General features: G+C 38.5%; 1 protein-coding gene across 6 annotated transcripts; it reads left to right on the top strand.

The window, feature by feature from the left end:
• The first annotated feature begins 2,759 nt into the window (after positions 1-2,759).
• On the top strand, positions 2,760-78,451 carry CCSER2 (coiled-coil serine rich protein 2). 6 transcript variants are annotated; one of them, XM_086752409.1, is made up of 12 exons: positions 2,760-2,835; positions 17,583-19,056; positions 19,989-20,188; positions 38,797-38,887; positions 41,784-41,946; positions 42,609-42,804; positions 51,841-51,924; positions 53,636-53,722; positions 55,293-55,394; positions 63,826-63,910; positions 69,390-69,429; positions 73,255-73,440. In XM_086752409.1, exons 2-12 carry the CDS (start codon positions 17,622-17,624, stop codon positions 73,316-73,318), a joined length of 2,547 nt encoding a protein of 848 aa, XP_086608535.1. In that variant the 5' UTR covers positions 2,760-2,835; positions 17,583-17,621; the 3' UTR covers positions 73,319-73,440. The 6 variants fall into 6 exon arrangements, with proteins under 6 accessions (XP_086608535.1, XP_086608533.1, XP_086608536.1 ...); XM_086752407.1 differs by having other exon boundaries at positions 19,986-20,188; XM_086752410.1 differs by lacking the exon at positions 69,390-69,429 and having other exon boundaries at positions 73,255-73,476.
• Positions 78,452-124,120: the final 45,669 nt, after the last annotated feature.

Genomic DNA, 124,120 nt, shown 5'->3' with positions numbered 1-124,120 from the left:
CATCATCATTAACTATCAGCAGGTCAGTTGAAACTAAGGAAGCCAGCAAGGTTACGGCTGGATACTCTCAAAATATCTGTTTTCAGCTACTACTAGGAAAACTAGGGCTCCCTAACGCTCCCTGCACTGACGCTGCTCATACTTAAGCAAATTTGTGGGAAAGTGTGTCCTTGGCTCGCAAAGTCCCTGGCCTGCAAACTGCTGGGGGCTGGGACAATCGTGTGAGTATCGCTACCTGCTCATCCAGCTCTTACGTTCCTCTCTGGCTGGTTGGTGTCATCCATTGCTGCGTCTCCGGTTTTTGGAGGCAGCATGATGCCAGGTCAGTGAGTGAAGTGGATGAAACAAGCTTCTAGTCCATCTCCCAGTGTAATATGAGGTCCATCTAAATCAATTTAGTATAAAATCAATGGAATGTAAAGTCCTCAAGCTGAAGACAAATCAAATATTAAACTGGTAAGAAAAGATACTGCACTTGATCATAGCTAGGTCTTAGTCTGCAGCCTGTCAGTAGGACTGTTGAACTGTCTTTTGAGTTAAGTAGTCAGAAGTTGTGTATGCCATGCTTCTCTTCTTTGAAGTTATTTTTCAAAAAACGTGAATTCTGCTGAAAGACTGGATCTTAATCTTGAGTCCATATAAGCATTGTGGAAATCTGTTAAATGTCTAAACAGATGTGTAAATCTGTTAATTGACAGTGGAGGCTCTCAAATCTGTCAAAAATATCTCTAGGTTGGTTTCTTCTTTTATATATGTGGTTTCTTTCAGACTTTTGTTTCATAATAATTTTCAGATAATAAAAGTAGGAGCTGGAGTGAAAAAAGCTGCTTATACCACCACTTCCAGGTCACTACACGGAGCTGTGCCTCCTTTGTGTTGGTTACAAGCGTTCCTAGTCTTCTGACCTAGCTGAAAAGTATGATGGCAGGGAACCATTCGTTCCTTGGTCTCGTTCACTGGGTGTTTGGGTACCTGCCCAAGAGATGCACCACGGAAGCTCCACAACTGCTTTGTGAGCCGATGCTTAAAGTATCGGGGTTGAAGAAATACCTGCCAGTGCTTGCAGAAAGGCAGTGGGAAATTTAAGACTCTTCCAGTGAGTCTGTGATATCATTTCATCCTCCCAGTGAGTCTGTAATATAATTTCTTTTACTTTTGGGAAGGAAATGGAGAAGAAAGTTAGTTAGAGGAAATTTCAGTGGGAACAGTGAAGTTGTTCTGATTAACAAAGTAGGGAAAAATCAAACCTATGCTAATGCAGTCGATGCTCAGACATTAATGCTCAGAAGCCGAGAATGACCGAAAGAGAGGATGACTGTGCGGTTAAAGCAATGACGCCTGACTCAGGAAATCTGAGTTCATTTCCTGGCTTTGCGATAGCTCTTCAGCGTTGCACAAGAGATTTAATCTCTGCTTGCTTGGTGTTTTTTTTTTTTTTTTTTTTTCCTTCCTGTACCACAAGGGAGTAATTATGCTTCAGATTGTTCTAAGAATAAATGCATTAATGTGGCTGGTACATTTAAGTTCAGGCAAAAAGACACACAAAAGCTTCACTTGTTGTTCTTTATTTTTATAAAAATGCCTTTCTGCTTTCTGTGGGGCACACATACTGGAGTTTGCACTCTCTGTGTCTGCAAAGGTGAGGAGGCACTTGCAGTGGTGCAGTCTCGCACCCTGGCAGCACGCCCATCTTCAAGAGGCTGCGGCAAAGGATGCTTATCAATTACAGGGCGTTTTTTTTTTCTTTCTACATGAACATAGCTTGAAGCTACTGCATGGCTTTTTTTTTTTTCCTCTGGCAGGCTTGCTGAAGCAGGCAGGCAACAATTTAGAAGTATCGACAGTCAAAAGTTTTGAGAAAAAGGAAACTTGGAAAATCTGAAGTTGAAGCACAGCAATCCAGATGTGAGATGGTAAGACAATGCATATGCAAAGATCCCAAACCACGGGAGAGGCAGAAACATAAGCCCCAAACAAGCACACGGGCAGCTAGGAAAAGCATTGGGGTATAGATACCAAGTCAGTGCAATGATCCTGAACCGTCTCACGTAACCACAGGCAAATAACTTCCTGCGCTTGCAGACGTGTCTGGTATTCTGTCAGTGCCTTCCGATTCCTGGCACAGGCAGAAAGATTGAGAAAATGAAACGCCCAAGTCCATCTGTGAGCAGTAGCGTGGAGAAAGCCTGGTGCCCTGTGGATTTGGACCTCACCGCTGACTGCACTAGTCCTGGCGGGCTTTTCACGCAGCTGGGACACTGGTAAGGCCCCTTTCCCCTGTGAGGGCACTCTCAGTGTCCCAGAGCCAGGGGACACTCGCAGGCTTTTTTTCCGTAACACTTTTACCAACTACGTTTTTATTTCCATCAGCCAACGGGCTCGCTAAGCGTTAGGGCAGACTGGAAGATGCGGCCTGCAGGCCTCACGCCTTTGGGAGCCCGGCGTGACGCGGTGCCAAGGCCGCCCTGCGGCCAGCCAGCCCGGCGGGCAAGGGCGAGGCGCCGGCCGGTGCCGTGTCGCGGCCGAAGGGGAGAGGAGAGGAGCCGAGGCCCGGCCCGGGCCGGCGGGACGCTGCGGAGGGGATGAGCAGGCCTGGACCGCCCCGTCGGAAGGCGAACGAACGGTCGCCCGCGCGCGCGCGCGCGCTGGCTAACAGAGAGGCGGGCGGGGCATGCGCGGCGGGGCTGCGCGTGCCGGCCCTCCCACCGCCGGCCGGGCTGGGGCGGGGCGGGGCGGGGCGGGGCGGGGCGGCCGGCGGCGGCCGGTACCTGAGGGCGCAGAGCGCGGAGGCCCTGCCCGAGGAGGGGACAGCGCCGGCCTGCGCCCGGCCCGGCGGTGAGTGCGGCGGCGAGGAGGGCGGGGTGGGGCAGGGCAGGGCAGGGCGTCGTCACCATCACCACCACCACCACCCCATCGCTTCCCTCAGGGTGGGCCGCGCTGCTGCGGGGTTCCTTGCCGGAGGCGCGGTGAGGGGGAGCGGCCGTGCCCTCTCTCTGCGCCGCGCCGCGCCGCCGCCCCCCTCCCGCCGGGACCGGGAGGCTGCGGCATCACCGGCCACGCAGGCCGCGGGCGGCTGGGGAGGGGCGGCGGGCGGGGCAGGCTGCTGCGTGTCCCTTTGGGGCGGCCGGAATGTCAGCAGGGCTCCCGCCGCGCCACAGGTGCGGCCTCCCCCGGCGGGCGGGCGAGCGAGGGCCGGGGCCGGGGCGGGGGCTCGGGCGGGCGGGCGGCCGCGCTGCTCCGGGAGGCTGAGGGCAGGCCTGTCGCCGTGTGCCGCCCTCCCTCCCTGTTTTGCAGTGGTTTCTGCGTCTTGTAATTCCCTGTCTGCTGAGGCGTCCCCGCAGGTGTGCTGGGAAACAGCTGCTGAGGGCCCTGCTCGCAAGGATCCCGTTGTAGCTCCGAAAAGGGGAAGAAGCAAAAGTACCCAGCCTGTGGTTGTTCAAAGACAACAGTTTAAAAAAAAAAAAAAAAGATGGAATATCTATTTAGCTGTAATCTGTTCAGATTTCACTGATGACAACAGGGCAGTGTTACGTACGTTACGATGGTTTTGCTTTAATGACGCTGAGACTTTGCTTTATCATCCAGAGCCCGCTGTAACGTCGTGTTCTGTCAAATGTACTTTGACACACAATGAAACATAGGCAACTTCAGCCTTTAACTTTGCGTTGGAGGAAGTCGAGCTGTTTATCTTCAGTTAAAGAAAGCAAAACTGAATGGGAACTTTATGCTGTAGCAGAGCATTAGTGTCCAGGCCAGACAACAAACCAGGTAAGGATTGTAGATTTGGTGCTCCAGATGTTTACCACTTTTCAGGGCAATGGGTTCAACTTGTAGGACTGGTGCTTCATATTCATAGTGGATTTGTTCCTAGTGTTTCTGGGATTTGAGCCTCGACTTGATGCAGAATAGAGGGGTTTTTTTTTGTTACAAAGGTATTAAAAGTGAAATGAAGTTGGGTCTAAGGTCTCATTTTGTTATGTTCTTATAATTGAGAACCACTTTAAGTATTCCCTGAAACTTTAAAAATCTGTTTTCTGGAGTAGTTGAAAATACAAGACTCATCATCATATTAGCCTGAGGCAGTAAATATTTACATTTTTTGGTGATAACTGAATGAAATGTGGCAGATATTAGATATTTGATATTTTCTCATATATATAATAATCACATAACACAAAATTCTGTGGGCCCATTTTGAATTTAATGCCTCTAAGCTGAAGAAGTGAACGCCTAACAAATGGAACATTAGTAATAACACAAAATTCTGTGGGCCCATTTTGAATTTAATGCCTCTAAGCTGAAGAAGTGAACGCCTAACGCCTAAATGGAACATTAGTAATAACCAGCTGCCTAGATGTTAACCAAGGATCTATGTGAATATACAACTTGCAGTAGAAAAAATATTTTTAAAGTCAAAGTTTAATTTCTGTTGACAGCGAGCGCTTTTCATTATAGAAGTGTTAATGTTTGGGCTCAAAAAACTGCTGAGTATTGTCTTCTGATTGTAAAGCTATTTAAACAGTAGAAATGTTTCAGATTTAGAAGATTTCTATGTTTGATATTATTGACCACTATAACACATTGTGTTTTTGAACCAAAGTAATAATTTATATAAATATAGAAAAAATGAATAGTAATGATGTCAACATAATGACCTCATTTAATGTATTATTATACTAATGAATAGTCTTGTTTAATGGAACTGTTCATGTAAAAGCTTGCTGGAGTAAAACCTGTTACTTTTGAACTTGATCATCCTTTAGGAGGGATTGGTTATTTGGAAGAAATCTGTTACAAAGAAGTGTTGGCACCAGCTCTCTAGGCAAAGAGCCATCATGTCGTCAGTCTTCAGATGAACGTTGCTTGCCTGAAGTTGTTAGAAAGTGTGGCTCTCTGAAAAGAGACATGAAGGAATAAAAGGTAGCCAGTTGCAGCAGTGGTTGTGGTGATCTCTTTTAGCCACTATTTGGAAGTGTAAACAGCAGCACTGTCTTGTTAATTAGGAGCTTTCAGACAGGGTTAAATTCCTTGCCAACAGGGATACTAAGAAGATCAAAATGCTAATGGTGCTTTTGATAATTAGGTTTAAAACCCTGTATTGTATTTCAATTGGAGCAATAAAAAAAGCTTATGTAAATCTCTGGGTACCTGAACACATATACGTTGCAATAAAATCCCAACAGCATTAGAATAATTATTCTGAAGATGAAGTTTAGCTAGTCAGTGTAGGTCTTTGTATTTCTTCCTACCTCTGGGACACATACTCCAGCTCATTCCTGAACTTCTATCACTTAGGTGCTTTTTGGAAGACATTCTAAGAATAATGTTTCCTCCTTGATCAAAATTAGGTTGATTTGCCGACATCTGGACTTTGTTTGCTAGCTATTCTCTATTCTAAAGGGAGGATTCAGCTGGAGCAGTTGTGCTGATAATACACTATATATATATAGTAAGTGAAGCAAGAAAGTCCTCTCAGGGTGGAGGATGCTTATCCCTGGCCACATGGGGAACTGGTGTCACAAGTTCTCAGTAAAATGCCTTTTTCACTACAGATTGTTGGGGTTTTCATGAGCACTTAGTCTGTGATGAGTTGCAGTAGTCTTCTGCAGAGTGCATTTTAATGGCTTTGATTGAAGCAGAAGTATGGTTAATGTTGGCAAGGTTCTCACTGCAAGAAGTCTTGTCTTCTTAGACAGAAGAAAATAGCTGATAAGACTTTACTTTTATATGATGGTTGAACAAGATACAGATCTGGAGTAACCCTTAAATTGCAAGAAAAATTCTGAATATGAACTCTTATGCTTTTAGCCTAATTAGCCCAGATGGCTTGTGACACACAGACCACAAGTTAAGCAGCACATCATGGAAGAACTGAGTATCCTGGGCTCTCTTGACTCAATAGTATCATCTGTACTTGGAGCTGGAGATTCTAGAGTCTCTTCTAGATAGATACAGAGATTCTCACTGCAGTGTGAATTTGTATGGTACTTCAACTCATGTTTTTTTTGTGAATCATGTTAAAGATAGGTTTTACCTAAATGAATTTTGTCTCATCTTATATGGTGAGATTGTTACATAGATTTGTTGATCAGTATTTTTGATGATTTGGGGGAAGCTATGGCTTGAACCTTCATCTCAGTAAGGCGAACTTGCATAGGTGGAAACTTGGCAGGGCCAAAGCTGCCGCTGTTGGTAGTGGGAGACTTGAGGAAAGGAGCAGAATATTTCATCCTGCATAGTCTTGTCCATCAGTAAGCAGAGTTTAAAAAAAAAATACTAATATCTCTCTGTGTAAATCTTTGAGTCATGAAAGCTCTCTGAAATGGTAGTTTATAAAAATAACACATTGCCATAACTAAATTTGAGATTTTGGTTGAACAAAACTGATGATATGCATCACCTTCCTTTAAATTCAAGTAAGATGTGAGCATAGATGACTGTCTCTGTGTAATTCTGTAAGCTCATGTGGGAGAAACTGATCCTGTGGACAAACTGTCACTAGTAACTGAAGGTACACATGTCAGTTTCTTTGAGAATTATTTTTTTTTTTTAATTGTAACAATTAAAATTGAGGATATAACAAATGTCTGTGTCTTCTACATTATAGAAAATTGACCTTGATAGATACAGTCAGATATAACTTTGTGTTTGCCTATCAAAAAGTAGCTAAGAAAATATAAAACACACTTGAAAATACTTAGAGGAGGCTGCCAGTCTGTGGTTAAAAACATGTTGGTATTTGTTATGCTGTGGCAAACTTTCAAAGTTGTTTGGTACTGTAATATTTTTAGAGTTTGGTTTTGACCTTGGGAACTGACTTACAGCCATTGAGTCATAGACAGAAGCTGTAAATGTCCAGCGGTAGTGAAATGAAATTTAATAGCAAGAAAGTGGCACTTTGATGTGGTTCAAAAATAAGCGAGTTTCATCTGAAAGATATAATATGCCAGTATATGGCTGCAGTATTTTTGGTTAAGGATGGGTTTTGAAGAGAGGTCAAACTTCACTTCAAAGAATACAAGTAATCCAATAGCTTCTTGCAGTGAAATAAACTGATTGGTGTAACTGGCATGTTTGTGGTAGCAAGGAGAGCAGCAATCAGTGTCTGGTTCTTGCAATGCAGGGAGTTCACAAGTAGTTTTCCTTAGGACTCTGCAAGGCAATGAAATAACCTTTAAAATAATTGTTAGCAGGGCTCTGGAACTCCTTGCTTAAGGCAGTTGTGGATGGAAAAAGTTTGGAGGCTCAAGGACAGGTTGGACAAGAAAGTGCAGGAGAGATCTGTGGAGGGTTCCTAAATGAACTACATGAAACTCAAGAAATCCTATGAATTGGAAGTGGTTGAAGGTTGAGGAAGTCACATTCTATATTTGCCCTGAACATCCAATGTTCCCAGTGCATTTTTTTAAGGCTGCCACAGGAGATAAAATGTCTTCTTATTCATCGCCTTTAAAATAAGGTTGACTGCTGGAACTGTATGGCTGAGCTGGAAAATTGAATCTGGACGTTAAATTGCCATGACCCAAACCCAGAGAAATATCATGACTTATGAAATATTTCAAGCTTATCCAGGATTCACTTGCTCACTTTTATGAGACAGGTTTTAAAGATTTCCTTTGTCAGTCCTTTTTCTAGATATGGTTGTTGTTTGTTTGTTTTTTTTTTTTTTTAATCCAGCAGTGGCTGACTTAACAATAGGATTTTTAAAAAAAAAATCTGTAGCAATGATTTGACATGTTCTTGTCTCAGGGTCATGATCTTCTGGAAAAAATTAAACTATGCTGAAATAGCATTGGCAATATGTAGAAAAGAAATTACCGGAACTGTTTTCTTCTGTCTTCCTTCTGCTTCATTTTGTCTAGTCCTGCTCAGTTATCACCTGTGAACCTTTTCAGGCTTCCTGAAAATATCTCAGTACCTGTGAGTTTATGAATTACATGCAGTCTCCTTGAATTATCTCTGCTTGTCATTCAGCTTAACCTATAACTAGAATTCTTACTCAGGCAGCAGTGGAAAGAATGAGCACGGGTGGCTGAAGGGGGAGGAAAAAAAAGACCTTATGTGTTGGTGGTAAGTGCAGCCTTGTTGCAGATTTAAACTAATGGGAATTCTTACTTTTAAGGTACCTACATAAACTGTTCAGTAGTAGTTCAGATGGGTAGTATTGTTTCTTTCATTGGTCATTGCATAGTTAAAACAAAAAAATATATTGAGCGGTGTCTCTTTGTACCACCGTAAGAGGATTTTAGCTCAAGGTAGCTCAGTGTTCTTATATGGAGATGCATCAGATGAATGAACTAGAGGAGTAGGATGGACAAGGTGGTGATCTAAAAGGGGATATTTCCATGTATAATCTATTGTATTCAAAGTTTTATTTGGCTTCCGGTCTGTCTGTTCTTATCAGCAAGAAAATCCAGGTAGCACACGTTACTAAATAAGTAGCAGAAAACGGTAACTGGAAGCTGACTCTTTGGTATGTTACTGAATCAATGGTGAAGCAAGTCTTTCCTAGTAGAGGTGGGAGTGGTGTGTTTGAATCATCTGGTGACAGTGGATAGTTCTGAGGGAAAAGGGAGGCTCCTCTGTTTTTAAGTGAAATATTTGTCAGACAACAGCAGGTAATTGCTACTTGTTTGCAGAATGACATTGCTTTTATATCTGAACTCAGACAGATTAATCTGTTTTGTAAGATTAAATTCAGAAAGATTGAAATTACCAACATGAAATGCTGTTGCTGAAGGAGTAATACCATCAGCAAAAGCAGTGGCCTGTTTCTGCTATCAGTTGCTTTGATGCTGACATAATCACAAAATTTTTGAAAGGAGAGATTGAGATCCACCATTTCGCTTCTAGGAAGCTTGGATTCTAGACTGCAATTCATGTTTGGGATTATTCACTCAATCTGAACTACAGCATAGAATTTTACTTGCCTTTATGGTATAAACAGTGATGTCAACTTTAAAACTTCTCTGAAAGGCAGCTATCTACATGAAATGGGAAAGATGAGTCTTTCTAACATGTATGTACACACATGCATACACGTACGCAATTATGGGTTATCTTCCAGGACAGAAATGTTACCAAATACAAGCAAGTGTTAAGACAGCATAGGAGAGTAACCAAGATATAGATGTGCTATATAGTTGCAATACTTATGTACGTGTGAGGGAATAATGCTTGAGTAATGCCATACTTTAGTTCTGTTCTTCTCTGTAGTGGTATAACTTTGTCTTCAGGTTGCAGAGCATTAGATCTGTAAGGCAGACAGATAGTGTATGTCTCTTCTTAGTTTGGTTTTCCCATTTCTGTTTATTATTGTTGCAAAATTGGTAACAATTTACACTGAATATTGTAATCAAAGAATTGAAACAGATAAAGGCTCTTTGTATCTCTTCACTAACGAAGATTTTGAGAACAATAGATCTTCTGCAGTTTAAGAGCTGTTAAGCTACCCTACTGAAGAAGCTTGGACTACATGACTTACTTACTAAGGTTGAATCTGTTGAATTGGTTCTGTTCACAGCAGGCTGTTCCTTGTGTAACATAACAAGTGAAGTAATCCACGTAATTTAATTCCTTCTGGCAAAAGTGTTTCTGCATCAGAGCTAGGTATGGTGAGGCCCCACCTGGAGTACTGTGTCCAGTTCTGGAGCCCCCAACACAAGAAGGACATGGACCAGTTGGAGAAGGTCCAGAGGAGGGCCACGAAGATGATAAAAGGGCTGGAGCACCTTTCCTATGAGGACAGGCTGAGAGAGTTGGGGCTGTTCGGCCTGGAGAAGAGGAGGCTCCGGGGAGACCTGATAGCGGTCTTCCAGTACCTCAAGGGGGCCTACAAGAAAGATGGGGAAAGGCTGTTCAGTAGGGCCTGTTGCGATAGGACGAGAGGTAATGGTTTTAAAATAGAGGGGGGTAGATTTAGAAATTAGGAAAATTTTTTTTACGATGTGGGTTATAGAACACTGGAACAGGTTGCCCAGAAAGGTGGTGGAGGCCCCACCTCTGGAAACGTTCAAGGCCAGGCTGGATGAGGCTCTGAGCAACCTGACCTAGTTGGGGATGTCCCTGCTCTTTGCAGGGGGGTTGGACTAGTTGACCTTTGACGGTCCCTTCCAACCCTAACCATTCTATGATTCTATGATTATGTCAATTGTTTCTGCTTCTGATTTATAACAGTGTATCCCATTTGCCTCTTACATTGCTGTGAAAGTTGTTCTTGAGGTCAGCACACTTCATGTGCTGCACTTTGTGTTCTCTGGATTTCCAGTGCAAGCCTTACTGTGTGCTGGATCTTGTGTTTTGATGAGCTGTTTGTGCAGGAAGTGCATGGTGTTTATATGTGCAGGTACAGAGTTGACATCGCTAATTTGGATTTAACAAGGTGTGACTCTGCTACATTTGGATGAGTGATTGGAAGAGTGTACAAAGCAAACTTAAGGAAAACTCCATGTCTGTTAGTATCTGAGCCACCTTCAGTTCTTATTAAAGACATTTTCCGGAATTTTGATAAAGTCAGAATAGAACTATGTTGTTTCTCTGCTGTGGCAAAAAGAGTAGATCTTTTGAAAAATGGAATTGGTGACTTCCTTCAAGAGGACACACCAGATGATTGCCAGCTTCAGTGAGGAGTTGTGCCTCTGCAAGGCTTTATTCCATGTGCTAGCTAACCTCTGTCAGAACAGTTAGGCTGTCAGCACTGATGCTGACAGAGTGTCACTGCATTTCATGTCTCATTCATGAATGTACTATAAGACCCTGTATTAACATTAAAGAGGAATGTGGAAGTGCACTAAAGTTTTTCTTCCTTTTTGCAGGCCCTGATATTCTTATTGCGAGAAACATATCCTTACCCCTGTGTATCTTCCATCATCTTTTCTTTGTCCTGAAGCTGCTCCCTTGCTGCAGCTGGCTAAGCATCTGATCCTTGACTGCCTTCTGCCTTATCAGTTGTGTAAGAATGCTGAAAATGAGGGCAGATATACCTATTTGAGAAACCTTAGCAAAGGTCTTACCTGTAGTTAAAATTTGCATTACTTTTTTTTTTTTTTTCCCAATAAAATCTTAAGGGTCTTATGATAACTCAAATCCTGCGTTATTTCAACCTTTTGGTAAGATTTAATGTAAAAAATTGGAGTTTAGAATGTATAGTGTCTATTTTACTAATCTGCAAAGCACGAGTAGGTGAACCATTACAAAGCATACATTTCTGGGCAGATAGCACTTTTTTTTTTTTTTTTTTTCTTTCTTCCCTGAAGTGCTGATACTCAATGTAAATAGCATTAGTGGCAGAGTGAATTGAGAGTGTGGCCCTGAGGGATGTGAATTAAGGTTTTGATTCTGGAAGTATTGTGGTAGCTTTTCTCTACAAAAAAGAGCTGCATTTCCCTATTTCTTTTTCTCCAGTAAGTGCTTGTGTCCTCTAGCCTTACAAAGCATTATGGAACTGTATTCTGACAAATGATAGCAATGCTTTTAAAGATTGCAAGGAATGTAATTTCATTTTGCCGTATTGACTAAAGATGCTGTTCAATGTTTGAAATATGGAAACCCCAATCTGTTCATGATGTCTGTCTTGTTCTCTCCTCCCTTTATCTCTATTCATTATCATCCTCTGCTTATATTCCTTGACCGAGTGCATTCTGACTGACAGTAAATAAAATTTAGCACAGCAGCAGCTTGGATGACTGGGTTTGCTCGGTGTTTGATAGATCAAACTTTACAAGTAGGTAGAACATCAGCATACCTAAGTGTGAGGGAAGAAGAATAGAAAAGGACTTACCTCTAACCTTTCTGGGATCTGGGAACAGTCTCACAAGTTCGAACAGAGAAGAATAAAGTGATGTCAGAGAAACAGAACAATAAGCATTACGTGTCTTGGAATTTCTTACTGTACTTTATGACAATGGTACCTTCAAAAGACAGGCTGTCAAAGATACTAGTATTAGTCTTGTGCAGTTTGGACGTAAGAAAGGGAGAGACACTAAAATTCATGGATGCCTTCAAGAAGCACTGGGAGCTGATTCAAGAACAGAGGTGTTTCAGAGACACTGAAGACGACATGAGAAAGAAGGAAGGAAGGCTTGGAGGGTTTTACTGCAGAGTTGATAAATCTTACTGGATCTTGGAGTTGAGAGAAGACGGCTTTTTTGACTGAACTGGAGACGGTCTGTGCAGGGTAAATAACACAGAATATGCAACAGTTGTAAACACTCACAAGTTCGGTCTTGGAGCCATCAGTATTTCTAGTTTTATTCTGAGCCAATTTAATTCATACAACATGCACAATTTCTTTAGGAGTCATCATCTTTAATTCCTCAGGGCTTGTCCTGCTCAGAGCAGGTGTTTGCTAGGTAGGTCTCCTGCCACTTTCTTTCGTTCTGTTAAGCTTCCAAGGTCCTCTTAAAGCTGAAAATTGACTTGCAGCCGTGCTACCCATTTTGCAGCGTTCCTAAGTACTTGGTGAAGAAGCATTTTGTTGCATCTGTTCGAGGGGCCTCCCTGAGTTTTCCCTTTTGTCATTCCATACCTTCCTACGCTGGTGGAAATAAGATATTTTCACATAACTGCCTTCATACATTTTAAAATTACATTTTAATGAAAAGTAGTTCTTAAGTTATGCTTAAGTTTTGTCACAGATCAGTGGTGAAAAGATTTGCATTCTATGTGTCCTGAATATAAAAATAAATAAATAAATGGAAGTTGTCGTGTTAAAACCCAGAGATATACAGAGGCTGTTTTTATAAGCCATGCACAATGGACAGAGTTGATTTACACGTGCACTTCAATTCACAAATCTAGGTTCAGGAGATGACAATCTTTTTTTTTTTTTTTTTTTTTTTCCCAATTGGCAAGTTTGTGGGTGGTTTTTTTTGTGTGTGTGTGGACAGCATCTTAGTTGTAAGGAAAACCAGTAGGAAGTTAGCAGTAGCTATCCTGAAGCACGTCCATAGCACCTTGAGGAGCTGGTCTTGTGTCTCAGATTTCAGCAGGGTTCTCCTGTTAGAAGTGTGATGCTGATGTAATGCTGTGGCCAAGTAAGCTTTTCACGAGAGGAGGTAATTTGGGTTACCACTGGAGGAATTTTCTCACCTTCCTGTCCATGCTGTTTGTGTTAGAAATGTACTTTTGTTTTCTAGAAAAAAAGAATTAAGGTCCCTGGAAATTCTAGCACTGTTGAGTTGGCGAGATAAACATGCATGAATATTGGTAAACTGCTGCTTCAGATCACCTGTCACTGAGCCAAACAGGTAGAATTAGATGGTATGTTAATTCTTATGCCTTCTGCAGAAGGCAAATAATAGGAGTGTAAGGTCTGTCTTGGCAAATGTGGTCATTAAACTTCATTGGCTTCAGTAACATCCAGCACATCATGGCAGAAATATGAATAATTCATTTATTCAGAACTTCATAGCAGTTGTTCTGTCAGTCTGCCGACACCAAATACCAAGAAAATTGACTGATTAGTAATTAGTGTTTGCTGATATGTGGGCACTGATGGGCATAATGTTTCTGGGTAGGTAAGGAAGCTTGTGTACTGCTGTAGCTGCCAGCTTCTTAAAGACCTACAGGAAAGTACCATTTTCGTTATCCAGCAGTAGCAAGGACGTGTTGACTATCTTGATTTTCCAGCACAATCCTGTTGCACAAACTTGTGTTTGTCTTTGCCTTGAGAAGAGAATTCTTCACACTGGGAAGGAAGTTGCTCTAAGAAAGGCTACTCAGTATTGCTGTTCAGGTGATCTTAAAATTGAGAAGAATGAAACATAAATCTGAAGCTGTTGGCATAGCAATAGTTCTGCAGAATTGCTCTTGTCTGTCACCAGTCTGTCAGATGTTTCATCTGGCAGCTGTTTATTCCACATGGCTATGACAGTAGAAGGGGAATTTGGTCTTACAGTAATCTGTTTGGAACTTGAAAATGCTGTTAACTCTCTGATGGCATGGCTCATAGGGGTCACAGTAGTTTAAGGTGCCCAGCCATTGAAGTGCATGAATGTTATGCTGGTTTCTGCTGTAATAATCATTCCACAACATGTAGGGCAAAGTCTCACACGCAAAATGGAACTTTACTGAGAAGCTACCGTATAGGAAAGTGCCTTTTTGGTGCTGTTAAACAGACTGAATGAAGTAAAAGGGAATGTTGTGTTTGCTACTTGAAACTAACATGGGAGGATCTTGTCGAGGTGTAAATAATCCTATATAGAAATCACAAAGGAGAGTGAGAACTAATATCCTTTTGCTTATTACCAGGATCTTGAATATCCTTGAAGGAAAGGATGTAGCAGCTTTTCAGTTAATTCAGATTATACTTCAGAGAGGGTCTGTAAGTTTTAATTCCGTTTCCCTGGATCATTATGTAGGACTAGGCTCTTGATAATTAGCTTAATGCTCAGTTAGGCTTGTGTGCACTAGATAATGTATTTCCCAAGGCAAAGCATATAAAACTTGTTTGCCCAAATGTCTGTTTTAAAAAATTCATAGATTGCCGAAATCTAAAAATAATTTGAATTTCTTTATAATGCAGCAGAATACAACTTAAATTGCATTGAACCTGAGTTTTGTAGGGTGCAGAAATCATACTGTAACTTGCAGGTGCTATGCTTCTTCATCAAGAACTGTCATTTTTAGGGTAGTGTAATTTCTAGTATTAAATACATGTCAAGATTGAAGATGCTTAGGAGACCTTAATAAGAAAATTTCCCATTTTCTGGTAAAAGTAACATTTGCCAGACAGGATACTGTGAAGTTTTGTTTTTTTTTTTTTTTTTTTTGATGGCATAGTATTTCAGCGAAACAAATGCAACCTAGAATTAAGAAAGTGATACAGTAGTTACAGTTATGTACCCAGTAAAACACAGACAAGTATTACTTTTCTTTTAATTTAATTATCTGAAGTGTTTTAAGCAATCAGTACAGTTTTATTGAAGATAATATTTTGTCTTTCCCTAATTAAGGATAAATGAGCAAGCACCCTTCCTAGAGAACAGAAAGGTCTTCTTTTCAAGTTTAATTTGCAGCACTTGGTGGAGGATTAAAGTAATCTAATTAAATGGCCTCATTTAAATTTTGCAGTCACCTAAGAGATGGTAGACAGATGTGAAAAGGGAGTTATCCATAAAGCATGAAAGTTAAATTACCAGCTTTCTAATTTAACTTTTTTTAATTTGGGAGATTTCTTTACAAAGCTTGAGCCTTTTTGTTAGAGTTGGGATATCTTATGATGGATCTGCAGTATGATGCTTGCAGTGAATGAATGCATCATCATGTTAAAGGTGATTCTTTTAATGCATGGAGTTATTTAAAAAAGGTGTACTTTATTGCCTTTAGTGTATATATTTGACATAAAGTTAGTATCTTTGATGTTGACATTTTATATTAAAGCATAATGATTTTTTCATTTGCAAGATATACAGGTGCATTGTAGGCAAGTTTCTTCTTTATGGATACAGATATGTGAATGAGATGCTGTGAATGCTTTTTGCAGTAGATGATGCTGGTCATGGTGTTTTTGAGCTAAGTCGCACATTAGACACCTAAATCCACATGCAGGTGTGTATTATACATTGTGAGTTAAGTGTTTTGCTGTAGCCGGGAAGAAATGCTCGTGTGCTTCTTTGTACGCCTAGGTGAGGGTTATGCCTCCAGTGTGCAGGAATTCACTTAGTATTTGAAAACTCTGGATTTGTGTGTTTCTAAATGGAAATGTGCTCTACCAGTTCTAGGATGTGGATTTTGGTATTTTCACTAGGTTAGGAGCCCCTAAAAAGCCATGTGTCTGAATGTGTTTGTATCTTTTTAATGTAGATCTACTTCCAGAAATACAGCTCTGGGGCATCCTGTTCATTTACAGAATCCTAAGGGTACTTCAATTTGCATGAATTTAATGCGCTTTGATTTTATCTTAAGTGTTTCTTAGTGACTCACATTAAGGTAATGCTTGCTGTGGTAACACAGGATATTTTCTATAGCTTGAATAAATATAGTATTACTTGCTGTGTGTTGATTCCCATCATGATTGCCCTGTTTAAAAATTTTCATGGTGGGTTTTTTTGGGTGTTTTTTTTGGTTTTTTTTTAATCCTACCAGTTGTGTATAGGTCAGTGAAAAGAGAAACACAGATAATAGTTTCAGGGAATAACATATGAATGACTGCGGTTCAGTGTCTTTACACCATTGTAAGACCAGCAGGTGGAACTGACAAAAACATAAAATCCAGGCTAGCAAAAGCATGATACTCTGTTATAACTGGCTTGAAAAAAAAAAAACAAAACAGAAACCTGGTCTTGCAAACACAGAATTTCACATAAGAGTAAAACTTGTCTTAAGATACAACATTGAAACTTGGAGACTTCTCAAAGAGTTGTTGTCTGAATTGAAGTCTTTAAATAATAGCTTTTAGACAAGTTGTTTGTATTGGATAGCCAGGCAAAACAACAGACTAAGTGCTACACAAAAGGGTGATGGAAACAGAGTTAGCTGTCCAAATAGAGTGGATATGTAGATGAGTGTGGAAGAAACAAAAAGCAGTATATGAGAGCAAGGAGATCAGAATTCTCAAGGCAAAAATTTTTGAGGCAAAGATATGTTCTAAAGCAGATACAGCTTTAGAACGCAAGTATGATGTAAAACAGACCAAAATGATGTGCCTGTAAGTTGAGATAGAACAAATGTTTGTTGTCCTTCTCTTGGAGTTGGAGTCCTTCTGTTCCAAATCAGATGCATGGAGTGAAATTCAAGATAAAAGGAAAAGCATGAATGCTATAATTATGTTTTTGTCTCATACCTTTTTAACTAGGTTTATGTGTTCATATATTGCTGCACAAAAGAAAAACTTTTGAGTTCACTTACTGAACTTATGCAGCTGTTCCCCTGTACCTCAGGTCTTATACATGAATAAGATGATGACCAAAACAGACTGCAATTTCCATACAAAGAGGAAAAAATAGCTAGGAATGTTCACCTTGAATTTTGAATATCAATAAGATCTGTAAAAAAAAAAATAAAAATGCTGTGGTCAAGGTGGATGATGTGTGATTATTTTGTATCTCATAACATAGACCTGCGGGAAACTGAAAAAAAGTAATTTTTAAAAAATAGCTTTTAGTCATATTTTACATTATAGTTTTTTCAGTTTTTTTATATTACTGACCACAGGTTTGTGCAATGTTTTGTGGGTTTTTAGAATATAAAGTCTTAAGTATGTAATTTAATTATTGTAACACAGTTGCAAAATTCAGTTTGCTGCTCAAAATAGGTAAATGGAAAAAAGAGCCAACTCCTTTTTAATCTTCTTTTATAAATTTCAGAAGGGATTTAAAAAAGGACAGTTTATGTAGAAAACCAAAGTTGGGGGAGGGAAATGTGAGCTGAATAACACATTACTGACAAATAAGTGCTGGTGGCAGGTATTTCTCTGGAGTTCACCAAATCTGTGTGGGTTGCTTTATAGCACCGTGGTATAGTTAGCCACAGGAATGTACTAAACATAGGTGCAAATGTATATAAAATTATGTTGTTTAATGTGTGGTTGATTCAGGTCTAATATGTGTGGTTTGTTTTTTTTTTTTTTTTCTTCTCCTTAGATTCAAACACCCTTTAAGGACCAATGTACCCAATAGCTCATGGAAGAAAAAAATCAAATCAGAACATCCTTGGTTTCCAGGCTACCGAAATATGGAACAAAAACTTTAGGAAGTGTCTTGCAACCTATGCCAAATGGAACGGCTGTTAGTTTAGCAGGGAATAATGATGGCAAGAATTTTGACAAGCACAATGGCACTGTTCGCATGTCTTCCTTTTCCTTCAACTGGAAAAAATCAAATAAATACCAACTTAATAATCAAAATGAGAGAGAGACTAACTCTAAACATAACTCTAATGAAAAATTAATTGATTCTGAGAAGTACTCTCAGTCTCAAGGAGCATTGGGTAATGATGTGCTCAGGGTGGGTTTGAACAGTACTACTTCGGTTGCGTCAAAAGCAGCAAAGCAAACCAATATGTTTGTATCTTCTACTGAGGAATTAAACCCAAAGTCTTTGCCTGGACTCTCTAGTTCAGCAAAATTCGCCAAAGGTACCCTGTCAGGAAGGACCTCGTATTCCGGACTCAGTGCTCCAAAATCTCATTTGAATGGATTTTATGGAAATAGGACGGTGGTAGGTTTGCAGAGACCTAGAGCTAATTCCGGTGCCACAAGGACAAGTTCGGGAGAAAGCCTGGCACAATCTACAGACAATAGCAAGGCTTTTTCCTGTGAAAAAATGGTAAGATCACAAAGTTTTTCACATTCCATTCAGAATTCCTTCCTTCCCACTGCATCTTTAACCAGGTCACATTCCTTTAATAAAGCTGTGGATCTTACAAGGCCTTACAGTCAAAATCTAGCTGCCAGGGCATCTCAGAGGTCGACTCTCTTGTCAAGAAATGCGCGTCAGTTGGATGTACCCAATGGAAATGAACCTATGAAGTATGGATTTACCAGGCCCTACTCTGGTATGTTGTCTCCTTGTTCAAAGAAGCCCCCGCTGTCAAATGGATCTGGGTCAGCACCTTCTTTCGGATACAGGTTAAGTCGACCTTCTCTGCTGAAGCCTACCAGGCAGCGATTTACTGGAAATATCGTTGTGGATGGCAGCAAAAGTATGACTCCTGAGACATGCGTTGTGGAGAACTCTGACATTTCGACAAATATTAATAGAGCAATTGAGAAAAACAGTATTATAGAGAGCAGTGCTCAAAGAACAGAATCTGATGAGGGCCTGCATGAAAGTATGGGCAAACACGGGTCAAAAGTCATGTGTATGAGTGATGATGGAGATGAAATATCTATATCTTCTTTGTCATCTTCTGAAAAGAATGATTTGAGTGAAGACTTCAGTGATGATTTCATAGATATAGAGGACCCAAACAGAACTATACAAATACAGAAAAAGGAGAGCTGCCTTCAAGAACTGGAGCATGGGAGTATAACGTCTATCGAGCCATTCACTTCTCTCAAGGAAAGTGGAGGATCTTGCTGTAATGCTGATGACTGGCTTGATATAAACGTGTCTGGTAAATACTTTGTTCTGTTTGAAATTTTAGATAGTAAATCAAGATTCTGTAACTGAAATTAAGTTGTTTTATGTAATTATTGATTGCTTATGAGTTGTTTCAGAACAGAACTTGGGTCTATGCTGGCCCATTTCTTTTATTACCGTGTTTTTTCTGCATGATAGTTATCTTTACCCAGCATGACTTTGAAGGGCTCTTTTTCTTTGGGTTAAGAATGAATGATACCTCCTTTAACCACACTTGTGGTAGGGTTGTGGAATTCCTTAGGTCCTTGCTTTGCCATTCGTTTATCTGGGCTGGTGATCTTTTAAGAAACATCTTTCCTCTTCCCACCCCTGCCTCTATAGGCAGAGGACAGCTGTAACTGCTTCCAAGAGGTGGAAATAAGTGTAGGGTGTCTAATTAAATCACTTAGATTATAAATAGGAATGTCACTGGTTTGGGGGGGTTTTAAAGCTGTTTTTCCAGAGGTATGTTATATTAATTCTTTAAAAATGAGTGAAAGCAATGAAAGATGTTTTTAAAAGCTGTATTTTCAAGTCTTTTGATGGACTTCTCATAGTACATGCTTGTTTTAAGAGAAGTTATAGTTGAAAGATTGAATCCAAAGGAACTACTTATGGATCCACCTTCTAATATGTTAAAAAGACACAGAATTCTGGAAAGCAGCTTGCATGATGGGTGAATTAGTGCAGTGTGAAAGGCTAGCAAAGATGTAGGAAGGATGCTTAGTTGTAGGTACCAAAGCAGCTTGAACTTTTTTTTTCTTTCTAGGATGAGCGAACAATACTGTAGAATGCTTTCAGATATTTCTGTTACAGTACAGTTTCAGAAAAAATAATGCACCATTAATGCGCATCTCATCTCAATTTTTATTTTTGGAATTTTAGATTTTCTTTGCAATCTTGACTATTCCTGTTTTCTTTAAGCAGTGGATGACAACAGCGAAAGCACAAAGCATACTGTCGAGAATGTGATTTCTCCAGAGATGAATTACAGAGCTGGGTCCTCTTTTGAGCTTTCTCCATCTGACAGCTCCGATGGCACATATATGTGGGATGAAGAAGGGTTGGAACCTATTGGAAGTGTTCATCCATGTGGAAGTTATGAATCTTCAGAAATGAACAGCATAGTATGTATTTATGTGTGTAACTTGCATAATTATAGTTTTGAGTTTATTAAGTATATTTTAAAAACAGGATTAACATATTTTTAACCTGGTAATTGTTTTCTCTTTCTCCTGTAGTTGATAGCTTTTTGAGACTTGTTTAGGAACTCCTCTTTCTGGACAGGTGACTTTGATTAGGCTATTTGCACACATGATTTTTCCTCATTGTCAGGTTAGGGCAGAAGAAGTCCTTACTTGTGCATTCTCATGGCAGTGCTCCCAAAGAATAAAGGAATTCATTTCTGTGAATGATACATTAAATATCTCCTACCAATCTCGAAACCTAGGAGTGGAAAAGCAAGAAAATAGCTATTGCCTGCCTGACTTCTTCCATCATCTTCTTCCTATTTTGTAGTATAGTATACATATAGGACCCTTTTGAACCAAAGTTTATTTTGATTTCTTAGTTCAAGCATAGAATCTTTAAGGTAGATACCTGACTGTAGTTCACTGTAGCAGGACTCTTTGTATGTCTCAAATGCGATATACAAGGTGCGTAACAACCTTTTTGCTGTTGCTAAACTCGTAACTGATCTGCAAGAAACATCATTCAGTCTGAAGAATGGATGGAGAGTTGTTGCAGTGCTGTGACTCTCCACCTGAGGTCGGGGAGCCAACCTTGAGGTTTTGGTGGGCTTGAGGAAAATACTGTCTGTCTGTCCTTCATCCCTTTTCGCTGTTCATGTTAATTTATCCTGTCTTTTGAATCAAGCAACTCAGATTTTACTAACATGATAATAACAGTCAGAACTTCTAACAAAAAGAACTTGGTGTAATCAGCGTGTTATGCTTCACGTGTTTCAGGCATGTTAGATACCGTGTCACCACTGCCAATTTAGTAATGTGGATACCAGTTTGGAACTTGGACAGGGGTTGTGGCACCTGTTCAGACTTTGATTTGTAATTTTATTGGGGTTGTCTGCTCTAGCCCAAGAGCAGAACAGCAGAGACTTCTGAAAATTTGGCATAGTTATGTAATTATATTGTTATGTGTAACTACAAACAAATTCCTGATATATTTTCAGCTGCTTGTGGTATTGTTTTCTCTCTGTTTAAAGTTATGATGCTGGGATGTAGTGCTTAAAAGAGTTTAGAAATGGTTATTAACTTTTCATTGTAATTGTGGCCAGCTTGAAAAAGCAGTTTGAGACTTTTCCAGTATGAGCTGTATTGCTTTATTGATGTTTATAGGGGACAAAGAAATTTAATGTAAGCCACTGCAAAAACAAACACTTTTTTTTTTCCCCAGACGCATGCCAGGAAAAAAAGGAGGTTTTCAAACTTAGTCCTTTGTAAATTTTAAATATAGATGTTTTTGATATATACAGTGTAATTTATAAAACAAATTGAGGATAATACTTTCTTATGCTTTTGGACTATGTATCTAGGTTTTTGATACGTGACCACCATTGGTTTATGTATGTATGAAATTATGGTCAATGCTCTGATGGATAGAAGCTGTTGTAAGCCTTGTAGAACAGAGATACATTAGAAGCTTTTGATATCTTTGTTTGCTGCTTGGGTTTATTTCTTCCTTTATTGAAAATAAATGGCTTTTACAGAGGACTTAAAAATGGAAGAATTAACTTACTAGGTTTTGAGGAAGTGGAGAAGGGAGGAGGTGCTAAGTAAGACTTACAGTTGAATATAGAAAATCGTGTTTTTTTTCCCATCCATTTTGATTTTTATCCTGTTAATGCTGTTTCATAATTACAGTGTTTGCTGTACTGTTTGCTCATGTCCTGTGTTTCAGCAGCTTACTTTGACACCTAGCTACTTTCCTGCTTCATGGCAGAAGGCTGCTCAGTCATGTGAGGTACAACTTCTACTGTGTTTTGTTTCTGGGGTTTGTTTATTTTGGTTTTGGTTTTTTTTTTAGTACAGGCTTTCATCAATCCTGTTGCTAGCTAACTAGGTCAGGGACCAAGTTAAGGGTTATAGTTAAAACATATCTTCATTTCACTGCCTGTGAGTGAGAGTAGTTATAAATGAAGCTTAGGTTACAGTTATTTGAATACAAAAAGACCTTGTAAACAAAATCAAGTTAGATTACAGACAGGGAAAAAAACCCCAACCAATGAAGCTTGATGTGGATCTACACATTTGCTGTGTCTCTAGGTTTGAATTGTGCTCATGATTGTAATATAACTGTCTTCATTAAACAAAAAAACCCCTACAGTTTACAGATCCAAGCTGAAACCAAGATTTTGAAGAGTTCTTAGTTCCTGTAGATGAGTTCTGTTTCATTGCAGGGGGATACTATCAGTATTGGGCTTGTTTGTGCCAATTCAGTGAGCGGCTGAGAGGGTTATCATTCCATCAAAGTCTGGTAGCTAGTCTGGTAGTAATTTCACATCAGAGTGCAGGAAACATTCCCCCCGCCCCCCCGCCGTTTCTTGGAATGGGCATTTGGGCTGTAGTCTAGTATATCAACCTTGCTGCACTTTTCCTTTCATTAATTTTTGTCTATAAATACTGTTCAACGTACATATAAGTAACGTGGCTTAAAACATCCTAACTGGAGTCTCATCGCTTCTTTGCTTAACTGATAATTATTCTTTTGCTGTAGCAAGGTTTGAGCTGTTTTGTTTTCTCCTGTCCGTTGTATTAAGTACACTCATGAGAAGCTTTAGTCTGTGTTTATTCAAAGTGAAGCTCTGAATATTTCTGGAAAGACAAAGTTCTTATTTACATTAAGAATAGGATAGATAATAGAGTTGTTATTTTGTGTGTTGTTCTGAGGCATGTGCTTTTTTAAAAACACTGCAATTTTCTGGTGCATATTAGTCTGCAAAAAGTATAAATTCAAACTGAAAATATTCCATTAGCATTGGCTTCTATCTTTAGTGCTCTCTAGAGAACAAGTTGTTGCGATGTGTGTGTCTGTGGTTTTTGTTGTTGTTTTCTTTTTTTCTTTTAAAGCAGTTTGATTTGGGCAAATAGGTTTAGACAGGAAACTTTTAGGAGTGTTCCCTGTATTACCAGGTCATATCAAGACCCTATCTTAAAAAAAGACAGCAGAGATTGAGTCTTCTGATCTCTTTTTACTGTAGGCTCTAGTAACAATGTGAATATTTGTATTATGTTAGTTTTTCCTGAAACTTATAAAGCTAGTACTTTGGGTATGTGCAGAATGAGCATCAATGTAATTATAAGGATATAGGATTATGGAATAATAATTAAAATCTGACTTGAAGAGACAGATGGATTTTAGCTGCTTTGCTGGGAATTTAATTGCTTTTGGGATGAAATTTGGATCTCAATGGAATGAATCTGTTTTGACATGTGGCCAGAATTTTAGCAGAGTGTAAAATAGTTACATTTTTCTCTTCTTCCTAGGTAATTTTATAAAATCTTGTAAGATCTTGTCTTGTTTTTTTTCCCTTTGTGATTGAAACCTGGGAAAGGGCAATTCTGACTTAGTTTTTGAGACTGGGTAGAATGCTTTCTGGTTCAAGAGGCATAGGTACTCACAGTGAAATATGCTGGAATATACTCTGCTTCTTAAAGAAAGTAGGCTTGCTAAAATACCATTGTTTAATTAAATCATTAATTTCTTACGGTGATTTAGTTATTTACAAGTAGTTTAGTGTTAATTACCTTAATTTTTTTAGTAATTCACTTCTCACAATGACTTTATAGTAAGCTTAAAATTGCCAGTTTGATTTCTCAGATGGCTAATTTATTATATGAATTCAAACTTGTAATGTGTGTTTAATACATCTACTTCTGCAGAGTGAACTGTTCTAGATGTTGTCTTCCCATCTGCCTTTCTTTAGTTGTGTGTTCTCTTCAGGAGGCTAATGCTTAAGCCATAGTTCTCCTTCTATGAGAAGCTGGGCTTTTTAAGTTTTGAACTGTTTTGTTACAGCCGTAACAAAAATACAAGTGCAAGTAAGCTTAAGGTAATGTAAAAGCGTGGAATAAAACAGCTATTCAGATATGTAAGGATTGTTTTTTTTTTTTTGTTTTTTTAAAGTAGTATTTGAGATACTTTTATGAAGTGTAAATCCCTTAGAGGTTGCCATTTGCGGTAAGATATCTCTCACCCAGTGCGTTTTTTTTGCTAAAGTATGTAGAACTATGATAGAAATGATGAAATTATTTTGGTAATGACACAGTGCTAATTCCAAACGGGTAAATATTGAGTCTCTGTACTGTGCTAGCAGCTCTACGTAGCAGCCGTTGGAAGCATTTTCAGCACAAAATCTTTCTGAATTAAAAGCAATGTTTACAGACTTGAACTCAGTTTCAGTAGTATACTGGAAATGAGTTGTGTTCTTATGAAGTTTTTCATAAGAAGCAGTGTTTGTTTATTGAGTCATTCAGTACAGAGTATTCAGAAGGTCTTGTGCTTCATTTTCATCCATGTGACAGGATGTAGTGAAACTTAAGTATGTATCTCCGTCTCGACATAGACATTTCTTTTTCGCTGTAACTTTCTGAAAAAAGCAGCCTTGAAAAGAGCCCTTCAGGTGCAAGCTACTTGCAAGAAGCTCACATGAAAAGCAGTTTCCATCTAATGAGCTAGTTTAAATTTGGAGATTTTTTTTCTGCTTTTCATGTTGCAAGTGAAGTGTCTTAAGATTATAAGACACTGAAGGTAAATGTAAAAGAAAGGCTTAAAAAAAAATAACTGCTTTGCTGTGTAATCTTCGTTTTTGTGTCAAAGACTATATTCATATAATTTTGTTATTGAAACAAAGACTCTTAAATTGATTTAGTTTTTCATGGTGTCTTTACGTAAGCCATTACTGAAACCCTTAGGTTTCCAACATCTAAGGCTTTTTTTTCTCCACATTCTTGTATCTGCTTTTCTGTCTGCAAGTTGATATTAAAATCCTCCATTAGTGGAGATGTTCCAGTCAGGAAAGATTTGCATGCCATTCAGCTTTTTCTTTTTTTCCCCGGTAAGAGACAGAGTCAACTGAATGGTTTTGTTCACCAATACATTGAGTGTACTTGCTATTAGTATAGAAAATAGCTCAATTAGCTATGAGTAAAGAGATCCCAAGTGCTGATCTGCCACACTTTGTGATTTTCAGTGAGTCTTATGAAGTCTTATTTGTCTATTTTTAGAATGAATGATCAATTTAAAATGACTAGTAATATTTGGTGTTATCATCAGTATGTCGTATATTATTGGTATATTTGTGCCTTGTGCTCAAATTTAGATTCTTCAAGAGGAAGGATTTCTTAAATTTATTCCCAGTTGTATCACAGCTCTGATTTAAGCAGTGCAGAAATGTGCTGACATAGCTTCTTCCAAGACACTATCTCATCTCTTTCCCACAAATGTGGTCTTTCTTTCTTTATTTTTTTTTTTCACATGTATGCTCTCTATGCTTTTATTTGGCTGATGTATATATGATAGAGGGAGTGTAGTTGAGCTGGCTTTCTGTTTTAGTGGAAGGAAATGACAGGTAAAGTTGAGGAAAAAAAAAAATGTCAAAAGCAAATGTCATGCTACTTTGTTTAGATACTAGCAGTGGTGTTGATTGAAACTTGTAATTTGCAGACAATTCTGGGTTTATTTCAGAACAATATTTCCTGATCTTCTCCCTAAAAAACCGTGTATCACTGTTTTTCAAAGGTGAAATGAATAAATTTTCATATATGTGAGTGCATGGGAGTTGCCTGTTAAGTTCCTGAAGCAGCACTGCTTTTGTGGACTATATTATTTAATAAACCTTACTTTCATTGGCAGTTCTGGGTTTTTTTTCCTAGACTGTATCTAAGATTTTCTGAAACAGATTGAAGTCTTTGTCTCAAAATTCTTAATGTGGTTCAGCAGAGAACAACAAAGATCTTTCTCAAAGGAGAGACTTTTTTTTTTTGACAGTCTGTACTCAAATTAACAGTGTTGACTAATTGCATTTCGTCCTTTGTTAAAATTAATGTCTTTTGGCTAATAAAAAGTTAAGCTAATACAGAGAGTTAATTGCATTGTGTACTCCTATGGTGCTTCCTCAAAGTAGTTGGTGTACTTCAGTTGGGCACTTCCTTAAGAAGGGTCTGAATTTGTTCTGTGCCTGAAACCACGGGCTGGTTTCCCCTCGATCAGTGCTGTTCTGACTTGAATTAATTAGAAGTGTATATTTAATAATGTCATCATTTTGTTTCTGTTTTTTTTTTTTTTAATTTCTTTCTTTGAGAAGTTGGTACAGGGACAACTAATAACAGACTTGAGAATTTGTGAATGAATCTAGATGCCCAGGACTTCAGTGTGGGACTGAGGTTGAAAGCAACGACAAGGCATTATTCTTGTGGTATAACAATATTTAATTAAGTATAACGACCCTAATCTTGGAGAATCTTCTCATACCTCTATTAAAGCAATTTGGATTTTGAATTAGCTGTGCCTCTTTTGGTACCTGAAGATGCTATCTAACAAGCCTGTGAGACCCCAGACATTTAGTCTTTCTTGCTACTGCCAGTTTATCTGGTCACTGTTGCAGCATAACTGGACCACAGAGGAGGAAACTGGGCAGTCTCTCCCTGTAGGTGTGTGAATGGATACTGGAATTCATTAGCATGTCACTGTCTGTGGGAACGTAGTAGCAATGTAGGGGGATGTTTACCTAGCTATTACCTAGAAAGTATTCAAACAAACCAATGGTAAAGGCGCTTCAGAAATCATTTGATGCAGACATGTAAATCTCTAGGGACAATAACTGAATTTCTAAGTGGCATATCTGTCTAATTGGATGCGGACACATTGTAGAAAACAAAAAAATATCTATGAATCTCCTGGGAAGCGAGTAAGAGCAAACCCAGAGGCTGTCAGATACTTTGCAATTTGTGTTGCACCTCCTTCTCCATTTTTCTTTGTACCCAGGATGCTGGATACCGTTTTTATGGACAGAGCTGTGTGACACATATCATCACTGATGTGGAATGGCAGCATGGGGTTCTATATTTTCTGCTTCTGATCAGAGAATTTTCATTTGTTGAATTCATCGCCAAAGGAAAGTTGTCCTGCGACACAGGTTGAATAATTCATTGGTCCTTCACACTCCTTTACCTGAAAGCCTGACTTTTGGCTTTGTAGGCCAATATTTCTCTTGGCCAGAGATATCAGAGTAGCCCGAGAAGTCTTCTGTGAGATTTTGGCAAACACTATGTTTGAATTTTGCTTGTATTATAAAAGGATGTCTTGCAAGTACATTATCTTGGTAAGCTGACATTTCTCCTTAGGATGTCTGTATGAAAGAGCTTTGTCTTAATTTGTTTTCTAAAATTTATATAATGGTTCAAACTTCCTGCTCAGAAATACAGGGATTGGAATCTAATACATGTTGGCCTTAAAAGGTGTTTTTCATTGGCATGCGTCTGTGTGCCACTTACCTGAAGCTGATGTTGCTGGTAACCTCTACTTAAGCTGATAAGGCCGTGTCCAAATTGCATGCTCTTTTTTTCTCGACATCTTCATGCCGTGTTCCAGAATCTAACCAAAATGATGCTGACTCACTTGAAATGTGCTGTTCAAACTTCATTGTTTTTATTAGGTCGTATAATTGCTTTCGTTTTTCTAGTATTATAAGTATAGAAATTTCTGGCATTTGTTTTTCACATCCTCAATTTCTAAAAAACTTTCAGTTGTGCCGAAAAAAATTATATTTGGCTAACTGTTAGACTGCTTATTTATGATTTCAAAGCCTCAAAAGTCAGTGTCACCTTTTTGCATTTATTCTCCATTATGAATAGATAATATTTCTGGACGTATTAAATTAATGGAAGAGCATCCTTGATTAACGTGTCCACAGTTAAGCTTTTAATAGAAAACTATGCAACTGCTCTGTAAAACTCAGTCTGTATTATTACTTTTCTTAATACAGAACTAAGAGTACAAACTGGTTTCAGTATGTTCTGTTAGCAGAGTTCCTCAGCCATTCTTTCACCAAAGTTTGGTGGCAGGTGGTTTTCTGCTCGTGGCAGAGAAAGGAAGTAGAGACCTAGATTTCAGAAGTACTGGCTTCAGAGGGGAAATAGGCACACTCTGCCCTCCCACCACTCTCTAGGCTTCAACTTCAGAGCTTAATTATTTCAGCAATGGCAGATAGAGAGAAACTGGAGTATTTAATGAGATGGTGTTTCTGTCTGTCTTGTGTGATGTACATGTTCCTGCTGTCAAATGTTACTAAGAGGTTATATGACAATATTGCAGTGCACAAACATCTTGTGATGTTGGTTTGAGGGGCAGGACATTTTGTGAACAGGCTCTTATGGCACATTACATTTTTTCCTTCGGGATGGGAAGGCATGTATGCCTTTGAGAGCTGCTTGATTCGGAACTGACACAGTAGATCTTCTCATGCTGGTTTGGCTGGTAAAATCAAGTAAGGCAACTTCACTTGTACTCTTGTGTTTCATTTGTGGTGGCCGTTAATGACGGCTTTGAATTTGTGTGGTGCAGAGAGAGAAAGCAGCAAATGATATGTTGTTGGGTGAAATATGAGAATAAATACTGGTAGAAATTAGTATTTTTAATTCATAAGCTAGTAAGTGACGTCTCCTGCGTGAGTTGGTAACTACTATCCAGTGTTCCATTTTAATGTGAGTTTATAGCTATTGCTTTTTTTCTTTATTCTGCTAAATAGCATCAATTTTCAGTAACAGAATTACTCTAGTGTACTTCATCTAACTGTATTGCTGAATTTAGGTCTCGCACATTGTTTTCCTTACTCCTAGGAAAGCTTCAGACCATAGTGAGCAGGTAAACATGTGCCCAAAGAGAACAGTAGTCTTAAAGGTGAAGTATTTTTTTCAAGTATAAATAAGAAAAGCAATTTAAAAAAAATATGTAAAACTAATCAAGACATACATCTAACCTATCTAACTGGGTTTCTGAACATTGTACAGGCAACTTGATTAAAAACACCTAGATTGGCACAATTTCCTTTTACTTTTCCTTTTTACCTAAAATTGTGTCTTAATAAGTTACACAAGCATCAGTATTGAATCTTTTTCCAAATTATTTTCTGTTGCGAAGCCTCAGAAACTTAGAGGAGGGGCAATGTGTGTGTCTTATATGTGTTGGGGTCAATTGTTTTTGTAGTACACACAGCTTTGTTCCCTCTGGATGAAATGTATAGCCCCAATTTGGGTCTTACTGTCCCCATAGTTCTAAGTATGGGATACACTTTAACTTCTTTTCTTTTCAAGAACACTTAACAATGCATTTGGGACATATCGATGCCACCTGCAGTCTGATATCACGTATAATTTAGCAAAGCACTGGTTTTCCACATCTGAGGTGGCTCTGAGTAAACGGTGTTTTTGTGTTCTTGGTTCACGCTGTTGAAATGTGGCAGGATGACGTAGTGAGAATATACTTTTGCAACAGCGCAAGCGGCAGCATGCTTCCAGCATTGGTAGCGGTTCATATAGATATTGGTCAAAACAGAATTACTCAAAAATAGCTAGGAGGTGCTTGAGGATTGTTTTGTTTCTAATTAAAGAAACAAGTATATTAAGCTGACTGTATACGAATAGAACACATTAAAGCTATGTTACGAGTCATATTCAGGTTGCACCAAAAATGTAGCTAGGGTTTAATTAAAACTTACTACACAGAGGAAATGTAATTTGTCTCCTGGTAGCAACCCTGCCCATGGTGTTCCTCTGAATGCTGAGGTTATGGTTTGGTTCCTCTCAGCTGGCAGTTATTTGAAGCCTCCCTGTTTTCCTTTAAGCTGAACCTTGCAGCACGCACAAGTGCAAGTCAGTGGAGTGAGAATTGTTTTTGCCAGTTTAGAGTATCCTTAGCAATTACATATTGCTTTATAGCGTAAAATGCTCCATTACTTGTAGATCATTACTGTAAAAGTAATGCTGAACAACTGATATTGGTAGACTTTCCTGAAAACAGACTGGCAGCAGTGAGTGGAAGGGACTGCCTTTCCTCAGCCTCTGCTACTTCTATGTTACTATTTATGCTTACTGCTGATGGCTTTCAGTTACTGTCCTCTGTAGTAAATTGGAAACTTTCTGCTTAAAAGCATCTGCCTGTTTAAAGGAAAAAAAACCTTAAATTTTGCAGGGTTTCTGCAGGAAGATGGGCAGAACGCTTTCCCTTGTGTTCAGTTTCTTTTTTGTAGGCTCGTTACCGGGGGCTAGATGGCAGTCAAGGAATGCTTTTTGTGTGCTACGTGCTGAGAAAGTGCTGTTGCTTATGAATTGAAGTCTCAACAGAATGGTTAATATTTCTGATTTTTCTTCTTCCTCTCCCTTCATCATGCTATTGAAATTCAGATTTCTTATACAGAAGCCTAGCTGCTCCTTGAGATACAGTGGGTAATAATCAAATAATTATTTCCTTTCTACTTTCAATAAAACTAGTTAGAGCATCCAATGCTTCTCGAAAAATGTTTTCAAGAGTGAGAAATCTTTATTTAAGGCTGTTATAACTAATAGTTAGACATAAAATATTGTGGTTTTTCAGAACAAAGTTCTTGTTGCATTTGTTGTCACAGCAGCCCTCTTTTACAGAGCATGAGAAAAAGATGAAATACTTGTTTGGATGTCGGGCTTAATTATCTTTAATATGACTTGCAATGTAGAGCGTTTAAAATATCTCCCTTCCTATCCTATTTTTTGTATTTTGCAGAGTTGTATCCGTTCTCCTCCATGTGTGATTTCCTCCGTTATGATGATGTTATTTACAGTGGGTTTTTTCTGTTCAGCCCCGTAGCCTTCCTGGGTGCCCACTGTCCTCTCAAAGTGAAAGAAGTCTTTATCGTCTGTCTCAGTTTTCTGCGTTCACTTAAACGTTCTCTTCAGTTCTTATTTAATGTTACCTTTGTATTGAGTTCCTATTTCTTGATTCATTTCTTCTCTATCTACCCCACCTCTTTCTGGGGTGTTGTCAGATGCTGACAATTAGCACTGAAAAAGACCCTGGAAGTCTTTCTCTTCTCTGCTGTCACCCTTAAATGGTGTTTGACTTGTGCAGTTATCCTTTAGCTGCCTCTAGATGACTGATTTACCCAGTCTGTTCAGTGTTTGTTTTTAAAAGCCACTTCCTTTTTTTTCATCCTTCAAGTACTGTGTTAATTTCTGTGTTACCCTCAAACTCTTCACTCCACCTGAGGTTTTTGGAAAGATTCTTCCTTAGTTCTCTCCCTTTACTCAATGCTTATAATCTGATTGTTGAACTTTTTTTCTGTGATCTTTTTTCATTTTTTTTTTTTTCCACTCAATACCTTTTTTTTTTTAAAGGAAAATCCACAATCTTTAATTTTTTAGCATTTTGCCGGAAGAGGTGCAGCATATGCAAATACATATAAAATTATTGTGAAAATGTATGTGTAATTTCATGCATCTAAAGCTGCTAGGTTTTTTTTGAGCATAAAGCACATCTAGATTTTGTTTGCAAAAGAATGTTGAAATAAGAAACAGTACTGCTCTTTTTGTATAGCATAAGACTTGTAACACACTTTGACACTACAGAGATGTTAGTTACTTCCGGATGCAAAATAGTACAATTTTTTTTTCTGATTTCAAATATGAAAAGCGTAGCGAATCTTATAATCACAGTAATTTTTGTTCTTCCAAAATTATGCCAACTCGCTGCAATGATCCCTGCTTTCAGTCAGGTGAATGAACTTGTGTAGCCAATAAAAGGCGTTCTGCTTGGAAAGTACAACCACATGTTGACTGCAGTGTTCAAATGTCATGGCAGAAGCATCCAGCTGGGAGATCTTCACAACTGCAGAGACATGACTACTAATGAGAAAGTAGTAGCGTGTTTCATCTGGGATGCTCTGATGCCTTAATACTTTTTTTTTTTTCATGTTTAGCTGCAGATCATACAAAGAAAATAAATATGAATAACTAATATAAGGGTTTTAAATAGTGTTGTTTACATTAATGTAAGGTTTCTTTGTGGATATTTCTGCCATACTGACAGGATAATTGATGGATTTTTTTTTTTTAAATAAAAATATTTGGATACGCTGTTGTATACAATGAATATGTAATCTAAGAAAAGCTGTTGTATTATAGTGAAAAAGTGTATATATTGTAATGAATAATTAAAAGATAATTTTTCACATTTTCTAGTGATGCTTTTGGTCAACAAGAATTCAAATTATGGAGTAACAATTGCAAAATCTGTAGTTCTCCTTCTCCATTAGGTTTTTGGATTATTTTGCCCTTCTGATGCATCACAGTTACACCTTCCAGCTTAGCAAAACAAAAGCATATAGACCAGGTTAAGTTTTAGAGTAGGGTTTTGGGGTTTTTTTTATGTTCTGAGGAGACATACCCAAGTTTCTTATCTAGTTTGAAGACTACCCCAGGTTTCTTGTCCAGATTTCTCTTCCCTTCTACTTCTCAAATCTAGTTTGAAAGCTGTCACTTTGTGATGTTTTTCTGTTGCCCAGATCTAGGATCCTGTGAATTAACTTTTGCTTGATATGTTTATAGTCTTCGTGCTCTTTTTAATACTTGTTCCAGTAAATCCTGGAAGCTAGGTATCTTGTAGCTGGCCTGCTATTCAGCCCCATTTTTAGGATTTACTCTACAGTTGGGTTGCTGAGATGTGTATTGAGGCTTTATTATAATGTTTTTCCGTAACTTCAGAAATCATAAAGTAGAAGAAGCTTTGCTTATTCTGTAATTCTTAAGCCTGTTGGACTTGAAGAAATTTTTGACAAAAGGTGCAATGTCTGTTCATCTATTTTATCAATGTTTTTGTGAATAACATAATCTTAAAAACAGCTTTGCCTTTTTGTTTCTGATTGATAGGATGGGGAAATTCTGAAAATGAATTTGTTGCGATAAAGAATACAACTAGTGGTACAATACACTGCCACAGTCCTGTTCTAAGGATCCTCTTGGACATTAGAAGGATGCATTGGATTGTTCCATGGTACAAGGATTGTTCTGTCCTTTTAATGCTGCAGGCATGAAAACTCCCACTGCGAAGTGAATCAACCCAGTGTCAATGCCTACATCCTCTGTTGATTGAAGAGGCTTTTTCCACTCCCCTCAGCCCCTTCTCCAAGAGGAGTTAGTTTGATTACTCTTTTCTCCTGTGTGGTATCAGACGAAATCAGTATTGCTAGATTTGTAGTAATGTATTCATTGCCATAGGATCAGAGTCAAGTTAAGCACAGTATTGTGGCTTCGTTGTTGTGCTAACGTAGATGCCAAACATTTTGTTTAAACAGGATCTCTTCAGGAGTGGAAAAAGAATGAAGGTGACACCTGACTAGGATGTTTGGCTATTTTTTCTTTTTGTGGAATGTCATGAGGACATTTGTCTATTTTAAATGATTTAGTGACTTTGACAACTGCTTTTCTAAGTTTACAGAGAAGTATGATGTCATATAGAGATGCTAGATTTTCTAAGACTTGTGGGGTTTTTTTTTTGTGTAGAATTGTTTTTCACATTATAGTAATTATCCAAGAGACCTATAAAAGTAAGATATATTGGAGATGCTGATAGAATTCTATTCAGAGAGCATTTTATTTATTTTTTTTAAATTATTTTTAGTATGATTTAAATGTCAGTCTTTAAGCTACTTCTTAAATTGTTCAGATATGTTATAATAGTTTTTCAGTAGCTTCTAAGTTTGTTATCCAAGCCCAAACTTGGCCTAAGCTGGGATATTAGTTTCAGAGAACAGTGAGAGAAATTTAAATATCATACTTTTTTCTGTGCCGTAGACACATAGTATGTGTCTGATATCCTTTTAATGTAAAAACTGAAGAAAATATTTAAGTAGACAAAGGGCTTTGCTTCATATTTTAACAGTTTCTGGGATACTGTTTACTCTCTTACTGAAAACCTGAGATCAGCTTGAGGTAGACATATGAAATTGAGCTTAAAATTTGGCCATAAAGACTGACAAGGTTCGAAATAAGTAAAGCACCTTTGACTAATGGCAGTTATAAAATAAACTTGACTTCATAGTGGTCATTACTGATACTTGCTATAATACATTTTCATCAAAAGGAGTATAACATGGTACTTTAAGAATAACTACTGCAAGTCTGAAGTCTGATTCTAACCTACTGATGATTTGTTTGTACGAAGAGATTAAAGTATGACTAAATAAATGGAAGGTGCTATAACGTGCTATCATTCAACAAACTGACTTGTAATTACTGCTGCATTCTTTAAGTAAACAACTTTGAAAGTATACACCTGGAAATAGCCTGGCATTTTGATCTTTCATATTATCCAACCAGACTTAAGAGTAAAGTTTTTACTAAATTAGATTACCTTAATGTCAGATAAAACTTCTGTGAATGCATTGTCAGCAGCCAGGGAAAGTATTATGTGAATGTGAACATTGACAGTAGGGATGCCAGAAAGGTATTTATATACTGATGCTGTAGATGACACAAATGATGCTAAACTTAGAGCTTGGAGACATGCTCTCCATAGTTTCCTTTTTCTTCCCAAAGTGGTGATGTCTATCCTTTATTTTGGTTGTTTAAAGTTTTTAGGGAGTGGTAAACTTAGATATTAAATGATCTATGTGCATTGCTTGTGTGGGCTATTTTCTAAGCAAGAAAGTAGAAGATCAAAGAAATTGCCTGTATAAAACAATCAGGATGTACAGGCTGATCAAACTTAAGAAATTTGTATGCGTGTTCAATTTAAGTAATTACTATGGAATACTTAAAATGCATGTGAGCTTTTACTTCAATTTCCCACTGACTTCAGAAGTGTGTGATTATTATTGGAAGCAAGACCTAACTCACTAAATCAGTCACAAAAAATAATCAGTTGTTTTCCTTTAAAAGCCTGCTTGCTAAAGGTAGAACAAATGAATGAGGCCTAAGATCTTGGATTGTGGAAAAAGGTAAAACGTTGTTCCTAACGCTTACCAACAGTTCATGACTACCTCAGTGCAATTGCTTTTCAAGCAAGACAGCATACCTTGGCATGAAAAGAAAGGTACTGAATCAGTATTTTGAGCTTAGACTCTTCTCAATTCTGTGAACGTTCTCTGAAATAATTTGTTTGAGGGTTGCTTTTCTGAAATTGCTGTATGTTTCTGCTCTAACCCACGTACTCGACTTTTTCCTTTTTTCTTAATTCCAGTGTAATATACATTGTGTCATAAGCTTTCACCTGTCCACATCTTTTATGTTTAATAGGGAGGAAATGTAGACATCTATCCTTCTTCTAATTTGGGCCCATAATGATTTATTTTTAGGTGCATTATATACTTAGCTCAAGAAATGGGAAAGCTGGAAGTCGGGCCTCTTGCATAGGTCTAACTGTTAAGCTAAATTGAACTTAAGTTCGTGGACTGAAAAATACCACTCTTCCATGGAAGAGAGTGCTTCTGATGTATGAGGAGTTTTTAGAAACTGAACTTTATAAAAAGAATATTTTGCTTCTTCAGTTCATTATGATGGCCATGAATTTATACTGAACTTTAAACTTGTTCAGCTTGAGTAAAGGTAGCTGCTCTACCCCAGTCTACAAAGCATTAGTCTTAAGAACTTAATATTGTTATGCCTCTTGAGAAAGAGGTTCTGAACTCTATTCAACCGAAAAGTTAGGCAAAAACCCAAGCTATTGTAGGTGAGCTGTTGATGTGTGCTTAATTAACCTTCAATATGACATAGCACTTGAAGGCAGTTGCAGAAAGAATTTGCAGAATATGGAGCTAAGCTTGCTAAATGTGATGTAGTTGTTTGTCAGCCTTACCCTTGCCTCTCTATTTAATCTTTTCCCATCTCCCTCTACAAAATGAGTATTCCCTGCTGTTGGGATGCTCAGTTTATTCAATTGGTATACCAGTAGTCACAGATTATCTGTTTCTCACCTAATGCTTTTCCTGTTCTATTGCAGGGAGAGAGCAGAGCACTGCTGCCTGTGTTCGTTAGAAAACCTCTCTGGAGGGAGAGCTTGGGGACAGCATTGTAGTTTGACTTGGGATTTTGCAGTCCCAAACTTAACCTCTTTCTAGGTTATACCATCTTGCAAGTCTAATGCTAAATCAGCCTTGTGAAGTTACATGCCCCTTTAATATGCATTATTTTTTTCAGCTCTACAAATAAAATAGGATTCTTCCCTTAGTGTAACTTCTAAAAATTTCCAAAGTGTGTGTAGGGTTGTAGTTGGTGATGTAGTTGACCTTTGAAGAATTTTTTATTTCCTGTTCTTGTTGAGTTCTTTGCCCAGAATCACATTGTGATAATTGCTGTTAAGCACAGGTTATTAACGATATTACTGCCACGTACTGTGTAATGCACTTCATTGTCCAGTAGAAAGAACAACAGTGGAAGTCTGTAAATATAGATTCTGTAAGCGCTAGTGTGTTGATGGAACCTGCACTTTATCTTACAGCTATTTCAAGATTAGATTACTGACATCTACTTTGATATTCTGTTTCTCAAGTAGATAGCATTGGGAAATATTCAGAGTGAATTCACATGTGGCCCAGCTATTGCAAAGGCTTCGTATTTGCAGTATGGGGTTGCTTCAGTGTAGCAGGAATGTATAATTAGGGAAACATAACGAAACGTGCTGTTGACAGAAAAGTATGTTTGGCATCTCAAATGCTGACCTTCTTGGACATCGTTAGATTTCTGAAGTTCTGGTACAGTGATAGTGAAGTGCCTTATCTAGGTTTACTAGTTAACGTTCTGACAAAGTACGTTTTGATACTGTACTTTTAAAAATGCTTTTGCACAGCACTGACAAATTTTTTTTACTTATGTGTTCATGACCACTGTTCTAATTTATTTGTCATGCTGATTAAGGTTCCCTCAGTAGAAGAAAATAATGCTTGTTCATACTAATTTGGAAGATCAAAGCATGGTACAGAAACAATTTGTGAACTAACAAACCAAAGCTGCCTCTCAAACATAGTCGTTGTTGTTGTTTTTGTTATTATTCACAATGCCCTGGTATGTAGGTTTTGCTATTTCTTCCTGTAAATACTTGTAATACTACATGTAAACAAAATTATTCAGGTAGGAGTTTGAAATGTATTCCACCTTGCCTTTATATTGCCTGTGTTTTACAAAGTACATGTTAACTATTTCCATTTCATACCCTCCCCTAAGTCAATATCCTGCAGAAATGTAGAATATTTAATGTTCTGTGTCACAAAAAACCCCACAACTTAAAATATACTTAAATCTTTCCACCATTTGTAGTCAAATACAGTAGTCCTTTGTGAACAGTGTAAGAAGACTGCTGAAGAGCAGTTGGAGCAACAGTTTAGACAAATGCCTATTAACGTTCTTCCTTTTCACCTATACATCTCTGACAAAGCGAATCTGACAATGGCAGCCAGCAAGGGGATAGCTTTCCAAGTGAATATCCTTTTGCGGGGTATTGATAGCCTGGATGCAAGCGTTCAGTTAAGTATTTAATGATCACTTTATTATCCTGTCAGAAATAACTCAAAACAGTTGTTTTACTTAATATTTGGTAGATTTTTCAATATTGGTCCCATGAATCATCTTTGGATGTAGCTGTTAAACCTAAGGAAAATCTGCATTTCTGCTCCTAGAAAAGAGGCAGGTGTGAAGTGCCCGAGTCTCATATTGGGCCTTAAAGCGATGGCTTTTGTTTGTGGGATATGGGGAAAAAAAGAGTTCAGGAGTTAGAGCTGTAGAACCATCAACAGTTTCCTTAGAGTTGCTTTGTGTTATAAGGGCCTGGTATTAATGAGTTTAGCCTCCTTTGAATAATGAAGTAAAATGGAGTCTGAGTTCTCTGATCACGTACTGCACTTTGGTACCGGATGCAGCTTTTCAGGAGCATGGTGCCAGCAGCTTCTCCCTGCTCAGTAAGCTGAATATTCTAGAGCCTTGAAATCCTGAGTTTTTCCTGCTGTTGGCATTCTTAAAGGAAGAGTGGAGAGTTTCTATTTTTTTAACATTGACTTGACTTGCCCACACTACAGTCCTTGCTCTTTAATATACCTGACTGAATATAATATGTGTAATTCCATTTAATACTAATACTATATTGCATTTTTCTTGTACTATTAGCACACCCATGCCACATGACAGTTTGTTAGTCCCTTTAGAAACAGCTTTATACGAACCACAATCTTAAAGACAAAAGACAGCAGAACTTAGTGCTAGTAATAGCGTATTTCAAGTTTTATTGGCCCAGAAAGTCCCCCTTCTTCCTTTCAATGCTATTATGATAGTATGAGATGAGAGCTTAAATAAGGTGATTTAACATCTTCTCTTCACAAAGCTGTTTCTGATTTCTAAGGGAGCAAAATAATTTAGTTTTAAAATGGGGAGTCTTCTTATGGGGGGAGCTGGCAGAATATTAATGAACAGAAAAATCTTTGGACTATTCCGTAGGCATCAGGCAGAAAAATGTTTTATTCCATTTTTTTTTGTCTAGCACTGTTATTGTGTCGTATTAGCAGAGGTGTGATGGTTACTGTTGGTATGGATGACTGTGAGTAAGGTTAATCTTGTCTTCTAAATAGAGGAGGCTACTGACAACACTGAGTTGTCAGTTGTTGATACAATACAAGTGGAACAAAGCTTTGAAATAAATTTTCTGTGGCAGTAGGGTAAATGGAGTATCATGAAAGCAGCTGTATCTCACGTTTTCTTTCTTGCAGGACATCTTGAATAATCTTGATTCGTGTGATCTTGAAGATGATGATCTCATGCTTGATGTGGACCTACCTGAGGACCCACCTCACGACAAAGGTTAGTAAATTAGCCGAGCAGTCTCATTGTGAAACTGCATTATGGGCTTAAGACATTTTTAAGTCGTCTTGTTATGACTTCTGCTTTAATAAGCTGATGCGCTCCTCAAATTGTTTTTTCGTTAAGTAACAACTCTTGTGAAATATAGGAAGTGTGATATTTCTGTTCTCCCAAATACGACTCTTGCATTTGAAGAATTCTAAAGTTAGATGTTTACTGCCTTTTATAAATATGCAACCTTGTTACACACTGTTTCTTTAAATTATTTTAGTAGAATAAATTTCAGATGTAACTTAGTCCTTTAGTCTTATGCTTCAGCTATATTTTAAAATGTTGTGACAACATTTTTTCAGCTTTGGTCAATGACACTATAATTATTTTTGAGATAATTATTTGCTTTCTTCTACAAAATGGCAATATTTCCTAATACATTTTATACAATTCGGGGTAACAGAAGGCTTAAGATGTGATTTTTCAAGAAGTCTTTTATGTACTGTTGTTGTCAGTGAGAATGCTGGCAAATGTTTCACGGGGAGGATAGTGGTACCTAGATGCCACTGAAATTATACAAATCCAAACTAGAATGAACTAGGTAAGGCACATCATTGCTGCATTTTCTCAAAGTGCATCATCTTATAACAGTGTGCACATATGAAGTGCAGTTCTTAGTCTTTTAAATCTCAGAACAAGTTTTCTGAAGTACTTGTGTGAAAGGCACTTATTAACAGTAGTGCTAGTATTCAAATTTTCAGCCCAGGTAGGTGTACAGTTTTTATTTGTATTTTTTATTTTCCAGAATTGATAACAATCTAAGCCTAGATTATTTCTCATATTACTAGTAGTTATGAACCTAAATATTCTTCCACTCATGGTAATTCTAATCCTCTTGGGAAAAATTAAGAAACATTTTTAAAGGGTAGATCAACTTCTCATAAGTTTCCTTGTTTATAAAACATGCACTATATCTGCATCAGTAATTCCTTTTCCAATTATTACTTGAAAAACTGTTAAAAACACAGACATTTGAAAAGTGAATTTTTGCTGCAAAAAAGAAAGTTAATGTTTGCCATTTAATCTAAACACAAATGAAATATGACTTCTACTTCACTGCTTTCTTCATTTCATCGATACAATAAAGTTAAATCTACTCCTACTTCTACAGCTAAGTATCAGTAATGTTTGTGTGGCTGGAATATGTTTTGTGGCTGTGACCATCTGCTGTGTAAGCTCTTGGTTCAGAAGGAGAGAGACTGGCTGTTTGAGAGCAATGTTAGCTAATTACTATTTTCCTTACCTTTTTTTTTTTAAGTTGGATTATATAAAATTAATGTTGCCTAAACAGGTATCTCTGCTATAATTGTTTCTTATGTTGAAATCACTGAATTTTTAGCAAAGAGAATCTGAAAAGAAGAATTCAAAAGTCACCTCTAGGCTTTCCCATAAGTAAACATGACTACCTGAAAAAGCAAAATTTGTTGTATGTTAATATTCATGTCTTTTTACTCAATGTCTCAATTTCATTTTCCAAAACCAAAAATCATCATAATAAAATTCCTTATAAACTTAGTGAGGGCTTATTTTGAGTAGACCCACTTGAATTTTCCTGTGTTATGAGCTGTAGAAGGGTGCTTCTAAAGGGAAATAAATCTCCTGTTACTTTTGGTAAAGTAGTTCATTTTCTTACTGAAGTTTTTGGTTATTGAACTAGATGATAAAAACTGAATTGTAGATATGAGTATTTGTTATAATAACATTTAACAGCACCTTTTGCCAACACTTCTCCCGTAATTGTGTGTGACTTCACTGACGTCAGCCTCTTAAGACTTTCCAGGTCTACAGAAACTCTCCTTGTTTCGTTCTGGAGTCTTGGATGCCGCTTGGACGCTATTTATAGAAACAGTTCTAGCTCAACAAGTATGCACTGAGTGAGGATGGCAGTTTTAAATCACAGGGTAAAACTGGGCTCACTTCCCAACAGCACGCAGGCTGGGAACTCAGCAGGAAGGAAGGCCTGTTTGCGAGCGTCTTATGCGCAGCTATGTCTGAGTAGGCAGCCGAACAAAACAATGTTCTCTTGTGTACAGTTATTCTCCTAGCAAAGGACTGACAATGTGAGGACAAACTCCTTGGGTAAGTGAAGGAGAAAGTACGATGGCAGAATAGCAGTTTATGACTTTTTTTTTGGTGTGTCTGACTGCACAGATAGCAGTTGTTTTGGCTTTGTTTCTAGTGGTTTACAAGCTGTTGCCAAATATAACTTTTGTTCCCTTGAGAAGTTTGTGGAATCTGCTTTGCTTTGCTGAAGTTAGTGTTTTAAAGCGGCTGTTTTCTTTGCGTGTTTTAAATCATGCCTGTTGTCCAGGTAAATAAAGATTAAATGTCTCTCACATTGAAAAACAAACCAGACGAACAGGGTAAGGTATATCTGTCTTTTAAGTAATGATACTGTTAGCTTCTGGAATGAAGTCCTAGTCTTTTTCTGTAACGTCATCTTCCTGTGTTTGTGTGTTGTTTGATCTTTTTAAAGGCCTGAAGGTCCTGTCAGTAAGACAGACAGGAAAATGTTGCTTCTGGATTGTGTTTTGTTCTTGCCAATAGCCCTGCCTCCTCCAAATGATTTTCTACTTAAACTGGAAATACTGTTAAGATTGAATTTTGTAGTTTCTGCTACAGGTTACTCCTGTTCTTGTAAGAAGTTTTATATGCTAGTTAAAATGTGACAACATTGCAGAAGTCTGACAGTCCTAAAATGCATACTTTTAAAAATCAGTTTAAAAAAAAAAAAAAAACCCCACAGGTTTTGCACTGCATCTGTTACCAGCACATAGTAAATGTTGTATTTACAAGGTCTTAGGAACAAACTTTAGAATTTGTTTTTACTTTATGCTCTCTGTAGAGGAATGTGAAAATATGAGCCGTTATGATAGACAAGACAGAAATGCTAGGCAACATCAGGAAGGATTCTGGAAAAGAGCACCACAACAGCTATGGAATACACAGGATCATTATCATCTTGGCCATACTGATCACTATATCCATGGTAAAAATGATTTGAACAGGTAAAGTACTTGTCTCTCTTCTCCTAAACAATTAAAATACTGTGATGAGAAATCTCTTTTGGCCCTAAAGAGTCTCTTATGATATTGAGTACAAGACATTTTCAGAATAGTTTTATGTCTATAAATAGCATGTCTGAGTGGGAACATCGCTGAGATTTATAATGATTTATTTTCAAAACATTTGTTTCTGTCACAAATTTAATAAAAAAAATTTATTCCTTATGTTTATATGATACTATAAATGCATAATTAAATTACCGTATATGTTCCATGGAAAGACATGGCACTGTCTTCTTACTTGCAGTTTGTAAGCTTGGACAACCTTTTACTTATTAATTTGTTTTAAAATTAGATGTAATCCTGTAGTCCTTACAGGCTACCTTGAATGACAGAGTTTATAGAAATCCTGATGAGCAAACTGGTTTTAGGATACTGCAGTTGTTAGTCTGCGGGAGATTTGTGCAAGTGAGAAGGAAAGCCCAGCATTTAAGTGAAATAGGATTGACATTTTCTGATTTATTTCTTTTCTGCTGCATGCTACAGTGTGGAAATATAGCCCATGTTGCATAACACTCTTTTTTACTAAATACTCTAGTTTAGTTTGTCATCACTGTGGTGGGGTTTTTTTGTTGGTTTGTTTATTTGTTTGTTTTTTCTCTTAGGGGATCAAACTACCTTGAATCTCCTATTGGTCACTTTGAAAGCTATGGAGCACCAAATTTTTACCAGGCTTCTAGACAGCTGGTGGGCTTACCGGAGAATACTGTGATGCTTGATGAAATGACCCTTCGACACATGGTCCAAGACTGCACAGCTGTAAAAACTCAGCTATTGAAATTGAAGAGATTACTGCACCAGGTGAGCTGCTTAAATAGAACAAAAGCAGTAAAGTATATTGAGGAGTGAGCCTTAATGGGGTGATGTTCTATTTGGCCTTATTAGGCTGTTGTAGTTTCCTTTCTTGAACACTGTCAGTGTACAAATTGTGCACTTTTAATTGCTATTTAAAATAGTACTACTTCTGCTTTTCCAGCACTTTACTAACTGCAAAAAATAATAAGTATTGTTATTCTCTGAGGAAATAATGCTGAACTGAACAAAATATCAGTGGATGTGAAGACAAGCTTTTATTTAATAAAATCCTAAAAAGGTAGGAGTGGAAAAAAAAAAATTAAAAAGTATGAAAATCGATCACATTGATTAAACTTGCATTCAGTGAGTCAATGCTAACAGCTTTTTCTTAAGAGTTTGTGTTCCTCATTCTTTTAATCTTGTCTGTGTGTTTTGACAAGAAGCTTGGCAAATCCTAGTGGATCATCTCTATTGGAAGTGCTTAAATTTAACCTTTCCAGTGTATGAAATCACTGACTTGTCATAAGCTTTTAAGGAGCTTTTTCGTTTCACCTCAAAACTTGCAAATTATGAGAGTTGGTAAGCTGCTAGATGACTTGACAGTTAAGTATGGCATTTCAGCTACAAAAATTCCTTAATTAAAAAAAAAAAAAGAGAAATCTGTGAAAGTTTCTTTGGAGGTATTTATAAATTAGCCTTGAAAAATATCTATATGATAGTCTCTTTAATGCTAGATTCACTACTGTTCTAACAGGATAATGTAATGGGAATAAGTTTGTGCCCTAGAAGTAAGACACTAAAACAAAACACAGCAAAACAAAAAGTAAATCAACCTTGAGGCTAATTCAGGGATATGACTGTGCCTTTTAGAAATGTATTTGCTTCCCATGGCAACTGAGAGTACTGGAGATGTTTTTCCACTGACAAAATCAGAAATACAATTGTCACAAAAATAGTGTAGTGTCAGAGGGAGAAGGTGTGTTCTTAGAGCCTAACGTCTGAGTCATGGACTGCATCAACTATGCCTCCCAACAGCCGCGAGCACACAATTAGTACATGAGATAGCAAGAACTTTTTATCCAGAGCTTTTAATGCCTTTAAGACAAGGACAATTAAACAAGTACATAGATTATCTGTGTATGTGTAGTTCATTGTGTCAAAGTATGTGTGTTGTAGCCAAATTAGTGTGTGGTCTTGCAGAATATTCTATTTTCAATTTTGATCTAGTTTATAATAGCCAGGCTTTTCTAAAAGGTTATAGAACATAAGCCTTGCCTCAACTAGCTCAGATTAAGGTTTTAAAAAAACTTTAACTTGTGGAAAAAATCCTAATATGTATGTTGTTCAAAATTTGCTGCTTCTCTTGCCAAAAGCTTGATCTTTCTCTCTCTCCTCTCTGTAATAGCGAGTTTTCTAATAACGAGTATTATTCTTCCCTTCAAACTTTGTCAAGCATACTTCTCTGTATTTTCCTGACCTAACCATCCCCTGTTTTGACTTACTGCTTCCAAAGCTCATCACTGGACTTGAGAATGTTTATTCTACTCTCCGGTATATTTTCCAGCCTTTTAATCAAACAGTATGAGTAGTAATGTAAAAGGAAATTAACCTGCTACAGAGGAGAGAACTTTAGACCTTTACTACCTTTGTTTACTAAACAATCAGAGTAAAACTTGTATGAGATGTTTTTCATTATCTTTAACTTTTCCTGAAAATATTGAGCTTTATATGAGCAGAAATGAATAAAAATACTGCAATTATTTTTTTTTCTTATTGTAGGGAACAGAAATATAATTTTGAAAACATTTACATGAACTCTAGTAGTCTGAACACTGAACTAGGACTTGATCTCAATCCAAGTCATACGGCAGGCCTCTTCTTACAAGGTGTAAAAAAGCAAGATACAAAGTCAGCTCCTTTCAAACACTAGCTTTAATACAGGAAGCAGAAATTTTTATATTTGCTTCACCTATATTACAGATTTAAATTGTGTTAGCTTTTTCCGATTATGACTTTTAGCAATATTATTTAATTTGTATGGGTAGACGTAGAGCTGTAGTCACGTCTTAGGCATGAGGTCTTACAGGAAGAGTTGTAGTAATAACTGTAAGTAATAAGTAAGATATAGTAATTAAATTCAATTTTATAAAATTACCTAATCAACTGTAGTGTGACTTACTATAGACCTTAGCATATAATGAACGTATAGCTAGCAGATTCCTAGGGAGACTTTGTGGGCTATACTGGATTCACTGCTGTGACTGTAGCTCACATGACCATATATACATTATTTTCAATATTGCTAGCAATGCAGCTATAACAGCATGGGTTCGGTGGTATGTTCCCAGTTCTGCTTGGAAAAATATGCAGTTATTTGAGTAGTCTAGCCTTTTCTGAACTCTGTGTAACTGGGGTAACAATGCCAGCAGTACATGTGCTGTCTGCTTACTCCTCACATGCTGCTGTCTGTCTGTATTTTCAAACAGTGAAATCAGGAATAGGAGTCTTATCTCATGCAGAGTTTTTTTAAAAATTTCACTGTAGCAAGTATAACATTCTTTAATTTTGCAGTAACGTTGTATGAGCTAATATGGATTGAAAACTGTACATTCTTGCACTAAATGCAGTTGTAATGATTTACAAGGAGCTGTTGAACTACTGGTGAATGTTCTCACTTAATGCTTAACTGGAGCACTGACTTTGTATTTTAAGAAGAAAATGCTTTGAAAGTCTAGAATTGACATCTAAATGTTACTGCCTCTTAAACATTGACTAAGGTACTTTGTTTCTGTCCTTAATGGTAAATAAGTTTTCTTCTGATCTTAAAAATTTCTTTTCTCCTCCTTGTCAATTAATTTCTTAAACTTTCTGCTCTAGGTTGATGGTACAGAGCTAGTGTCTTATGATGTCCCTGTTTAAACAGGAATTGTCCTATTTCTGATGCCCCAAAGCATTTGATCTAGGCGAGAATTTAGCATCCTCTGTAGTAACTTCCTCTCAAAACTGGCAGAAATGATCTGCAACCAGCCTATCTTTTATCCATTGAGCTCTTACTGGTACTTACTGAAACTTGAAGGAGTTCATAGAACTGAGATCTGTGAAGCCCTCTTTTCTGGGGGAGGCAAGTTTTATAAGAAAGTTTGTTTTCAACTTACCTTTCATCACTGGAGCAGGAGTTCTATTTTTCAAGCAGACATCTTCATTGTAACTTAGCAGATGTGAGTAGCCAATTTGTGTGAAGAAGTATGAATGAAAAAGTGAAGTCTGTAGTGCAAAATTGTTAAATGCAGCAATATATTTTTGCTGAGGCTTTAGGTTAGTAAGTCACTTCTGTACCTTTGGAGTACATATTCATTGTGTTATTTTCTTTTTGTGTCTGGTGAGATCTGTCAAAAAGATACTGATCTTTCTTATAAGAAACCTGAAGATGAGTAAGAATTAGATTTAATTAATGAAATACAAAGGTTTCTTTGTGTCATGTATTAAGTTGTATAAAATGTACCTACAATTATTACTTTTCTTAGCTGCAAAATAGCTCACCTCAGTGACTTATCTCTGCTTAAAGGAAACAGAACCAAAGAAATCAACAAACAACAGCAAATAAAGTTGTCAAATTTTAAAGTTAAAACAACCTGACAGCTAACCAGTTATCTTTATAACAGCGTTTGACAGTGGTTAGTGGTAACTGTATGACACTTGTTTGTAGTGATATTTGAATGAAGCTACACTCAAAATTCCAGGTAGTAGCACCTGCTTTAATAAACCTTGATAAACTTCAGAAATGTTTGCTTAGCTTTTTTTTTTTTTTTTTTTTTTTTTTTGACTTCTTTGTGAACTCTGGATGCTGGAATGTTGAAAGAATTCTCAAGATGAAATTATTAGTATACCGTCAGTAGTATATTCTTTTAAAATTCTGCATGTTAAAAGGCAGCTTATGCTGTTAAGGAACCACTAGATGATTGCTGAAAATGCATTTACTTCTAAAGGCTTAATTTTTTTTTTTTTTTAAACAGAAGAATTTAAAATACCTCGGTATAATGAAAACAATGATTGTCTCTAAGCTTTGAGCTTCTTATCTTCCTCTCAGGCAGTATGGGAGACTCCTGAGACAGAATAAGGTTTATCTTGTCTCTTCTATTCTTCTAGAAGTTCTACAATTTTTCTTTATACTACATGTGTTTTTAACTAAAGCCTGCAAATAGCATCACCCAAAGGAAGCAAGGGGAAAAAGGAAGATGGAAAGGATAGGCAGTGAGAACAACTGTACTGTCTGTAGGCTGTATAGAAGGTGCGTGTTTGTAATGCTGAAACATGTTCCAGGGATTGCTGTGGTGTATTTATTCACAGCGCTTGACCTTTCTTTTGGTTGTATTTTTTTTTTATTTTTTCACGTAGAGTCACATCAAATGAGAACATGTAACTGTTGAGAGGATAGGATGTGGCATTTTTGAGCTGCTGAACTGTTCATCAGCAGAAAAACTGCAATGCTCAAAGCCTAATGATCTATGAGTAGGTAAACTGCTGCTGTGTATAATCAGCACAGTGAGTTAGAAAGTTAGGGAGCTTTTTTTTTTTTATTAGGCCATTCTAGACTAAATACTTCTATTTGATACAGGTTATTATTTATGCAGAAGCATCACTAAATGAAAATTTATGTTTAGTATTCTGTTTACTGAAAGCAATAAGTCAGTTCCTTGGGAATTAAGCAGGGAGATGTGTGTCATTCATACTAAAGATTTCACATGTGAAATATTGGCGTGAGAGCCTATTAAGTACAGCCACTCAAAAATACAAGTTTCAATTTGTGGCTGTTTTGTATTTGGGTGAATTGTGGTGTGTCTGTGACAGCCATAATGGAGGGTTATTCCCATAACCTTTGGCTCATGTTCTTGAGATATATTAAAAATGACAGAGGCAGATCTGAGAGTATAATAAATTGCTTCAGTTTACACTGTAACATTTGGGAGTGAGTATGTAAAAATGTTTGACTTGTAAAAAATTAATTGTCCAGAGAAGTAAGGTGCACGACAGTGTTATCACTCAGGGAAGAAAGGATTGTTACTTATTTTACCTATGAGTGCACGTGAAAATTGTATCTGTAACTCTCACTGAGTTTATCCTGAAACAATAAAATCAACCGTTCTGTAGAAAGTTAAGATGACAGTAATTTTCTCAGCAGATACCCTTTGGAAGGGAATATGAAGCTGAAATAATACTCAGCATGAAATCAGGCTAGTTTGATAGTCATGGCTGTAAAGCTTTAGACATTCCTCTGGATTTGAGGTATAGGCGCTATGCTGATAAACACGGAAATGTTGTTAGAGAGGTGGTGTGTTGTATCTCTTCACGCTTATCTTCAAAAAGTTAGCATCAAGTTGTTTGTGGGTTTGGTTTTTTTTCAGAGCAATCTTTTAGTCTGAGTACTCTAAAAGTGTTTGAAGGGAATCTGTGTGTGGAATTGTTGTTGTTTTTTTCTGCACTGCAACCACCTGTTCCCTTTTTGTAGCTATTAGTAAATTTAAGATTTTCTTCATTCTACTGGGCTGTTTTGTAATGGTTTCCGACTCCAGATTTGCTGTAATTTCATGAGCTACTTAAAAAAATATCTTGAGGCATGTGATTATGTCAGTTTATTACATAGGGACCACTCAAAACTGGCCAAAAGATGAAGTGTTTGCTGTCGACAAAGTCCAGCCGAAACTTTACATTCAATGTGATTGAACTGAAAAATCACTGTAGATAGGTGGCAATTCAAATGGGTTGCTGATACTTGTAACGACAAGAAAAGAACTGTGAAATGATCTGTTGCTGCTGTATTAATCAACTGTTTCTTAAATAAGCATATTGTTGATTAAACATTGCATGCAAATATATATGTATATGTATATGAATTTCTATCAGGTTAAAATAATCAGTGTATAACTGAAGGCTATTCCTACATAACTAGTTAAACGTGAACGTCTGCAACATTAGCACTCAGTCATTTTACATACTGCAGTTTGTTTTCATGCCTAAACTGCCAGTAATGTTTAAAAATAACTGTACGAGGATTGCCAGAATGTATGAGATTTGAGTTGTTTGTTGCAATGTTTTAAATTTAGGAAATAGTTATGAATATTAATGACTATCTTTTCATTCTAATCCTGCTGTTTTTCAAAAGCATCTTTCTGCTAAGGAAATTAAAGTGTTTTGTTCCTGCTTATGTGTTAAGCAGAACTTATTTTTCAATGCGTTTGATAAGCATTTTTTAATATGACTAACAAACTATCCAGAGTTCAGACTGTCTGAGGCTAGTGCAACTGCTCTGAAGACATGCTTATAGTATAATAAATAATGTATTCTGCTGTTGTAAAAATGTTAGTCAGGTGAAAACCAAGAGTTAACAGCTTTTTGTATTGCCTATTGCGATGTGATGATACCTTTCTAAAATTTATGTTGTAGTTTTACCTAAAAGTTATAAGTATGTGTTCTTGCCAAGTTTTTGAAATTTGATGATATCTTAGCATATAATTTCTAGGCTACCAAAGCCAGCATGTGCATATAACCAGTTGCGTCGTCTTTTTTTTTTTTTTTTTTGCTAATTCAATTGTTTTTTTTCTGACTCTAATATCTTTTTTTTTTCTCTCTACATGGATATCCTTATTCTGCTGATTTCCCCTTTCTCAATTTTATTTTGGCAATACAATGAGCAAGAAAGAAAAAGCAAAACAAGAACAGTTTCACAGATTAATCCTAGCATATGTTCACAATGGGATGCTTAAGTTCCCACTGATAGTGTTAGAACTGATGTGTTTTGTTTTTTTTTCAGTTGCCCCATGTTCATTCTATGTATTGAGATAATTCAGACAGCGGTAAGGGAATTGATGCAATTGAGCTTGGTTCTTGCTTTAATAGTGAGTATTAGGTGCAGCGTAGCGCTGGAGTACTTGGTTTAAATCACCAGCGAATATCTGACATTCTAACTTTCTTTGCAGTTAGATCTTACTCTGCTGTGGTAGAATGTTTTATTGCTCCACTTAGGTGCATTCTAGTGGGAGTAAAGGGTGTACCAAAGGTGTTGGTGATAGAGCTTTTAGAAGCCATGCAAGATTCTTTTGCTTGAAATAGTTTATCTTATTCTGTGATTCTTGTATTCCCATGATTACTCCTTCACAATTATAACTGACTGATGTAGGTTTTCTTCTGAGAGCATGTATTTTTTAAATAGTTGTGTAAAATAACAAATGTTGATGAAATGTGGTAATTGTAGAATAAGATAAATATAATATAAAATATATAAAACATAATCTGTTAATCTGGAGATGATTCTACGATTACAGTTGCTGCTCATTTCCTCTAGCATTTTAGAAATGCTTTGGATTAAATGTTTGTTTCTTCATGATATTATTGTGCAAATTATTTAAACTTGTTCATAACATAGACTGTAAACTTCTGCTTCATCAGCCAGTCACTTGCTGGCGATCTGCCCAGAAAGGACAAGCAGCTTCTTGTGAATTGAGTACAAGTGTGTGTTGGACAGTGTAAGATGAAATATTTGCTGTGGTAAAGAATCAGAAGCCTTGAAATTTGACTGCTCTCACAATTAATAGTCTTAAAAAAAAAAACAAAACAAAACAAACAAACAAAAAAACCCCAAGAAGTTTAAAAAGAACCACAACAAAACACCAGAAAAAAAACTAAATAGAATATTATGTCTAAGTAGTGGAAATTAAATTTAACTATCTGTAGTATGGTAAAAGCAATTTGGAATTGTATGGTAGTTTTTCTGCAGTTTATTTAAAAATTTAAGTATTATTTCTCATGGATTAAAAAGCAAAAAGATTCCTCGTGGCCATAAAGAACATAAGTAGGTGTGTTGTGGGTTTTTCCCTTGACCTTTAGCATTTGAGTTGCAGTTTTACTTTTGTGTTTTTAGGGAGTTGCTGGCTCAGCCTCAGAGTGGATTTAGTCAGGTTTTGAGACATGCTGCTCATATTCTGCAAATGAAAACTTAGGCAATAAGGTCATTGGGTAAAGAAACTCCCCTCTAAGAACCCTAAAAAATAGAGGAGAATACTGTAAGTAGAAGATTACTTTATTTTTTTCCTTTAAGAAGGCAGTGGATGGAGGAGTTGGACAGAAGAGGGAGGCAGGAAAGAAGTCATTTTACACCAAAGAAATGGTGGTTATGATCTTCCATGACCATACAACAACTGTAATGTAGTTGTAGTGTAGTTTTGTGTCACACCGAGGTTGGACACAACATCACGGTACAAAGCTGAGAACATATCGTGAGAATTCACCACCAGTTCTAAAGTCTCTGACTTGACTCCGTAACTTAACTAAACCTTTTCAGGCTCGAGTGCCAGAGGTTTGAGTGCTGCATGAGTGTTTGTCACAGGAGTATGAGTACTTCGGGATATATCCAGGCAATCATCTTTTGGCATCTTTGGTTATTTCTGTTTCTCCTTGCTGTGCTTGATTTCAGAATTCATGGCTGTCATGGTAGGGGAAAGAACATTTTTGTGTGGTTCAAGTTTTTATAATTGACATTTTAGTTCTGATAGATGAGAGTTAATTTAGTAGTAGTCTACCCAGTAGCAGATGTTGCTTTTTTAGTTAAGAATTCCTAGCTGAAATATTTTAACTGTGCATTTTGATATTGCTCTGACTTATTATTTGAATGGATACTGAAGGAAATGAAGCTTTTAAAATGGCATAGCATCACCATTCCTTCCTGATATAAGACGTTTGAATACAATAGCCAGTTTTTACCAGATTTTTGTGCGAAGTCAACACACTTTGCTTTAGCTGCAGCTGTTTCTTCAGCTTTGTGAGGACAGGGAGGCTGCTCATGGCCCTTATTTAGGCGCTGTACACATGCTGCAGCAAGGCAGGCTTTTCTAGCAGGGGGAAAAAAATGAAAATTCCCAGTGAGAGAGGTTGGACGTTGTAACATGTTCTGCAGATAGGTGATGTGTCTCTGTTCTTGAAAGCAAGTTTGCAAGGGAGTTGTTTCAGCAAGTAGTTTGAGCTTTTGTTCCTGTTTTTATTCTTTGGTAGAATGATGAAAATGTGTCACCCCAGGACATCTCGCTCTCGGTTCCATCCAGTCCAGAACCACAAGAACCTGAGTCAACTTTTAAGGTAAATGACACTGATTTACTCTACAGGATAAGAGGTACAAACCTGTTTGTGTTCCAAAAAAACAGTGACTTCAGTGTCACTGTGAAGTAGCTCTTCTTACTTCTTTCATCTGTTTAAATGCAAGCCTATAAAATGTTTACATACTTTATCTTTTCAGTTTTCTTAAAATGGAAAAGTCTATTTGACCTTTTAAAATACATACTTACAAATGCTAGCATAGTTAAAATAATTTTGCTGTTCAGTATTTGTAGCAGTCATGTGGGAATTAACAGCTGTAGAGTAACTTCTTAGAATTGGAAAATACAATTTTTCCTTTGAAGTGTAATCATACCATACTTAATGTAATTACTTGTTCTTTCATTATGTTTGTTGTTGACTTCATTTTAAAATTATTTCATCAAAAGTAAGTTTTCCCTGACATAATGCAGGTGTTGTGGATGTGACTTAAAAACAACGTGAAGCCCACAAAGTCAAATATATGTTTATTGTTTTAGAATGAGTATTAAAAGAAGAAGCCATTATTCCAAAAAGGATCATCTTTTATGCTCAGACTTGTAATGTTGTTCCTGTAGGGGAACAATACTTGCTGAAGATACGATGAAATTAGAAATACTTCTTGAAAGGGAAGAACACTTACAGTCTTATTCCTGTTTGAAGGTCATCTGTCTAAATCCTGATTTGAGAATTAGTGATTTGCCAAAGCTGTAGATCCACATGCATCATTCTTTAGCAACTCTGGTTTCTACACTGTTAACATTTAGGGATTCTTTTTTATTCAGTTACTATCTGATCTATTTGTTGTCCTTGTCCTTCTACAATCACTTCCCTCAAAATCTTAGTCTTACTTCCTAGAGGAAAAAGTATTGCTTTTTAACTTCATAACAACAACAAAAAAATACTAGGTTTAACTGACATTTCCAGTTGTCACTTCTTTAACTGATAGTGTAATGTGGTTTGAAAAATTGCAAAATAAATCAAGCTGGATGTTGTTCTAAAGCAGTAACTAATAACATCTTCAGTGAAACTGAAATAGTAGACATAAGCTATTGAATAGAAATATACTCCTTAATTTATGGCCTAGCTATAATGGCACAGTTGCGAAGTACATTAAAATTACCTTACGATTAAAGTTATTTTTAAAAAATTAATTCTTGCATATTTACCAATTTATTTTTTTTTAGTCTCTGAACTTTGCATGATTATTTTAAGTCTTCAGTAGGATGTATTCAAATCAGTTATGCTGTTTGCATTCAGTAAACATAGTTATGCTTATGTTTCTAAATTATTTTTTCTTGTTTCTATCAATTTATGTGCTTAACCTTTAAGCTTCAGTATTTTTGTTTGTTTGTTTTTGTATTGAGGAGTATAGGTAGTATTTGGTTAGGGATATTCATCTCCATGATGCCAGTCCCTTGTACAACAGATGAATTATTGCGTCAAAAATGGAGCTAATTTACTTAAATGGCCTGCAAATTTAGTGGGTTGAGTCAACTCTGTCTTTTTTTTTTCTAAAAGACTTCTAGTCAAGTTTCTTCACTCTTTAGGTTGTATGCCTACAGCCCGTCTCTCCGTGCGAATAAGAGGAGGAAAGCATGTGCTAATGTTACTGCCAGTCCTCCCTGAACATCTGATAGAACATGTCCTGTAGAGGTGTTGATTAGATTGTGTAGCCCTTCTAGAAAACCTCATTTTGCTCACTGTTCTATTGCAGATGGACGACCTGCTGAATGAGATCAGGCAGCTTAAAGATGAACTGAAGAAAAAGGATGAAACCATCAACCAATTAGAGCATCAACTTGTAAGTATAATGCTAAATGTTCAGCAAGATCACAAGTATGCACTGCAGAGTGCAACTTCCATAGGTAACTTATGAAGGCTTTAAGAGGGCTAGACGTCTAGTTTTTTTTCCTGCACTTTCAGTATAGCAAAGGTAGATTTGCTTTCTGTTTAGACTCACCTGACTTGTGAGTCTGTAATGGTTCACTTAGCAGACAGATTCTACGTGTTCTAGTGTGTTTGCAGCTGTACTCCTGGGATCTTTAATTCCATAGGTGAGTCGTGATTTGTATGTGTGGCACTAAGCAAGGGCATTCATATGATTGTTAAATATATTTCATTTCAAAACAAGCACTTTGAGCAAAAAAATCTATAAGATGTTCAGAAATAACAGTGAGCAAAGATAAGGCGTTTTATGCTTAAAGTATTTTAAAAGCCAACACCTATCAGGCCTGTGGTTCCGCTTGAAATTTTTCTGATTTTTTCGCCCTCTCCTTTTCCATGCCGTTTGTTAGTTTAATAAACAATTCCACCATAGAATTTAAAACCGATCACGGTAGTTTTCACAGTTGATTCTCTTTTAAAGAAAAACAAAATGAAGCGTGCTGAATAGTAAGATTAAACTGGCCAAATCAATAATAGTTATGGGGGCACTTTTATCGTAAATCACATTCAGTCAGACACATAAGTCCTCAAGCAAAAGTGACGTATGCGTTTTTGCTTTTTGCTCCTGTTCTAATTTAACTTTGGATTTTGCCATGTGTATCTCTACATTTAGTTCTGGTAGACTCACCTGCTGTGATAATTCTTGTGAAGTAGCCCAACATTTTCAAGCCATTTCAAGCCATAGCAAGATCTTAAAAGTAGAGTAGATGAGATGCCAAGAGGTGCGCACAGTATTTATTTACTACGGTTGGAGAGTCTTGTGTGGCTGTAATATCTAATGAAATGTTTAGCATGTGCTTTTGTGTATAAGTGCACTGAAACTGACCTGTGGTCTTCATCCTCTCCCTGTCTTGCATGTGATTATTCCCTCTGAAACAGAAATGAAAGGTTAAAATTTGACTTTCTACTCTGCTTAAACAGAATTCCAGGTCACAGGATACCAAAACAAATTGTGTTGTCTGTTAGTCTTTTGCATTAAGTGTTGATTTTTCAGTACACGTTAGTCTCACAGATATCATCAGCCTTCAAAAACTACTTCAGAGACCTACCTCCGTCCTGGGAGGCCATATACAGAATTATTGTAGTAACTGAGAACTTTGTTGCAGCTAAGGAACTCTGCTGTAAAGATGAGTAAAACTTATGTTTGTGATTATTGAAAGGTGACTTAAATTTCTGAAGCACAACGTTCTTTAAGTACATCAAAAACCCTTTCCAAAATTCAACACTTACTCTAAACTATTTCTAATATGCTTTGGGAAAGAAGCAGTTTTGCAGCACCGTAAATACTAGTTTATAGTCTTTAATCGTGTTGTGCTACGCTGCTAAGTCACGTGTGATGTTTGAACACTGGGCCTTCACTGTGCTTTTTGAGTTAGTTACTTTCTAACAAATTCTCCTTTCTCTTTCTCTTCTTGGGAATCATGAAGACCACTAGATGTAACTGCCAGAAAGACAGTGAAAAACCTACGGGGGCAACAACGGGCGCGTATGCTGATAAATTTACACAAACCTCCTGGAGGAGGAGTGCTGTGAGTAAAACATGCCATTCCTTCTCGGGTATGGCTTTCTGCATTTCATTCCCCAGTTCTGTGACACAAGTTGGTATTGTTTAAGAGATTCTGTGCTGTATGTGAGTGGTGTCCTTCCTGCTGTGCATCCCCTTGCATTCTTTTGCAACCCTTTTATTTAAACATTGATTACAAACATTTGTTTTAAAGTAAGTAATTAAACTTTAGAAGTCTCTTATTAAAATAATCATCTTCTGCACTGTTTAAGTTACAGTCAGCCCAAGCTGTATATCTAATTATTCATAAGATATTTTCTTATATGCTGACTTTAAAGTCATTGGTATCTGTATTTGACTTTTTCCTGGATAAAGTTTCATTGTTGCTGTGATCACCTTTGTTGAGGAAAAGCAACAGTGTATTCTAAGTTTCAGTTCATAAGTGTAGAGAAGAAAAGCTTTTGTTGTTGTTGTTGTTTTTATTAATTATGTATTTGAAGAGCTTGACTCATTCAAAAAATTGCCTGAAAATCACTTTGACAAAGGACATCTTCATTCCCATATGTTGTTGCATGGATCACATTTGCTTCCATTATATAAAACTTACATTCTTCATGGGATACTAATAGAATATTTAAGGTGAAGGATGGACAACTCGTTTGATATTATATAATATCAATGAAAAATTGTCTTTGAATTATGAACAAGGTTTTTGTCAGTCATCAGCAAGTAGTCTTTGGATCTTGAAGCTACTGCTGTAGCTAGAGAATCCTAAGAGATTTATTTAAAACATTAAAAATGAGTTAGATTTTTTGTTTATTTGGTCTTATCCTTCCTAGAGTTACTTGTTGTAATATTGTAGTAAAGATAAATCACCCTTGCTCTCCTTTTAAAATTACTCTTTCAAATGTATGGTGCTAGGATAGAAGTACCACCACACTGCATGTTCACCAGTTGGTAGCAAAGAGCTTTATTATCCTGTTGAGACCATGCTTTCCAACCACCTCCTGTCCGATAAGGACCCAATGTAAAGAGACCATCACCTGAAGTAGCTTTTAGTTTGCTGCACACCTCTATTCCAGCAAGTATGTGTAATGACTTTGATATGTATCCCATTTGTTTCTCTTTTTCCTGTTATTTTATAGCTTTTGAGAAGTTATATTGTTTCTTTTCTCAAGTTTTAACTTCCTGTTTGTGGTGTTGACTTGATGTTTTTCTGCATTGATACCATTACTAGGTTAGTGGCTATGGTGTTTCAATGTTGCTTTTTTCCAATCATTTTTCACATAAATTCAGAAACAGAGTGGTAACTATTGAAGTTAGTTGGTAACTACAGAAGCTTTAGTTTGAGCAACCTGTGGTGTTAATTGATAAGACAAAGATACTGGAGAAGATGGGGAATGTGAGTTGATATCTCAGGTAAAAGGAATCATTTAGCCCAAGTGTCTGTTTGATCAGGTTGAAGTATATTTCTTTGAAGTTATTCAGTAGTTCTGTTAAAAAAAAAAAAAAAAATTGAGTTAAGGGAGAATATAATTTAAAAAAAAAAAAAACAAAAAAAACCCAAAAAAAACCAACCCCCCCCCCCCCCAAAAAAACACCAAAAAAAACCCAAAAGAAAGAGACCTCTGCTGTATTCATGATAGGACGTGTATATATATGTGTAGACAGAAGTATAAATATACATGCGTATATGGTACGCATACATATGTGTGTAGGCATACACACTATAAACATCTCAGTATTTTTATCTTTACATGTAAAGTTTCTCATGAAAATTGATAAAGGAATTAAGAAAATTTATAAAGTACTAACAAATTTTCAAAATACACTGCTTTTCAGCTATCATTTACAAATAAAAGTTCCTGAAAAGTCTTGTACAGAATGTTTTTTGTTTTTTTTTTTTTTTTTTTTTTTTTTAAAGCCTTCTCCTTTGCATATTTCTAAGTTATATAGAGGCTTTCTGTAAGCAAACAGAAATTGATCTGAGTTCCTTAATGTGGGATTTCTTAAAGGAGGATGATAGTCATGCTGTTGTAGCTGAGTTCCAGTTTTAATGATTAGACCCCAACTTTCTGGTTTAATACTTCCTTTGCTAACACGCGTTTCTGTTTTCTTGCATAGCTTACTAGAATATAAGTGGAGAAAAAGCCTTGGCCTGAGTAGAATGTACTCTTAATAAAAAAAAAAAAAAAGTCTTGCATAAAATAATTGTTTCACTTTATGAAGATTCCTGTTTGGTTTAATATAATGGTATTGAACTGAGAGTGCAGGCTGGGAGAAGTCAGATTTATTGGTTGTAAACATGATATGAATCGTGACATGTAGTTAATGTTTAAGAAGTGAAGTTTTTATATAGACTACAGGGTTTTTTAAAAACCAAATTATAATTGAAATCTTGGCAATGAGAGTACAACTCCTTAGAGGTGTATACGTGGTTTTTTTTTTTTTTTTTTTTTCTTTCTTCTTTAAGCTTGTTAATAGTTATCAAAGTTGATGAATATTTAACTATTTAATTTTTTTTTTTTTCTGGTAAATATTGACCTGTCAGTCACTTCAAATGATGGTGAATATCAAGAAGTTACTTCAGTTAGGTTATCCTAACTTTCAAATCTGTTCTGACAGCTTTCAGATTTTAACAGAACTGATACTATGTGTTGATTCCTGGAGCATAAGTAACACCCAGGAACACACTTAGTTATTGTTTCAATAAATGCTTTAAATGCTTCCAGAAATGTGCTTAACAAACATTATTAATGTAGTGTTTCATAAAGAACAGATGCTATGATAAACTAGGAAATGGTGAGAGTGGAAATCGGCCGTTGAAAGATTTCAGTTAGGAAACTAAGACTTGCAGTAATTTATGGCAGTTCTGCTGTCCATTTGAAAGAGCTCGTATTTCTGATGACCTCGTGGTTCTCCCAGTAAATAAGCAAGTGAATATCATTAAACATGTTCTTTTTAGAAAGTCATGTTTCTATCTATTCTTTTTTTATTATCAGATATTATAGAATATAGCAGGTATTATTTCTAGAAATTGGCCCATTCTGATGGGATTATAAACTTGTCTGGAGTTAGTCTCTTTAGACACCACATAGTTTTTGAAAGTACCTTTGGGGTTTTTTTTCATATTTAAAAGTAAATATGTACATAAATAGAAGGTATGTAACTTCAGGTTAATCCTTGGAATTTAGTATTCCCTGTAATAAAACCTAGTGGCTGAAAGTCAATGTTTTGAAAATTGGGCATGTTAAGAGTTACTTATTGCCTAGCCACTGTGTCTGCTACCTGGTGTTTCTTGTAAGAAGTACCCTGACAGAATGCTCAAATCTGTTCTGCAATTTCTGACTGTTTGTATAGGCAATGATAACTTACAGGGAAACATTATTTTTGCTCAGCCATCCCCAGGATAAAGGCTTGTACAAGTATTCACTGACAGGGTAGACCATGACATTTCTAGAAGGATTTCCCATAGATCTCTTATACTTATTTCACTTCCAGTTAATTTATGCCTATCACTTAAATGTCATGGAAACAAAACAAAAACCTGGAAGAAGGTTTGGAACATAAAATTACCTGAAGAAATTAACATTGCTGGACAAAAGCTTATAAAGAAGAAAAAAAAAGAGCATCCATTGCCACAATTGTTTCACAGGTTTTGTGACGTTATTTGTGTAATACTGAATACTGACATTTTTTAAAAGATTTTCAAGTAAAGGTGCTAGATGCCAAGTTTATTTTGACAAATTATTTGGCTTCTTGAACTGGAAAGGTAGTTTGCAGATGATGAGACGTAAAAGACAAGCAAGCAAACTATGAAGCCTGAATATGGATGAAGATGTCTAAAGGATTCTGATCTGAGGTCCAGTTCCTTAGCGTAAGACAGCTCCTCCTAGTTCATGGGTGCTCTTCCATGCCCATAAAAGGTGATTTTTCTCTTTGGCCTCAGAATAGTACACAGTGATGAGAATAAATTTTGCTTCCTAAAAGTGTGTACAAATTTATTGTTGTCTCTGGTAAAAGGACAATGGAAAACCCAGTTTGCCTGGAAGCATCCATGTTTTTGTTCTTTGCTACATCTGTTCGATACCTCTGCAGTGAGATGTGTTCTTTACCTTCTGTTTGAGTATTGTTCTGGTTTGTCATTCCAAAGCCTTTCCTGTCAATTGTTTTGATGAACCTTCGTAATTTTTTGACGATCTCTGTGTGCTGTTGCCTTTGAGTGTCTCCTTCTGCTGTAGCCTTAAGGTTTCTGTATGCTTTGACTCTCCAACTATGAATTTAAGCTTACAGGTTTTAAAGCCCAGTCGCTATATTAGTGTTGCTCTTCACATTCAGCCCAGGTTTCTCTTGTTGTCCAGTACTCTGCTGTTCGCTTGCTGATTCATTATAATGTACATTCTTGATGAGAAAGAACCATGGCTGGACTAGGTAGTCCTGTTGTGCATGTTTCCTGCTCTGTACATAACATGTAGCTACATGCACAAAAGAGAGGCCCTTTAAACCTTTTGCAGGCAGTTCTTGTTGGTTTAGCATAAACTAGCGCTTGGGACTGGTTTCATTTTTTTTTTAACCTGAATTCTTTCAGAAAGACTACTGTGTGTCAGAACTGCTCATTCATAATCTCTTCCTGGTGCTAAGCTAGCAAGAGGAGACTGCTGTGAAAACATTTTGTTGGCATTGATACTTAATGTATGTCTTTCTGGGTTTGTTGGTGATGTGGAGCTCTGAGTTTGTATGAGACAACTGGCCATGCTAGGTGAGACACAGCAAAAATAATCTTTTCTTGGAAATGCTCAAAGGCTCCAGCTGTATGGATAAAAATGGTTCTTTGCTGTATTTGTGTTTCTGCAGCAGAAAAGACTTATTAAAACATTAGCAGCTTTGGATATTGGTGTATCCTTGGGAAAAGAGCCGGAATATTTGGCTGTTGGCCTAAAATTACTATGTAGTAATAGTTTTGAAATATTTGTCTTGCCCTTTTCTGGCAGAAGCAATTGCTTTTTTTCATGTAATTGCTTATTCTAAGGTGGAGACCTCTTCATAGCAATGGAAAACTCTGGCCTTAATGTCTTCATAGTAGCCTTAAAACAAACAAACGAACAAACAAAAAAAACCAACCCAAAACACCTGGTTTTCCAGTGTAGTTAGGGTCAGAACTTCATGAAGCATTTAGCAGCAATTGTACAATTCATCAGCATGTCTGAAGAACAGTCATCATTTTATTCTGGTTTATAGACTGCTTTATTTCAGCTGCTCTTATTTTTCTACTCTTCAGTCTCCTATTTTGCCCGGTATTTAAAATTCTGAATCACTTCTCTTCTGGGATGCTTTTGCTATTTCACACTTGCAGTAACTGGGAACTGAGAGGAACGGGATTTAAGTTTAGTGTCTGGATGCACATAACAGTTTGAGGGAGGAACTGTTCTGACTATTGTCTGATGCTAAAGTGCAAGTGAGAAGACTTGCATCAGCCTAGGCTTCAGAACCCACAGAGTGGTTCAAGAATCCCATCAAACATTTTTTAATAGACGCTGAGGTAAGTCATGTTCTCATCTTTCAATTCTAGCATTGCTTGCTTATGAATTTTATAGACCTTTTAGTAATCAAACATAAATTGTGATTTTGGTTTTTCTTCCGTATTTTTAGTGGGAAACTACCACATTTTCTGTGTGTGTTGAGTATGTAGCATAATCTCAGGAGACATGCTTATTAGCTTGTGTGTCTTTTTTTCTATTCTTTGGAGTTCTGGGGAACTTCAGCACGCATTTGACTAATAGACGACAATGAATGTGAATTGTTACTTAAAGGAGGAAGCTTTGTAAATTTGATGGAGTTTTGTAAAATACTATTAAAAGAAAAGTCATCTTTTCATAAGCCAGGCTTACTTGCAGATACTTATCTCTTAATGTGCTTTATCTATGGGATTGGTACAACCTTTGATTTGTAAATCAGTGTAATTCATAATACCCATCTCTAGTAAATTTCCACTGCTTTATTTTGTGGTTCTTACTTGGTTCCATTTATGTTAATGTCATTACTTTATTTGATGTGCAATTAAATAATGCTTGTTATGATTTTTTTTTTCTTATAACTAATAAATCCAACATTTATTTGACATTTGCCTGTGCGGAGCAGTGTAAACTCCTAAGACTGACTGCTGCCAGAGGAAGAGCTCGTTCTGCTTCCCAGGTTACAGAATGTTCTCCAGTATTTGGGAGGAGGGGGCTGAACCGCACCTGAGAGCAGTTCAGTTTAGCAGGCAGAACAGTGAAGGAAGTTACTTGCACTTTCTTAATTTACCTCCCCTGTCAGAGTAATGACTAAGTACCATAAAGAATTTTTCAGAAGACTGTACTTAATGCTGTGCTTTGAAATGCTAACATGGATGCTTAAAAGTTACTGGAATTTATCAAGACATCTAAATATTTCTTTGCTTTTACAATACTATAATAACTATTCTGTAGCTCAGCTAGCTTGTACTTAATCTCTCTTTTTAGAGAGAGGAAGGGAGAGGATATAAAATTTTCACCTATTTTCTTAAATTAATGCATTAAAAATTTCAAAGAATTCTGGAAAAAGCTCATTGCCAACTCAAACAAGTCTCTACAAGATGAGACTTATGCATAATGATACTGTGCTTTTTAGTATCTGGAGATTGAGTTATGTTTAGAGAACGGAAAGAATTTGTTGTTTTTGTTCCAGCACCCTGACACAATTTAGGATGAAATGTGAACAAGCCTGAAAAACTGAGCATCCTTTTCTGTAGTGCTGTGAAAATCCTAAGCTGCTGTTAATGTATCATCAATCATTGATTGATTAATCTTGCTCCCAGGAATATTTCTGTATTTAATACCTACTCAGCTGATGCAACACATATTATTTTGTTGTATTACTTGACTGAAGCTAGTAATGTTGTTCTTTCATGCAGCAGTCTAAAAATTGTGTTGACGTTAATGACTACTGATGGAGAATTATAAGAATATGTTGGGTAATAAATATTTCCATCTAGAGATAATCATATTAAATAACTTTAATTTTTTTCCTTGGATTTTACTCCAATAATTGTTTTATCTCAGCTTCTGAAGAAGAATAAAGAAGCCTTGTCAGATTTGTTTCTTTATTTCCTGTTCTAGTTTAAAAATGTTCAGGCTAGTAAATTCTAAGACTTGACTAAATGCGTGTGTTACTAAGTTACCTCTTAGCGGTATTGAAACTTGGAATAGCGGTGGATAAAATCTAACTGGATTAAGGTAACTGGAAGGTCAGGGAAGCATTTAAAACTCTGCTAGGATTAATAAAAGCAGAATATTTCTTTATAGAAATAATGTGATGCTTAGCATTCTTTTCAAAGCAGCATGGAGATAAAATACATCTTTATTGTTTGTCTAATCCTGGCAGCATGATCTGCAGCAGATATGCCAGCAGAGAGACAAGAGAGGAGGGGCAAACATTGTTTTTGTTTTCTTTTATGTAGATGTTCATTCAGGTATCTTATGCCTGCTGTCTGAAAGAGTAGCTACAACTGGTTGCTGTTGTCAATTCTATTAGTTACTGGTAGCCAGGAGGGAATGGCAGTTGTTAGTGTTAGCACCAGTGTTGCAGAACTCATAAAAGCAGGTTTTTTTGGCTGCTAAATGGTGAAAGGGTTATAAAGACTTAAGCCTGTCTTGCTGAAATAGGAAATCAAGATTCTATGATTTAAGACAGCAATTCCTGCTTGGATAGATTTCTCTAAAAGGTAAGAGTATGGAGAAAATTATAGACTGCGTAAAATTACTTTCTTGTTTTGAGAATGCAGCAGCCACAATGTGTCACTTTTGAGGTGATCTGAACCCTGCATGGCATTGACGTGCACAGTTCTCTGATCCTGTAACGGAAGGCTCAAGCCCCAAGAGCAAAGTGCAGGGAACAGAGTTATATGTCACCTTTCTTCTTTCACATTTAATAATAGTATCAAAATATGATTGAAGTGGACTCTAAAGCACCAGGATTTGCTAGAAAACCTGTTTCTATGCATTAGAAATTATTTGGTATAAACTAAAGTTGACTGGTTTTCCAGTAGATTAGTACTAAGCAACTTACTGCTTGGTGAGGCACTTGTAAAACATTTTTGAAAGCTATAAAACTACATTTTTTAGCATGTATTTTCAACATGAAAAGCTCAGCTCCTATACTTCTCCCTTAAAAGCATTTTGAACAGAAATTTGTGCATATATACTGAATAAAAATGGAAGTACTTTGTAAGATTTCTGACTAGTTTAAGGCATCATAATGTCGTTTTTCCTCTAGGCTTTAGTAGTGTGTAGCGTTTGCTTTTACGGAGTAGAACAACTGGGAAATATAACAATACCTTTCTGGGGGCAAAAGGAAAAGAATGGTGTGGCTTTTTGGTGTCTTGTTTTTCCCTGTTCTCTTTTTTTATTATACTTCTCCCCCTCTCTCTTTCTGCACAGGGTGGGTATTCTGCTCCCTCCTTCTCTCCCTGGCAGGGCTCATTCCAGGGCATCCCTCGGACTGTGCCACCGCACCGCAGACAGAGTGAGTCTGTACCTCTCACTCATCTCCCTCACCGTGTTCCAGTAGAAGCTTCCCCTTTGCACGCACTGTTCATCTCGTAGTACCCTCCTTTCTCAGGCAGATTTACAGGCATACACAATAGTCTGTGGCTAACCAAAATGCTTCCTTCAGCCGGCGTATAAGCAGCTGCAACTTACAGCTTTATAACAGTTATTAAATGCTGACTTACTTCAGAAGTTCTTCAGGCAAACCTGAGTAGGCACTTGTTTCCAGTCTTGTCTTAACATAAATCTTGCCTGCTGCATTTTCCCTTTCTTTTTCATGGCTGTAATGTACAATCCTATTTGTGTGTGTGTTCTGTTTGTTCATAAGTCTGCACGTGTGCATATATGGATGTATTTACATAAATACATTGTGGATGTACGTAAAAACATTGGTGGCCAAGTGTTATTGTCATTGCTGCTCATGAGAAGTTTTCTTAACTTTTCAGAATGGCTTCCCTGAAACTAATTTATTTTTTTTTCTATTGGTTTGTAAAAAGATTTCTAATACATTGAAGTGGCTGTTGCAAAACTTGCATGATTTATTAACATTCTTTATGTGCTAGCTGCAATGTGGGCTGATATAAGATGCATTTGTTCTCTTGGCTTGGATCTGCAAAACAAAAGACAATTGCTGATTTTAAAACTGTGTGCTTACGTAGACATAGAGAAATGGTAAGTCTTATTTTGTGCTTTGGTATTGCATTATAAACAGATAATTGTTCAAAGAAATATAACTGGTTCATAAAGCTAAAGTTATATTTTTAAAATGTACTGTAATTTGAGAATTACAGTGTGTTTGCCTAGCAAAGCCCAAGAGTGTATTTGGACAAGAAATAAAGGAAAAAGTAAAATTATGGAAACAAGGTAAAGATTTCCAGGGCCAGTGGAGATCTGAAGAGTAAGCTGCACCTTGAAAAACTAAACTTACATGTATTTCAGACTGCAATAATCCTAACTTATTTCAATTACAAGAAAAAAAAAAATCTTGTAAGTATTTTGTAAATTGTGTTTCAAATACTCTCTTGATGTTTCTTTGACAATGTTCATTTAAACAACTCATCAGGAATGCACAACCTGTTTCGTAGGCTTTTCTCTATGCAATGGAGGGATGTGCTTCATTTTCCCGTGGTGTTTGGTGTGGGACTGTGTGTGTGTGTAATGAACACAGAACCCCTACAGCTGATCATCACATCTTCTGTTTCTGCGTAGAGGACTAGAAGTAGCACAGCCTGGCTGTTTTGCTGTCCTGTCAGCAGAGAGTCTGAGTTTAAAAACATCAGTTTTAGATCTGAGGAGCACATAAATGTCACGGTTTTGGGGTTTACTGAATGAGGGGATGGTGTCTGAGTTACCAGATATGTGCTTCTGGTGTCACATCACTTGCATTGATTGCTTAAGTGAAGAAGACAACTTTGCTAATCTCTTACCACTTCTTTAAGCCCTCATCTCATTCTTCTACTAATGACAGCAGCTTCTTTTTCAGGGATTCCATGGTGAACTTGCATTGCTAAAGCAGGTTGGGTTTTTTACATCTGATACATTAAATTTTGTGAATTAGTAGTAAAGGAAATAAAGCAGATGAGGACTGGCCATTGACTAATTAGCCTACGCTATAATTAACCTATTGCTTAGGAAAACAAACGTTTCCTGTAACTGAGTGTTCCTAGCCTTTTTCTTTAATTCTCTAGGTTTGATCAAAAGATAAATACTGAAAATAAAAATACAGTGTGAATTAGAAGATTTCTTGGACACTTTTACTGACACTCTTGCAAAATCAATGATTTATCTCTGTGTGAAGAGTCCCTTAAAGTAGAGCATTACTTTATGGGAATTATGACTAGTGTCCTCCTTTTCCCTTGGTTCAGTGGTTTTAGGTCTCTTGGTTTCTGAGCTAGTGCAGAATGCCAGTTGTGGGGTTTTGAGGCAAGTGAGCTCAATATCACCAGCAGGAATAGGAAAACAGCGTTAAAGTCTAATTTATGTTCTTTTGCAATAATATAGAATCATAGAACCATAGAATGGTTAGGGTTGGAAGGGACCTTCAAAGGTCATCTAGTCCAACTCCCCTGCAGGGGGGATTGGAGTTGGGGATGTCCCTCCCTGCTCCAGGGACATCCCCAACTAGATCAGGTTGCTCAGAGCCTCATCCAACCTGGCCTTGAACATTTCCAGGGATGGGGCATCCACCACCTCTCTGGGCAACCTGTTCCAGTGTTCTACAACCCTCATTGTAAAAAATTTTTTCCTAATACCTAATCTAAATCTACCCCCCTCTATTTTAAAACCATTATTCCTTGTCCTGTCGCAACAGGCCCTACTAAACAGCCTCTCCCCATCTTTCTTGTAGGCCCCCTTGAGGTACTGGAAGACCGCTATCAGGTCTCCCCGGAGCCTCCTCTTCTCCAGGCTGAACAGCCCCAACTCTCTCAGCCTGTCCTCATAAGAGAGGTGCTCCGGCCCTTTTATCATCTTCGTGGCCCTCCTCTGGACCTTCTCCAACTGGTCCATGTCCTTCTTGTGTTGGGGGCTCCAGAACTGGACACAGTACTCCAGGTGGGGTCTCACCAGGGCAGAGTAGAGGGGCAGAATCACCTCCCTCGACCTGCTGGCCATGCTTCTCTTGATGCAGCCCAGGATGCGGTTGGCCTTCTGGGCCGCAAGGGCGCATTGCCTGCTCATGTTAAGCTTCTGGTCCACCAGCACTCCCAAGTCCTTCTCCTCAGGGCTGCTCTCAATCCATTCTCTGCCCAGCCTGTATTTGTGCCTGGGATTGCCATGACCCAGGTGCAGAACCTTGCACTTGGCCTGGTTGAACTTCATGAGGTTGGCACGGGCCCACCTCTCCAGCCTGTGATGAGAGAAGGTGATGGGAACATCAAGTAGTCTCAAGTTTTGTTTGGCTGTGTTTTCTGTTTGGAGATCTTGGAATTCAAGCATTTCTTTTCTAACTTCTACATCCTGAACTTAAAATATCATCTACACTTGTGAATACTGCAGGTTTCTTCCCTGTGTTATTGATAGCTGATGGATACATAGATCACTTACAAGCACTGTAGATGGAGGACATAAATCTGTAAACTGCTCATATGTAGTTGTTTATATACAATTTACGATTGTATATACAATTTTACTGCAGCTGTACAGGACAAGTAGTACATCCCTGCCACATAATATTATGGTACTATCATGTGCTTACAGTTCTTCTGTGTTAGCACCAGTTGCAAGGTTAGTGTGCCTGCTGCTGAACTTGCCCTAAGAACTTGCCATAACACTGCACTTGGTTAACACACTTTGAATTGGAGGTATGTTTTGCGCTTTTAATGAGAATTAATTTTCAATACTTTCACATTTATTAACTTTTTGTTGTTTCAGCAGCGTTGGAAACAATTCAACATTTCATATTTCTTAAACACTTTCCAATAGGACATTGGTTTTTGTCATTTTATGAACAAAACTGTGTGATGTTTTGTGGTTTTTTTTTTTTTTTATTCCGGTAACTCAAATACATTTCTTGAACTCAATTCTTATGTAATACTCATCTATTTTTTTTTTTTCTTTTTCCCCTGGGTAACAGAACATCATTTGATGACATAGCAAACTTTCTTCAATACAATTTAAAACTTCCGCATTTGTTCTGGAGCTTTAATGACGCAACTCTAGAAACATGGCATTTAGAACCACGTTGTCAATGAACCAATTACGAACCCTTGTAATACAGTAACATTACACCACTTTCTCTAGGCCACTGGCGCTTTTCCACACAGAAGCACAGATGAAAACTGTTTTGTAACTCAAGCATTGCAGTTGTTCGCATCTCTGCTTACTGTGCACTTCATGGAGAAAGCATTTAGATTTTTTTTTTATATAAGCATTATAAATAAAGATAGTATAAACAATTCTAGCAGGTGACACATAGCTTTTTATCAGCAGCAAGAAAGCTGCTGTATGTGCATTGACTACAAATCAGGTCCAAGGTTTTGCTTTTTCATGCTTTTTTTTAAAAAAAAGGTTGCATTGCTTAACACTGTGAAATGTTTAAACCTGTATTGACCAATTCAGGTTCTATGTAGGCTGTACAGAGTGTTGGTATTAGCAGAACAAAGTTGCTTCACAATATTATCTTGGAGGTTCTATGAGTCACATGAAGAGAGTGACAAATTGTTAAAAATGTCCTGGAATCATTGCATTACTGTCCTTCATATATATTTATTTTTGTTCTGAGAAATGAACGTTCAGCTGTATGAAGAACTGTCTTTTAGAACCCTTCTCCCGAGCTGGGTAGTTGCAGATTGGACTACAAGAGAAATGTCTCTTGCACCTAACAAAGTATATATTTGCAGAGAACTTATTTTCACCTGTGGTCATGTTTGCCTGTTTACACATATATCTGTATGTATGGATGAAATGCCTGCCTTGCTGCAGTTAATATATTACTTTCAGTAATTCTTTTTTTTTTTTTTTGAGAAAGACAGTATTTTTCTTTAGGCTGGAATTTTGATACACTCTATGCAGGAAAAAAAAAGTAATGCCATATTACCAATTATTTTACTACCCCCCATGCTACGGTGAATGGTGGTTTAAAACAAAAAATAGTTAGGAGTGTTTTCTGTCATTATTCGAAGTCATACTCCCTGCTGTGGAATCCTGTTTTACAATGTTGAAATATGGGTATAATATAGCTAGCTATAAAGGAGGGAGAGAAAAAAATTAAGATATTGGCAAATGCTAGAGATTTAAGGTGTGAAATCTTGCTGTTTTCCAGAGGTAGAAAATGAGAGCTTTCCAGTGAAGCCTTTCACCAAGGCTGTGTCTTCAAATGAAAGCCTGTGAAATGACAGCTTATCCTGCGCCAAGGCAGGGAGATAAGGAGTGTCAGCCCTGATCAGAAAGTGAAAACTTACGTAGCAGGATTTGTGTGCCTTCCGCCTGCCCCTGCTCCAAAAAGAAACCGTGGTAGTTTGGAGTCTCTTCAGGCTCGTGAGCAAGTCGCTAGGAAGATGGGTTATTAAACAGTATGGGCAACGTGGTCAAAATACGTAATACAGTGTATCTTACGACACTGTTGTTCATTGTTAGATATCTAACACGTATGTGCATGGATGCAAATATTTCTGTTGTATACAGTTGTAATCATACACACAAATTCTAGTTACAGCTCTAAGCAGTATTTGAAGTGTAAGAGATTAATTGTCTTAAAAAATTTCAAGTGATAAAAGCAAAGGTATTTTGTGCAGGTCTTGCTATAACTATTATTTGTACTGCATTACTTCAACACTATCGCTACCTTTGATTCTGGAAGGTGGATTAAAAACCAATGGGGAACATGGTAATTGCAATTTAAATGGTGAAAATTTGCAGTTCTGTCATGGCAATTGCTCATTGTTTTGTCTTGGTCCTCTGACATCATTGTCCTTGTCTTTTTCTTGTCTCTGCTTTCCCATTTTGCCATTGGCAAGGAGTTGAGAAGTTAGTCCATTACTTCTGTGATAAAGCGTGGTACAGTACAACTTCAGATTTCTTCCCATCTCCTCCTCAAGCATTTTCACTATTGGGTTGTTTTTTTTTTTTTTTGCCCTGTGCATGATGCATGTCTATCAGATGTGCATGCAGTTTTTTGATTTCTCATTGCTTCACTTCCCTTGTTCCTCAAAATACTGCAGGGAGAAAATGCCTTTAATTCATTCTACAGAGGTGTTATCAGGGAATTGAGGTGGGGACTGAGGTTAGATACAGAATAAACAAAGCAAAACTGAAAGGAACTTAGAAGTAGTGATATTGCAGTGAATATCACTGTCATGCCTGCATTGATTTAACTACTTTACAGTGTAACATACTTGTCTCAGTTTTACAAGTACAATCTCAGTGGTCCAATAACTGTATAGTAATGGTAATCCTCTTCGTGGATATCTTGTCATTTTTCTCTGAATGATGTAACAGCCAGTTTTACTTGAGAGAAATAAGAGCAAAATCTCTTAAGTTAATGTGGTAGGGACTATAATTCAGTAATTCTGATTAGTGCATCAATACTTGCAAGTCTTGGAAGCTCTTGTTGGTATAGAAAAGTCTGGTTTTGGTGTGTGAAAAGAAGTGTGTGCACAAAGCGTTTTGTCTAATGTGCTTTTGATTTGGGGAGAACTCATTTTCTTCAGTTGCATTGTACCTGAAATGTTTTAGAGTCCAACTTTACATTTTAGAGCATCCCAAAGGAATGCAGGTGTTTGTCCACGTGAACATTTTATTTTGGGATGAAAATGGAAGTCTATAGGTTAGCATGACAGTCTACACCAAGTCATAGTCTGTCCCACTCCAAAATACTATCAAAAGTGCACTCAAAGCAATGTAGATGACAAACTTTTTTAAGACTTCCATGAAATAAAATACTATGCCTGGAAGGTGGAATGCTTCTTTCTATTGTCCCTTTCTTCTGATGGAATTCATCAACTATTACACTTTCTACTGACTCTTTTTTTTTTTTTTTTTTTTTTTTTTTTTACTAATAACATGGTCATAACTTAAGACCTCCCTAATAAAGGTAAAACTTGTGTATAAGGCAAAGATGTCAGCTGTGGGTGAAGATAACGCAATTTTCAGTGTTAGATACTTTGTGAACTGTTACTTGCATATTTTGGAAGTGGGTTTTTTTCTGCTTTCAGTGTCATCTTGAATGTTAATACATGTAGCAATTTGAAGAGATCAAAATCTGTAATCATGATAATAGGACAGACTTTGAGTAGAAATACAAAATTAGAAAACACTTCACTATTTAAAACAACTTAGCGGAGATGGTACCATAGCTTGAGTGTCCTCGTCGTTCTGAGCACGTAGCTGTTCTCTACCTTTGAATTGCTAACTTTAAATTAAGCTGCTTAGACCTTTTTAGGTTATGAAGAATAACGTGGAAAATATGTATTTGACTGGTTTTATCAGTAAAAATGCAAAATTGTCCAGTTGGAAAAGCTAAAATAATTCCTAGTTTTTGTCGAAAGAATTCGAAATAGTATTATCGAAAGTTTTCTTCTTGTCATTTCAGATGGCTTTGTGTTTAACTTAGCTTTCCATACAAATTTAGTTTCTTCTGCAACTTACAAATTTTTCATTTTGCTGATTAGTATAACTAGGATTATTTGATATAAAGTTAAGGTTTGTAATGCTCAGATTAGATATTTATCTGCATTTTTGAAGACTGGCATTTATAAACCCTTTCTAGGTGAGGTGAAAAAGTTTTCTGACGATTAGTCTTACATACTAGAATTTGACACAGTACTGTTTGCCGTAAATGTACTAATTTTTTACTTCAAGTAGGACTAGAAAATTTGAATTATTTGTTGAAGTATCTGTATGAGAATCAGATATACAGTACTTTGGTTTCTGCACTCATTTTTAGCAGTTTTGTTTTTGCAGGTGAGGTCTCAAATCAATAAATCATTTGGGCTAATATCTATCTGTCAGCTCCTAAGCTAGAAGGATAATGACTTCTATAACCCATTACATAAGCACTGAAAAATGATAGAAATATCTGGAAGTTTTTTTTTTTTAAGCTGTAACTCTCTTAATGTATTGAATTATTTATTGTGTTTAGTACTTGCTTCCTGTAGGATTGCTTGGTTAAGAAAGATTCACAAAGTTAAGCTAGTTTTGGTCACATAAGGAATAATGTTTTGATACTCACTTGACACAATTTTCAAGGCTTTTCCCCACCACCACCCCCCCTTCTCCTCCTCCTCTTTCCAAAACAATTGTATGCAGATTGCTCAACATATTTGCACTTCCCTGTCTTACTGCTTCCTGATGTCACTGGTCCAGCTTAGATGTTGCCTTTGCTTTCAGGTAGAACCGGTATATTCTAAAGGGCAAAAATGCTAGTAAATAAAAATTAGATTGAGAAACACTTCTATTTATCTCACTACCGCTAATTTTTATTTTTCTTGAGGAATTTGAGGATTCAGGTTTCAGTAGTAATACTTCCAGGGAAAAGATGAAAAGCTTAAAAAATCCCAAGACATGCTGTTGTCCTAGAAATGTAACAGGACTTTGGCACGCGCAGCTATCATTACATTCTTCCTGCTGATTGTAAGAGCTAAAAAGACCAGACAAATAATTGGCTTTCTCATTTAGAAGTTGTGAATAATTCAAGAGAGTGACTGAAGTGGCATTTTTAGTTAAATCTCTTAAAGACAAACATTGCTTCTTTTTTTACCGAGTGTATTTCACTAGTAAACAATTATTATAAGCCTGTTACTATGTACATACTATCTATCAGTTCATAAGAATTCAAGTAGTTTAGGGATAAGACTAGCTGGTAGTAGTTCAGTTCCCCTCCTTTTTAAAGAAAATGAGGAAATAATTCAAACCTGAAACTCACTAAAACTGTAGTTTAATTTTAATAGGTCTGGGATTTTGCCATGAATTGCAGAATTTTTAATAGTTCTTCCAAGATCTGTATGCAAGTTGCAGGTCTGGGATGTGTTTGTGAAGCTAGTGCAGGCATTAATCTTTGAAGTCTTCCTACAGAGAAGAGCAAAGAGAAAATAGGAACGACCCAGAAGAGGTACTGGCAGTTCTCATGTGTGATCAGATTGTATCTTCTGATAGAATGTAAAATCTTCATGAAGTTATCTGTATCCCTTGCTTATCAGTGTAGTAGTAAGTGATCTCTAGACTCACATGTACTCTGTTGTACTGCTTTGTTAAAGATAGTTTCTTTATCAGCCCATTTGAAATCCAGTCAAGATAAAACAGTTACTTAAGTCTAGTCAGTAGCCTGATTACATCATACCTGCATCAAATTTTCTGACCTCAGTAAGACAAGAAATATGCACTGTAAATTCATGTCATCCCTTAAACACCTTTCTTGCCTGTACAGTATAGAACACTGATGAAAGGTTTGGGATAGTTAACTTGAGTATGCAGTGAATAGAAGTTAAAAGATGGATACAGTCTGATAGCCATTGTATTTGTTTATTAAGCACTAGAATCAGAATTAATCAGTACTTATGTGCCGTTCTTACACTAACCTGCAGATTTAGGTGAAACCATCAGCCATGCCTTTTTCATATTTTTTTTTAAGCTACTCAGTTTATTTTTTGTCTTTATGTTATTGTGTATTTCAGTGCTAGTATAATTTTTTCCACTTAAGTTACGAGTCACGTTTGTACATGTCCCATGAACCATCTTGTTTTGCCAAAGTCAAAGTTTTGATTTAAAAAAAAAAAAAAAGATATACAGCCCTTATCAAGCATCCAGTCAGCGCACGTTGGATTCAGAAAGTTATCTGCTGTTTTCTTTGCCTAATATATTACTTTATTATTTTCTCTTTAACAGCCTCAAGTACTACAGCCTTCCAGCAGCCTTCCCAGTTCTACAGACCTCGCCCAGGGAAAACTAATAAAAATGCCACATATCGAGGCCCACAGTGAATATCCTAAACATGGTCTGCATGAAAGTAGCAATCATCAGAATCAAAATGCTGCAAATGTCTCCCTAACAAATAGCCCAAATCATGTAAACACTTTAATGAGCATAAAATTAAACATAAAAGATGAGAATACATCATATGTGGAAAATTTGAATAAAAATGCTGAAGACCCTGGAGAGGTGACTAGTAAAAAAGAAGGTACATTACTATCTCGTTCCTGCTTTCAGACCTCTACACAAGCTGACGCTAGAGAGGTGCAGACTGAATTAGCTGTGAAAGGTCAACTCCCGTTCACAAACCAGGCTTCTCGGCCAAAGACTTTAAGAATCGCAAAGCCCCCAAATGCTTTAGTGCCTCCTACAATGGCCATTCTCGCAAGATCTGCAAATCATTCCGCTGCTTCCAAGGAACCTGAGCTTCTACCATCAAGTAGTTCGGCTCGGCTACAGCCAACGTCTGGTCAGGATAACCTAAAGGGTAAACAGAGTCAGAAAGTGTCTAAACTGCGCCCACCAACTATGTCCTTCGTTAAATCTAAGCAAATGAGCAGTCAGAAATCCACAGCAGTATCTGCAGAGCCTCAAAACACCTGTTTGAAGACTAACATCCCAAAGCCACTGGTACAGAGAAAGGAAAATGTGCAAACACAGAACACCAGTTTGCATGCCGGGGATAATTTGCCCTCTAATCGGCAGTCCCGCCTCCCTAAACCAAAGACACATTGAGAACATACCTACATATCATTGAGTGATGCCATACATTAAACTCCTTCTGATGTATTGACTACCTTTGAGGCTGTTCTATCTACAGCCTGCAAATCCTGAGTGAATCCTGAAAATAACATCTTTCTTTAGTATTTGCATACTCCATCCTGTGATGTTCTGAGGCTCAGGTTACAAGCTGTGCAGCTTCTCTTGAGAGTGTTTTATTGTATCGTAGGTCTGTCTTAAAGATTGTATTGCCAAGTGATCTTAGTAATTAAGCAAATACTGAAGTCTGTGGTGACCATGAGTGCAAGAATGCTGCACTATGTATTTCAGGATGGCAGAAATCATTTCTTACCTCTGTTGATTTGAGTTGTTAGACAATGAAATTACTATTCAGTTTAACTTCTTGGTTCTGAGTACTCGTTAGGTTAGAGTGGTGGAAAATTAGACTTGCTAGCAGATGTTTTATTGGCCATAATTCTGACTCTGTATTCCAGAGGCCTATGCAAAAATCCTTGTATTTATCATTATCTCGAGACTGACATATTTAATGTTATTTAATCTGATGGGTTGGGTGGGTTGTGTTGTTTTGTTTTACTGTAATCTGAAGTTGCTCTGTTCTTTGTCCCAGTTTCACTGTTCACAGACAATAAGCAGATTTCACAGGGTGAAACGAATCTTCTCTCTTAAACATCATCATTTGTTAAAAGATTGTGGTATGTTTTTATTGTGTTGAATAGACACATTACCAGGTAGGTTCTTGAAACGCAGTGCTAAGGATACCTGTGCAAAACCTTCCAATACAGGCTCTTATGAATTGGTAAGTAGGGAGCCTCTGGGAATAAGGGGTCCATAACACCTATGTTGAAGTTGCACAACATGCATTTTAATTAATAGTTTTTAACTTTTATTGTACTACTTGTATTTATTGATTTCTGTTTAATATTGAAAGACTCTAAAGTACCTGACTTGAAATTTTGCACAAATTTTGCCATATATACAAGGATTTGAAACTATTTTGCCGAATAAAACTTGTATTATAAAAAGCAACTATTTAAAAAAAAAAAAAATTAACCCCACTTATTTGCTTTGAGCAATCCTATTACGTCGTAATCCAGAGCTGGTACTCTTAAGAGTTTTTCAGAGATGTGTATTTTGTTTTGGGTTTTTTGTAAATTTGTTTTTTGTAATTTCTAGAGAAGTGCATGATAACTGGGAAGGAGCTTTTTGGGGAAATAAAGAAAAAAAACATTTTTCTACTCTCTAGGAGAAGTATTTTTTTCTGAAAGTGGTCTGGAAATACATGCCCATCATGGTGCAACTGTGGGACCATGACACGTGTGCTCTGAGTTAAATATATGCATATCCAGTGAAGATTTCCAGAAACTTAATGTTATGTCTCATCTCCAGTTCTTCCCTTCTTTCCCATCACTGTCTCCTTGGGTGTTACCAATTGGGTTTTTTTTTCTGTTCTTGAATTGGTTTTAAAATCATCAGCAGAAGGCTATTAGAATAACTTTGCTCAAAGTCTGTTCCTGAAGAGCATCTAATGTCAGTAAAATGAAACATGGCAATAGTTTGTTCTAGGCTTTGGCTATAGGATGCTGGCCTATTACAGTATTTTCTTTGAGAGAATTAAAATGAATAGATAGGGACGTTTCATAAATAACTTGAATAATCAAATTTAGTGATATAAGCCATTTAACTAGGGGTATCCTAATGGATACCTTAATCGGATGGGAGACAGAAAAAAGTATAATCATCTCGCCTGAATTTTTCAGTACATAATTAATATCCAGGAAAGCTGTTGGATTTGTCACACTGTAAATTCTTTTAACTGACAATGAAGTGGAAAAATGAAAAGCTCAGGGTGGGAAATGGGTAGGGGGAGGTTCTATTTCGGAGCTGTGTATGTTGATCTGAAATAACAGACCTGCAGGACTTCCTCGTAACTGGGGCAAAGACAATGTAAGCAAGAGTAACAAGGGTAGCAACTGTTACAGTTGATACAGGATCAAAATAGCTACAATTCCAGATTGCTGTAACAACTATTCTCCAGGAAAAATTCTTTCTTTCTTTCTTTGAAAAGCATTGAATTAAATGGCCTTCAGTGTAAGCATTTACTTTTGATAAGAAAATAAAACTGATTTTTATATTCCCCAAGACTAGCTCCTGGCAGCTAACTGTGTTTCTCAGGAGTTTAAAAACTGCTGAGGGAATAATCAGATTCCTGGTTTGTTTTCTGGTCCATATAGATTTCTATGGAAAGTGATTCTTTCAGTTTACTTTCCTTGAAGAGAAGCTGATTTTATTTTTAGTTGTATATGACTTTGTAAAAAGATTATTTTCACTTAATGCTATTGACAGAGATATTTCACCGTGAGTTCTTTTGCTTCTTATTCTGTAGGTATCACCAGCCTGATTTAGTGATGTTAAAATTTTTATGTTTACATTAAAAAGTATAGATATCTGTCTGCACCTTTACTGAAAATTAAGGAATGAAGCAAAGAGATAATCAGAGTTTTCATAAAAAAGAAGATAGTTTTAACTTTTTTTTTTTTTTTTTCCCGGAAGAACAAAAGTATATTTATTCTGTGGGGTGAGGTTTTTTTTCTGTGTTAAAGGAGTGTAAGTAGATTATATGCTTTGTTATAGCATTTCCCCATTTTATTCTGGCAGATTAGTGAGACAGTGAGCTGGAGACAGGAGGGTTTGATCATGGATGAGACGGATGCTAGCTTGAATTGTGTTCAGCTGCTAACCTCACATCCCTCTAAAGACAACTACGTATTTTGGTTCTTTAGACTTTACCAGGGAAGGCTCTATTGCATGTATAGTAAGTCTAGAGTATGAGCAAAGCCTATCAGTTGATGGGCAACTGGGAAAAAGTAGTGAAGTTTGAAGCTTCACTTCAGTGAAGGATGGGGACTGGGGGAAGACTGATAAGAGGGTGCTGTGTAGAGCTTGTCAAATGGGATTAAGTATTTTCAGGTAATGTGTCTACCTTAAGGAAGGTGCAGATATATCATCAGTACTGGTGCAGATTATCCTGAATGCTTAAATTAAAGGATTTGATATCTTCAGGGGTTTTTTTTATGTTTCTAAAACTGGTTTATTGCCTTTTTTTTTGTTTTGATTTCTCATTCTTTTGTGCAATGTTCACAAAAGTATTAAACTACTGTTCAGTATGTGTCTATAGAGGCAATTATGTGTTTTAACAAGTGAATAAACACAAAAGAAAAAAACCAGAATTGCACTTTAAATGAGCTTTATTGCTTGGAGTTGTGCCTAAAATAATCTAGATGCCTCCTGCTGTGTGTGGCTTTTGTTTGAAACTAATTTCCCCGCTAATGTTGCTGTTTCCAAGGTACCTTCACATCACTTTCACAGAATCGATATGCACTCTAGCATGTTTAAAAATATTCATATAGTGTGCTGAGTTTTTGTTGTGCAATGACTTTAATTTAACTATGGAATTGTAACACTGATGATGCAGCCAGATTATTACCTTCCCCCTTCCCTGAAGCACTTCCTACTGCCAATCAAGGCTGATGGCCAAACTCCCCTAGGACTAGCATAGCCCTTAAAGAATAATATTCCCAACATATGTTTTTATTTGAGAAAAGAAATAATCACAAAGGCCCTGAAAATCCAAAATGGCCCTGAATTTTTCCATATAGTTCCAAAAAAAAGTGGGTTCCTCAAGTTAAATCTCATAGCAGTGAGACTATACATAGTGACTGGACTGCATCATAGGTCAGTAAAATTCATTTCATCCTTGATCTAAATGCTGATCTGTTGTAACAATGCTAAAAAGCTGAATACCATTTGTGTGGTTTACTTTGTTTGCATGTCACAACCATGTGCACATTCTCAAGTGTCATACTGGGGTAGATTGCATGTTGGGGGGAAAGTATTTCTGGTTTTGCACAGCACATAATCCTCTTAATATGGACATTTTTCTTGCCATACAAATGGAAATCCGTTCTTGAATTGGGCTTCTGTAGCTATTCCTTATCTCGTTGTAGTGGCTTTTTCTGAGCAGAGTGGATTTAATACATGATGCTGGTGGTAGGTCTCAGTATAGTAATCTTACAACTGTGCTATCGAGGAAACTCAGTCACTGTTGTGGTAAAGCTGCTCACTGCCTACTTAATTATGAAAGCACCGCAATAAACCCAATATAATTCCAGTGTCAGTGAAATCTTAAATTCAGTACTAGCTAAAACAAGAGGTACCCTTATGATCTTTGTTTTTGTTTTCTAACCCAGGCCAGAGTAAATACTGTATATTGGAATTTGCTTGTAAAGTTGATTTAAAAAACCTGTATGTAAAAATTCCTTCCTCAATGTTGCTCTAGTGAATAAAAATAAAAGTCATAATTCTAATATCTAAATCTATTTCTCCTGACTGTTCACTTCATGTATGTTTTCAGTCATTGACTGTGCAGAACTATAGGCCTGTAGATAAGAAATTTGGGAGAGGGGGAGACTATGCTTAAGCTTGCTTGTGCATGTTTTCTCATGGAATTATCTTCCTCCAACAGCAGACTTGCAGGCTTTTAGTATGAGACATTATTACTGAAGAAAAAAGGGAGGGAGGGTGTGAAAGGAAGACACATGGAAAAGCTAAGCGTTTTATTGTATTGTTTCCAGATGAGCAAGGACTCATGTGGCTAGTTCTTAAAGGTATGTTATTTCAGGAGAAGAAATGTTATGTTATGAGGAGAGAAGAATATTTCATAGAGTTTCCTTATGTAATTAACTAGCTAAAATTTATTATCATAAGATATTACTTTGAGAAAGTTATTTTCCCCCAGGAATCCAAATTAATGCAATGTATGCATACATGCAAACACTCATTAAAAGCTTCTAATTATATGTCAGTATTTTGCCCATGGTTTGAATGGTTTATTATTCTTGAGAGAAAAGGAATCTGCTCCGCTAATTTTATCTGACCTGTTTCAGTAGATGGAAGTTGAAGTTTGAAATTCCCATCAAAATTTGAGGATCGGTAAAAGGAGAATTCTGTAGTTTGAAGTAAAAAACATTTAAAAAATGCTGCAGACAAACACTTGTAATCCTTAACCTAAGGTTTTATTTTGAGCTTCAAGATGATCTTTGAAGACAGATTTTGGGGGTGGGGGGAACTCCTGTGTAGGGTTTCCAAATTCAAACACATGTTTTAAGTAGCTTCCCCAACTGAGGCCCAAAAAGGCATCCTCCTGCCTTGCAGTTCTGCTGGGTAAGTGTGGTCTTTGTTACTCGATGCACAAGACTGTTTCACTCATTTCTAACTGTATTGGTGTGATCAGCAGATGTTGAACAGCTTTTGCAATGACTAAATAGTGTTCCTGAAAGCTGGAATTTGCAGCTTGTGTCTCTGCCCTCTCCAGAGCCAAGGCCTTGTGGCAGGGATGAGCAGGGTTCTGCTGACCATGCTGACAGCGGTGGTTTCCTGACGCTGAGATCTCCTTTACTGTCGGTGCAGGGTATCACATCTGAGAGAAAATGTTAGATGATAATAAGTTTCTGACATTCCCCTTCTTTTTCAACCCAGAATCGATACCCTTGGCGTGTTTCCTTGTACAGAAATGGTTTATTTTTCTGAGCATGACTGGATGCAGCTGAACTAGTTAGAGCAGTTAATAATGAAGCACATGTAACATCAACCAGATCCATGCAGTTGCTGCTTTCTCTCGGTTATGAATATTAGGTGCTGTTCCAGATGAGAACTGGCTTTTAGCAGAGGACATGGAACACAAACGCCACAGCTCTAAAAATGAGTTATTCAAGTACTTAATGCTACTCTGAAAGGTAAGGGAGATTTTCTGTTAGGAGTTCTGGTTGGTTTCTGTGGAACTACAGGCAGCAGAAGTCCTCAGGTCTAGAATAGTACATGGGGTAGTTCCACGTGCTTGCTCAAAGTCCTCACTTAATATCGTGGGAGTTGTTAGTAAGGCAGAAGTAATTGCCTTAAATAACAGACTAGAAACTCTGCTTGAAGAATCATTTTGAATTTGGTTATTCCAAAGCAGAGCAAAATCTGAAAACTTCAAAGGTGTTTAAGTAAAATGCTTCCCTCCATCACAGCCTCTGAAAATCACTTCAGCTATTGAAAGCCTTTCATGACAAAGGTTGGCTTTTAAAGCCTAGTACAGTGCAAGCCTCTGAAATAGCTCAAACTGGCAGGCATTTAAAAACAATTTGTGAAGACAGGACATTCCAAAGTAACTTTTTTTTTTAACTTTTCCCCAGAAAATTCAGTAGAAATGCAGCACTTCGGGAGAAACATTTAGATTTCAATGGAGCTTCATGTTCTGACAGAACGTAGCTCTCTTAATACATCTCCAATCAAAACGTGTTCAGATTTTACTCTGAAGAGACCTGACATCATTAGCTTGGGTGCTACAGTTAGCGAGGCACCCTTGAAAATCAGCCTATGTGAATTTCCATATGATCATCAGTACAGAATGCACACACAGTGGTAATTCTAGATATGGTAATTACCACTAATTTAGCTGTATCAGAAGCGTGTGCATATAAAACCCATGAGCCTTTAAAGACTTAAATCACTTAGCTTGATAGATTTCACTGCTTAGTAATATAAAAGTCCAGCAATTCCTACAATTCTTTACTCCATTTTAATTGATACTCCATTTAGCAAGCAATACTAATTATCCCATGTTACCTTTAATCTCTGTGCCTTAGTTTTATCGTGTAAAATTAGAATACTACCAGTGCTAGAAGAGTGAAGACTTGCAAGATTCTATGCCCACAGCATGATAAAAATTCCCTGAAGAAATGAAACTTTTCTTGAACATTATATTGATCTCCCTGCATTTGCCTACTTAGGGGTCTTCAAAAGCTCATTTTGAACATAAAGTAAAAAATTTAAAACCTGTTAAAGTGATTCCTTGCAAGGCAACTTTTATGGACCTTATTTGAGCTATTTTATTACTACCAGACCCAGTGAATTTCCATCTTCTTAGGATTCCACATGTCTTGGTTCTGGCTCAAATAGAGTCAATTTTCACCTGAGCTGGGAGAGGAACTGGAGCTGGTGCCCCCCCACCCCGTGCCTGGGGGACACAGCTGGGATAGGTTACCAATGAGCCAACAGCTGGGATAGGTTACCCAAATTGGCCAAAGGGCTGTTCCCCACCTTTGACACCATGCTCAGTATATAAGCGAGGAGGGTGCTGAGGGGGTTTCTTCACTACCTGGAAGCGAGCTGGGTGTCAGGATCCACTGTGAGGTATTGCACTGTGAATCGTGTGCTTAGAATATTCTGTTACTGCGTTTTTTTTTTCCCCTATCTGTTTTATCTTCCTTTGCTGTTCTGTTAAACTGTGTTTTTATCCCAACCTATGAGTTTTGCTTTTCTTTTCCTCCTGATTCTCCTCCCCATCCCCTTCAGGGGACAGGGAGGGGGGCAGTGAGCAAGCGGCTGCATGGCATTTCAGCTGCTGAGCAGGCCTGAACCATGACACCGCTGCAGCTGCTTGCAGGAATTCATAAGTGTAAATGGGAGGGAATAGTTTCCCTGTGAGTTACAGGCAGCACAGAGGACAAGTTCTCTGAAGCTCTGTAAGGAAGTTCTCCTGGGAATATGTGTCCCAAACAGTACCCTGACAGTATTGTGGCGCAGGAGGAACCTGTGTCCCCATCTTCCTGGAGGATCCCAGCACAGTATACTTAAAAGGTTGTGAGTTTGTGGGATACTTTTTGGTTTTAATTCCACTTACCTTTGGCAAAGCGATTTGAACAACCAACTTCTGTGCCGTTCAGGCTGCTACAGGCATTCTCAGAGCTCAGTCCTGGTTTATGAACCCTCTTGTGTCCTGCTCGGTACTTTCTGTGGGTTGTTGCTGTGCTATTGTTTGGTACTACGGTAGCAACCTAGCAGCCCCCAGTCACAGGTGACAGCCCGTTGTGTGAGGTGTATCAAACAGTAGCAGCAAAGCAATTATTGCTGCAAGATACACAGCAGAAGGCCGTCAAGCCGAGTTGATCCTGCCAGGATCTGAACTTCTGTTTCCAGCAAGTCTATGATCAAACCATATGCTTATAAGCTGTTGCGGATTTGGTATTAGCATGTAGAGAAACTTAATGATACACAAGCTCTCGCCTAATAATATTCCTGAGCGTTTTATTCTGGCATTCAATTCCTTACTTCAAAAGAGTTCGTTAAGGTCTGTGTGGATGCATTGTGTTAACGGCTGTTGAAAGCTCTGTGTGTGGCATTTCTGGGACATGTAGGGTACTGAAAAAAGCCTGTGCATTTGTAGTTTGTACTTATACATGCAAAGCACATATTCGCTTTATAATATATTTCTAATGACACTTATTTTTGAGCTGCTTTGAGGGTGCTAATTTTCTCAAGGAGTTGTTTTTGACAGTTGTTTCTCTGTTATGTAATTATTGTCTGATTTCATACAAATGTATTTCTTTTAAAGGAGAAAAAGGGCCATGGAGGTTATTTTCACATGTTTCTGCAGTATTACATCTCTTCCAGTGCTGACACAGAACACTGCATCACCTGTGTTTTGTATGTTTTCTGGAGTCTTAACCTGGAATGTGACTAGGGTAGGCACAAACTAAGGAATTTGAGGAGGGGCATTAGAGATGTACTGATGGCCACGGGGTAGATGTTACAGAAGGGCTTTTCAGCTGCTTCTGTAAGTAAGAGCGTGGGTCTCTGCATTGTGCGAACTGCTCCAAACTGAGTACCAGTTGCACAGGCCTTAGCAAACATGTTTTAGCATCTGCAGGGTAAGTAACGGGGTCTAACAGTATGCACTTTCATCATAAAGCACTTAAAGCTCTACTGACAGAAAAGGACAAGGATTCGGTATTATTATTTGAATCGTAAATGCATAGAAAGCAGGTGGATAAGAGCAAGCAAGATGACGTGCTTTGTCTGGGAAAAATTACGTGGAAAAATACTTCCCTCTGCTCTCTTTCCCTCTTCAGGTCAGCTTAAAAAGAGAACTCATATTTGCATCCGTTTCAATAGTGGAAACTTCTGTTCTTGCCCTTCCTCCACCCATTTTGATGCAGACAGAAGGCTGGACTTTCGCTCCTGCAGACAGGAGAGGGCAGTGCAATGCAAGCAGCTGAAGGCTGTGCAGTGATACCCATGGAATTTCTGCATACGTGTCAACACGCCTTCCTGGGCATAGGTGGGGCTGTGCCTTCTCGACTCGCGTACAGACAGTTCGCCTCCTCACCCTGCCCCCTGTGCTGGGACGGGCCAGCCCCAAACTAAGCAGTGCTGATTTATTATTTTCAGTGAGCAGGAGCAAAGTTGCTCAGCTGGAAGAAGCAATCATCTGTTTGGAGGTGGAGAAAGTACAACAGACATTGATAACCTCAACAGAAGCATCTGTATAACTTGAAATGGAGCAATTTAGTTGTTTTCCCGTCTCAGCCTCTGTGACAGGCTTGGCTTGTTTCAGCTGCCTGTACTTACCATTCAGCTTGCTGCCTGCTCCGGTTGGAAATCCACAAGGGATATGGGAGATGAAGACTAAATGTGCAAAAGTGCTTGCACCTCCAAGCCCTTGTAGAAATCTTTAACTGCGCAAACACACCCTGCAGAGAAAAATCCTTCCTGCCTGGAAAGAGGGGTTCTCTTCACTACGCTGCAACAATCTGCTGTGCTGGTGGTCACTGCTGGGAGATTACTCAGGGAGGATGTACATGTGGGGTTTTTTCCTGTCTAATTGTGCATAAACTTGACAGTATATAGATATAGCGTAGATAAAACATGCCTATGCCACCATCTTTCCTTCCCCAGCAGCCTTGCCTGTCTGTTATTTGTTAGGGCCCGCGCTTTGCTGTGCAGAGGTTACAGCAGCGAGCAGCCCCGCTGCAGTGAGCCTTCCATTCTGCAGAGGAGGAGGCTTTTACATGTGAATATATTTGAGAATTTGGTTTAATTTGTTTACCACTGAGAATGCTCTGAAATCCTGTAAGAATATTTCATGTGGAACAAACCTAGGGCCAAAACGTAATGATTAGTATTTTATTTTCATGAAAGGTGAGGCCTGTTGTGACCATGCTGCTATAAAGATAACATTTCTACAAGTAGAATGAGGATGAATTAACGTTAGAAGTATTTATGAATGACATGTTACTGCCCTCAATTAGGATAGATACAAGCAAGCAGTTTTCCAGGGAATTGAATCAGTGATAAATCAGACCTGGGGCTTTACATTGTGACTTGATTGTTTGCTTGATTTGTAGCTCAGGAAAACCTTGGACTCAACCTTTTTTTCCTAGCAGTTCTGTTCCAGTACACAAGGAAAAGAATCTTAATGTTCTTAACACCTAAAATGCAACTGTTTGAAAATTTCCCTTTGAACTTTCAAGTAAATTGAGTCCATGTTAGCCTGTCACCACATTCGCATACAACTTTTGCTTTTTAATGTGTATTCAGAGAATTTTTCCAGGCCCCTCTCTCTGAAAAACTGTGATTCTTATTTTGACTGATAGCAAATTAATTACTCTTAAATGGCAATTTACGTTAATTTTAACAGTGGGCAATCAGGGCTTTAAACTTCAGGTGTAAGCCCTGTAGAAATACAACATGGTATTCAGCAAACATGGTTTCTGTCGCTAGATCTGTGTGATCTTCTCAGGATAGTAGTGCTTTGCACCATTACTGAAGAATAATTCATTTTTTTTTCAGACTGAATCCAGCAGAGGGAGTGTTTTGGTCTTTTTTTTTTTTTTAAGTAATGATGGCTTTTCCTCCTATGTCCCACGGATGCTATACTACGAGTTATTGTTGGTTCATACCACTTAAGCATGAAGAACAGGAAGGTAGTGCTGACTTATGCCATTATAAAAGTTTTACCAGTAGCTGTTGCAAGCCAGAAGGAAGCTGCGTTACTGAAGCTGTATGAGAAAGCTGTAACATAAAATCCTGTGCAATCTCTTGGAGGAAGGACTGGCTGTGCAATCAGCATGTCTGCTGTGCAGCAGAATACAGTGCAGGCTTGTCTGAGACTGCAGTAACTTCAAGACCAGAAGCAGAACAACTATGTTAATAACTATGCCTATCCCATCTAAATGACAATGTACAGTAGCTAAGACAATAAATCAGCTCACATTGGTGCTAGTTTAGGCTCCTGTTATCCACATCACGTTCCAGCATATATGGGCCTCTTATTTTTCTCTATTTCCCTCTTCTACCCTTGCAAAATGAATCATAGACAAAAAAAAAGGGTAGAGCTCACCAGAGCAGTTCTTTCTGAACTTCCGAAGGAAGCACAGGGATGAGGAATGTACCCAGCCAGGCTGCAACATCACTCTATGTTTGTGTTTTCTACCAAAAAAGAAAATGGGGCAGTGGAAGACTCATTTTAATATTTTCTGTCCTGCTGATTGTATCATACTCCAAGTGATGCTGGTGCAGAAAAAGAAGAAAGATTCAGTTCTACCTACTGGAGTATTTTAACCCCATTCCCAGAAGGCTGTCACTTCTCCTTTGACATCTCCAGTTCCACTACAGACTTGATCTGCCCTCTCCAAGCTCAGAGAGCAGAGAAGTGAAGCAGCTGGGGTGCTGCACCTCTACAGACACGACCATACCAGTTTTAACTTTTGTATTTTTTTCCCTGGCATGTTTTCATAGAGCCCATACGTGGGCTCTTGCCTCCATGCATCCCCGCAGCCGCCCTAGCTGTTTACATATGTGGATTCCTTTTATTTGTAATTATATATGTGTATCAGCCCAGTAACTTAAAGCCTTCCGAGTCTTTTCCCTTCCTTTCTTTTTTCAAAGCTATCTGCAGACAATTTACTTAGCCCAACTTTTGCACTCCACATCATTTAACCTACTTTTCCTGTCAGTCCTAGATTACATTTGATCTTGGCACTTACTTATTTGATTATTGGTAACTACTTCCCTTGTTCCTCTCTTCCATAGTGACCCGTGGGCATTCTGGGCATTACTGAATTTGTCTTTCCTTCACATAACTATGGAGGACACAAGCCTTTCAGCTGCAGAGTGCAGGCTGACAACGAATTAACCGATTACTGGTGGAAGCAAGGAAACCACTTTTCAGTGCTAAGTCTGCTCCTCAGAGATGTTTCCTTGCTGTCTAAAGTCATGTTGTCAGCCTCTGTGCTGTCAAAGGTATGGGAATAATTAATTCTCCTCAGCTTTGAGGCTTGGATTGTTTTGTGGAGAAACAAAACAAACACTGTCTTAATTCATTTTAAGTCAGCTATTTGTAAGTCTCTTTAAAGCCACAGCTTTGATAAGGATTCCACCTGTTTTCTTCCTTTAATTTGCTCCATTAAAACATGCATGATCTCTCATCTCACCTTTGGCACTTGCTGGTGTTCTGACTAGCTGCAGCTGAGCCTGCTGCCGTGGTGGGGAAATGTACAGCCCTGAATCCAGTAGCAGCTGGCCTGGCTCTCCTACCCAAGTGCAGAGCTCTGACTTCTTTAATGTTAATGGTCATGGGTCAAAACAGACTATTTCCGATAACAGAGCATTCATTCAGACATGTTGGTTGGTTGGTTTGTTCAGTTTCTTGAGTTCTTTCATTGGTTTGAGGTTTTTTTTTTTCTTGCACATTTACAAGTTCATTCTCTGTGTCTCAAAGATGAGGTGCCTTTCTGCTGTGATGGAAGTTATATGGAAATCTCTGGCAATTTATCCACGTGTTGTGTCCTGCAGGCTTTCTTATTTGTCTGTTCAGCAATTGTTAAATGCAGGTTGGATGCATGTTAGTGCTTGGGCTTTCTGTTGGTTGCAACGATCACCCATCACTATTAACCTGACAAGTCTTGTGATGCCAAATGTGACCAGCAATGCCAGGGATTGCAGGAAACTTCCTCCCACAACCCAAAGACCTCTTAGTTTTATGCTTCCATGTTTTTTGGTGTTTTGTTCGTTTTGGTTTTTTTTTTTTTTAGGGTTTTTTTTTTGTTGTTGTTTGTGGTCTGTGTGCTAAAGCTTTGCAGAAACTGTGGCTTTGCCTAAGTCAGTCCTGAGACTTCCGTGATCCCTGAGAGATATTAGACCATGAGGCAGCTGCTCTGTGCATCACAGTGAGGTCAAGGCTTTGCTACGGGGTGGGACCAGGCCAGGAGATTCCTGGAAGAACTGCTGCAGGCCCATGGCCTCAACATGCGCAGCACTTTGTGCAGAGGTTTTTAAGCTGAAATGTACAGCTGAAGCACCTGATGTTGAACCAGGCTAGGACAACCAGATTCTTGGAAGGGATTAGCAATGTGTGTTACTGTATGTGGGCAGGATTCACACAGGGTTTGAAAGATACAAAAGGTTTCTTGGCAGATTTAAATGGCTGTTACTTTCCCCCTTGTTGTAGTTTAGCCTCACTCTACATCAATCTATGCAGTTTCTCTCACTCCCCATATTCCTCTGAGGGAATAGGGAGAGATAATATAAGAAAAAAGGCTCAAGGTTTGAGCTAAGGACAGGGAGAGATCCTTAAAGTTACCATTACAGGCAAAACAGACTTGATGTGGGGAAAACTATTTGTTCATTATTAGAACCAAAGCAGAATAATGAGAGAAGAAGACAACTTCCCCCCACCCCTCCCTCTTCCCGGGCTTAACTCCATTTTGATGGTCTCTACCTCCTTCCCTGCTGAGCGGCACAGGGGGGAAGAGAGAGTGGGGGTTATGGTCAGTTCATCATTTGTCATTTTACGCTGCTCCTTCCTCCTCCTTGGGGGAAGAACTCCTCACATTCCTCCTCTGCTCCATTGTGGGGTCCCTCCCACAGGCCACAGTCCTTTGTGGAACTGCTCCGGTGTGGGTCATCTCTTCCACGGGTGCAGTCTCTCCAGAACGGCTGTCCCAGTGGGCCCTCCATGGGCCACAGCTGCCTTCAGGCATCCACCTGCCCCGGTGTGGGGTCCTTCACGGGCTGCAGGTGGATCTCTGCTCCTCCGTGGACCTCCATGGGCTGCAGGGGGACAGCCTGCTCCACCATGGGCTGCACCACAGGCTGCAGGGGAATCTTGGCCAGGAGCAGCCAGAATACTCCTCGCTCTCTTTCTTCACTGACCTTGGTGTCTGCAGCCACTCCTCTCACTAGAAATTCTTCACAATTGGCTCAGGCAGACGCTTCTCAGGTTCTCTTAACATCTCATCTCCTCTCCATTTCTTGTAGCTGGGCCGGGCTGAGTTGGGCCCAGTCGGCTGCCCAGTGGGAGGCCAGAGGGTGAAGCCTGCAAGGCCCACAAGGCTCATGCTTCCCCCTCTCTGCTCCTGCTCAGCTTCTTCACATCTTTTTTTTTTTTTTTTTTTTTTTTTCATTCTTAAATCTGTTATCACGGAACATTCGGCTACCAATTGGCTCGGCCTGGGCCACCAAGCTTTCTTTGAGCCAAGCAGGCTGCTGACTGGCAAACTTGGAGTTTTTGCTGCTCTTTCTCTGGAGCTGGAGACAAAATTCTGACCGGGCATCATCCACTTGTGCTTCAGTGGATTTAGTTCTTCAAACAAGTGATCTGGTGTATGCAACATAGCTGATGTTGGGGGTCCTAAACCAGAAGGCGGAATGATTCCTGTCTAATGTGAGTGTTCAATGGCCTTTCACTCTGTATTTTTTTTGTAAATGCTTTTGCATCATGTTATTTGTTCATGAAATGGCCTCACTTTTTCCTCCTTTCCACAAGATTCTGCCACAGGAAAAAAAAATGCACTTTATTTCTCAGCTACAGTAAACTTGCACACTGCTGTCTGAAAGCTTATTATCAAGTTGTACCTGTCAAACTTCTGGATGCAATCACTTTTAGGTAGTTTCACGGGCTGTAGTACAAAATGCTTTGCTACTGCATAAAAAAGGTGTTATTTTTGACAATGCTGGTGATAATATGGATGAACATCAAAGATGATTAATGCATCTTTTGTAAACACTACCTCTTCTAATCTCTTTATGCTTCAGCTTCTGGCTGAATAAGAATTGCCCACTGAGATTCCTCCTTCAGCTGAGGCTCCTTTGGGGTCTGATAAGTGTGAGGCTCCTAAGCTAGTGCTCATTATTATTAATTAAGGAGCAGCTCTGTTCTTGGCAACCTGAGGCACAGCTTCATGAATCAAAAGCTAACTGTGGTAGGATGATCAGTGAGGAGGGGGCTGTGTTTCTTTGTAAAACTATAACCAATGGTTTAGAGTGACTTTCAGGTTATTTCAATTTTAAGTTAATTGCTACGTGATCAGCCATAAAAGGTGGTTCAGGAAGATCTGATTTCTCCTGACAACTTTTGCGCTGTGATTGTCCTTCACCTCCCATTTGAATGATTGGGAGACAGGTGTGTGGTTTTTAATTGGTTTATAGTTCTACTCAGCTCTGGGAGGTGGTGACTGAACACATCTCCAATTTATTTATTGATCTCTGTTCACAGCTCCAAATAATTCTTTTAGCAGTCTTTATTGCTGGTTCTTCTCCTCTCTTATGCAGGAAGCTAACTTTAATTTTCTTTTTAAAAAGAATTAATAGGAAACAGTAAGTAATACAGCAATGAAGAGTTTTGTGCTGGTGCTCAGCTGAGCTCCCTTCTGTCTTTTCCAAAAGCCATATTCAGGAATGAGCACAGCTTGTATGAAGGAGCCAAGGGCTAGTCACTTCTGGAGCAGAGAATGGAAGGATCAGATCATAAATTGAGGCTAACTAAGCATTTGCTGAAGTTCTTCTACCAGAAGGTCTTAATATGCTTCCTGATAGATTGTGGTGGCTTTTGTACATGCTGTTTATTGTGTTGCCATTTGAAACCCATAAAGCTGCTACCTGAAGCTTGTTTTCAAGTTTGCAGAGCAGTATTTTCTCAACAGAACTGCAGTTGGACTGGATGCACTGTTTGGAGGGGCTGAGCAGTGTTGGCTTGCCTTTTCAATCTGTTATTCCTCACCTTTTGTTTGGGGGTTGTTATTGCTGACTGGTCTTGCAGGATGTGCAAGAGCAGGCTGCAAAGGTGAGAATTAAATTATTTGCTTTGTTTTTGGTTTCGGGATGCATTGCTATGTTTCGCGTGGGGTGAATTGGTGCTCCGCCTCTACTATTCAGCAGTTTTATGGTCTATGTGTTGCGTGAGACAGGGTGGTTGGACTCACTGGGGCTACCAATTCTACCTCAGGGCTCTGGGCCTGATCACCTGTGGCTGCTGGCCTGGAGGTGGCACAGGTTCCTGTGTGCCACCCTCTCAAGTGTAACCAGGCTCAGGATCCTGAGCCATCATCAGTATCTCTGTTCTTGCCCAAATCCACTTCAGACACCAGCTGTGCGTCTGTTTTGGAAGGGGAAAAGGCATGCTGTCAGAAGTCAGGCTCATACATGAGTCGTTCAAGATTCTTTTGAACATTGTACTACTTTTTGTGGAAGTTATAAGGAGAGAATCTGACAAGTGGAGGTGAGAGAATCAATATGGACATTACCCATCTAGAAGGCTGCAAAGATTTTCCTTGCCATCTAGCTGTGTGGGTGACAAACTGTGCCTACCTCTTGCTTGAATGAGAAGAGCAAAAAGCAGATAGATCTTGTCCCCACTTTGACCAGTAATAGCTTTCCTGGGCTGAATGCAGCAGGAAGATGCTGCTGTGCTGCAGAGCAGCTGTGTTAGTAACAGAATTTTGTGAGAGCAAGCAGCTCCTGCTGCACAGGGCCAAGCTGGGTCACTATTGGCGTGCGCTTTGTAATTAAATCTTGGAGGAGCAGCTAAGTTGTTTCCACTCCTAAAGTGCATGTAGTAATTAAAAGACGTGGTAATTAATGGAGACCGGGGAGGGAAGTCAACTGGAACCTGTCAGTCTGAGCTCTGTCTTGATGGTGAAGGTTTACACAGTGAAGCAGCTGGTTTCCTTTTACAGCTTCTGTAGGTCAGAGCTTTACATGATCCTCTGAATGGCGAGTGAGGCTTGGCAGCTGTGTTAGACTTACTCCCCCGTCTAACTAGGGGGAAAAGTCTGAACTCGTTAAGTACGTTGAACTATCTTACAAGAACCTATGTGTTAATGGCGAGGAGGGAATCCTTGATTTGAGTATGTGTATATATTTCCTTGGCAATGAAAAAAGCCTCCTAAAATAATAATTTAAATAAAGCCAGTAACTCCTCCCCTCATAGTTCAGACTGCAATGCAGAACACTCAGAACTAGGTAACTGCTGCAGCTGGTTGCCTGTGTAGTCTGTTAAGGGATCTCACACATTTATTTTTTTTTTTCTCTGGTGTGGAGATACTGCAAGGCTAGCTCCACTGAACAAAATTCAGTAATTCTTGAATACTGAGAGTTCGGGTCTCACTTACCTCACACTTTTCAGCCCCCATGCAGAATATGAAAATACTGGCTGCCTCCTGGGCTTTATATGGACCTTGATGTCAGGGTCTCATCTTGGAACCTGGATGAGTTACGCATTGCCCAGGAGCGTATAGACACATCTGTATCTGAGATAACGACCTTGTTAAAATGGCACATCACCTTTATGGCATTTAAAAAGTGTTCTATTTGAAGGTGTTCCTGCCTGCTCCAAACTGAGCCCATGAAACAAGAGCCCAGAAGGGTCTTAGCCAAGAGGTGCATTGCAGGACTTCTAGCTGCTGATTTGCTGCTAGAGGAGTTTGGAGGATACACCCTGCATAGGAAGCCAAACACAGCCAAGTGTGAAAAATGCGTGATGCAGTGGGCAAAAAGCTGGCAAAAAACCCAAATCAGTCTGTCTTTGGTGAACAACATAAACTGCAGCTTTGGAAGTTTCGGTACCTTGTCCCCCATCTGGGAAGCTTAGCAGAAGAACAGGGCCCTGTGTAATGAAGCATGAAGAGGAGCTGCCAGACTCTTCCTCAAGGTCCTTTTGGAGCTGCTGGTTTTGTAACAGCCAAGCGTTGCTCCGGTATTCCTCCTGTTCCCTTTCTTGCTCTAACTGCTCCCCTGTTCCTCAGCCTCCCCTCCCTCCCACCAGTTGCTGAATTGCAGAGGCACTGGAACATTTAGCAAGTAGCATTCAAAGCCTTTTTAGGGATTTTTAACTGCACATCTCCTGCTGTTCTTAACGGAGCCAAGCAGCTAAATCTTGAACTTTAAAACCTGAAAAGGTCAAGGGAAGTTAAATTTCAGGTATGTGGTCTTCTAGGATTGTCCCTGTGCACAGTAGGCGTAACTGTGACAGTCTGCTTAGTACACAAACTGCGTGTCTATCGAGCCTTTCCTTGAGCACCTCTGGTACTAATCTATAAGCATGGCCATCGTTCATTGTGCTACTGAAAACCGGAAGTTTGCAGGGCCGGCATTGGTGCAATTGCTGTGGGAAGAGACAGTATGGCACAGGTTTATCCAGGTAGATGTAGTCCCAGCAACTACCTGTTGGGCAATCTTTGATCTCCACTGTTGAAAACAACTGAATGTGGATTTGCTTTCAGCTTGGTTTTCTACCTGAAAGGTGTCTTAGCCAAACAGGAGGTGAACTGGAGAGACCTCAGCTACTGGATGAATGGCAAAGAGCTTGTTTCTTGGTATAAGCTGGAAGAGAAGTTTTCTAGGGGAAGAATGTTCACAGGCTGAATCCCTGCCTTGTTAGAATGCAGTAACTTGATTTCAGTAGCACTTGAATAGATCCACTAGGATTTTGTGTGAAAGGGTTAAGAAAGACATTACTTCACTGAGGAATTTGTTTCTCTAAATATTTTAATTTGGTAAGTGTTTCTAAAAGAATTACCTTAAAATTCCAGGTTGAAATGCTTTCTATGGTATTTCTCTCCAAGTTGTTAAAAAAAGTAAAGTCATCTCAGTTTCAGCCAGCTACTGCTTTTAGCTGACTGAGAATTGTATTACATTGTGATGTATGTCTTGTTTTGCAATCTGAATTAGACTATTGAAAGACTTAGTAGATGTCCATTTCAGAGGCTGCTATCAACATCTTAATGGCAATATAACTAAGTTAAACACATGTGAGGTGTACTTATCAACAAAAGGTAACTAAAACAGTCTGCAAAGTGCTAGTGAATGTTTATAGGATTTTCCCTGAGCTGGGTATTATTAATTTTTTCATGTTTGTGATACATCAGTGGTCTCTTCCATTCTGACAGTTCAAATTTTGTGATTGATGCTGTACAACCTTCTTATCTCTGAAAGCTACTGTCTTATTTCCTTTTGGATTTTGAATACTAGGATATGTCCAGTGATGTCTGTGTTTGATTTTGTTATTATTCTTGGTTGTGGGGTGAAAACAAGTGCTAGAAGCTTACTCTGTTCCTATTTGATTATGTTTTTTAACATGTATACAATTTGTTCTGTTCATGGACTTCACAGAGCTTAATGGAAGATAATAGAATCACAGAATAGACTGAGTTGGAAGGGACCTTCAAAGGTCATCTAGTCCAACCCCCCTGCAAGGAGCAGGGACATCCCCCACTAGATGAGATTGCTCAGAGCCTCATCCAACCTGGCCTTGATGGGGACAATTTAGAAAAGGAGGATGCTGAAGCACTTCAGATATAAAGTTAGCAGTATTTCTGGACCACAACTCAGACCTTTCCAGATATATTACCCACGAATATACAACACACTCCACTGGTATCCCGAAATCATGAGGAGGACTTTTATAAAGAATTAGATGACAGGAGGTATTAGTCTTTTTTTAGTCTATCAGTCATACATGTTTCTAAAAGAAAAAAAAATGTGGTGGTGGTGTTCTTAAGTTTTTGTACAGCTTGATTGTGGGTACAAATGAGACAGATAAACTAAGGTTTAAGTGTTGAAACAGAAAATGTTTATTTTTATTGTGCTACTGATCACCCCTTAACAGCAAGTTACTGATGACATGTTCTTCCATTCACAAGAATAAATTGTTATTCCATTTCCATAGGGGAGGGAGTTGAGGAACTGAGAGCTGAGAATCCAACCAAACAAGAGGGCAGGGCTTTACCACTCGGCCACTGTCACTGCATCACCCTGAGGAACAACTAGGTGTATCTTACTTTCCATGTGAGCTGCACACACATGCTTCTCATTCACCTCTGCTATTTAGTCCTGGACATGGTGCAGGATGCTGGCTATGGCAGAAATCAGCTGTTCTCCAGTCCAGGAAGCACCTGTTACATGTTTTTAGCTGCTGCCGCCGTTAGCATGGCTGCACTGTGTCTCAGGTCTAACAGCACCCATGGGCATTTTCAGATGCATCTTGGAAACAGCTTCGGATGCGTGGGTCTACTTTCCCTTTGCCAGAGGTTATTTTACCAGTGCTCAACCAGTGCCCTCTGTTTTCCCTAAGTTTTGTTTCTGTGAACTAAACTGACCAAATCATGCTCGGGGATCCAGGCTTGCTGATTAATTTTAGATTGTAAAAAGCTGCCAACTGAATAAAAGTCTAAACAGCATTTTGGGCCGTTCCCTGGAATTTAAATCATAACTGTGGAGTGGCTGCCTTAGAGGATTAGGACCGTGATACACTGTACTTATCACCTTTAGATTACTCTTAAGTGATTAAGAACTGAGCCTAGGTCAGTAATGAATCTGCTTTGCTGTACGGGACCTGGGTCCGTCTGCTGCTTTGACCTACGACCTATGCCAATTCTTTCATGGACAGTTGTTTGCAGCTTCGACCTGCTCTTCTGGTCATCACAAATGCTGCCTAATGCATGATTTCTCTCACTCTTTAGCATTTATGCTGCTATGATGAGCAATGCCCTTAATTCCAAGTTAATGAATTGGTGTTAATGAGTACTCGTTGTCCAGAGACACCCACACCTCTGTGGCGAGTGGGAGAACAGTCACTTAACATCCCTGTGGCCACAGGAGGCACAAGGGAATTTTTCTTGTCTACAGCTTTTTTGTTGGAAGCTTCTCAAAATATCTTCTTTTCTTCCCTTGAGTTAACTCTTCAGGATTTCTTTGATGAATGTTCATGATCCAGTCCCACTGACTTCTAAAGAAAGAACTCTTCCCTAGACCAATTTACCAGATTTAAAAAAAAAAAAAAAAAAGCTGTGTAGCTTTTGCTCTCCTCACTGTGCTGTATTAGCAATTATCTAAGTAATTCTGCAGTTTTTGCCTCACATTCTGTGCACCTGGATCTTCTCAAATCATTTTAGATAAGACTTCAGAGAGGCAGTGTTAAGAATTGCCGTGTAAGTGAAAGTGTGTAGCCAAAGGCTGCCTCAGTCTGTTCATTCTTCCTTCCCTTTTGGGGAAAGAGAATGGAGCTGAGCAGCAGCAGTGATGGAAGTGAACACTTCTAAATGAAGAGAAGTTATGAAGATCAGTGTTTAAAGGAAGACGGACAGTGGGACTTGACTGACTACCTCTTATACACCAGAATTTTGTAGGTCATTCAGAGTGTATTGATTGCCAAGAAGTAGTCCCTGAGATGAGTGGATTTTTTTTTCCCTTTCTCATTTTCAGGTTCATATTTGTTATTGCAGTAAGAAAGATTGTGAGAACAGCTTATACACGTGTCACTCCATCAGAGTGAAGCCAGAAGGAGTCTTTATTACTCTGTTCTTCAACCTGTTAATGTGGCAGGGAGACTGTTTCAAGCAGGACATATCCATATCTGTGTGTTTTCTCACATAATGTTTAGCACAGTTACCACTCACAGTGGTTTTCCTGTCTAATGTATCATTTTCCCTGATAATGTATTATTGTAGCTCTTTAGCTAGTGATTGCATTAAACGCAACTTTTTGCTGCCAGTGCCTCAATCTCTTTTCATGCTGTAAGTCCAGAAGGAGGGTGTTTTTTTTCTGACATGTGCAGATATGCAGTGGAATATGTCGGGACCATCATGGAAACCATGCAAAACCGAAATTGTGACATGGAAACCATCTGACTTTAAATGAGGTGGGCTGGGTATGGCAGGCAATGCAGAGTGGCACAGCTTGGTTTACCATGCTTTTCACCCTTAAGGCAGAGTAAGGGGGTGTGCTGTCTTTGGGTTCCTATTTGCAATTTAGTTTCATATGACTGTTTTCTTTGCTACTGCATATATGGCAACATGGAAGCTGTGCATCCAAAGAAAGTTCCTCAGTAGCAGATGATCCTTACGCTTGTGAGGCTCGAAGGAGCGGTGCTGGATCTGTGTCAGAAAGCAGCAGGAGTTAAGGTAATACTAGCAAATCTAAAGGAAAATGTGGAAACAAAAGCAGCAGGGGGGGAAAAGTGAAAACCAGTAATTCCAAACCAGAGCCAAAATAGTAGAAAACAAAGGGCATATTGTGGATGAGTTTTGGTTGGCTGGGATTTCTTTTTGGACTTGCTGGTGTGGGTGCGACAATGGATGACGAGGCAGAAACCATAACTTTAATAGCGTTTCTATATTGCTGATCCTGGATTTAAATCACACAGCACTTAACCATTGTCAGCTGTCGAGGACTGTTGACTTCCAGTCCATTAACAAAATGATACAATATCCCAGATGGGAAATAAAATATCCTTTGGAACTTGTCAGGTTGGGTTGAACAGCTGAGGCTGGAGGCTCCTGCAGGCTCCCTGCAGCTGTGCAGCAGCTGGGACTCGACCCAGTCCCCTCAGCTTCTAACCCGGGCGTGCAGCAAGGGAGCCGGAGGGATGGCTCCATCAGCTGCGGGCCTGGCAGGGACTGCAGGGCACTGACTGCCTCTGACTGCACAGAGGGCTGACAGCAGGGTCAAAGCAGCCAAAAGCAGCATTTCCTGGGCTGTCATTCTTGTTTGCAAGCTAGCATAGACTAGCTGTAACAGTCTTATCCTAAACACTGCCCCTCCAATATTTTTCAGGATGTTCTTTACTTATATTGGCCTACGGTGCATAAGAATCAGCATTGTCTTCTAGAGAGAAACGCATCACAGAAGGCTCTATTGGTTGGTAGATTGGAAATCCTTCTATACCAGTTGCTTTAAATTGGTTATTCTTTATTTATTTATTTATTTTTAAATGACACCATTGGGAAGTGTTATTTGGAAATAATTTGATCCTTTGAACGTGAGATGAGGTAAAACCTGTGTGGCTAGGAGTTGTTTTAAAGACTTTCTGGGTTCTGCTGCTATAATGCAACTTCCCTTGCTTAACAGTGCTCTTTTTCCACGTGATGTACCTTTGAAATGCATAGGCAGTCCTAGGAGTATTGTCTATCGGTGTTGTGTAGGATTAGGCAGTGGGGTGGGTGTGTAGGGCAATAATTTTCATCTGTTTTTCAGACTTCTCAGCACTCAATCACACTCAGTGTTTTGGAATGTGGTTCAGCATTGTTTTGGTGTTCCCCCCCCCCCCCCCCCCATCATTTTCATAATGACACCTAACATTGTTTGGCAACAGCATTTATTTTCAAGCATCCTGCTTTTGTCCCATCATTTGTGCCAATCGACTCAACTCATATCTATTCCCTTCTGCTAATATTAATGACAGGTTTCAGTTCTGTGGGACTGCTCTGGATGCTGGAACAAATGAGGGTGGAAAATGGAAAAATTGATGTTCCCAGCTATGTTTTGCTGAGATGTGCTCAAATTGCTTCTGTAGTACTTAGAACCAGGACTCTGCAGGAGAGAAAAAAAGCAAAGAAGAGAAAAAGAGAAAGAGGAAAGATGTGTGTGGTATGAGGGTGGGTCAGAATCTGAGGACACCTGAACTTAGCACACATTATATTTGCGGAGTCAGTGTGGTCAGGCTTTGCTTCTAGATATACATACCTATCTTGGCCTTTGCCTCAGGGAGTGATGGAAGAGAGAATTCTTGTGACTTGAGAGGATTTATTTTTGTCTTAATTTAATAACTTAACGTAAGAATAACATGCAGATAGAGTCAGTACATGTGACACAGCCTGCCTGTGAATGAATAAATAATTAGCAGAAGTATGTGGGATGTGCCCTTACAAAGCTCATTTGAATTTCAGACCAGGATAGGAGCAAGTTCACAATTTTCTTGCACCGTAAGTGTCTGTCTCCCTGTCAACAAAATGCCCATGTCTTATTTTGACCCTTCCTCTGCTCTGTCTGTGCAAATGTTCTTCTGCTGGGGAAAAGAGAAACCTTGTACTTGTGTTTACATTAAAGATTTTGTTTTACATTTGTTTGCCTTTCTGTATGGAATTCTTCACTCCCTCTGCTCTAAAATGCCAGCATTTTCCTTTCCTTGAAATTGTCCCTTCTGAAGAGCATTTTGCAATGTTACATGTAAGAATGCTACAGAAAATTTAATGGTGTTTTGTTGTCTCAGTCTATTGTTTGTCTTGCAGCTCAAGCCAGGTTATATTCTGACTAGGAAGAAGGCAATTACATGAGAATCTAATGCTGATTGTTCAGTATTATTTTTTTATTATAGGCAGAATAATAGGCTCAGCTTTATGCCAAATGCCCTTTCTTTACCACACCCTTCTTACCTTCTTCTGTTTGCATAAGATTAGTGAAGTATAGAGAATGTTTAATTAAGTTTAATTGCATGACAGCTTAAAAGTGGGAAGGTAATTACTCATTTAATTACTGTGCTGCTTCGTGCTTAAAGTGTGGGTATAATTGCTCTTTTTATAAGGACACTCAACTTTGCAAGCTTGCATGAAATTATAACAGCCTTGTACCTTTTGCTCCTGTTTGAAGTGAAGCTAAGCAAGTAACAACTGTAAAACACGGGAATGCGCTCTGTTACCTCAGGCATTCCCCTTTCTCTGCTCAGTTTTGATGATATCATCCTCCCTCCATGATATTTCTGGACCGGGAAGGGCTTTAACCTTAATCATTTTTAAATGCATAACTCATTGTCTTTTGCGTATTTTTCATTAGCAGTTGTAGAACACATTGAGAACTTCGGTTTGCAGACATGCAAGTGTAAATCATTGTTTCCTACACTGTCTTCATTTATTATTTCCACAGTGGCAACCCAATAAATCCTTGAAATAGTCAAAGATTAAGTGACTCCTAGTTAGGAGTGGTGATAGAAGGAGACCTCCAGTGTGCCTAAGGGCCTTTCTTTGCAACAGTCCATTTCTCTTCTGCCCTTGCTAGTATCAGCAGTAAGGCTGAGATACTGAGATTTTGACAATCCAGTAACTCCTGGCACAGCTAACTGTGGCATCCAAAAGAAGTCACCAGGCTGGAGAGAGGCAGAGCAGAGGAGGAGAAAGCCAGCTATTCAAACGCAATCACTTTTGTAATTGCAAGGGCACTCAGAGTCTGAGGTAGTTGCAGGCTCCATAAGCTTATTTTTTGTTTAAATAGCAAACAGTTGGATTACATTAAAAAAGTCCCTCCGTAGTCATTAGGTAAGCAAAATAATTTCCCTAACTCTCTTAAGATTACTGTCAAATTAATTTCTGTATTGATGAGTTCTCTTACCTTCCCCAGGTGAGAGGGAATAGCGGGGTCATTATGGTAAATTAGTGCTTTTCTCTGGGGACCCTGATGTGATACATCTGAACTGAGTGGCTTCCCTTCCTCTTGGTATCTGTATCCCTGTTACCTCTCCATGTATCCTCCTGGCCTTGGATACTCCCAGAGCTTCTCCACCTTTTCAGCATTCCTTCTGTGGTTCAGAAGGAGTGTTTTATTTCCAAGTCACTACTTGAGGGAGATGATTTGGCCTTTAGGAACCACTGCCATTCAGAGCACATACGTCCCATTGTGCATCCTATGGCCGTTACGGAAACTTCTGTCGGCGAGACAAGGTTTAGTGATAAGGCAGCAAGCACATTTGTGGCTAGAGCACTGGAGTAAGACAATTATAGTTAAAATATGTGACATTTTCTTGCTTAGTCTTTTTGCTAATGCCAGTGGGGGAAAAGTACATGCTGTTTCCACACAGGAAAACAACAGAGAGCCAGATTTCATGTTTGGATATTTCAGCTTTTGTTAGATACTTGAAAGAACCGTGGTTACGTGTTGCCCAATGACAAGTAGTTCTCACCAGTGGGTCTGCCAGGGAGGGTGAAGAGGCAGGATTTAGAGGGTGGTGACCTGAGAACAAAAGTTTCTTTGCATGGTCTTGAAAATATAGTGGGAAGTTGCTGTTAAAAATGGGATGAAGGAAGAGGAGGGTTCCAAACTCAGCAGGACTCCTGGTGTGTTTCTGCAGCCAAGGAAACTGCTGCTTTGCGCAGAGACATGCCGACCTCTGGGCTCCAGAGCTCCTGGGAGAAGCATCCTTGCTCAGGCAGCTCTGCTGAAGCACCAACTTCCAGTGCCCCGTTATACAGCCAGTTCTCTGCTCCCTGCAAGTCAGCGTCTCCCAGCTCATGGTGGAGGGCTTTGCGGAGAGCTGCTTAGTGCAATGAAGCGGGCATGCTGTCTCCTGTAAGGCAGTAAGCCACTGAGCCAGCAGAGCGGGAGCGTAAAGGTAGAGCCTAGCAGAGCATTATGTCTTCAGCCTAATGCTGCTGTTTAACCCACGCTACACTTGTATTGAGAAACTGCAAGGAATAGGCTGGAGCAGGACAGAGAGACTCAGCTGTAGCAAAATGAATTTTTTAGTTTATTTTTAATCACTTGGAAAAAAAGCATAGCCACGGGGCGTGCAGATGTGTGGGAGCTTGAGAAGTTGTGTTTAGCTGATGTTGATTTAATGATATACATCAGGCAGAAGTGACCGAAATGGGTGAAATATGAATGTGCTGACATTAATGCTGAATTAATTCTATATGAAGAGTCTTTTGGGAATAATGGAGTCTTCATTTGAGTGACAGATGAGCTTGATTTTCTTCTACTGGCTCCCACCTGAACTTGCTCTGCTGATTTGGTTGTTTACTTGGAAAAGCAGATAATGAAGTGCTGTTTTCATTCGCTGTGTGACCTGGGGATTCATAGTCCTTAGAAAGTTCTGTTGACCATCCAGAGGCTGTAGTTCTCCAAATCTGGACATTTGCTTGGTACTGAAGTGCTCTCTTCTGTATTTAAAAGGACCTCCTCTCTCAGGGTACAGCCATTTGTATAAAAAGCAGCTATGGGAAATAGACATTGCCTGATACAGGCTGATACGGCACTACAGCAAAGACAATTATAGGTAAAGAGCAGTAGCTGGAAATGTGCTTGAATAGTTTGCTAAATAAAGACCTGAATACTCAATTTCACTTCTTTGAACAAATGGATTTTTTTTTTTTTAACAGAGGAAAAAATAATTAAAGTCTGTCTTAATTGGTGCTTTGCAGATTGTTTGTGAATCATGTCACAGTGTCAATAAAGGTAATAAGTGTTTTACACTCCTGGGATGCTTTTTGATCAGAAGTTCTGTTTGCAGTTGTGTTTTTTTTTTCGTAGAATGTGCTAATCTTATGGGCTTTTTCTCCCCATTCAGGTTTTTTTTTTGTGTGTGTGTTGAGTGAGAAGAACAAGTGCTAACCTCAATCTAACTAGCAATAGGGCAACAATGATTTTTATTTCTTTTTTTTTTCCCCAGGAAATTAAAATTTTCTTTTATACTTAATGTTGAAAGTACAAAAAGTTGATAAATCCAATGCCAGTGATTTTCTCCTTGGAAATGTCACACAGCCTTACTAAAAATCTTGAGTTGAAATATGTATTAATAGATGTTTTTATCATGATTATACATGGTTTCTTCAAAAATGTAGAAATAGCGTGTTGGAAAAGGAGAGGTCAAGGGAAAATAGTTCCATGTAATTTTGCTCTTAGAAAGCATGAAGCAAAACTGAAACTTCTAGCACTTTTCTGGAGTTAGGTTCAATCACCTGTGGGTCTGAAAGAGCATGAAAGATAGGATATATGTGATGACAGACACTTTCCTGGAGAAAAGGGACTAATCTTGCACAATTAACTGAGACTTATTTCTGAGAAGTGAATTAGCTTTGTAATTTCTGTTCTTATTTTACTTTTTATTCTGAAGGATTTCAGGGACACTTGGCACTCTGAAATTTTCTGTTGAACAGCTCTCTTATATTTGTGTGATTCTCCCATACAGAAGAAGCTGAAAACAAATCAATGTATCCTAAATTTTATTGGATACGGTAGCTTGGCAAAATTGAATGTGCAGAGGTATTAGCCTTCTCAGATGTTGCTAGCCTAAAGGATAAACATTGTTCCAGTGGTCATTGGTGCTTGCCGTCTGATTAAGGGTAGGTTTATTAAAGTGGAGTGGTGCTAGCTTTGCCTTTATCTAGGAACAAAGTAGCTCTAGGTCTCCTGAAGGTGGTTTGTGTGTTTCTAGGCTGGTCCATATGTTGTTTTGATCTCAGCAGCTCTTTGGGCACTTTTCTTTGTCTTTACTGGCAGTTATTCAGTTCTGCTGGGCAAGTTCTTGTTATTTTTCTAGACAGAGCACCCACTACTAGGAGTGTGTCCATGGCTGTCCTGGCCTCCCAGGATTATTGCTTGACAGAGTAAAGCTGATATCCTCAGGAAAGAAAAAATGCAAAGGAGGCAGATGGGTTAGGATGGAGGGCTCCCAGCTCTCTTTGTGGGGGACCAGTCAGGGAGAGGCTGGCGGAAACTGCTGTGTGCTATGAGCAGAGGAGGTGATTTGTTGAGAGAAAGGTAAGGGAAAGCAAGGTTTTCAAAGGGCAAGTACTCACAAAGATTAAATGTTACAGAGCTTGATCTGCAGCTAGTAAACAGGAAAATGCCAGGGTGATATTTCTGATGTGAATGTCTCTACAGATTAACAGTAATTAAAGCTGGGCTTAGTCTGCTTGGAGCTTTCTTTTCCCTCAGTATCCACATGTTTACACATTAGTGTTCAGAATCAAGAGTACTAGTACTATTTTTACTTTTTTCATATAAAAGCTCTAGCAGATTATGGACAAAATCTGTACTGTGTAATCCCAGTTGCTCCAGAGTGACACTGTGTGTTCCTCTGTATCATATGGCACTTCTTTTTAATGACATCTCTCATAATCACATATATTTATGATGTATTGTGTTTAAACTTCCCCACACAAACCAGTCCAAAGTCACTGATATCAGTTAGAGTGGTAAGATGAGTCAAGACAGGTTGAGTATCTGTGACAAAATTCTCTTTTGCTTAGACCTATTTTGGAGCAGACTTATTTTTCTGGTTTGTTTTGTTGGTTGTTTGGTTGGGTTCCCCCCCTTTCTGCTTCCTTCTCTTCCTCCCCCCCCCCCCCCCCCCCCCCCAAGAATATTTGCATTGAGAAAGAACACAACATTGTCTGGAATATGCAGTTTTTATGCAGGATGGCTTGCACTTGGGAATGCAGAATTCTTACAGTTGCATGCTTGCTTTATATGTGTGTGGAATTTGGACCTGCATGATCTCAAGGAGTAGTGTATCGGTCACTTCATCTCCTTGACCTGGGCCTGATGAGATTACAGCCGAGTCTGCCCTTTCATGCCCCCGACACCCTCAGAGTATGAGGAAATAAGGCTCTGCTGTCCTGGACACAGCTTTCTGGCTTATCTACAAAAAACAATCACAAGGTGATTGCATCAGAAGACTAAATCCAGGGAGGAGGATTATAGCCTAAACCACTGTATTAGCGTAGCATTGCATATGTATATATTCTAGCACCATCTAGCAGTTGTCCAAGGTAATGTCTATATAATAATAAAACATAAAATGTGATTTTAATATAACAAGAAGTAAAGCAATGAGTGAGAAGGATGAAAATTGTCCTGGTGGTATCCTGGCTCTACTCAGAACAGTAAACCCTTTTGGAATGGTTTCCTGAAGTGGCAGCCATTCAATGATTCATGAGAGCTGGGAAAAAAAAGACTCCACAAAACACTATCTACTGCTTTCAATGTGCAAATGACTTTGAAGGTGTCATCATAAAACATTTCTTAGTCACTGGTGCTTTGTCTGCTGATGCATTAGCAACAGTGACTCTATTGGTGGCTCCACTGTCTACCATTTCCTAGTGTGCTCTTAGAGAAGCTTAGATTTAAGATTTTCATTTGCTTAATCAAAGATTATATGTAGTTTAGAAAGAAAACCCCACTGAGCTATCTCTTATGCCAAATGTATAAATGTAATCTTATGAGACTGTTAGATCTCATTTATTTCCCATTCCTGCAAGTACAAGTGGCATTTGGAATCAGTCCATCTATTAAGTTCTACTGATAAGCAAGGTCATACCACCAAAGTATTTGTTCTTTTCAAAGCTGCTCTTTTGCCACTTTGCTGTCTTCCATGTGATGGCTGTGACACATCAAACAGAAGGAAAGTGATGTTCTGAGCCACAGCTGAAGTTTCAGTGACCAGGTCCCTTCAGGACGTGCAGTGGAGTCTTCGGGAAACCTTGTGTCTCCAGTAAAGCTGTGGTCAGAGATGCAGATTGATGATACACCTGGTCTAATGAATAGCTCCCTGCCTCTTTCCCCCTTCCCCCAGGTGATATCCTGTCCTACATTTGTAGTGGTGCTCGGTTCCAAAAGCTAAACTGGCAGAAAACAAACCTCATAGAAGCCATTTTCCCTGTGAAGAGCATCAGCATGCTCAGCAGATACGCTCAGTGTATCAGACCCATTAGACTATAGTTATCTGGTGGTGGGGAGGAACATCAGTGGATTTACTTCAGGCAGTTTTGAATCAAAAAATATAAAATGCGCAAATCATTGCACATGACTTGAGATGTGAAATGAGACTCATGACAAATAAAAAGGCTGTGATTTTTTAATTTTTTTTTTTTTTTTTTTTTTTACTGAGCCTATAATACCTCTGGGATCTACCCTGTTCTCACTGCATGTAATGCAGTCAAGTAAAGGGTAGAGAGATTGCTCTACAGTTGCTGGTATAAAAGGTTAGGATATAAATGCTATAAATGTTAGCTTGCAAGAAAAAGCTGTGTAAAGTATAAGGTACAGCTGTCATTGTTCTGGAAGAAAGAGATAAGCACAATCAAAGAAATAAACAAAAAAAAAAACCTAGTCACATAGTGTCAGAATAAAAAAAAAAAAAGGCCTAAAACATTATTTTATCATAGCTAATAAACCTGAATTCCTACTAGCTTTAAAACAAACCAAACCAAAACAAAAAATCAACAACCAAGAAAACCTCATCAAACAAACAAGCCAAAAAAACCCCAATCCAAAATGGCAAGCCACCAAAACAATAAACCAAACCCCAAACAAGCAAATCTGAGATGTCTGTAAATCACAACTTCCTCTACTTATTTCCAAACAGGCAATTCAGGACCTCAGTGGTTGTCCTTCTGATGAGTGTTTAAATCACGAAGCCCTTATCAGCAGGAATATATCAGAGTAGAGTAACTTTTCTTTCAGCAGATTTATCCTGCCGTTTCATTTGAATTCAGCCAAACCTATTAGCATGGTGTCACTTTCCCCAGAGTTAGTGTAGCCGTTGTATATTCTCTGTCTCTCTTCTTGAGGTGGGAAAGGCTTGGCTCTGGGGCAGTCCTCCATAAATTTCACCCAATTGTTTCACAGCAGACCGTAGCCTAACAGTAAGTTAAGGGGCAGGGGCGCTTGGCTTTTGGAGATCTTTTCTGTTATGTGTGTGTTGAATCTGAGCAGGAACTGGAAACAGATTGTTGTCTTAAGGTGTTCCTGCCTTTGAGACTAGCTGGTTTTGTCATATCAGATGTTAAATTCTGATATCAGGTATAACTGATTATTTGGGCCTTTAGAAGATTACAAGAGGAGGAAAATACATTTCTTTGCATGAATTGTGAAATAACATAAGGATGATAGATAGTCTTGTCTGTAAAGGGAGTAGACACAGAGGTGTTCTGGTATCCAGGAAAGCCAAAGTGGCTTAGCCAATAAACCTGTACCCAGGCATCAGATTAACCCAGGGTCTATGATCAGCTCTAAATATTCCTCTGCTATCTTGGTCTGAGGACAACAAATGCAGTTTACTTGGCACATTCTGATTCACTGTAGAGATTTGTGCTCTCTCTTGTGGAAAAGATTTATTAAGTTGTGGGAAATTATCTGAGCCTGCATTGTTTATATAGTCTTGAGTTCTCTTCCAAGTGACTTCCAAAAAACCTAAGGACTCTTCTTGATACATCAGTTACGCGTGCTCTGCCCCTTGTGTGGAATTGTGGTGACTTGCTGTAATTCACAGGCCAGAGCTTGTTGTGAGGGAAAAGGGGCCCTGTGCTGTGGGACACTAGATTGGGCCCCCCAGAAATCTGCAGTTTCCACATCTCTAGGGGAATCTGTGATGTGATGGTGATCGATTACTTCACTTTGCCTGGCCTTCGTTGCTACAGTGAGGATGACTTTTTTTTTTTTCTTGACCACTGACTTTATCAAAAAGTCTGGAGCATGGAAGAAACATTGGAGTAAGCTGCCCCAACATTAAGTGATTTCATGCCTGTGAAGGGCTACCAGATATATGGCCTGAGCAGTTAAAGGTGACCAGGTATCAAGGACAGCCACTTTGCTCCCTTGCATAGCACCTGCCTTGAGTAGCTGGCATACTTTAACTTCTCTGAGCAAGTGAACCGTTCCTCCTGAGGGGTATCATGCTTGACTGGCACATCTTTCTAGGTATTTTCACGTTACTGAGCACAAACAGACTCTGCTTTTAGCTGGAGCTTTTAGGCCTGATAAGGGACGAGCTCTGAATCTTAATTAAACAGGTCGTCTGAATAGAAGGTGAGGATCGATGGAGCATACTGTAAGTTCCTTTTGAAAGTCTGATGTGGTTACCAGAAATGGATCCATGTATGGATTTTTTAGCTTTCTATTGTTGCAAGTTATTACTCTTCAGATGGGACAGTGAATAGTGAGGGTCTGGGAAAGTGTTTAGAACCACCTTGCTGAGGAAGAATGCTATATATTTCTCCTCATGGTGCTATTTCTTGCATCCACAGGAGCACAGAGAGATTTAAGACTCTAGTGTTTGGACGTTTTAATTGCAAATTTGTTTTTGTAATGCTGTTCTGTTTACCTCCTGTCTTCTTTGTTGAGCTTTTGAGTGCAGGACAGTCTATCTTCAGTGCAAGTCAAGGAATCACTTGATTTTTGTCAGAAAGCACCGAGTTTCATCTACAGAGGGGATTCCTTGGAATCCTTTGAAAGAGAGACTCCTGAGATGATCAAGGTGGGAGAGGGGGTGAAAAAAGCTCTAATGGTGTGCCTTAGCTCTCTTCATTTCCCTTTGGCAGGGACTGCGAAAAGAGATGTTTCGTCAGCTAGCTGGATGGGTTGTTCATATCTGGAAGAGGTAGTTGTCGTTAAACTGTTGATGGATGTTTACTGCGCTGTAGTTGGAATTCTCCATGGCTCCCAGTGCTCAATCTGAGCTCTTACCTTATGTATGCCCCTTTCAGTCTATGCGCTGCCATATGGTTGTTCCTCTCTGCACTGAAAAATACCTCTGTTGTTGGAGCCATGACTTTGGCTGTTTCTAAGCTCTATGATGACTGGTAAACATCGTGTAAATGAGGTAAATACTCTCTGGAGGTTTTCCACATGCCACTGAACTCTACAAGCTTGCCATTCCTCATGCCCATGTAGCACAATTTTCTTGGTGTTACTGCCCAGCTCCTGCAAAACACTTTTCTGGAAGCTCTGCTGCTTTTTTAGATAAAGAAGGTAGTCTGAAACTAGACATAATGTCCTTTTCCTGGGTGCTTAAACTACAAATTTAGATTGAAAATCTGGATGGAAAACCAATGTGCTGCTTTCTCATCTTCTACTCCACAATTAAAAGGAAAACCAAGGAAGCAGCACAAACTCTGAGGTTTAGAATAAGTACAGATATGAAGTGGAGTGAAAAATGAATGAATTAAAGATTTCACAAAATGGAATCTCACTGTCCAACCAGTCACCTGCTTGTGATGATGTGAGCTGCTATGTCAGCCTTCCCAGCTTTTTTTCCTCTCCATAGTTTCTGCTGCCTGGTTTATCTTTGCTCTTCTCCAGCTTAACGGTCTCTAGGGTGAGTTTATAATAGTCAGCTCAGTGAAGAGGAGGAACGGGAGAGCCACTGACCTGTATCACTGTAATAACTTTGACAGGCTGGAAATTGGCATAATTACACTTGCGTTTACCACTCAGATAGACACACAATTGCACGAAATAGGAAGATAAGTGTGTACATAAGAATAAAATTGTTCAGGCAGTATCAAGAAAGAAAAGAGATGTCTTCCTGTGAGTGACTTCCTGTGAAAGCTTTTTTTTTTCCAGATAGCACGTTAACAAGGTCAGCTTTGGAAGCCGGCAGGGACAGAGAGAAAGAGGGAAGAGGAGGTGGCAGGGAGCGGTACAAGCATTTTCCAATGCAGACAGAAAATTCACTTTTAAGCAAAGTGACCTGTGGCCTGAAGATTCTGTGGAGGTTTGTGAATGACCCTGTAGTAGCTTAGTGTCAGGGTGTGACTAGGACCCATGCAGCAGGTACCATTGCAGCTAACAGAGGATTGAGCTGATCCATAGCGAAGGGTACTTTTTATTGATTCTCACTCTGAAATGAAATAAAAATAAAGGTAATGCATTTAGTGTCCAATACATCTGGGCCACAAGTTGGGGTAAAACGCTCTTTTATCATCTACTGAGCAGAAGTTAAAATACTCATCGGTGTTGTATTTTGATGACATTTAGATGAACAGTCGCTACGAGACTGCCCAGATGGTTTCACAGCATGCTAGTGTTGCAGCTGCAGATTCAGCCTTCAAACACTCAGGCTTCAGGGGAGTCCGAGGGCTGTCAGTATAGAATGAGCACCAATCCAGTCAGCGGAACTGATGATTAAAAGCTTAGGAAGTTGGGCTGATTGGACACATGGGCAACTGGAAGATCCATTAGAGTACTATCATGTGCCACAGGACTGTTAAAAACAGTGTCTTCCAGTAGGGTTTGGACAGATAGATTTCTCTCTCATTAAAAAACCTGATCATCTGGTATTTAAATTTTTTTCTGGATTCATACTCCTCACTGAGTAGATAGATTTCAAAGGTATGAATATTGGACAAACTTTGCTCTCCAGCTTTGCAAAAGCAAAACCAAAAGGAGCTGGAGACATTTCAGTACTTCTAATTTAATGTGCAAAATGTGCCTGCTTGCTTCCTCTGGTTTCTAACAGATTTTACTAGTGGAAGAGTTTAAACAAGGCTTTATCCTTACTGGGCAGCAGCTGCCATACATTTAGGCTGGTTTTTTAAACTGAAATTTGTGATTAAAACAATAAGTGCCTTCCAGCAATTTCCTGGAGATTTGAGGCTGGAAGGGGGAAGGCTGCAAGAATCTGATGAGACTGCCTCACAACATGGACCAAAAGGTAGCTCCTAGTAATCTCTGTATGAAACCATAATTTCTGTTTTGACTAGAGCATTTCTTTTAAATGGAGAGGTTTTTTATTATGCTGGTAATATGTTCCCTGAAGTGGGATGCTTAAATGTACAGCATCGCTACCTTAGTCTAGTTTCTTTGAATACTAATGTACAAGTTCCTGTTGCCAAGGGGAGGAGAAAGGTGTGCAAAATAAGCATAAGGCCTAATTTAGTGTATTTAGAGGTGAATGCCTTTAAGCAGATAGGTTGGAGTTGATGGAATTTGTGTTTCTAAACCATGTGTTCTTAAAAGTCCATCTGAGTCAAGGACAGAGTGATTGATTTATAAATGACTTCTTCATGTGAGGAGGACAGAAGCAAAAGGGAATAATCTGAATTACCTTCTGGAGTGGAATAGTTACTTCACATTAATCTTTTTGTGGAGGCTCTCACACATAATTAACTGAACTCTAATTCAGTTTGTCTTGATTCACTTCCAAAGCTGGTTAAGCTAAGCTAGAGACATACTTTTATTCATGACTGTAGCTCAGACGTATGTTTGTTTGGCAAATGCCTGTGTTGTGCTGTTGCCAAAGGCTGCCATTCCTATCTTGGTACAGAGAAGATAAATGCCTTGCAGCTGTATCAGTCCAGAAGCCCGAACTGTAAGATGAGGTGAGAGGTGACTTGACTAACCTGGTAAGGTATACTGAAACCTCAGCCTGAAGTCCAGGCCATTGAGATGAGACTATTATCAGTGACTCGCTTGCTCTTCAGTGTCTATTTTGCAAACACTCTTCTGCAACAGTTTATATTAATCTTTCAGTTGGTGCTATTGAAAAGATGAGTAATGCATTTTAAACATTGAGGGAATTTTTCAGAAGTGGAAAAAAGTGAGAGAGACAACATTTAAGGAAAACTTTACTGGGACTTCAGATATTCTTCTCTGGTATTTGGGGGAAAGAAGAACAATCAATTTTTCAGAGAGTTCCTTATCTGGCTGTTATTGTACCCCAGGAAAAAAAAAACACGCTGGAAACTATGTATCTTGTCTAGGACTATCTAATTCTCTGAATTTTGATATGCAGGCATGAATATTTTGAGTTATGTATTGAGTTAAAAATCTAAGCAGTAATTAAATGCAGACACAAAAGTATCAGTCTCAGAAGAACAAATTTCTCCAGTCTCTTGTTCCTATGAAATTGTCAGGCATGATGGTCATTGTCAGAGATTTTGCAAATATTGATTGTTGATGGCATAGTGTATTTGAGTGAGGGATTATTTGCAAGTTCTACTCAGTTTCTATGGTAATAGAGGGACAAATTCATCACCAGTACTACAGGGAAGCTGACTGGATCCTTTAAATACTCTGCTATTCTATGCCTCTGTTTATTAGTTAAGATCAAAGACTTGTCATGACTAATGAATGTGTAGTACACAAAAGTGAAGCTGAGTTTAAGCTGTAGTAGAAAGAGAAAACTATTGATTTACCTTTTTTTTTTAATCCTTGTATCTCATTTGGAAGACTCTGTAATTGCTGTTTGTTTCTTTTCCCTTTAAGTGCTTGCAGTGTTTTCATTTTCCTATTTTTGTGGCTCCTTAGTTGGGATCTTATGAGCAAATTGAACCTGTATCAGTGCACATCAACCATTGATGCTGTGATCAGGAGAAGCACTGAAAAGGCTCTAAAGGAGTTCATTCTGTAGAAGTAGATTGAAAAGGAGGAAGAATTAGCATAACTTTTGTGAAGGGAAGTTATGCCTCACAAATTTGTTAATTTTTTTTTTTTTTTTGAGTAGCCAAAACCCAAGTGTATATGGGCTATCCCAGTGTTGCAGATTACCTTGATATTGAAAAGATACTTGACAGTTATCCTTCGCTAAAGAGGTTTCAAGGAATGGAGATGCCCACCGGGTTGCCATAAGTTGTATATCCTTGTCCTTGCATGGGTAAAAAAATTGGTTTAAAAGTGGAATGAACATAGAAATGGATTATCAGTTTTCGAAGTGTGGAGAAGTATTGATGTCATTAGACAGAAGTGTTTGTTTCAGTCAGTGCTGATCACCATATAATCCTGAAAATTATCATGGTCAAAATAATCTTGAAAATGGAGTGGATAGACAGATGATGGTTTATTGACAGTTCTAAGAATGTCAAGATATTAATGACATAGGTGAACTGCAAAGAAGTGCAGGGAAATCTTATGAGCTGAAGTCACTGAGTGAAAGAAATGGCAGATGAAGCTCTGTGTAGATAAATATAAAGTGATGCACATAAGATGAAAAAAAGAAGTCCTATCTGTACATATAAAATGATAGTTTTTGACCTGTCTGCTTCCAATTAGGAATCAGATTTTAGCATCCTGATGGATGTTGTAGTGAAAATATTAGCTCAATTCTCAGTACTGTCCTAAAAAGCAAATATGCTAGGTATGTTATGGAAGAAATAGAGCAAATCAAAACCATCCCGAATACAGCACCTGGTCCTGGTTCTCTCTCCTCGACATTAAAATAGCCTTCTGGATATAACTGGAAAAGATGCAGAGGATGATGTTAAGGAGGTCCTGAAAATTCTGCACAATCAATGATAAAGAGAAAGATCCTTCAGCTTAGGAAAGAGATGGCTGAGAAAAAAAATAATGGAGAGGCAGAAACAGGGATCAGTTTGTTCACTTTTTTTTTTCTCCTCCAGTACAACAATTAAGGGACATCAAGTGAAATCAGCAGGTGGTCAGTTCAGCAGTGATAAAAAGCAGAAGCTGATCACACAGCATGCAGAATGTTTTGAATGCCGAAAGTTTACATGAGTTCAGAAAAGCACTGGGACAAATCCCCTGGGGACTTGTAAATATGGAGATAATGCTTCTGGCTCCAGAAATCTCTGAACTGGAATTTGCTGCAGACTGAAAGGGTATTTTTGGGAAATAACACTAGATGTGTCCTGCACATGAGTTGTTTTTCTGTGAGGTACTCCACTAACAGACAGGCTGAGCTGGAAGCCGTAGATCTTTGATCTGATCTGTCATTGTATCTGGATGTGTATTAAAAAAAAAAAAGGAAAAGAAGCGAAGTGCCTTGAGTTCTACTTTGTCCCTTCCCCTTGCAAAAAATCCCTATATATCAGAGACTAAGAAAAAAGCAAAATCTCTGGCTGATTTAAGGAGAACAGATTGTACAGTTTCTTATGCCGTTTCCTTTTTGGAGCACTACCAAATGGAGAACTGTGTGAACAATGGAAAAGGCTGACTCCAATGATTTCTTTTCTCCTTCAAAAAATACACTTCTGAAAGCTCATAAGCATTCCTGCTTTGCTGGCTATACTGGGAAATGCTATCTTTAATGGAGCATGGATTAGTGTTTCATAAATTTAAGTTTAAAATTAAAACCTGAAAAGGTAATTTCTCCTATCAAACTCACAAGGGAATGGTGCTTTGTTCAGCATGCCAGAGCAGTCGTCTTGTGAAAGCACAGCTAACCTGAAGTACAATAATCTGTATTATTTCCCATTCCCTCTGCTAACCATTTTGTTAGGTTGTCCATCTTTTTACAGTAGCATGCTAAGAAAAAAAAAAAAAGTTGAATTCTACAAGGGAGATCATTTACACACAATTGTTTCCTCCAATAAAAGATCTGGTGGTTTTGAGTGTTTTTACTGATGTTGTCTACTCCAAGTCTGCTTCTCCTTTTTATAAAAAGCCTTTTATATTTGTTGGATTTGAACTTACCGGTGGCTTCAGAGGTAACAATCTGTCTGACCATTGACCTTGTATATGAGCAAAGCGTGTTTGACCCTTGCTGCCATCTGATCCTGTTGGGACCAAGGAACAATTTCTTACCACATATCACTGTTAAGCAGGGAACTTTTTGGTAACATTGCAGGGTGGTTGCTCTTCATCTTGTGCAAAGAAGGTCATCTGAGGTAAAACTGGGGAAAATACTAACCAGAGAGAGGCATTTGCTGAACAGAAGATTTGCAGTGGTAGGAGAAGCCTAATTTTCCATTAAATGTCACTAGCATGTATGAAGTTCTCTCTCCTGGGCTCATAGCTCTGTGCTCTTGGCATTTGTGTGGGAGACAATGATATTATCTATCTTCTCAGTTTATATTTTGTGGTTTGGCTGGAGGAATCACTGCAAATGAATTAATGGAAATCTAAATGTGTTTTCCCCAGCATTTCTAAGCTTGCAGAGCAAGGGATTAAAACAAACAAACAAAAAACCAACCTGAGAACACTTATCATTTATTACTATTATTATTACCATTGCTTTCCAGACTGTGCAAACATTTGTCCTACCACAGGGACGGCCTGTCCCTGTATTCTCTGAACTGCTCCGTGGGATTTGTGAATTTCCTTGGAATTAATCCCATGTTTAAGGGGTTTTCTTGTTCCTGTGAACAAGCAGAAATGCTTTTCAAGCTGCCCAGCAATGAACAGTTTTTTAGAAAGTGCTGGGGAGAGGTTTATTTCAGAACTTCACTGGTTAAGTTTTCCTTCTATTTTCTGTGTTTTTCTAGCTTCCTTTTGTGTCTTCCTTTACCTGTCGCTGACTTACAGATTATGCAGAGAGGTAGCTTTTAAAATGCCTGTATGCACTTTTAAGGCCTTGCTTTTTTTAACAGAAATTTTAGCTATATTTTACCAAAGAAGTAATAAAATGAAAGAAGAAGAGGGAGAAAAAGGATTGTCAAGTTTTGTTGCTAAAGTTGACTATACCTTAATTTTGGGGAATTTTCTTGCAGTCTGAGTAGGCTGAAGTGGATACCTTTCTTTCTAGTTGTTTTTTTTCATCGTGTGCACATCGCTGATTCCAGTGACTGCAAGGGTAATTATTTCTTTGTTTGCCAGGAACATTAAAATTGCTATGGTTTCTAAAGAAAAATGTGCTCAGACTTCTTGAAAGTTGAGTACACAATAGGCTATTACAGCTTCCTTTTCTACGGGAATTATTTTAAGTAATAGTGGTAGGCAGTAATTAACCCTTTGTGCTTGAGGATGCACATCATAGTCTCAATCAATGGGCATTTAAAGAATAAAGGGGCAGGGGATGAGCAGTTTCAAGATTCATTTCTGAAAAGTGTCCAGCTGAACTGCTGGAATCTTCAATAATAGTCATCTTTCAATAGCGTATTGGATTTCTCAGACCATTATCTCGTGTATTGTGTCAATAAAATACTTGGTTGTACTCACGTTGAAAAATGTGTGGGTGAGGCTGTAACTTGGAAAAGTGAGATACCAAATCTGCTGCTGGAGACAACTCTGTTATGAGGGGCAGGTACTGCATAGGCTTTCCAGACTTATAGCCTTGCCTAAAACCTGGCCAAATTACAGGCCTCCACATTAACAGAAGTCAGTGAAGAGGCTTCTGTGATTGGTTTAATGGAGATGTATGTAATATTTTCTCTGGTTTTGGCAAATAAACAATTACCTGTAAGACAACACAGACTTCTGGAAAATTTGCCCATATTTAATGCAGAAGTATGCGATCCTAATTTAAAAATAAAAAGGTATTTTAAAATATGCCTTCCGTTACATTTCAGTCAAATTCCCAAACCTAGGTACTTGTTTGTGGTTTTTTTTTTTTAATCACTTTATGGTGCAAGAACCTGTAAGCAGACCTTCCTGTGATTGCACCTGATCTGTTAGAAGCACAATGGATTTCTTCTTATGTGGTGAAGTCTGCTGGATGTAAATGTGGAGAGACCTCTCATTTTTGCTATTTATTGTAAATCACTATTAGTGTTGGTAGTTGCACGTCCTTATTTACACTTTGATTTTCTAGACCATGTTTGTTTCAGAGAAAGAATGATTAAAGAAATACAAAGTCTGGTGGCTTGGCTGAAATTTCTTAATGAATTGTGTACACATGAGTTTAATATATTGGCAAGACACATTTTCAAGTGTGGCAACTGTAGACTTTAGGACTATATTTGCAGTGACAGAATTTCTATTTTGATAAAATGAGAGCAATAAGCTTAATAAATAGGGGGAAAAATGGACAGGAAATGCAGTTGCTTTTGACAAGCATTTATCATTTTAAGCTGAGTTTATTTTCCTCTGTGCATCTCAGTGCTTCATAAAGTTCTCCAGTGAAATCTGGTGCTGCTTTGAATGGCAAAGGAGAGAATGGGACTGTACATTCATGAGGGTTACATTTATGGGGCCTGCCAAAATTAAACTATTAAATTACTTAATTGAATTTAGTGTAATGAAAAAGTTTTTTGAAAAGTCTTCTGTGCTATTAATAGGAAGAAAAAATGTTTGGAGTTGTATGCATTAAGTATTTCTGCCTCTTTGAATTTAACTCGTTGGCAAAATGTTTACTTGGGATCTGAGATTCTTCTGCATTGGGATTTAAATTGGGAGACTCTTCCCACTGATTCTATTTTCTTAAAGACTTGAAATCCTGCAAGATTAACAAATTCCTTTTACAGCTCAGATGCATCTTGCACTTGACTGCATCAGTGGTTCAGATAATGACTTTGATAGGGGATTTTATTGTGTCTTTTTTTTTTTTTTTTTACATTTTGCTTGGGGATTCTTTTCCCTTCATTGGGTCACTTGTACTGTGTAGTTATGGTAAAAAATAAAATGTTGAGTATCTATCAGACAGTGTCTTAGGTGATGCTGATTAAAGTGGGTTAGGAGTGGTTCTGTAAGAATGTGCTGGATTTTAGAGACTTTTGAGTGGGTTCCTTGTGTTTGGTGCAGTTTGTGAGAAAGCATGTGCTTGTGAGTGGGGAAAAGATGAGGCCGAACAATCTGGACTTCTGTGGTCAGGGCTTTCACCTGGACAGTCAGAAATCCAGCAGGTCAAAAGTCTGTAGTAAGGACTGGAGAGACTTGAACGTGGATCCTAAATAAAAACCGCCTACTCTTATTAACACTTCCAGGGTGCCTATGCTTCTCTAATTATGAAATTCTACAAAAGGCATTGGTTTTATATAGAAAATTTGGTTTGTACAGAAAAGCCTTAAAATAATAAATCTTCCCTGTAAGATCTAATACACAGCACTCTGAAAACTGACTTTAAATTTGAACAGTAATAATAACCTCCAGGCAAATCCTGAGAAGTGTTCCTTTCAGTTTCAGTATGTGCTGGGGCTGAGCAGCTGGAAAGCAGCTTGGCAGGAAAGGCCCTGGGGGTCCTGGTGGACCCAGTTGAACGTGAACCAGGAATGTGCCCTTGTGGCACAGGCAGCTAACAGCATCCTGGGCTGCATTAGAATAAATCTCATCAACAGGTGGAAGGTTGTGACCCTTCCCCTCTGCTCAGCATTGGTGAGGCCACAGATGGAGTACTGTGTCCAGTTCTGGGCTCCCCAGTACAAGAGACATGGAGCTCCTGAAGACAGTCCCAGCAAAGGGCGATGAAGATGATGAAGGGACTGGAGGGCTTCTCCTACGAGGCAAGGCTGAGAGCTGGGACTGTTCAGCCTGAAGAAGAGAAGGCTCAGAGTATCTCAAAAGTGTGCAAATATGTGAAGGCATGTTGCAAAGATGATGGAGCCAGGCTGTTTGCGCCTGGAAAGATGAAGACCAGAACCATGTGAAAGAGAAAAGCACTCAAGAAGCTCCAGGTCCTGCTTATGGCTGTAACTGTTCCTGCTCTGGGGATTAGTACTTGGCAATCACTGTGGGGATCATCAGTGTCCTCAGCAGTGGAGGGTCATACCTCACGGAGACAAAGAGAGCAGGCAAATGCTGAAGTACCTATGCTGGTCCTGTAGCTGTACAGCACGTGTATCTCTACAAAGGAGAAAAAAACCCCAGGATCTCACTGAGACAGTTTGACAGTAAGAGTTTTGAGAAAGGGTGTCAGAAGAAATGTTCCTGATAAAGCAGGCCTTATAATCCTCTGCCTCACCCTTTTTCACGTGCATATAAGGAAGGAAGTATGAGAGAGGGTTGTGGGGAGGCTGTGGTTTACTACATTAAATAGATGCTCTCCTCCCCTCGGAGACTTCGGTAGGGAGAAGCCTTCTTGTTGCTCAAGTGCGAGTTTTGCAAGTGCTCTGATGCTGCACTTGAGTCAAAGCCAGAATAAATTTGAAATTAAGATTTGAATGTAAATGTTACGGAAAGCCCCCCAAAGGCTCGTATTCCACTGATAAAATATTCAAACACGATCATTTCTTTGTTTGTACCAGGCTTCTACCTGGGATGCAGCAGGTCAAGAAACGAGGTATGGCTGTAAGACACAGGTAGGGTAGTTCATGATGAGCAGGAGCTGTATCACTCTTAGCTTTCGCTATGTAACTTAGTAGGTGTTTTACCAGACAGTCAGTACTTTGCAAATGTATTTACCTTCATTTCTACGTTTTGGCTCTTTTGCATTTTCTTGTAATTTACTGATGATAAAAATGAACCCTTTCTGAATATTTTACTAACTCTAAATAGCCTATCTCTTTGCCTGCTTTCTTTGTTATATTCCTCTTTTCCTTCCTCTGTAGATTCTTTTCTAGTTTAGCTATTAGATTTTTAATTTATCTTCTGATTTCTATTTCTAGTTCTCCTATTAGATTCTCTCTAGCTTTTTTTTTTCTCTTACAACTTTTACTCTTCTCATATTACCTTTCCACTTTAGACCCCTTCCTTTCTTTTGAAAGCAGCCTTAAATCTGATTCTGTGCAGTAGGGAGCATCTCAAAATACAGCATTATTCACTCAGTGCTCTCAAAGGTGTGGTTGCTCTTCTCAAAGGCAAAAGGCTATGCTTAATATACGTATTGGTGGGTATTTTCACTCCCCCCCAGCCCTGCTGTCATGCAGCAGTAACGTAACAACTAAAACAAGATCATGAGACCTGAATATTCTGAACCAGCTCTGCGAGCACTATGTTCTGGGTCATCCATGTTTTAAAGCCTTAGGACAAGGTGAAGGATTAAGCTGCTGATTCATTCTGTCCAGGACTGACACCAGCATGAGAATCTGAATAATCTCTGTCATTAGGCTTTGAAGAATCTAGCTAATGGTTGTTGTAGCCTTGATAATCTAAAGATATAAAGGAGAAGCAGCATAGAGAGTGTCCTTCATTAACCAAACTGGCAGACAGGTGCTTGTTGTGTTACCTGTGTCTAGTAGTACTTTGAAATTGGTACTTATCTGCATGATTGCTTTTTGAGACGCTGGCATGTTTGTCTCTCCTTCTTATTCATCATCTTTGCATGTCAGCAAAGTCCATTGTTTGTTGCACTCTAGAGATGAGGGAGGTAGAGCCAGTTGTCTTTTACACCCCCGAAGGCATTTGGGGACATGAAACCCATCTATCCAGATAGCGTGACAAGTACCGTTTGTTTCCACAATATGAAGAGAGGTGCTAGCTCTCGGTGTTACACAGCAATGGTGGATACTGATTATATAGAGCTTTTGTGGAAGTGAAGTTAAGTTGGGAAGCCTGTGGGAGGACAGTAAACCAGCCAGAGAGTACTTTGACGGCTACAAAAATAAAGCATCTGAAATTATCTGTGTTTGAATTTTGATGGCAGCAGATTAGTGCAGTGTTCAGAAGCAATAATGACTTTCAGGGCCTTCTGGTTATGACAAATACAGTTACATTTTCATAGTGACATTGTGTCCATGGAGTAGTCCTTTTAATACTGGCTGACTGTGTGATTTGAAGTGAGGTAAGTGAAGGCTGAGAATACCCTCTTACTGCACTCTTGGAAACACTGAGAAGATGGTATTTGTACATGCTTAAAAGTGTAACCATGGAGGAACTCCCCTTCATGGCCCCCAAAATAGTGGCTAGCTTTGAGTAAATTTTCTTGCCTGTTTGAAAGACAGAAAAATCAGAACACTATGCAAAAAGTGATGATAAAAACCATGTAGCCAAGTAACAGTATCTGTAGCTGACAGCAGAACTCTTTTAAGGAGCTACCTCACATACATGTCCCTGTGGTGGAAGCAAGTCTTCTGGATTGTTTTTTTGTTTGTTTTTTTTTTTTTTCCTGTATCTGGTTTTCACAGCTTTGTGGTAGTTTATCCTTACTGTGCTATTATTTTGCCCTCTTCCCTTCCATAAGCTTTGATTCAGCATGAGGTACTTTGTTTTAATTACTTCTGCCGTGCTTGTCCCTTTGTACTAACAAATCTCTCCCCATTTTTGCTGGTTAATGAAGAAGAGGCACCAAACTTCACAGCTCAATGGATTTGGTTATACAAGAGCAATCATATACATCCCTGTAGACCTCTCTAATATTTGCGTCTCTGTCTTGCAAGGCTATATTGCAGGACAAAAAGCTGTATAGAGCAATAGCACTAGACAAGCTTTTAATTTAAAAAAAAAAAAGATGCAGCGCTTTGATCCCCTGAATTAGCACTATCATGCAAGAGCAGCCTTGCAGACAATGAACAGTGAATGAGCATAACCAGCAAAGCCAGATAAGCTACTAATGGTTGCATTTCATCTTTGATTCTGCAAATACAGCTCCAGTTAATGTCAATGGAAGCTGTTTGTTTATATATGCAAAAACCAGATTGCCTGCCTAATTAGAGACTGGAGGCTGCAGTATGTTACTGAAGAAAGTGAGAGCAGTCACTAGAAAGACACCCAGAAAAGAGAGACCACACTTTGTGATTTGTTTAGGGCTGGACAAACTAACTTAAGTGAGATTTTAAAACAAACAAACTAACTAGCAATCACCCAAACAAAGCAACAGCAACAAAAACCCCCAAACAAACAAAAACAAAAGCCCAACAACAACCACACAAAAAACCCTAACAAAAAAAGGAAACACACAACCCCGGTATCCCTGAAATGGATAGAAATTGACCCTAAATTACTTCTGAACTTTGCAGAAGTTCAGTTTCTCCATTGGTGTTTAGCTGTCTGCCTAAGGTGGGATGGAAGGGATGAAACAGGCAAACCCACATGAGAGACAGAAATAGTTGTACTTGTCTTTGAGAGCTGGCAAGGTAAGGAAAGACGGGATGCCCAATAATGTCATCTTCATGCTGCAGCTCATCAGAGACCTATTTTGCTACTGTGATTGGCGTCTTTTGCTAGGAAGACCATTGCCTTTAGATACCTTTCTCTGCATGGCTTTTTACTGCACAGAGCAACCACGTAACCATCTTAGGGAGACAGGACAGGTGGCTAGAAATGAGTATCTCTAAAGGAACGGCTCTGTGCCTGAGGCCTGCAGGAAACTCGCAGCGTAGCACAAGCAGATGCTTTCAGGCTGTAGAAAGCACGAAATGCCTCCTGGGCTGGCAGGAAGGTGAACTTTCCTTTCCCCTCTCTGTGCATTCACCTCTGTGTGACAATTCACCAGCAGCTTTTTTGCACACAGCTTTTTAGGGATATGGAGCTTCCCATGCCAAGTGCTCTAATTGTATTTTATTAAATAATAACTTATCACCCTGAAACCAACAAGTACAGAAAGAAGCAGCCCAAATTTATGCTTTGAGTTGACGAGGTAGCTGATTTTTTAATCTCTCACAAGCCAGTATGCCATTACAGAACTTGTGTTTTGCTGTTCTTCTTTCAGTTGTAGAAATAATTCTCTCTTTCAGGCACAGAGTTTGAATCTTTTCCAAAGGTTTTAAATGACTTTTGAACACTCTGACAGAAATTATTGAACATTTTAAAGGCTCTTTCCAAAGCCAAGTGGGTCTTTCAGGAGTCTGTGATAATTTTTACAGTCATGCTATATTGCCTTTTAATTGAAAAAGACTCTGGAAATGGAAGATATAGCAAAGGAAGATGTAGGTAGCAAAGGAGACATAATTTGTCCTATTTCCCTTGATTCTAGAAGGGTTTTTATACTTTGGTACTTGACTAAATGAAAGACTTTGGAACTCAGGGGAAGAGGAAGATGAGGACAAAACTGGCTGCAGCAGCCTGAATGTCAGTGAGTACAATCCCATTCTGCCCTGGCTCAGTGTTCCTGCCTTCTGTAGCTATACTGGCAAGCAAGCTGGAATTTGGCGCTTACAAATGTGTTTGATACATACAGCTTCCTGTCCTTTTTGCAGAGACTCGGGGGCTTTTTTTGGCACCATCTCTGTGCAGAGATTTCACAAGAAAAAAGAGTTCATACGTTTAAGTCCTGATTATTATGAAACATCAAGGAAATATATGACATAAAGCACTGATACTAGATGGACTTTCTGTCCTGTTCCAGAGGAAGATATGATTGTATCAAGTAAAGTAAGCCTTTTCTCTTGAAGTTAGATGGTGTGTGCTTTCTTGTACCTTCTCTGGTCCACTTCACGATCTGGACGTTGAATGGAAAGCTGCCCCTCTTGGCGATTTCAGAGAATGGTTTGGATTTCAAGTGGACTAGCCAGGGCTGTTGCTGCTGCTTCCCCTCTGGGGTCACCCTACAATCCCAGCACAGGGTGTGAGGACAGGTACAGTCAGTGAGAAGGGGGACTGGCTTATAACATGCAGCAACATTTGTCAGAGCTCATCTTCCATGGAACTTCACACAGGAGGTGAAATTACTGGAAAAATAGTTCCTTTTAAGTAATGGAAAAATCTAATCCTTTCTGACAGGGTGGTGCTACAGAGAAGCTCTCTGTGACTAACAGACCCTTCTGCCTGATGGGGCCAATGTTTAGAAAGTGTCATCACTACCAGCCTAGGTGGCATTTTTGTACTTCCAGAGTTAACTGCAGGAAGGAACAGAATATTCTTGGGTATTGAACATTTCTGTGCCTTGTAAAATTTTACAATCTCACTGAAATGTGGTGAGAAATAACTTTGGGTGGTAAATTCTGATAAATGATGTTTAAATACACAGACACTTTATTGATGCGGAAACTTATTCTATAAAACATTGTTCTGTGTGGATATTTTTTCTGTTTATATGAGTGGCAGGATACTGAGTGCTTAATTTGCTTTTCTTAGTAGAATTTAAGTTTTATCCTGAGATACCAAGGAATTTTACCTACAGAGTGCAAAACTTGGGTTATGTTGTTTGCAATATGGAGATATTTTCCAAGACTGATTCTTTGTGTGCTAAAGAAAGTGCTGGAAACAAAAAAATCTTGCTGTGAGACAAAAGTACTGGTGGCTGTTTTGTACGCTTACAAAATAATATTTTTCTGTTTGTTTTGCCTACTAAACTTGAAGGGATGATGTATTTTTTTTCAGTTTTTATATTGGACAATTGCACCAACCCTTTAGATAGCTACACAAAGAAAAAAGTCTGAGCTGTTACAGTTAAAAAGTGTCGCCAGAGGAATGGCTTTGTTTTGTTACCTTAATGAATGTCATAGTTAGCGTTTTGCTTTTCCTGTATCATCTCTGTGGTGCTTAATAAAATAATAATGATACTTTGGTCTGACATGATGCTTTTGTCTGTAGATCTCAGAGAGGGTTATAAGAAAGAGGTCAGTACTGTTACCCTGTGTCAAGATGGAGAAACAAGGTGAATTCAGTTGCTGAAGGTTATCCAATGTGAAATTTCTGACAGTGTCATTTTTCCATTAGAAAAAGCTGAATTGCTGAAACTTTTAATGGAAATTCACTAATGTTCAGGACTTTACACAGATGCAGAAGCAAATGAAAATAAGAGATGCTGTAGCAAAAGAGCAGCTAGAAGGTTGGTGGCAAGGGTCACCGATGTGGACAGGGAAGATCTAGGTTTCACTTTAGGACAGAAGTAAAAAGGAATTTGAGCTTCTTACTCTCGAGGGAATAGGTGTAGTATGTTGCTGGGCATACCCACCTGTCTGAGATAGATATTATGGCGTTCCTCAGACAGATAGCTCAACGAACAATGGGGCTAGTGAAGGGTTTAAGTCTGCTAAAATTGGGTCCCATGGTTGATCCTTGGTGTGGATTGGATTTTCTGTGTGTTAAGGAGTGAATGAATTTTATAGCTTGTGTATCTTTGGTATGGTGGAAAGAAAAAGATTCATTGGAGTCTAAGACTTTACAGCTGAGAAGATTGTCTTCTATGTGGCTGCCTTTTTCGTACAACTTTCTGAAAATGCTTTTATTTCAAACTTGATAATGGATTAAAAATACACTTTGGGGAAAGGAAGGAATGAGAGCAGAAGGACAGATGGACACAAACTGACTGTGAGGTCATGTGTGATACATTTCCTTAAGAACCCCATCAGAGAGTTTTGTTTTTACCATGACCCATATAGGAAACTTTGGAAACAAAACCCAGGTAAGTGTTCCACTCTTCAGTTTAACTCCTGCAGTTGATGATTTCTGACAAGGGATCATGTTTATATGGAGCGAAGGTGGTGGCTTTTTGCCAAAGAAAAGCTGAAAATAAAAATCCAGACCAACTCCCTCTGAGTATTTCACATGCCAAATTCATTCAGACTTGAAAATACAAAGTGCAGAATAACTGAAGTTTCTGTTACGTTTCATGTATATAAGCAAGAAGACAAGAAAATCTGTTTTGCTCAAAGAAGGCTGGAGCATATGTTGAGCTTTGGGATAGACAGCTGGAGGCAGCTTGACTCTGCAGAGAACAACAAGATAAATAAAAAATAGCAACTTATTTTCAATAATTCAGATTGAAACTCTGAAGAAGGGCTTTATTTTTGTGCAAGTCCTTTGAAGAACTGTTGGCAGTCTCAGATAAGAGAGAGCTGGGAGATTGTTTAAGGGATCAGTCAAGAAGGCAGCCTTAGTGCAACTTTTTATGCTGAGCCCGAGTTAGGCAAAAGAAAAAGAAAAATAAAAGAACTTCAGCTAGGGGGGGAAAGGAGCTAGAATCCTAATTGTGTTGTGAGTTCTGCCGTGGCTGCAGCGGGTAGGGCAGTTGTTTTCCTCTCACTTTTGCCATTGGAAGGGCAGCAGTAGGATAAAATGGGATGTGAATACATGGCTCATAAAGACATGACTTGTATGGCAGCATGCTAAGGCTTGGTGTGAAGTTTGGTGTAGAGAGCCTTGCTGTTATTTTTGAAGACCCGGTTTAACTCTCAGAAAAAGAGAGACCACTGATCTTAGAGAACCCTAGCATTTGGTGGGTGTAGGAGAGAAAAAGACAGGAGAAAAG

The sequence above is a fragment of the Chlamydotis macqueenii genome, chromosome 7 (assembly GCF_036417535.1).
Source record: "Chlamydotis macqueenii isolate bChlMac1 chromosome 7, bChlMac1.mat, whole genome shotgun sequence".
Lineage (NCBI taxonomy): Eukaryota > Metazoa > Chordata > Aves > Otidiformes > Otididae > Chlamydotis > Chlamydotis macqueenii.
This window is presented reverse-complemented; position numbering and strand designations above follow the sequence as displayed.

What these genes read in the sequence shown, in the direction of transcription:
- CCSER2 (XM_086752405.1), top strand. Translation starts at nt 17,622, where the DNA reads ATGGAAGAAAAAAATCAAATCAGAACATCCTTGGTTTCCAGGCTACCG. An exon ending in GGACCCACCTCACGACAAAG is followed by an intron (nt 38,888 to 41,783) that starts GTTAGTAAATTA and finishes TGCTCTCTGTAG; the next exon opens with AGGAATGTGAAAATATGAGC. An exon ending in AACCTGAGTCAACTTTTAAG is followed by an intron (nt 51,925 to 53,635) that starts GTAAATGACACT and finishes GTTCTATTGCAG; the next exon opens with ATGGACGACCTGCTGAATGA.